This window comes from Emys orbicularis, chromosome 13 (genome assembly GCF_028017835.1).
Source record: "Emys orbicularis isolate rEmyOrb1 chromosome 13, rEmyOrb1.hap1, whole genome shotgun sequence".
Taxonomy (NCBI): domain Eukaryota; kingdom Metazoa; phylum Chordata; order Testudines; family Emydidae; genus Emys; species Emys orbicularis.
Window position 1 is genome coordinate 40,796,647 of NC_088695.1, and position 144,179 is coordinate 40,940,825.

General features: G+C 42.8%; 1 protein-coding gene across 1 annotated transcript; it reads left to right on the top strand.

Moving 5' to 3' along the window:
• Positions 1 to 27,186: 27,186 nt before the first annotated feature.
• ANKFN1 (ankyrin repeat and fibronectin type III domain containing 1) lies at positions 27,187 to 115,155 on the top strand. Its single transcript, XM_065416176.1, has 15 exons — positions 27,187 to 27,287; positions 36,286 to 36,487; positions 46,507 to 46,717; positions 55,460 to 55,654; positions 57,385 to 57,498; positions 81,970 to 82,067; positions 85,606 to 85,696; positions 90,868 to 90,975; positions 99,501 to 99,600; positions 101,072 to 101,204; positions 101,869 to 101,985; positions 107,248 to 107,463; positions 109,481 to 109,647; positions 111,767 to 111,917; positions 114,964 to 115,155. The coding sequence occupies exons 2-15, from the start codon at positions 36,302 to 36,304 to the stop codon at positions 115,153 to 115,155; spliced, it is 2,079 nt and encodes a 692-aa protein (XP_065272248.1). The 5' UTR covers positions 27,187 to 27,287; positions 36,286 to 36,301.
• The last annotated feature ends 29,024 nt before the right edge of the window (positions 115,156 to 144,179 follow it).

A 144,179-nucleotide genomic window follows, 5' to 3' on the forward strand; every position in this document is an offset into this window, starting at 1 on the left:
ATCCCTAAATGCATAACCTTACACTTCTCACTATTAAATCTCATCCTATTATTATTACTCCAATTTACAAGGTCATCCAAGTCTCCCTGCAAAATATCCCGATCCTTCTCCGAATTGGCAATACCTCCCAACTTTGTGTCATCCGCAAACTTTATCAGCCCACTCCTACATTCGGTTCCGAGGTCAGTAATAAATAGATTAAATAAAATCGGACCCAAAACCGAACCTTGAGGAACCCCACTGGTGACCTCTCTCCAACCTGACAGTTCACCTTTCAGTACGACCCGCTGCAGTCTCCCCTTTAACCAGTTCTTTATCCACCTCTGGATTTTCATATTGATCCCCATCTTTTCCAATTTAACCAATAATTCCTCATGCGGTACCGTATCAAACGCTTTACTAAAATCGAGGTATATTAGATCCACCGCATTTCCTTTATCTAGAAGGTCTGTTACTTTCTCAAAGAAGGAGATCAGGTTGGTTTGCACGATCTGCCTTTCGTAAACTCATGTTGTAATTTGTCCCAATTGCCATTCACCTCAAGGTCCTTAACTACTTTCTCCTTCAAAATTTTTTCCAAGACCTTGCATACTACAGAAGTTAAACTAACAGGCCTGTAGTTACCCGGGTCACTTTTTTCCCCCTTCTTGAAAATAGGAACCACATTAGCTATTTTCCAGTCCAACGGAAAATAACCTTTGAAGTAGTAGCACACCAAACAGTTAGACATTGAAGAGGCTTTCCAGCGGGTTACATTAGGATGCTATTAAATTGTACCTCTCCTTTCCACTGATTTTTACCTACTTCAATGTGCATGTGGATCTTACGTCTTTCTTTTATGTAAAGGATGGAGAACGGGTTTACTGTATGTGATGCCTTTCCCGTGCGGTGAGGGTTGGGGGGAAGGAATTGATCTAGCTTTGAATACTTTACACTTTGTTGTTGTGCAGATGTTTATAATAAAATAGAACTGTACAAGGGTTTGCTGGGGCTCGACCCTCTCCGGGGCGGTGGCGAGCCACACCGGCTCACTACACACTGGTGCTTGGGTACTTCGTCCGGCTGCAGGGTCTCCCTCGGCAGCCCTTGCGGTCCTGGAAGACACAGTAAGCCCGACCCTGGCTCAGGGCGGGGCATCAATGCTACGTCAGGGGCTCAGGCCCTCGGTCAGGGCTGAGCAACCAGCAGGAGTATTTAGCCCAGGCCCTAGGTCAGGGCGGGGCAACAAACGCTGAGTCAGAAGCTCAGACCCTCATTCAGGGCTGAGCAACAATAGTACAAAGTATTAAGTCCAGGCCCTAGGTCAGGGCGGGACAACAAACGCTGAGTCAGGAACTCAGGCCCTCAGTCAGGGCTGAGCAACAATAGTAGGCCCCAAGCCTCAAAAGGCCTGGGAGAGGGGGAGACTGCCACCCACGGGTTGGGTGGCAGGGGGAACGCAGGCCCTCCCACTCCACTGCATCCCAGCCCGGGGCCCAAGCAGCAGCAGAAGACTCGCTGCTGTCAGTGGGGATCCTGGCTGCAACACACTGACATAGGCTCTGGCAGTGCTGCAGCCAGACTGGGGTCGGCTGCCCCCGGGCTACTTCCACACTCCCCCTCGGGGCCTACCTGGGTCCTGGTGTCGGTCTCTGGGGGATCCAGGATCATGGGTTCGTCAGGGCAGGGATTGATCGGCAGGTCCAGCAGCTCCTCTGGATAGCGGGCGCAGGGCAGGCCCGGCGGCTCCTCTGGATAGCGGGCGCAGGGCAGGCCCAGCCAGTCCTGGCGGCTGCCTTGGGCCGCGGGGTCTTCCCAGCCACGAGCTAGGCTGGAGACGTCTGGTCTCTCCGGCGGCTGGGGCCTGACTGATCTGTGAGGGCGAGCTTTTATACTTCCGGGTCGCCGCCTGACCCTCTGAGGGGTGGGCTCAGAGCTCCCTAGCTCTGCCCACTCCGGCCTCCGGATGGACTCTTCTCCTTCTGGGGCGGCGGGGAGCCACACCGCCTCACTACAAGAACTAACCCGGCCAGTAAAAACTGATTTTATTTTTGCCTCAGAAATTGCCCAATAAGGGCCCAATCCTGTAGCTGTTAAATCCAATGGGGTATTCACCACTGATTTCTCAGTCTGAGCAAGATCTGGCTCCTAATTTAGATGAAAATCCATTTTTTGTTTGGTTATGTTTTTTTTTTTAATGTAGAAAGTGTTTTCATTGTTGCATAAGCTTTTACATATTTGTTTTTACCAATAAAATGCAAGTTAAATAACACTGGTCTACAATTTTTGAGAAGTCGTCTGCTTCAGAGATAAAATGTGCTATTTATTATGTATTTTGATGTGCTGAATTCAAATATGACAATTAAAACAACTGATTGGCTACTGTTTCTAAGATATTTACGTTTTTACATTTTATGTCTATGTATATTGTGTAGATAGTAGAGTTTTAATCATAAATTGTAAACTTAGGTCTTTTCAGGTGTTTATGGTTGCTTTACATGATACTATTTCACCTGTCCTGTTTATGTAACACTTTAAAAATCAGCAAAAGGGTTATATAAATAAAATTTATTATGAAACAAAAGGCAAAAAACTATTATGTACATAGTTTAGTCCTATTCAGTGTCTACTCGGCGCTTCTTGGCTTGTCTCTTGTATTCATTAAATGGAGCATCTCTTGTCACTGTCCAGCAATAGTCTGCAAGCATTGATGGACTCCATTTGCCATGATAGCGTTTCTCCATTGTTGCAATGTCCTGGTGAAATCGCTCGCCGTGCTCGTCGCTCACTGCTCCGCAGTTCGGTGGAAAAAAATCTAGATGAGAGTGCAAAAAATGTATCTTTAGTGACATGTTGCAACCAAGGCTTTTGTATGCCTTGAGGAGGTTTTCCACCAACAACCTGTAGTTGTCTGCCTTGTTGTTTCTGAGAAAATTTATTGCCACTAACTGGAAGGCTTTCCATGCCGTCTTTTCCTTGCCACGCAGTGCATGGTCAAATGCATCATCTCGAAGAAGTTCACGAATCTGAGGACCAACAAAGACACCTTCCTTTATCTTAGCTTCACTTAACCTTGGAAATTTTCCACGGAGGTACTTGAAAGCTGCTTGTGTTTTGTCAATGGCCTTGACAAAGTTCTTCATCAGACCCAGCTTGATGTGTAAGGGTGGTAACAAAATCTTCCTTGATTCAACAAGTGGTGGATGCTGAACACTTTTCCTCCCAGGCTCCAATGACTGTCGGAGTGGCCAATCTTTCTTGATGTAGTGGGAATCTCTTCCATGACTATCCCATTCGCAGAGAAAACAGCAGTACTTTGTGTATCCAGTCTGCAGACCAAGCAAGAGAGTAACAACCTTCAAATCGCCACAAAGCTGCCACTGATGTTGGTCAGAGTTTATGCACCTCAAAAGTTGTTTCATGTTGTCATAGGTTTCCTTCATATGGACTGCATGACCAACTGGAATTGATGGCAAAACATTGCCATTATGCAGTAAAACAGCTTTAAGACTCGTCTTCGATGAATCAATGAACAGTCTCCACTCATCTGGATCGTGAACGATGTTGAGGGCTGCCATCACACCATCGATGTTGTTGCAGGCTACAAGATCACCTTCCATGAAGAAGAATGGGACAAGATCCTTTTGACGGTCCCGGAACATGGAAACCCTAACATCACCTGCCAGGAGATTCCACTGCTGTAGTCTGGAGCCCAACAGCTCTGCCTTACTCTTGGGTAGTTCCAAATCCCTGACAAGGTCATTCAGTTCACCTTGTGTTATGAGGTGTGGTTCAGAGGAGGAGGATGGGAGAAAATGTGGGTCCTGTGACATTGATGGTTCAGGACCAGAAGTTTCATCCTCTTCCTCATCTGACTCCAGTGAGAATGATTCCGGTGCATCAGGAACCGGCAGTCCTTCTCCGTGGGGTACTGGGCGTATAGCTGATGGAATGTTTGGATAATGCACAGTCCACTTTTTCTTCTTTGACACACCTTTCCCAACTGGAGGCACCATGCAGAAGTAACAATTGCTGGTATGATCTGTTGGCTCTCTCCAAATCATTGGCACTGCAAAAGGCAAAGATTTCCTTTTCCTGTTCAACCACTGGCGAAGATTTGTTGCACAAGTGTTGCAGCATATGTGTGGGGCCCACCTCTTGTCCTGGTCTCCAATTTTGCAGCCAAAATAAAGGTGATAGGCTTTCTTAACCATAGTGGTTATACTGCGCTTTTGTGATGCAAAAGTCACTTCACCACAAACATAGCAGAAGTTATCTGCACTGTTCACACAAGTACGAGGCATCTCTGCTCACTTTGGCTAAACAGAGATGTGTCCCTTTGCAAAATCAAACACTGACAAATAAGAGAGCACGACACTGTATGATTTCTAGAGCTGATATAGGGCAATTTGTTCAGCAGAGTGATGTAAGCTTCGTTATGATTGCATCATCCATGACTTCTAGGAATAACATGATGCAATTCATATCATGTATGACGCAATACCAGCTTCAGATTGCATCATTCATTGTTTTGCCTAAAAAGCAAGTACTGTCCAAACCCAGTCATAGATTTATTCATAGATCCAGTCAAAGATGTATTTTAGTCATTTCTGGTTTAAATTGAGATCCCTTCCCTTTATAACTCACTTATCCTCCGCCATTCCCAAGTCAAGGGTCGTATATACTGACCCAATAGCATATCTTGAAAACTAGAGCCAATCAACAATTTTAAGCATCATTTTCATTCTCAGTGACCCAGAATTAGTAAAGTTTGACTACATTTATTTCAGAAGCATTTTGGCTGTAGAGCAGTGTAATAAGCTTTACAGCAAATGTTTTTTAACAAAGGAAGAATGAATGCATTTAAAATGTTATTGTCATCTGACTTCAGTTTGCTCTTGGGAATTAATATTTCAAAGGCACATTTGCAGATGCAAGTTACATGTTGTTACAGTGTTAACATTAGCAAACAATTTAGGGACACCAATAAGACAAAGTATTTTCGCCCTTATATTTTAAGAAATTCATAGTGTAAATGGATTTTACTGTGGAGATGTTATTGAGATCTGGGAATTATAGACAAAAATAATAGAAGGGGTGAAGGGTGGCCCAATGGCTAAGGCACCAACCTGCGAATTGGAAGACTCAGTTTCAGTTTCCTGCTCTGCAACAAATTTCTTATGTAACCTCGGGCAAGTCACTTAATGTACATCTTCATTTACAGTGCTGTGTAGAGTACAGACACGGCACACCTAGCTAGCATGAGTATAAATGGCAGTGTAGATGGTGAGGCATGACTTAGGGCTGGTCTACACTGGGGGGGATCGATCTAAGATACTCAACTTCAGCTACGCTATTTGCGTAGCTGAAGTCGAAGTATCTTAGTTCGACTTACCTGGCCATCCTCACAGTGGCAAGTTGACTGCCGCAGCTCCCCCGTCGACTCCGCTTACTCCTCCTGCTGAGGTGGAGTACGGGTGTCGATTTATCGCGTCTAGACGAGACGCGATAAATCGATTCCCGATAGATCGATTACTACCCACCGATCCGGCGGGTAGTGTAGACATGGCCTTAGGCAAGTAGAGTGGCTTACGTGCCTGAACCCTAGCATATATACCCTCGATGGCACTCCGGAGACCCAAGCAGTACCTACACTGCTATTTTTAGCAGTGTAGTGTCCCGCTGCCTCCCCTGTGCCAAAGCCTTTCCTCACCGCAGGGAAAGGCTGTGGCTGCAGTGAGGCAGCTGGGAAAGACTCTGGCAAGCCTTTCACTGCGGCAGGTAGCTATTTTTTTGCTGTGGCGTGTTGCTACACGCATGGGGCCTGTACTCTACATACCGAGGCTAAGCCTCCCCAAACAGGGCAAGAAATGCCAGATGCAGCGCACGTCCCTTTGGAGGCATGCCAGCCCACCGCCTTTGGAGTGCCACCGCCAGACGCTCCTGAGAAGTGGGGGGGAGGTCCACCAGTACCCGGACGATGGCCCCGCCCAGGCTGCGCCTCTTCCTGTCTCAACTCTGCCTCTTCCCCCGAACTCCGCCCCCCCCCCCCAGTCACTCGGAGAGGAGTGGGCGGAGGGGCCTTGGGGGAGCAGAGAGGAGTGAGCAGTGGGAGGGGCCTCGGGGAGGGGGCGGAGAGTTGTGGGCATGGGGGTCTGGTGGGAAGAGGCCAAGCGGGGGTAGGCCCTTGGGGCGGAGTAGGAGGCGGGACCACAGTCCAGGCACCGGTGGACCCCCCACTTCTAGGGAGCTTCCAGCGCTCACGCCCAGCCTCCCCAAATGCAAGAATCACGCCACACCTCTGGCCAAGGCCTTAGTTTTCTGTGCTTTTTTTCCCCACCTGTAAAATGGGGATAATAGATTTCCCTACTTCTCAGAGTTGTTGCGAGGATAAATAGGTTGCAGATTGAGGTGCTCAGGTATTGCGGTAACGTGGGCTGTATAAGTACCTAAGATAGATAGCTAGACAGAAAGATTTTGCACAGGACCAGTGTGCAGGGACAGTAGTACCTGGTAGGTGCGTACCTGGCTGTGCCTCCAAAATATTCCTTATTTTATACCACCATCTCGGCAGAGTGATCTCAAGGAGTGGACATAGTCAGAGAACCAATAAAATGATACCCTCTATGAACGGATAATATTACAGATGAGCGAGTGATGGAGGCAAATTCAGGGGTCGCGTGAATCAGTGTATTACATCTCAGAACGTGAATAGTAATTGGGGTAACTTATTTGCAGAAGGGATGGAAGGATGGGGCTCAAAATATGAAAAATATCCAAGGTGTAATGGAGGTGTCGGATAAAGCATGCCAGCCCTGACTTATTAGTAATCCTTAACTTACACCCACTTTTACATCACGTATGAATATAGCCCAAACCTTTCAATCATAAAATGTAGGAAAGAGGAGTGGATGGTTACTACTATGATAATTTGCTTGTTGTAAAGCTTAGAGCCGTTCAATCGAAAGTGTTAATAATGTGCCTTAAAATGATGTGAAGAAATAACATCATAATGGAACCAAAAAGACATATCTATATCCATGTGAAAAGTGACGGGAAAGTGTTATCTCTAGAAGTGTTTTGACATCATCACAACTATAAGGAAACAGTTTCTTTATTCAGAACTGCTTTCAGGGTGCAATGTGTTATCATTAAGTTGCTGGCTAGGTGAATGACAGAAGACTATTTTTCAGAGTGGTGTTTATCATTGGTTACGGTTTAGTGGGGCTAGTTTGCATGAGAAGATGGTGACAGTTTTCACTGAACACAGCATGTCCTAACCTAGTCTCACCTCCAGTGTAAAGCATAACTGAAAGCAAGAGGTGACAGAGATTTTTAACTCCAATCCCACTGTGAAAGTGTGATGATGATTCCATAAGGTGATCATCAACATAGTGAAGAACAGAGAGCCTGATTTTTTAGAGTCAGACAATCTAACAGTTACCCAAATGTTTGCTGTAGTCGCTCTCATGCTGCTTTTGAAAATGGGAGCCCCTGTTCCATTATCTTTCACCCTGACAACTGAGCTGCTGTAACTGGAGCATAGCTAGACTGTAATAAATGCCTGCTAAATGGCAGTGGAAAACTGCAGCTTGGACAATTGCATGTGCGTTATAATTTGTGCGTTATAATTTTTCTACCAAATGGCTATTCTGCCGTATATATCTCAGTGCTTACTGGTCCATCTTTTCAAGGAACTGGTATTTCTTTTGTCATCATCTTTTATCATTGTCAGAAGCTAAGACTGGGTGATGGGGTGGATCACTCAATAATTGCCCTGTTTTCTTCATTCCTTCTGAAGCATCTGCCCACTGTCGGAGGACAGGATACTGGGCTAGATGGACCATTGGTCTGACCCTGTATGTCCATGCTTATGTTCTTATCTTCCACAGACTAGCACTTCATCAGATTGGTAAATGACTCCAATTTTTTTATGGCCTTCCGACCGAGATGGAATGGCCAGACATATAAATTCTAGGGGAGCCTACAATTGTCAAATTACAATCTCAAATCACAGATTTAAAAATTAAAGTGGCTTTCATTATTCTTTCAAGTCCTTGTGACTGTGATTCACTTATTTTCAGGGAAGGACAAGGGATTACATGCCTGTTACACAGTGTACTTAGTGGCATAGGACAAGCTTTTTTTATCCTTTTTTTGTGTTTTCTGAACTGTTTTTATGCATGGAACAGGAGATGAAGAAGAATTAAAACATGAAAATAGAAGTCAGGATGTTTGGTTTCTATCCCAGGCACTGCTACAAATTCACTCTGTGACCGGGAGCATTTAAGTACTCTGAGCCAAAATTTCAAAGGTATTTAGGTACCTAAAAGTGTAGATAGACACCTAGTGGGATTTTCAAAAGAACCTAAGCAGGTTAGGCATCTAACTCCTATTGACTGAAATTAACCAGTTAATATCCATGGGAGTTAGGCACCTAACCTGGTTAGGAGCTTTGGAAATCCCACGAGGTGCCTAGCTGCACTTTTAGGTACCTAAATACCTTTGAAAATCTGGCCTTCCACCTCAGTCTCCCTGTCTTTAAAGAATGTTATTCTACTAGGTTTATGCTTGATGTCTGCAAATGCAATATAAAAATTACATTCGATTTCTGAGCCCACAAAATGTCAAGGCTAAGGTGACAAGGGCCATCCAGTTACCTAGTTAGATAAATAAACTCATTCTGTCTAGCATGCAAACCTGAAATTCAACAACACAACTTTGCTGAGGTGCCTTTCTTTATCCTCCTTCACCAGATTGTTCATCACTGGTTTCACCTGGGATTCCCCTCCAAAGATTCAAAGCACTTTACAGTGTTTTAGGTGGATTCAGTGCCTTCCCTCAAACCACTTGTGCTACTGATTTTTAGCCTCTGGCCTTGCAAAACAAACACTCCATAGCTCCTAATCAGTACAAATCTGTCATCTACCAACTGAGGTCACTCCTTGACCAGGCAACTCTTTTCTCTAGGTTTCTAATAGGATAAAGGACAATGGGCTTAAGCAGTTCTGGTGTGTAAGGTGAGGGAGTCTGTTGTGTTTTTGTTTTATTACCAATTATTGTCATTACAAATGACTCAGGCCCTAACCTGGGAATCAACTATCAGTTAACCAGTTCAGTTTAAATCAAAACCATCTAACCTCAAGGGAAATCCTCTTTGGATCCCTGAAGCATGCAATATGCTATGGTGTCATCAATAATGTCGCCAACAGTATTCAGCACTCAGAAAATGACTGTGAAGGGTGAGTATTGCAATGAACAGAGACCAGTTAATAAGAGCCCCTTGGCAAGTGGGATGCTGGGAGCTACTATCTCATTTTGGTGGATGATATCTGGCTCCCCATTCTGCCAATAGTGCAATACACTATTGTACTATCTTTTCCTCCTTTCCAGGCAATGAGAAGAGGGTCTGAGTAAGGAGTTTTCTTCTGGGACATGAATTATGCCACTTCATGGATCATCCAAAGGCTGTTATTTGAGGATGAGTGGTCTGACAATCCTGCCTCAGAGACATACTGCGTAATATTTATGCACTACTTGCCTGCATTATCCCAAGGGTCTGAGGTAATTTCTCTTCCAAAGCTATTTCTTGTATATAGCAGTGCAATACTATCGCACAGCATCACATGGAGAATAGATAAAACTAGAGATGAGTGGGATATGATTTTCCCATCCCACAAGAGTTTAAGATTTCAAGCATCTCTCTTCTCCTGAACCATGACAAAAAGCCAACATTTTGAACATTTTTATGAACCCATAATGCAAAAAAAAAAAAAAAAAAAAAATTAGATGGGGTCAATCGAAACATTTTGTTTCAATAATTTCAAAATGTTTCATTTTGATTTTGACTTTTTAACATGTTTTAACTATTTTTAGTATAAATTAACTAATTTTGACATGAAAAGTCATTTTGAATAAAAAAAAAGAAACTTTTCATTTTAACAAAAATGTGGAAATGGGGTATTTTGACAATATTGGAACTTTTTTTCAAATTTGGAAATTAATTGAAACCAACCCTTTCTCGCAGAGTTTCGGTTTCAACGAATCAACATTTTCCAATGAAAAAAAGTTTAGCTGGAAAATGCCTGGCCAGCTCTAGGGAAAACAACAGTCAGACTGTATGGTGCACATTGTGATTTTAAGCATTAACTGACACACTATAAGGAAAAATGTCTCTGTTCTTACGGCATGCATGTGCGCTAGATGTAAATTGACATACCAGCTGAGAATCTATCCCTTGTATGGATGGGACACATTTCAGTAATGGTCAATGAAGTCTTCCAATCACTTTTCTGTAAATACAATTGTTCTTGCTGTCATGGATAGTAGTGGGACGACTTCTCGTGTTGTTTAATCTTTGTCTCCAAACCATAATGGTATCCAAGATGGTAAGGTGAGGGGCACATTAACAGTTGAGATTCATGAGGCCTTTTTATTGACAGGCTTATTGAAGTCAGTGAGAGTTGGAGATGCTCAGCACCTTTTAGGATCTGGCATTCTAATAGAATGATAGATGCCACTATAAAAACTTGACAAATGAACTTTGTTTGATATGGACAAGTTGTAAAATGATCAGATATTCTAGAAATGGCTTTAACCTATGATGTGCCTGGTTTGGTGTAGGAATGACACAGGCAAAACATGTTTCTGGGTCAAAGAATGGTTTGCAAATGCGATTCTTAAAGAACCCATTGAAACCCACTGAAGTTAATGGAAAGATTCTCCTTTTTTAAGGTATCATTGACTCTTAACAGATCAAATATGTTGATATGTGATTCTGTCATTTATTAGTTTTGCTAACTGCACAGATAATATAAATGCCACTGATTATTTTCTTCATCACAATGTGACAGGGTTAGCTAAGGTTTTCTTTTTCTCTCTCTCTCTCTCATTTGCTCCTGGATTAATAACAGAGCAAAGCCCTTTGTTATCTGAAATTTGTGAAATTGTATTATGTCGGCATGTGCTGGAACCAGAGGTGAAAATAAGTTAACATCTTTTTATAAGGAACCAATAGGTGTAAAAATTCCATTGTAATTACTTTCATACATCAGTGATTTTAACATTTTTACTAGCAAGCTTAATTTTCACTTCATGCCCACCTATGCATCCTTTTCCGATTGTGTTAGTGGTACTTATGCTACACTGAAAAATACTAGATGGTAATTAAAGTTGGGCATGTGATTGGCAGCAAATGGCTTTTGCCTCTCTTTCTGTTCATTTGTCTGCAAGCGGAATACAGTTTTTTTTTCAAACTTTTTACTTATTCAAAATGATTCACCAGCTAGTTTTGGTGAAAAATTCTTTGTCTACGGATCATGCACCAGGATTGTCAGTCATCGTGATTGTTCGATAGTCTAAATTTTAACCGGGTACATTCATTTTGATTCAGTGGATAGGTCACATGGTATGATTCTGTTCCTTGGCAGATGAGCCAAAATATTAGTGTCAGGTTTCTGGTGTGGATCCTCTTGTTTTTAAACATAGCACTGTGCTTTCTTAGTGAAATTCACCTCTGGACTGAGGGCAAGCACAAGTCCTAAGCATTTTTGATGAATAATTGGGTTTTTAACTAAATGTAAATGTTCACAAAACATGTCCTCTTCCCTTGAAAATTTGTATTTATGTTCTCAAACATATTTTTGTTTGGGGTTAAATTTATGGTTTTAATTTGCTGTGTGAGCTGAACACTGGCTAGAAAGGGCTGTGGGGCAAAAAGTAAAACTCAAAGGTTAATGCTGCATCCAAGTTCTGAGAAATCACATGATTGGGGAAATGGAAAGTAAAATTCCACTGCAAGGAATGCCCTCTGCTTCCTGTGAGGAACAGGAGCAGTGGCCATCCCAACACCCGTCCAGGAAACTGCTGATGAGCTCCATCACCTTCTGGAGATGATGAACCCAAATTGGAAGGGGAGATATCATCGGGGGAAGGAACAAACATCCACACGCTCATGCTACCCTGACAGCCCTTTACATGGGTGACAACGCTCATGGCCCCGAGTTGGGATGGGAGAGTATAGCTCCCACCGTCCACCTTATCTACAGCTACCCCATGGTCTTGTGTACTGCCACCAGCTCCCTCTAGGCTTAGCACTACCCATTGAAACGTAGCCTAGAAACAATTCCAGAGCCCTGCTCCAGACAGTCACAGACACCGAGATGGGAAGGGCGGAAGAAACGTTTCAAACCAGTATCTAAGTAATGATTTAGTTGGGGATTGGTCCTGCTTTGAGCAGGGGGTTAGACTAGATGACCTCCTGAGGTCCCTTCCAACCCTGATATTCTATGATTCTAAATGTATTTGGACATTTTTTATTTGTATTATGGTAGCACTTAGGAGCCCCAATCAAAGACCAGGACCCCATTGTGCTAGGAGCTGTATGCCCTTATTTATCTATGTCATGTAGAGACTCATCTTGATGTCTGAGAGCCCTAAATATGGTTTGGGATCCATTAACATTCCTAGATGTAGCAATCAAATACATCCCAACCTTCCCACCCTGGGTAGGATAAAGAAATCCCATCCTATAGCTCACATAACACAGATAAGACATTGTGAGAATGCCGATTAAAAGCTCCTTTCTTTAGGAGTGTGTAATTGCCTGGGAGAAAAGGGAAAACCCTTTCAGATTAAAACTAATTACATTGAGTCACTGGCCAGAAGACAACTTTGTTTTCTACAAAAACAACAAGGAGTCCGGTGGCACCTTAAAGACTAACATTTATTTGGGCATAAGCTTTTGTGGGTAAAAACCCCACTTCTTCAGATGCATGGAGTGAAAGTTACAGATGCAGGCATTATATACTGACAGATGAAGAGAAGGGAGTTACCTCACAAGTGGAGAACCAGTGTTGACAGGGCCAGTTCGATCAGGGTGGATGTGGTCCACTCCCAATAATAGATGAGGAGGTGTCAATTCCAGGAGAGGCAAAGCTGCTTTTGTAGTGAGCCAACCACTCCCAGTCCCTATTCAAGCCCAAATTAGTGGTGTTAAATTTGCAAATGAATTTCTACGTTTGGTAGATACTCATGAACTATAATCATATTTTACATGGAAGCAACCCTTCCCCACCCCCACTTCCTTTTTTAATAGTGATTTATACTGTAGTCTTCTCTTACAAACCTTAAAACATTTCTGAGTTCCAAAATACAAAATGTACCAGACACACATCACAAGCACTTGAACTATATGAAATATAGGATACTCTTATTATTACTGGTTTACATTAGAAATGTTAAGCTTCTTATATAAACCCACAAGGACAATCTTTACTGTATATCCTCAACTAATCACACAACACAGCAAGGTACATTAAGAGCTATTAAGTTGGGGACCTCTTTGAGCTTAGGTATTGGAGAACATGCTATATTTCCTCTTTAACTGATCATTTCCTTGCTCCTGTCAACATGTGTCCCGAAATTCAACATTCTCCCCGTGTACTTTGTGTCTGATATGTAAGAACATTCTATTTTTAGACATCCTTGACATTGTCAATGTTCTCTTAGGTTGCTAGTCACATTCTTGTTTCCTTTCTGACTTTTTTTCCCCTGTCTTTCTCAGGAATCAAGTTTCAAGAGCTGAACTTTATTAATGACTAGTGGTTCTTTCAAGCTTCCCTGGGTATCTTTCAGGTGACAGGAAGATATAGTCAAACCGTGACATTTTGCTGTAATAATGTTTTCATCAATCTGCAGAATTACTTCTCCAGAAGGCTCTATCATGTCTTTAGCATGTGCATCTACACTGTATATTTTCAGTTAAGACATTCTTTATACACCTCATTTCAAAACCAGTGATGGCTTGGGGAAATGGTAACAAGATATATCACCAGTACTTTGGCCACTAAGCCTGTGTCTAGATTAATCTAATTTTACCTAATCTAATCTATGTTTTCATATTGCAATTATCACCTTAGTATGTGAGTGACTTGAAATTCAATTGCAAAAGGGGTAGCAGTTCTGTGATCGAATTTTAAAAGAGAAAACCAGAGGTTAGCTAACTTTGGGCAAGGTTCTGCTCTCAAGAAGGCAGTGTGGATACAGTTTGAGTAGGCATCACGGCCTAATGAATAGGGCATGCATAGACCTTGGTTCTATTCCTAGCTCTGCCACTGATCTACTGAATGACCTTGGGCGAGTCACTTTACCTCTCTGAATCTTTGTTTCCCTCTCACCTATACAGCACCTAGCACAGTGGAGCTGTGATCTCCACTGAGGCCTGTAGCTGCTACTTTATTGCTGCTAGTACTAATAGTAGCAACAGTGTAAATCCATTGATTCCATGGAGTGATTCTGGATTTACACCAGTCGGTGAGTCTGAGATCAGGAACTGTCCCTGTCTGTTTATTTATTTTTTAATATTTCATAAGAACATAAGAACATAAGAAAGGCCGTACTGGGTCAGACCAAAGGTCCATCTAGCCCAGTATCTGTCTACCGACAGTGGCCAATGCCAAGTGCCCCAGAGGGAGTGAACCTAATAGGCAATGATCAAGTGATCTCTCTCCTGCCATCCATCTCCATCCTCTAACGAACAGAGGCTAGGGACACCATTCTTACCCATCCTGGCTAATAGCCATTTATGGACTTAGCCACCATGAATTTATCCAGTCCCCTTTTAAACATTGTTATAGTCCTAGCCTTCACAACCTCCTCAGGTAAGGAGTTCCACAAGTTGACTGTGCGCTGCGTGAAGAAGAACTTCCTTTTATTTGTTTTAAACCTGCTGCCTATTAATTTCATTTGGTGACCCCTAGTTCTTGTATTATGGGAATAAGTAAATAACTTTTCCTTATCCACTTTCTCAACATCACTCATGATTTTATATACCTCTATCATGTCCCCCCTTAGTCTTCTCTTTTCCAAACTGAAGAGTCCTAGCCTCTTTAATCTTAACTCATATAGGACCCTCTCTAAACCCTTAATCATTTTAGTTGCTCTTTTCTGAACCTTTTCTAGTGCTAGAATATCTTTTTTGAGGTGAGGAGACCACATCTGTACACAGTATTCGAGATGTGGGCGTACCATGGATTTATATAAGGGCAATAATATATTCTCAGTCTTATTCTCTATCCCCTTTTTAATGATTCCTAACATCCTGTTTGCTTTTTTGACCGCCTCTGCACATTTCTTTATTGGAATGAGTAGGCAAGGAGTATCAGGCTTTCCTAACACAAAGCAGACAATTCCTGTCATTGTACTCCCTTGTTTTTAACTTAAAGTGGTCTATAACAATGTATGATTTTACTGGGTGAGTCTCCTCTGCTTTTACTTCAAGTGATTTCCCTATATTAAGTGATTGCTACTATGTCGACAATTGAAAAAAAGTGTTGATTTGTTTCAGTGGACAGCTTTAGCCTCAACAAATTACGAGCCCACATCCAAGGGAGCAGTGGTTCTTCTCAGCTTGATTCCCCATTCCCCCTTGTAGCTTAATGTTTGCCTCGAATGAAATGAATCTTATTCATAGTGGATGGTGAGCAATATAACCAGCTGCATGATTGATTCTGAGAAAATATCCTATATTGATAATACTTTCTAATATTGCTTTTCACTAAACACAGCTGGGACTATCCACTCATCCTTTTGTTGTGTAGTTAAGTTTGTTTATTTCAGAAGGAGGAGGCTGCTTCCTGGCTGAGTCCCTGCCAATTGGGACAGATAAGAAAGAAAGTTTGCAAGCTCTCAAGGATTTGGAAGATAAAAATTTAGTATTATCATCTTCGTTTGTTTAAGATGAAGATGAAGGCAAAATGCCTTGTTTATTGGCAGATGAAGGCAAAGTGCCTACTGAATAAAGTTCTGTTTGTTCAGGGAGAGTGGATAATCCTAAAACTCTCATTGGGGTCTTAATTAAAAATAATGCGGTGTTGTCAAATGCAAACCCTGGAAAACATCGCAAAGAAATGCACAGTTAGAGCGTTAGATTTTACGTTAGTGGACTCTATGTAATAAATCTGTCCTCCATCTGAGAATCTCTGGGCACTTTACAAGCATTAATGACTTAAGCTTCAGTACACCTCTGTCAGGTAGTTATTTTACAGTTCAGACACTGAGGCACAGCGAGCGAAAGGGCTAGATTTTTAAAGGTATTTAGGCATCTCATTCACATTGAAATCAATGGGAATTAGGCACCTAAATATCTTTTAAAATGTGGCCCAAAGTGACTTGCCCCAGGTTGCACATCAACTGGCATTGTAATCTAGGTCTCCTGAGTCCCAGGCCTGTTTGTTAGCCCTCAGACCATCCTTTTCCTCCCCTTAAAGGAACAGGTCATTCCCTCTGAAAAGCTGCTGCCCTCCCTAGCGATCGTTGATCTGAAAACGTGAACCTTCTTTGCAAGTAGCACTGTCTTCCCCAGTCCATTTTAAAATTCATAAGTACTCAGTCTGCTTCGGCAGCATCTGTGGTCAATATACCAGTAACTAGAATGGTTTTCTATTGGAAAATGCTAATTTGTCAGAATTGAAAGGTTCTGCTGGAACGTGTCAATTTTGATGAAATTCCAGCTGACCCAGTCAGGTGGGACTAGCCCTTTAAATCATCTAGAAAGAGAAACAGAAAAACAAGCTCCCCTAAAAATCCTACTGGTCCTCACCAGTGCTTTTGGGAAGGTGTGATTTTAACAGGCCCTGACCGGGCTGGTGATGATGGCAACACCCATGTGATTCCTGAAGGCAGGGGGAGTGTAACCATCATCTGAATTTTTGTATATAAGAATCATTACGTCTTCCATTTTATATGAAAAAAAATGTATTTGAGGGAAAACAAAAGTGGGGTGCACAGAAAGAGGAGTTTAGGGTTACAAAAGCTGGGGAAGGGAATACATAATAATACCTAGTTCTTGCATAGCACTTTTCAGCCATAGATTTCAAAGCACTTTACATAGGAGGTCAGTATCATTATCCCCATTTTATAGATGGGGAAACTGAGGCACGGAGATGTGACGGGACTGGCCCAAGGTCACCCAGCAGACCAGTGTCAGAGCCAGGAATAGAACGCTGGTCTCTTGAGTCCCAGTCCAGTGTTCTACCTGGTTTTACAAATCTCTATAGGTCACATGACCAATATAAGGACTCGTGTTTCATATATATCTTTTCATGCCAGAGAGGCTGCCTCCTTACATCTCAATTCAACTGATTTTAATTAAAAAGAGTAAGTGGGGACTCAAGATGGGAATCTGTCATCTCTCCTTTTGATAGTAAAAAGAGGCTGGTTCCCTGTATTGTTTTCTTGGTTTCAGTTGATGACAGCGGTACTGCCATCTCCAAGTCTTCAAAGGTCAGGAGTAAGGTCACCTCTATTGCACCTCATAATTTTTCTGAACAGGGACTATTAATCACTCCAAGTTGTGTAGAAGTTTGTTGGGTAGCTGTAAGATCACCAAACTCTGACCCGGGAGGAAATGAGTTCCTAAAGGCGAAAAGCAAGTGTTTGCTTAATTAAGCCACCTAAACCACCTGCTCTTGCAAACACTTTTAGTTCAAGTGAATATGTGCTTCATTGGACCACGTGGCCTAGTTTGCGAACTGATATTCAATCGCTTAACGTAACTGCAAATTATTCTGCCCATCTGTCTCCTGTGACACCTCAGTCTAAATTAATATTAGGGTGGTGAAGTGCAAACATTTTCTAAGTGTTTTCTTTTTTAAAGAATATATTTAGCAGATATTTGTAGCAGCTTGTTACATTTTTTACACCTTTTTGAAAAACTTATTTTTAATGATTTTTCTTTTTAAAAATTGCTAGATGGGGAAGTTGAGTTGGGACTGACTTAGTCTACATTCCTTCTAAAACTGGATTCCACTAACATACAAGAGGGTCATTTTGTAACCAGGCATGTCTGGCACCTTAAACACATGGATTAAGTGAGTTTGGTATAAGAAGGAATATTTCAAACAGTGATTCTCTAGCTGGGACCAAGAATTATCTTAGCAGCAATTTGAAAGATAAAGGACACTTTGTGACCTGGGGCCTGACTGGAGGCAGAGCTGACCCACAGTATAACTTAGAGCGGCCCAAGGGCTGTTCTAAATTACACTGACACCAGAGAACACCTGTCACCCAGGGATCACCCAAGCCTGCCCAGAATCACTCTCTACATTTTGGGAAAGAGTGAGAGGCATAAAGAAGGAGAGTCGCCTGCTGTCCTGTTAAGGCAATGAAAGAGCAAAGGGGGCCAAGGCAGCAGGTCAGGATTCGGCCCAATATTCCTGCCTTTCGGTATTAGCTGTAACAATCCTCCTCCCATCTCTTGGTTGCTGCCCTGTCTTCTCTCAAACTGAAGTGAATGGGACTATCTGTGTGCTGAACATATGGCATGTGCTTAAGTACCTTGCTGAATCAGGGCTTAAATGGGGAAACCATACTAGGAATCTTCTTATCTCTGCTTAGATTCTCCTTAACCAGGCGGGAAACAGAGGTAAATGAACTGCTGAAACCTGCTTTGAGAAGTTGAAAGGTGAAAAGTGGGAAATCAGTTCAGAATCCTTGTCCTCCCCCCACCCATGTGGTGTTAATTGATTCATCACTCAGGACACGTTGGGGGTGTCAGAATGACAAGAGAAGCTCTAAGCATAGTACAATTAAAGGTACATGATCAGGCTCATTAAAGAACAGGAAAAACAACGAGGAGTCCTTGTGGCACCTTAGAGACTAACAAATGTATTTGACCATAAGCTTTCGTGGGCTATAACCCACTTCATCAGATTCATGGAGTGAAAAAAAGTAGGCAGGTATAAATATACAGCACATGAAAAGATGGGAATTGCCTGACGTGCTTTTACATGTGCTTTCAGGACTCCTCGTTTTGCTGATACAGACTAGCATGGCTACCCCTCTGAAACCCGTCACCATCAAAGAACAGGGATTGCCTTCTATTACACTTTGGATTGCAGTAGAGAAGTTGTGTTACCAGCGGTGACTAAACAGGAAATTGTAAGGATGTTAATTACTACTGCGGGGCTAACTTAGCTACATTTGAAAACACAGATGCGTCATCTTTGCGGCTTGAGGGAGGAGATGAAAGAGGCTACCCTTTGAAATTATTGTTCTAGTTACTTAACCATATTAAAAAACTGTTCTCAAATGGGAAGTAATGTGTTTTGACAACATGCTGGGAGCTCCGGTATACATCTCTTATACTCTACATGGAAAAGTTAACCTCAAGTTTGGTTCAGTTCCCTGTGTGAATGAGTCAGGCCTTTTATCTTTCCATTTATAGAAAAAAATGGGCATTTTGTTTGTCTCAGATGAAGAAAGGAAGTTGTGCTTCAGGCACCGGAGTGGGATTCAGGAGATCACTTCAATTCCCAGCTCGGTCACTGACTTCCTGTGTGACCTTGGCCAAGTTACCTAGTCTCTCTGTGCCTCAGTTCCCCATCTGTACAATGTGGATAATGGCACTTTCTTTGTCTATTTAGAATGTAAGCAATGTGAGGCAGGGACTGTCTCTCGCTGTACAGTGCCTAGCACAATGAACCCCAGATCTCGGTTGGGTGCTTAATGGTGTGAAACTCACCTTAAGAGACGAGCAGTACTGGCTGTTTAGATGGGGTCTTCACTAAATGTAGAATAAAATTGCACTGGAAAGCGTGGAGTTGCTTCAAAGTGATCATTTCTCTTCTGTCTAGGTTTCTGTACTGCTCCTATGAGACTGGGGTTTCCAACTGAGGAATCCCTTACAGCAATTTTCACTCTAACTAATAAATAAATGAAGAGGCAGATCTGCCCAGCTGATTCAAGTATCTACCAGTTTTAGTCTGTGCAGAACTAGCAGGCCCCAAAAGGGTCATGTTCTTATGTTATTAAAATGACCCTATGTCACGGTTTTACTGGGATAGTCCTGATGTTCCATTTTAGTAATCACAATATTTGATTTTTATTTTTTTTATCCCTGCAGCATGTTTGTTCAAGACTTATCACTGCCCTTAGTAGACACTGCTGTGGTTACCAGGAACAGGCAGTCCTGTGAACAAATGTTTGGTGTAATGAACAATGTTTGAGGCGAAGGGGGAAGTTAAGCGATTGCAGACACTATCAACTCTGTTCCTTCACTCAGACTGAAAACTAATCACACTATTCAGCGTTTCATGATAGACTTGTTCAGATGCTAGGTTACAGGGGAGGGAAATGCTCCACTCCCAGAAACATCCCATATTGCTGCTGAATCAGAAGCTGGTAGTAGTGACACCTGCCTGCAGACATTTGTTCTTCAAGCACACTGTTAGCATTTGTGTGGCAAGGGTGTCACACCCGTACGTGGCTGAAATTGTCCCACTTTCCAATATTAAAGATGCTGTCACCTTATAGCTAACGAGTAAATGAATAACTTTCTTTATATATCTCTGGAATCTTTCTGCCTCAATTTGTGCTCTTTTCACACTAGTTTTGATCAATGGCAGCTTTTTTCCCTTCTTCCTAATCTAGAAATTGCCAGTTATGAAAAGCTTGTTAATTTCTCTTTGTAAAATGTGCTCCTATTACTTGGATGTAAACACTGTTGCATCGCTGCTGGGAATACTCCCAACCAATCAATATGTGACATAAATTATCTCCATGAGGAGCGGCTGAGTAGATGGCATAAACAACATGAGATTGACAAAATATCACAGCTGCACTTTGGCTGTTGACAGCTTCATTATTCCTATGGTGTTCAACTGGGTAATTCATTTCTGAGGAACTGCAATATCTCCTGATACGTCTAATGGCCTGAATGTAATTTTGCAAGCTTTTTGAAAGTGAATGTGCTCCCTCATGTTTAGCTTTGCCCTGGAATGGAAAACAATTATTGCAACCATTAGCTAACAACATTGGGACACACACTGTTTTACCATAGGGCAGCAGCTCCAGCAGGAAACATTAATGATAAGTTCTGATCTATGTATGGGTCATGGGTGGCCTTAGCAGCTGCTTTTTGATTCATAATGATTATAGTCTTCACAGGCCTGATTGTGTTCTCTCTTACACTAATGTTACAATGAAGTATCTTCATGGATCTCAGTGGAGTCATTCTTCATTTACACTCGTGTGAGAGAATTCAGACCCCAAGGGACCAGATAGTTTTCTAGCCACAGGAAATGCATAAGCCTGTCCCACTGAAGTCAAAGACAATTTTTCCATTGACTGAACTGGGAGCAAGATCAAGCCCCATGTGAAGTTTTTTATAAAATCCTGACATGATTAGTTAGGCTTCTTAACCCCAAACTTCACTTCCAGTTTCCAAACCCCACTGTTCTTTTGAGCATTTTGCATCCTCTCTATGTGCATAGAGCCGGATTCTTAGATGGTGAAAATCAGTTCAGCTCAGTGCTTAATTTGTGCCATTGCCTGCCAGAGGTGAGCCCTAGCCCCTCTGGGCGTGGCAGTTCATAGCCCTGGCACCTCTGCGCTTGCTATGTCAGTAATGAATGTAAAAAAAATTGCTTGAGCCTTGGCACCCAATTGCTTGAGTTCCAGCACCTTTTCCATTACAAATTAAGCACTGGTTTAGCTCCATTGACTACAGTAGAGCTAAAGTAGCTTACATATGTGGAGAATCTGGCCTATAATATACAAATGATTCCTACTGAAATATCTTGTGCAAATTTGCCTGGTAGTTAAGAGTTGGACATGGTGTGTTTGGGACAGCACAGTATATGTGCGTTCCTGCTGTTCCAGGGCCCATTATCTTGCCTGTGAAGAACTGGGTGAATACTGCCACCTATTGTTTGATTAAATAAAAATGTAGTGTTGCCCAGCTACCTTGAGATGGAACACACCATATGAACATTCCCGTTCAGGTAAGCAAAATGCTACATATGTTATCACTTTGCATAAGAAATAAGTACAAATCTGATCAATGGAATTGGAATCCAGCAAAACGTCCTGCAAAACTCACATCTACAGGAAAATAAATTAGCCACTGGAATGCAAAGTGGCTCAGTTAGTGATATGCTAGCTGCAGCTCGCCTTGTAAGGTGATTGAAAGAAGGATATGAAAATGTCCCCCTGCAATGTGTCACTTCACTAGTACAGTTTGTGGAAACAGAGTAGTTGAACTATTCAGCTCAACTAATTAAATATGAAATATGGGCAGCTGAAATATTAAATAGCTGACGCGTATATAGGTCAACCAATGGAATATAAGTCTTAATCGCCAAAGTCTAAGAACATGAGAGTTCCTGCACCAGATCGGACCAAGCTGTCGGACTGTTTGTTTTATCTTAATCCCAAATTCTTATTCTCTCTTTGCCTCTCAATCTTCTCTTCATCTTCAGAAATCAATGGAGGTATTTCTGGAACTCATTTATACTCTCTTATTCAGTCACCTTTCCTGATCATTTATTCCACGTTTCTTATCCTTTATGAGAAGTTCCCGCCTTAACATACTTATTCTGACTTTACTAAATGTTAAGTTCATTTCTGAACTTGTGATCAATGAACTTAAACCCACGTGGCAGGAAGGGTTTTCAATGCATTATTTTCAGTTAATGTTAGCAAAATAGCTATTTTTTTAAAGAAGTAGCCTGGACAAGAGAAAAGTCTTTGTTTCATGTTCTACCAACTAATGTTTGCACTGAAAAATATGGAGAAATACTAGACACCGTGAAAAGATAAGGCATGAGGTCAAATCCAATAGCCAACCTTCAAAATGATCAGTTCCCACCTAGTAAGATGAAAGCAGAAGGGTTAGGAAATATTGGCACCAGAGGAGGAACCCCCAGGAAATGGTCATGAACAGACCAGTTGTATTAAATTATCCTCACACTCTGTTTGCCCTAAAGCAGCCAGAGAGAGCTCTCATCCATAGGAGAGTTCCACAGGTAAAGAACCTAGATATAGGCAGACCTGTCCCTAGACTAGTGCTGATTGAAGCCAAATCAAATATTTACGTCTTTATTCCAATGGGGATACAAGAACCCCTTCAAGGTGGCTTTATTTGCTTCTGTCGATTTGGTGCTCACGCTGTGGGTAAGTTAAATAAATGGTCATCGCTCAGATTTTCATCTAAGCTATGCATCGGACTTCATCTGGTCCTTTTGATATATTCATCTGGCCCACAGGGCAGGATAATGCTCGGCAAAAGAGAAGAAAATCACTTTAAAAATATGTTTCTAATCCTCGTAGTTGCAAAGAAAAAGCTTGGAAACGTGACCCGAGTGTAACTGACACAGTGATGTCTGCTAACAGGATTCCACCAGTGGGGAGAGAGATGGAGGAAGAGTGGGTGGGGCCAAGGCAATGTATATCATCCCCCCACCACCACCACTGGCCCCACAGAGCTCTGGGAGCAAATACACACTGGGTTGTACTAAGGCCCCCTTTCAGAAAGGCACTTAAGCATGTACTTAACTTTAGGCATGTGCCTAAAACCCATTTGCCTTGAGTAGAATTAGGCAGATGCTTAAGTGCTTTGCTAAATAATAATGGTTCTTATTATTCCTCTCATCCGTAATCTTTATGGGAATGAGATTCTTGTCATCGTAATTTACAATGGGCAGCTGTAGAAACTATTGTGGTGTAACAAGAGGAGTATCAGGATCTTAGCTGAAAAATAGGCAGCAAGAGCAAATTAAAATCCCAGCAGAGACAAAGGCCAAGTCGCTGTGCTAATGTCTACAGCTGAACAAATAATTGGTACTGAATAATTTGCTGCATGAGTCTGGGCACTTTTTCTGCTTGTCAGAATAACTGAGCAGATCTCAACTTCCTCAGATGTGTGTGTTAGAATTTACTCATGAGCATTCTTGTGATGTTTCCCCTTCTCCCTCACTCTATGGACGGATCAGAAACAGTTTACTCTGAATGTTCAAAGTGCGGTATTTCAAATCTGAGTTGTGTTGACCATTGTATTTTCTCTGTTCCCTGAATCAGGAAGAGCGGGACTTGATCTGGGTCTTCCACTCCTCTCTCTCCCACCCATCCCTTCCCATCCCATCCCATCCCAGTCTTCTTAAATGGAAACATATTTTGAAAGCTCAAAATTGCTCATGAAGCAAAATAGTTGTTTACCAGTCAGCCCTACCATATATCCACATGGATAGGTTACTAGTCTGAATGAGACCAAACCCAGCTCGGCCACTAATTTTCTGTGTGACATTGGACAAGCCACTCTGAAATAATTGTAAGCAATTGAAAACTGGAACAAGAAATGATTGGGTCTTTATATTTGTCAGCATTTTTGAACTACTGGCTCCCAAAGTGCTTTCTGAAATTCTAAGCTAACTTCAGGAACTGATTCATTATCAGACCAAGTTATACTTCACAGAGCTCACCTCAAATGTCTGAAGCCGGCTGCGATTGGCTTTGATAAAGAGACCTGCAAGGTGCTGTTCAGCCTGCCAGCTGGAAAAGAACCCTGAGCTGAGCTGAAACTAAGGCTCTTGTTCTTGCTTTTTAACATCTACACTTCTGTTGCCTTGAAAGGACTTTGAGAAGCTTTCAAGCTCTCACAAACCACACTAAATGCCCCCAGCTGGTATAAATGAGTGTAGCTACATTTACTTTGATTTACACCAGCTGAGGATTTGGCTCTTAAGTTTTATATTTGAAACTTAAATTAAAAACTTGGGAGAAATAGGAAGCTCTCATAATTATTCAGCTGTCCTTTAATTACATAAACAACACATTTTTTTTCAATTTATCCCCGCCCCTCAAAAATGCCCCTAATATCTGATCCCCACAAACCACCCTTTTTCTCATGAGAATATGTGAGCAAGATTGGCACCTCCATCACACTGGGCCTTGTTTAGCCTTACGTCTCCCTGCTGATGTGCTTTTGAACAATACCCATTCTGACAGATCTCCTTTGCCAAACTAGTTCACCCTCCACCATTGACAGAATGGTGCTCAACTGGGCCCAAGCCGTGATGCAAAGATTTTCTGCAGTTGCAATTCACGTGTGATTTATTTGCATCCCAGGAGGTTTTCACTGAGTCTTGAGCTTGAATGAATCAGAAAACCTCAAAGCAAAACTACCACCAAGTTTCACCCAGTTCTGATTCAAAACCATTTCAATGTCAAATCTTAGGCACAGGCTGGCAAATCTTGTTACAAAACCTGGGCTGGGTTTCCAGCTTAGAACAAAATCCGAAACCAGGTGAGTTCTGTGGAGTGCCAAGGTTTTGCAAGGAACACTTTGCACTGCTCTGACCAGTTAAACATAAGCAGCTAACATGTCTAAGCAGCAAACCTGTAGGTGCCAAAAATAATTCCAGTGCTAGCCTTCATCAATCCAGACCTCTTCTCAGCTTCACTAGGTTTACTGAAGTCTGACACCAAGTTTCAAAAGACAGATTGGAGTTCTTACTCCATACTATGCAGCTTATGCCTAACAGATTGATGCCACTGTAGTTAGTTGAAGGCTATGATCACTATTAATTGGCCCCACACTAAGGATCATTGTTTTGACTAATAACCTGAGATGGGCTCACGCTGCAGAGTGCCTAGATCCACATTTCAAACTCCCCAAAGTTTAGGCCGTTTGGATGTGAGGGTTTGGTGCAGGCCCAGACTTAGTGACATAGAATTGATAAAGATGAAGAGAACATGATTTGACTTCAATGTAGTGTTTGCCACTACGAGGGCACTTCCCATTCACCACAGAAGTCAGAGTTATATTCAGCTGTCCATCCAGTTCTGCTGCAGGCTGTGTAAGAACAGACCCCATGTCATGTAGGGGCATAGGGACAGATTCTGCTGTCTGCTGCACTGCCATAAGCAGGACACCACCCTGCAAGAAGCTGAGCGCCCTCAACTCTCCTTTGAAGTGGGTGAGAATCAAGTATGGCCACCATCTCCCAGAGGATGCTCAGCATTTTCCAGAAGCATACCTGAGTAATTCCACTGAGTCAGAGAGGCTACCCCAGGCTCACTCTCAAACCCACGGTGCCTTTATGATGCCTACAAAAAACTGAACCGTGGGCAGGCTGCTAGTTTGCTGAGGTCCTGCCTATCACGCTGACCAGTACTGTTTTATTGTTCCCTTGTACCCCCTGGTTGGTCTGTTTGTATCCACCTGTTGTTTTATACTTAGATTGTAAGCTCCTTGGGGCAGGGGCTGTCTCGTTGATGTGTGTACAGGACCTAGCACAGTGGGATCCTTGCCCATGACTGGGGCTCCTGGGCGCTATGATAATACAAATAATAATAATAATAGTCAAATCGCTATTATAGACAACAGATGATCACACATCCCAAAATGAGCATCTAAAAGAGTCTTTTCGTTTTATTCTGTTGGTAGGTGCTTAACTTTTATGGTTGTTTGAATGTAACCAGGAAGGTGATCCAAAAACGTATAGTGCTTTACTTGATCATCTTTGTTTATCTTCAGTCCAACACATATCTGTATTTTGAGCATTCTGAGGTTTGGCGAACTTTTTGCATATTCTGACTTGATAACATATTGCTGGGTTCAATTGGATCTAGGTTTTACATTTTCTACTATACATTTTAAAAAAACACCTCTTTTTAAAAAATGTCACTGTTTTTGTACCAGGCTGTGTTGTCAAAAGCATTTAAAAATTAATTCCTGGGGACCTGTTGTAATTAAAATTTAAGCATCATTAAAGTTGTATGTGCTGGTGGTGGGGGTTAGCTGGTTTAATAACCTTTTAAAGATAACCTATTCATGCTGGGAGCTTTGAAATGATCTTGCAGATGTCCCAGAGCTATGGATATGGTTGCTGCTTTTGTTGCTATGATTGCAGACAGCTGTATTGGTAGCTTGGCGAAAGAAGGAACAGTACATCATATGCAATCATGAATTCCTGGACAAAGTGTAGAGCTAGGATTATTCTTCTCTTATTGATTTAACTTAGAACTAATTGTTTTAAGATGACAGCATTAACGTCTTTTTGTTCATACTGAGTGACAATTGACTACAATTCCCGTTTTGTTTACTCTGGGCAGTGATTACTTGTTCTACTTGCATGCTGTGCTGATCAATTCTTAGAGATACAACAGGCTAAAAGCATGCAGAAGTCATGGCATCTTTGACTACAGAAACAAGAGCCTTAGATACCAGTCATTACTATAGCTGCAGTACTAAGAGCACAAGTAGTGTTAAGGCATCATATATTTTACTTCAGATGTTTCATAATTTGCTTTTATCTTTGGTTTTTGCACTGAGATTTAATCAGTGATCTTGGACTTCAGTAATTGCTTGTAGTAAGCGCTTTCATTTTTGATCATTCATACAGTATAGGAAAGAGGCTGAACCAGAGGCTGGACCAGAAAAGAAAGCAAAGCCAATGTGAAATATTGAATGAAGATAGTGGACAATTACTACCAACTTGTTCCCAGTCTGAATTGTACAGCCTAAGCTGGTAAGTCAAATTTAATTCTCTAACTCATGTTCTCTAGCTATGTGTTGGTGAATGAAATCACTTAATAAATAAGTGTGTGGAGTTTTTTATTATTATCTATTGTGTGTGTATGTTTTTTTTATCAAATCTTCCAAAGTTAACACTTCTACATCTAGGCTGCATTTATACAGTGTGCCTATGTATACCGTATGCTCATATGTGTATAATCGACACACACCAATGTGTAATTCAGGGATATGTTTCCCTTTTACAATGTGATTTTAGAAACTGTGCATGAATATTTGATCAGTCCCCCAGGATGAAATAAGCTGCTTTCAAGGGTAGGTTATTTAAATGGATTTTATCTAAAATCTCCACTTTTAAAACACATGCCTGTTCAGAAAGGTTACTTTAGTAGTGCCTGGGATGTGTGATCAGAAACCTGATCACAAAGATTAGATTACATTGTGTACAGTATGAAACGTGTTGGGCGACTTCCCTCTCTTAGTTGGTACATGCTAAATGAGAGCGATAATGAGAATCAGAGTCTGCATGTGATGGCTAGTGTAAAATGTCTGCAGTAGACTGTTTGCCCAGTGATTCAGATATTCATTACTGGAACCATTTTTGTTGTGATTTTTAATTCTTAAAAAAGTGGGCTACTGACACTATTGGTTATGCCCAGTTACAATGTGAGCAGCTGCTCTGCATGCTACCCTGCAGAGCTCTACCTATGCCCCCCAAACCTGCAGCACATTTCTCGTCAATTTCTTGATTGACTGTGACAAGCGTTAGCCAGTGAGGTCAAATATTGTGATGGTTATTTTGATGTGCACAAAGATCTATTCAGAACAACACTGAAATCACCTAATGCGTTTAAATTTGTGACCTAAGCTAGATATGTGCTGAGGTTTCCAGAGGTGAAAGCCTTGAATATATCAACTCCAGTGCACCACCTAGCACCTACAGGGTTTGTTTTTTAGAATACACTGCTAACAGTTTAACTCCAGCAATCATCCGTCCTTCATCATAGCACATCTTGAGTTGTCCATATGTTAAAAACATGAAGACAGGTCTCATGTGTAACTTCAGTGAGAATGATGTATATGTTTTGCTGTGTCATCTGGCATGGCTATGAAAGCTAACCTGAATTTCTTATAAAAGAAGCCTAAAGATGTTCTTATAAAATTACTTAGATGTTATAAAACTGCTACCAGCCAATTTAAATATCCTTGCATTTGGAGCAGCTTTGAATCATGTGAGTTTGAGATGGAAAAGACCCCGTAGATTATCAGATCTATCGCCTTCCCAATGCAGGATTGTTCCGTGTTTTTATTGAGTCTAGTTTCCATTAATTCCCTTGGGAGACAGCTCTCCAGCTTAATAAGATCACAGTACTAGAAAGTTTTCTGTGATATGCTGCATACATTTTCCCTTTCCCTTTTTTTCATCTCATAACTGCTTATTACATACCCCATTGGGCTGTCCTAAATACAGTAATCCTTGGCAATATTTTGCATTTTACAAACATTGTATGAACATGCTGATCAGGACTTCAATGAATTTGCATTACATTATTTCCAACTATTACTTGGCTGTTGTGTGCTTAGTTCATGCAATGTTTTATTTACTTCTGTTAGTATATAAAAATAGTCCATTGAACATTTTTAAGGTCATTGATGACCTAATATGGGATCAGTGTGCATATGGTACTATTGCCACATAGAAAAATGGTGTCACTGAATCACTGCAAGTTTTACAGCTATGTTTACTCAACCTCCTCTTTGACCTATCTCTCCTTGGATAAAGAGAAACACCCATGGGGTTATATGGTCATAAAGATGTATATTTATCATATATGCAGAAATAAAATAATAATAGGTAGCTCTTGTATAGCACTTTTCATCAGCAGATCTCAACGTTCTTTACAAATGAACCATATATCGTTATCCCCATTGTACTGATGGGGAAACTGAGGCACAGAGCAGTTAAAGTAACTTGCCCAACGTCACCCCGCAGGACAGTGGCAGAGCAGGAAATAGAACCCAGGTCTCCTGACACCCCATCTAATGCTCTAGCCATTGGGAAATACTGCCTTTGTACCTGCATATTGATTTTAAAGATCAGCTATGGCTAACTCATAAAAAACCACCTATGGGTAATTAACGAGACAAGGTGGGCCAGATAATCTCTTTTACTGGACCAACTTCTGTTGATGACAGAGACAAGCTTTCGAACTACACAGAGCTCTTCTTCAGCTCTGGGAAAGATACTAAGAGTGTCACAGCTAAATGCAAGATCGAACAGATAGAATATGTACTAACTACTAATGCTAAACTAAGGGACCATTCAAGGTGAAGTGGCCAGTAACCCACCAACCTCTCCAAGCTCAGCAGCAGGAGCAAGCCCACATACCAGGCCACATCAACTGAAAGTGGCATCAGACCCTGCCAGTACAACAGATGCAAAACCTGCACACACATCTCCACCGTACAATGATCGACCTCCCCCACAACACACCTTTCAAGATCCAGGGGTCCTACACATGCCTATCACAACATGTGATGTACTTCATCCAGTGCACTAAATGTTCCAATAACAACTAGGTGGGTGGAAACCAGACAATTACTATACTCTCAAATGAGCAGACACAGGAAAATGATAAAAGACAAAAACATCACATCACCTGTGGGTGAACATTTTTTTCACAAAGCCATCACTCTATATGTGATCTATCAGTCCTCATCCTCAAAGGAAACCTGCACAACACTTTCAAAAGTCAGCCTGGGAGCTTAAATTCATAACTTTGCTCGACACTAAGAACCATGCCCTTAATAAAGACACTGAATTTATGCTTATTACAACAATCTGTAATGAACTAATCCCCACTTTTTGTCCTGTGACTGCAGGGGTGTTAATGGTCACCTTTTCCCTGGAATGTCTCCTTAGAATAAGTGCTAACTACTTATGCTAAACTATATGTTCGATCTTTTATTTAGCTGTGACACTCGGAGTACCTTTCCCAGCAGGGGCGGCTCCAGGCACCAGCGCACCAAGCGCATGCCTGGGGCAGCAAGCCGCGGGGGGCGGCCTGCCGGTTGCTGTGGGGGCGGCAGTCAGGGAGCCTTTGGCGGCATGCCTGCGGGAGGTCTGCCAGTCCCGCGGCTTCGGCAGCAATTCGGCGGCGGGTATGCCGAAGGCGCGGGACCGGCGGACCTCCTGCAGGCATGCCGCCGAATCCGCGTTACCAGTGGACCTCCCGCAGGCGCCCCCGAAAGCCGCCTGACTGTCGTGCTTGGGGCAGCAAAGTACATAGAGCCGCCTCTGTTGGCAACTGCTGTGAAGAAGAGACCTGAGTAAGTGGTGAGGGATCTGAATTAGCCAGAGCAGGTGGGAAGGTACCTAGCAAGCTGCCGTGGGTTTCTGCGAGAGGTTTCTGCTAGCTTCCAAAACCAGCTTGGCTTTCTTTGTTCTAGGGGAATAAGACAACTAAGTGGAGAGGTGGTTGGAGGAGGGAAGTGGGACAAACATTAATTTCCTTTTTAATCTGCAATATAAAGTTTTAAATACGCTCATTAAAATAATTGTTTTAAAAAAGAATACCCTTCTCCCGCCCCAGCATAAACCCACTTTGCTGGGAGCTGGCCAGCGCCAAGTCTTTCCCTTAGTCCCCGGAGACGTGTTGTGGGTGTGTAAGATCCTGAGAGGTGAATGATACAAGCAAGTCTACTAGATGATCATAATGGTCCCTTCTGACATTAAAGTCTAAGTCTTCCTGGCCAGCTGCTGCCCTCCGCCACTGCTGTCGAAGTCCTGCTGTGATGTCCCCGGCTCGCTGGCCGCTCAGCATTTATTCCAGCCCCAGGATGTAGTTGATACCTTGTACCAGTAGTTGATACCTTGGACTGGGCTCTCCTTTAACGGAGCATCACCCGGCAGTCAGAACTGATGGAAAATCAAGACTGCTGACATTTAGAGAAGATTTGTTCAGGCTCTGCCACCAGCAGAGGCTGAATTCCCCTTCTTATAAAAGAGGTGGGGGGAGTGGCAGGGTCCACCTGGGCCAGTTAGTGTACAACATGCTAGTGTGCACTAGCATTTACACCCCCTGGTGTGGACTAATGCACCATGTAGGTAAGCCCTTAGAATGGCATTGACGGGCCAGTACGGAGGTTGGTCTGGCTCTAGATAGGAAGGCAGCCTATTTAGTTACTCAGGCATAGATTCTCAAAGGTGTCCAGGTGCCTAACTCCAGTTTATATCAATGGGAATTAGGTCTGTAGTGTAGACATAGCCTTACAGCAGTACCGCTGTACCATGTAGCCACTCTCTGCCGATGGAAGAGAGCTCTCCCGCCGGCATAATTAAACCACCCCCAACAAGCAGCAGTAGCTATGGAGTGCATCTCCCGCCGGCATAGTGCTGTCCACACCGGCGCTTTTGTCAGTGAATCTTATGTCAGTCGGGGGAACAGGAGTTTTTTCAGTCCTGATATGGGTGTAGTTCACACTGTTGTTCTTAATTCTTTAATGATTTAATGGGATCAGCTGGAAGTAGCAAGCACCTAATGCCACCATTGCTTGTTCTTAATCGCAGCGTGATGGCATTTCTAGGCTTGAAGTCCCATTCAGCACCAAGTAGAGCTGCTTGACTTGTTCGTTATGAATGAACCTAGCCCTTTTCTCTTGTTGTTCTCAAGGCATTTGCAAACTATTCGTCATCTCTGCAAATGCAAGGGGAGATTTTCAGAGGCGCAGATGGGAGTTAGGTGCCCAAGTTCCTTCGACTTTTGGTGAAAGTTGGGTGCTTTCTGATCCCCTGGACCTCTGAACAACTCCCCTGTGTACACTATTCACAAATATCTGCTCAGCCACTTGGACAAACTATTTCCAGCCCCTGGATTATTCATGAAACTTCCCCTTTTACTATTTGCAGTACATGACTGCTCACTTTTCTCATGTGGGGTCGCATCTGCTCCATGACTGGATGCCTGGAACTTTTAAATAGGAGCAGAGTGAATTGAACTATTTTGTGAGTGTTTGCAAGACCCTTTGTGTTACTGATACATAGCGTTTGGGGCTGATTCTCCCCACACGTTGCTGTACAGGAGGAGCCATATATTGAAGTCAGTGCAGGGTAAAGTGGATGTGAGCGCAGATGCCCTTTCTAGTTCAATCTGATGCTCGGTGGAATATAGGGAAGCAGGTTATCATGGGAGCATTACGAGGGGATCTTTGCCATCACTCTGAGTGACTGAGAATAAAATGATCGTTGGTAAGGTGCTGAGTCACCTTTAAATATTAATAACATGAGACTGTGGGATCTGAAGATCTCTGGGGGCAACACACCAAATCCAACCACCTCTTTAAACATATCTTCAGACGTTCATTAGAAACTCATTGAACTAATGGCAAGATTCTAAATAGGGGTTTAATGCGAGCACACCCTTAACAGCCATTTTTTTAAATCGTTTTATTTCACTGACTGCACCTTTGCTCATGTTTTCAATTAAAACTCCTGATTGATCCACTCACTGCATCAGTAAAGCAGAATGCTTTTTGCACTTGTTGTGTGTTTGCCATTAAAATCAGCACTTACTGACAGTTTCCACATCTGGTTCATGGAGTATCGGGGGCAGATCCATGCATGCTGCTCCAGATGTAACCAATGTGATTCCACCATGCGGGTGAGGAAAAAAGGATTTGTGGCACCCATGCTGAGTGTTCACGTCCCCTGTGTGCCATAGAGACCAAATTTTGGGGGGCTCCCTTCATACCCCCATGTAGCAAGGTATGGGGAACTAGGACTAGGGGGAAATCTTCCAATATATGGATCCACTGGCTATTGCCCCAGTAGGGGATGACTGCAGCACCACACAGAGTGATTCCACTACTGCTCCACAGCTGGATGGGACGGAGGGGTCCTTCCAACCCAGCTTCCTGCTGCCCCTACAGAAACCCCCTTCCACTAGACCTGGCCACTCCTGTGTGTTACTTTGCAGGGAGGGAGGAGAAAAGAGGAGGATCATTTAGCTCTATTTCCCTCTACTGCAAATAGGAAAAATAATTTCAGGTAAATGTAGATTTTATTTTTATTGTAACCTCTGTATAATATTACAAGGTTCCTTAGTCCAGTGAATGGAACACTGGACTGTAATTCAAGAGACCTGGATTCTGTTCCTGCCTCTGCTATTGATCTGCTGTGTGACCTAGGCAAAGGCACTGACTGTGTCTCTGTTTCCTCTGCCACCCTTTGTCTGTCTCATCTATTTAGACTAGCTCTTCAGGACAGGGACTGTCTTACTCTGTGTTTTGTGCAAGTGCTTAGTGCACAGGGGCCATAATTTCAGTTCAGGCCACTGAGCTCTACTAAAATGCAAATGAATACACCTCTACCCCGATATAACGCCGTCCTCGGGAGCCAAAAAATCTTACCGTGTTATAGGTGAAACCGCGTTAATATCTAATTTGCTTTAATCCGCTGGAGCGCGCAGCCCCGCCCCCCGGAGCCGCTGCTTTACCGCATTATATCCGAATTCATGTTAGATTGGGTCGTGTTATATCGGGGTAGAGGTGTAATAATGAAAAAGCAAGATAACTTCTATTGTGTGCAATCTCACTGCACCTATACTCCCATGGCCATCATGCTCAATGAAAGACAATCCTGGAGATCTTAGAAGGCCTGCTTTGCTTTCATCCATTTTTTTGCTCATTAGTTGCAGGGATGCTACTCACACAGAGCTCTGTTCTTGTTTGTACACAGTGGTGTGCTGATTTAACAAGGAAGTCTCCTTGTCACTTGTCCCAATTATCTCGAGTCTCTGGGCATATTCATAGATTCATAGATTCATAGATTCTAGGACTGGAAGGGACCTCGAGAGGTCATCGAGTCCAGTCCCCTGCCCGCATGGCAGGACCAAATACTGTCTAGACCATCCCTGATAGACATTTATCTAACCTACTCTTAAATATCTCCAGAGATGGAGATTCCACAACCTCCCTAGGCAATTTATTCCAGTGTTTAACCACCCTGACAGTTAGGAACTTTTTCCTGATGTCCAACCTAGACCTCCCTTGCTGCAGTTTAAGCCCATTGCTTCGTGTTCTATCCTCAGAGGCTAAGGTGAACAAGTTTTCTCCCTCCTCCTTATGACACCCTTTTAGATACCTGAAAACTGCTATCATGTCCCCTCTCAGTCTTCTCTTTTCCAAACTAAACAAACCCAATTCTTTCAGCCTTCCTTCATAGGTCATGTTCTCAAGACCTTTAATCATTCTTGTTGCTCTTCTCTGGACCCTTTCCAATTTCTCCACATCTTTCTTGAAATGCGGTGCCCAGAACTGGACACAATACTCCAGCTGAGGCCTAACCAGAGCAGAGTAGAGCGGAAGAATGACTTCTCGTGTCTTGCTCACAACACACCTGTTAATACATCCCAGAATCATGTTTGCTTTTTTTGCAACAGCATCACACTGTTGACTCATATTTAGCTTGTGGTCCACTATAACCCCTAGATCCCTTTCTGCCATACTCCTTCCTAGACAGTCTCTTCCCATTCTGTATGTGTGAAACTGATTTTTTCTTCCTAAGTGGAGCACTTTGCATTTGTCTTTGTTAAACTTCATCCTGTTTAACTCAGACCATTTCTCCAATTTGTCCAGATCATTTTGAATTATGACCCTGTCCTCCAAAGCAGTTGCAATCCCTCCCAGTTTGGTATCATCCGCAAACTTAATAAGCGTACTTTCTATGCCAATATCTAAGTCGTTAATGAAGATATTGAACAGAGCCAGTCCCAAAACAGACCCCTGCGGAACCCCACTCGTTATGCCTTTCCAGCAGGATTGGGAACCATTAATAACAACTCTCTGAGTACGGTTATCCAGCCAGTTATGCACCCACCTTATAGTAGCCCCATCTAAATTGTATTTGCCTAGTTTGTCGATAAGAATATCATGCGAGACCGTATCAAATGCCTTACTAAAGTCTAGGTATACCACATCCACAGCTTCTTCCTTATCCACAAGACTCGTTATCCTATCAAAGAAAGCTATCAGATTGGTTTGACATGATTTGTTCTTTACAAATCCATGCTGGCTGTTCCCTATCACCTTACCACCTTCCAAGTGTTTGCAGATGATTTCCTTAATTACTTGCTCCATTATCTTCCCTGGCACAGAAGTTAAACTAACTGGTCTGTAGTTTCCTGGGTTGTTTTTATTTCCCTTTTTATAGATGGGCACTATATTTGCGTCATTATATATGTTCGTCATTCAGAGACCTTGTCTATTTGTAGTACCTCGTTAGCCTGGGAAATGTGTGAGGTTATTTGTAAATGGACACTTTTGTGTTCAGAATGTCTGCTTTGCCACCATTCACCAACGGGAATGGAAGACTCAGAGGACTTGTGAGCGTTGGCGTTGAGCTTTAAATCTTAGAGGCAAATTAAAGGCAAAGAGCAGCCGCAAGAAAGTGTTTAGCAGAAAAGCTTTTATGACAATAAATGGAAGGGCCAAATTGTTAGGTCCTGATTCTGCAATCCTGCTTGTTCTGGTTGAATTTAGGGAATATCATCATCACTTTACATACATAGAGTATAAGTCCCTCTTCCCAATTCTCATTTAACCCAAACTCTCCCCCCCCCCTTTAAATATTTTTTTACCAGAATTGTTTTTATTCCCACAATGTGACTCACTTAGTCAGTTCCCCAGGTATCGAACCCACATTTTGGAGCTCTTATTCCTCCCATTGGCTGGCACTCATAGGGCTGGTCCCATTGGTGTCCACATCATAGCCCCTTCCGCCCATTGATGTCAATGGGACTATCTCTGTGAGCAACAACTCACCAATGGAAAGGATCTAAAATATGGCCCTTCATGTTCTTGGTGTGGGGTTGGCCTACCTTAATGAAAGTCCGTTGCTGCACAAGTCTTGCTGTGTGTGTTTCAAGGATGAGTTTTGAACGGATGAAGTTAGTGTAGCAAACCCATATCCAACGGCTGCATTGCCTTCTCTCTAGGAACGGCCACGTGAAAATGACACAGCAAATGCAGAATTTGAACCTTTCGCAGACAAAAAAGAACAGTGGGCCGTCTTCTCCAAATGCTGCTAAACGACTGTATCGCAACCTCTCCGAGAAGCTGAAGGGGAGTCACGCATCTTTTGATGAGGCGTATTTCAGGGCCAGATCAGATCGACTCAGTCTCCGAAAGACTTCTGTGGTAATTACTTCATTTTTAATAAACTGTCATATTAGCTAATTTCACCTTGACCTTGCTTCTCTGTTGTACCCCTTTCTTCATCCTTCTTCATCTGCATTTTGTCTGTTCACGGACCTGCTCTACACACCTATTCCTGCGCTTATGTCAGAGGAATCCCACTGATGTGAAGCACGTGGTAATAAGCACTATGCTTGATAACGTTTGCTCTGCAGAGCAGATATTGATTTTTTTTCTTGTGGGCCAAATTCTGGGGCCCCCTTACAGTACCAGTTCTTTATTCCATGAGGAGTCCACTTTTAAGGAGTAAGGTTCTACACAGCATGAGTAAATGTTGCAGAATCTGGCCCTATAGATAAGGAAAATGTCTAGCCCACCTTGGACATATAAGAAACGATCATTTTCTCTAGAAGTTTGACGTATGCGCCAATGTCTCTCAACAGCAAAGGAAGTAACAGTCGAATAAGTAACAATTAAGTGCAAGGGTCACAGGCTAGGATGGTGAGCACCAGATCAGAACCTAGACAGAGAGCCAAGGACCCCCACACATCAAAGCTTTTGGCACTCTCCTATGGTCGCAAAGCCCATCTCTGGCCTTGATTGTACAAGATGCTGAGCACAGCACGTAGGCACTTGCTTAACCAAGCGCATGACTACTCCCATTGACTTCAATGGGGCTACTGTGACACAGCCTCGTGCGCTGCATTCTGGCAGGCTTGGACAAACAGGCAGAGACCCCCGTAAAACGACACAGGCACGGGCTCAGTAAGCAACACAACCTCATCTATTTATTACTGGAGGGAGGTGCCGAGGCAGCTGCCCTCCTGCTGCTGGTGTTGCTGAAACAAAACAGGTTTCCTCCCCTCTGGAGGCAGGAAGGACACGCCCTTGGATTTCTACTCTGAATTGCTTCCTGAGGGAGGGGAGGAGCAGCCACCTTGAGGGGCTGCCTGTGGATGTGCCAAGAAACACCCGCTCACCCAGCCGGCACGGTAACGACGCCTGGGCTTAAAGTTAAGTGCTGTGCTGGATCAGGGCTAGCGTGCTCAGCACCTTGCAGGACAGCTCTACCTAAGGCCCATATTGCTAATGGGAACCGTATGACAGGCCAGAAAAAGATGTATGGCTTAGATTTCCTTAACACGTGCAAATCTGCCTTATATGTAAGAAAAATTGCATGCAGCAGTACAAGTGCTGAAGCCCTAGGAGAGTTAATTCAAAACAATCGCAGCCCGTAGATCAGGCTAGATGTTTCTTTCAGGAAGTTATAGGGCTAGATTCAGCCTGGCCCTGTTAGAGGGGCATGGCAGGAGAGAGGGCATTAGCAGACTGCTGTTCTCGTACATGGCCCGCAGAAGAGCTAGGCAGAGCTGCAGACCCTGTGCGCTGGACATGACAGGACGGCTCTGTCCCTGTTCCTATGGTGGGCACAGGGCACTGGCTGTCTCCACGACCCCTCCTGTCTTCCATGCCCTGGCCAGGGGAGCTGCCTAGCTGTGGGAGAGGTAAGCAGCTGTGCATGGGCTTGGTAATGGGAACACAGCCTGTGTGCCTCAGGAATTTCTTCTTTGAGGCACAGCACCTCATTGGGTCAGAGCTGCCATTGGGTCAGAGCAGCTGCACCCTCCCCTTAACAGGAGCTGCACGTATATGGCACTATCTAGGCCATGGAGAGGGGTTTGTACAATGAAGTTTGGATTTGCATCTGGATCCACTTTGGGGAGCATTTGGATTTAGTAGGGTTTGCTACAGGCCTCGGTATAGGAGTTAGCTGTGGAAAAAGCCCACTGGGTCATGATTTCCACCCCATCCCCCGCCTTTTTTTTTTTTCTTACCAGGTTTTTTTTAATCATATCTTTTGTATGATTATTGTGCCGGCAAAGGCACTGCAATGCCAGGCTGATGCATGGAGTGGATGGAACAAGGTCCTAGCCCAGCTCCCTGTTCCAAAAATCCACTTATTATGCAGTCGCAGACAGGGAACACGTAGGATCACATGGGTAAATCTGTTCTTAGCCAAAAGGCTGAGGAGCAAATGACAGCTGTGGAGACTGAACTCCTCTGTCACATAGTGAACTGCTGGCTTGCTCTCTTACTGCCCATCATCCTTCTCAGATCTGACCTGTCAGGACCCCCTCTAGGCATGGGAGTGTTTGTTTCAGTCCTCGGCCTTACTGACAAAACTCGATTACCAGGTATGATGTGGACAGTTGTATAATGGGAAATAGATCGAGACTCACTACTTTTATGTCCTCCAATCCATTATGCAACCATGAAAGTGGAATGGCTTTTTGTCACGACTGACCTGCCGTAGGCCAAACGCTAGAGGTGAAAGTTTCTATAGCCCATCCGTAATTCAGAGCCTGATCCAACACCCATAAAAGTCAGTGACAAGATTCCCACTGACCTCTGTGGGCTTTGGATCAGGTCCCCACTGAGCAAGCCAATCAACCAACTATCTATTATTTTCAGTGTTCGCTGTGGAAAATAACCAGGAAACTACAAGTAAGGAGTAAAAATATAACGCATCAAGGTATTAGCTGATATGTTTTTTTAATCCTAAACCTCAATTTAAAGGACATCTGTGGTATAGGGTCGACACATTAATTAAAATCAAATTTCCAGATGAGAGAACAGGATTTTTAGACTCTTCATTCACCGTCCACTAGTGAACAGTTTTCTCTTCATTTTTTCTATGCAACACTTTCCATTCAAGACATTTATTGTCCTGCCAGAGACATAGCCACCTCCCAGCACTGCTTTATTCTCACACTCATGTTTGTCAAAGCACTTCCTTGCTGGAACTAGTTCAATATTTTGTTTCCAACTCCAGGACCAGACATGGACTTTTCTAGCTAACCCAAAGCAAATAGCTACATATGATTGCATTTTTAAACACTCAGCACTTAATCACTTCACTGGAACATAGCTACTGCTTACCGCAAAGCAGCACGGTGGTTCTTTTCAGTGTGTACATTTTTGCATCTGTGTAACACCCTCCACAAATTAATCTTGTCGTGCAACTGTTAAGGGAGGAAAAACTTGAGAATTGTCCCTAAACTGCACTTGATCGCTTGTAGCTGGGCCGTCAGATACTGTTTGCTCCCAGTGATGTTTTCACGGTAGAGAAATATCCTGTGCTCTAGTGGGTGCAGATGAAGTCAGAAGGCACTTTTGAATCATTTTGATGGTACCAGCTGGTCTGAAGCTGAACATGTCGGTCTGATGAGATCACAGTCCTCCTTTCCCCCATTTGAATTCTGTCCCCAGGAGCTGCAGGTGACTGAATAGTATAGCAAATACTAAGGGATGTTTTAAATAAGAGTTTGGTGCAGTATTTGCATTAACTGATATAGTAGGTAAAGACAGTTCTTGTTTGCAAATTGCAAACTGACAGGAAGAAGGATGGTCTAGTGGCTACAGCACTTGACTGGGGCTTGGGTTCGAGTCCAAGCACAGTTGCAGACATCAAGTGCAACCTGGGGCAAATTACTTAATCTACCCTTTCCACTCTCTAAAATAAGAGGCGATATTTTGCTCTCACACAAGCGTATTATGAGAATAAAACCCATTAATCATTGCAAGATGCTCAGATATGATGATGAGGGCCATATAAGTACCTAGGTAGACAGAATAGATCACAATTTCCATTATTTTTTTTCTCAGTGTTCAAAACTATTGGACAATTATTTCATGCAAATACTTTTCGGCCTATTGGTTGCTTCTGAATTGTTCATTGAGGATATTTGCAATTTGGCCTCTGCTGTTTTGATTGGATGCAGAGAGTAGGTTACAGTGCATGCTCTTTTCCTTGTCTAGATGAGAGCAACTCTGCATCAGATTTTCTGTGTGACTATGAACTTTCGTATTTGCATTTTGGGTTGAACTAATTGAGGCCCCAATTCAGCAAAGCACTTAAGCATGTGTTTAGGTGCATCCCTGTTCAGTAAAGCATTTAGGGCCACATTTGCAAAGGTATTTAGGCAACTAAAGCTATAGATAGGAGCCTAATATGATTTTTTGAGCAATGTCTATTTAAATCTCACTGGGCACTTATTGGCATCTTTAGGTACCTAAATATCTTTGAAAATCTGACCTGTTAAACAAATGCTTAAAGTTAAGCAAAGGCTAAGTCCCATGAAAGTCAACAGGACTTAGGCATGCACTTAAATTTAAGCATGTGCTTAAATGCATTGAGGAATAGGGATGGTTTGCTGAATTAAGGCTTTATTGAGGCTGAATTTAAAAAAAAAATCAAAGTTCCCCAATAATTTTTGCAGTATTCACCCAGAACTTGTTTTAGGTACAGAAGCTGTATAGCACCCAGCCTGCTGTCTGGTATTGTACATATAAAAATATTATATGTTTGAATAAGAAAGGGCCAAATTCTGCCTCTAGTTATAGGCTAGAAATCCAGAGTCACACCCCTGACTTCAGTTCAGCTTCACAACTCACACTGCACAATTTGGCACCAAATTATAAAGCCCAATTATTTTTTCTGCTTATTCCTAATGCAAGGATTGCCCCTATATGATGTAATGTCTGTAAGACTAATTTTGAGCTTTGACTGTAATATGAAGACAAAGTAAGTTGATGATAATATTTGGTCCTTAAATAGTGCTCCATAAACACTAGTCAGATAATCTTCATTGCACGGTATTGTTTCTGTTTTCAAATTGGATGAACACGCAGGTGCTTCTGATGTATATTCTGAAATTCATTTTGAATTTTTCTTTCTGTTAATGCATGTGACAGTAAAATAGAGAGCTCAGATATTCACAGGAAATTAACTGGAAAGGGGTACCAACTTGACTGAAATGAATTTATTACAAAGTCCAAACCAATATGCCTGGAGAAACAAAAAGTGGCATTATTTGCCAACTCTAATTTTTAATATAAAGGTGGTTTTGGTAGGTCATAGTTCATAGTTCACAATCCTTAGCCTTAAACCTGCAGGGAGCAAAGAAGCGTAACCCTTTTGCTCTTCTTATCTGGAATGTTAATGACCCAATTTAAAACATGTTAAATGTGCCTAGATAGCAGAGTGAAGGCCAGATATTAAATACACCTCTACCCCGATATAACGCAACCCGATATAACACAAATTCGGATATAACGCAGTAAAGCAGCGCTCTGGGGGGCCGGGACTGCACACTCCGGCGGATCAAAGCAAGTTCGATATAACGCGGTTTCACCTATAACGTGGTAAAAAAATTTTGGCTCCCAAGGACAGTGTTATATTGGGGTAGAGGTCTACATGTAATAATATCTAATTCCCATTGACTCCAATTGGAGTTGAAGCCGCTCAATATGTTTCAGGATCCGTGCCACTAACTAATAGGTTTTCTCTTGTCTGAGCAAAGAGTTTCATCATCTCAGATGGGAGGGGAACCCCACAAACACACGAAGAAAGTGCTGAGTTCTAATTTCAGAGTGATCCAAATCAAGCATTAGAAAAGCAGGGGAACAGATGTGTGGAGCTGCTGTGTAGTGCAAGGCAACTGCTGCATTGCAGTAAAAATTTCTCTCGTTTTAGGCTTTGCCTTAGAATTGAGAAATACGTGACAGGATCTTTTCTTACATTTATTTTAGACATGCCCTCACCAGTGACAGTTTGCCTTTAAAACCATTCTAATTATGATTTAGATAACTAGAGGATAATCTCTACCCATCTGCCATTTGTTCATCTATCATTTTAGGATTTTTCTCTTGCACCCCTCCCACTAGCATCAAAGCACTGGGTGGGTATATGAAATCTGGCTAATAGAATTCCTTATATTAAATACAAGGAGAATTAATTAGTTATCTTGAGTGTCTTTCCTGAGTAGTATTTATGAAATGGAGTTGCTTGGAAATTGTCAGAGAAAAATGTTTACCTCTCAGTTTTGTATCTTGGGCTCTCAAGATAAAACATACAAAAAGAACTATTTTGAAAGCGACAGGTGTGAGCTATTATACAACCTCCTTAGAAAGGATTGAAAAGCTTAAAGCAAATGTGTTTTATTTGTGGTAGCTGAGGTGAAATGAAACAGGTGAAAATTTTGAGTGCAGACAATTTTAAATACTGCTAAGCTCTATTCTGGTGGGCCACCATATCTACTGTATCACAGTAGCACCCAGGGCCGGTGCAACCATTTAGGCAAACTAGGCGGCCGCCTAGGGCGCCTAGTGATTGGGGGCGCCTAAAAGCCCGCTCAGGCGAGGAGGTGGAGTGGAGGTGAGCTGGGGCGGGGGAACGCTGGGAGGGCCACCCACAGTAACGGGGGGGGGCGCACAGGGGAACCGCTCCCCGCCCCAGATCACCTCCACTCTGCCTCCTCCGCTGAGCACACAGCCCCCGCTCTAAGTCTCCTCCAATCGGCGCCGCAAGCCTGGGAGGGGAGGAGAATTAGAGCGGCGCCAACGTGCTCAGCGGAGGAGGCGGAGCTGAGGTGAGCTGGGGCAGGCTCCCTGGGTGGGGTTAGCTGCCGCGGCGGGGGTGGCTCCCCGGGTGGGGTTAGCTGCCACGGCGGGGGTCTCCCCGGGCGGGGTTAGCTGCTGCAGGGGGGGGGCTCCCTGGGCGGGGTTAGCTGCTGCAGAGGGGGGGTAGCTGCTGCGGGGGGGGCTCCCCGGGAGGGGGGAGTGGCGGGCTCCCTGGGTGGGGGGCTGGGTTAGCTGCCGCGGGGGGGCTGGGTTAGCTGGGTGGGGGGCGGGGCGCAAGGTGGAAGCTTCGCCTAGGGCACGAAACTTCCTTGCACCGGCCCTGGTAGCACCACTTACAGTAGCTGCCCTTTTAAACTTTTAGATAACATCATCTCAGTAGTTGCAATATTTCTTGTATTTCCCATGTTGAGCAATGTTCATGTTTTCTCTAACCAGAAGGCGCGCTGTACTGTTACATTCTTTTTAATAAAGTTATTATATATGGATTAAGGTAGTGGTTTGCTTGTTTAGAACATTATAGCTAGAGCGGGTCAAAAAATTTCTAACAAAGTTCTTCCATCAGAAAATGCCATTTTGTTGAAAACTAAACTTTGTGCTGGAACGAGAAGGTTTCAACAAAGGTTTGTTTTTAAAAAAGACAAAACTTTGAAACAAAATGTTTCGATAAGGTCAAAACATTAGGAACATTTTGATTTTTCATTTCAAAATGTACATTATAAATTTTAATATTTTTTAAAAAGTTGAAATGGGAACGAAACATTTCAATTGACCCAAGACAAACAAATTTTTGAAAATGTTGTTGGTTTTCTTTTGTTTGTTTGATTGGTTGGGGTTTTTTTGGCCTTTGATCTGCTTCAGAGCTCATATCTATTGCACTGGAATTGGGGATCTCATCTTGGTACATAGCGTACATCACAGAGCCCACCACACAATGTGGAACAACTAGCAGAGTATTAATACAACAATTCCATTGACAGGTATTAAAGATATACTAGCAGAACTGTCTTGAAAAGCTAGTATAGGCCTATATCCACCAAAGTATCCATTAATTTTTGGGTGCCCAACTCGAGACATCTTGAGCCTGATTTTCAGAGGTGCAAATCACCCGCAGCTCCAGCTGAGTTCAATGTTATCAGAGCTTCCCTTTCACAGGCAATGGTTATTTTCTTCTAGAGGTCCACAGATGCCTCCTTGGAGTCTCCATAATCCCTTCATTTAGTACCTTTTTACTCTCCCACGCTCCGCCAGGCCTCTTCCTGCAGCAATGAGGGCCTGAACACAGAGTTCAGCAATGCTTCTCCTTCAATAGGCCAAACGGGAGTGCTAGTGAGTGTGCTGAGCAGGCTGCCTCTGTAACATTTCCGCTTCCAGCAATGAGGGAGAGCCAAGCTTCAGTCCTGAATCTCTCTCTCGCTCATATCCAAGTATTTCTTTAATGCTCCCCTCAGCACAGTACATCCACCCAAACTGTAGCTCCCTTGCATGGCATCATGCTGAGCTCTCTTTGCACAGCTGGGCCAGTTGCTTCTAATAATTCACTTTTAAAAGAAGAAAGCTGTTGGGTAATTATCACAAAGGGACATTGAAAGGGAGTTTAAAGTAACTTGGCAAATAACACGTCACCACTGTAGAGCACTGGAAGGATGTTTTCATAAACAAAAACCCTGCAGGCCGTGCTAGCTTCCTGCACCTGCTTCTTCTCAGCTCAATTAAGGAGTGATATGTTTCTTTGCATCCTACCACTCTTCCTTTATCACTTCCCTTAGTTCTTATATTATTGTTGGGGGGGGAAAGGGGCCTCACTGTTCTTTTCTTGCCTAGAATAGCAGAGAAGATGCTAATACATGGTACATCCTTGGGTCCTATTTTTCAGGTGCTCACCCACTCAATCTGCATTTTTCTGAGTACCACACAGATACACGTATTTGGTTACCTGCCGATATTTTGGAGGTACCCAGCCAGTTAATCTACTTCAGTCCCATCCCCTCTTCTTACCTAATGATGACAAGCTCCACTGAGTTTCAAGGCCTCTCCTAGTCAGCGTTTTTCTCTGGATGTGAAATTATTAGGGTATTTAAAAATGGCCTAGGGCTTGTCTTCAATGCAACAGTTAGCTTGAAGTGGTACACTCAAGTTATTGCAGTCGACCTGACCTACCCTAGCTCGAGTGAGACTAACTACACGGCACAGCAATAGTCAAGTTGCACAGAGTGACTGCATGAGCAGCTGCTGAGTAGTTGTGGGTATGTTTATACTGCAAAGTTATTCCAGGTGATCGGCATGTGGGTTAGCCTGGCCAGTATGTGAGCGTTTCCCCTGCAAAGCCTTACATGCGTTACTGTATCCTCCCTGTTTCTGCTGTCACTCGTGTGTCTCTGGGGGCATATCCCAGGGTTCTTTGTGCTGAGACAGACTAGGATTCTTTCCCAGTCAATTCTGTCAGTTGTGGGAGAACTTGTCTGTCCCTCGGGGGAATTGTGGGAAGGGTGTTGGAGGACCATCAGGACTTATGTGATCTTGCTAGAGTCCTCACTGCAAAGCGGGTGGATTCCAGCCTAAGCTTTCACCCATACCCCCAGCTGTTGAAGCAAGCACAGGGTCAAAGCACAAATAAGCACATGCTTGGGGGTTTTGTGTGTGGATGGTAGAGGGATGTGGGCAACAATGCATGCATGCGCTAGTATTACAGTGTAGACATACCATTTAACTTGAGCTAGAGGGTTTTTTGTGTGAATAGGAGTAAGGTTATGAGCAAAACTCGAGTTATCACTCCAAGCTCTTACAGCAGTGAAGAGAAGCCAGATATGCTGCTACCATGCAGAGACCACTGCCTATCATGCTGACAAATATTATTTCTTTTTTTTTTACTGGTACTCCCCTGTCGGCTATATCCATCTGTTGTTCTCTTGTCTTATAATTAGATTGGAAGCCCCTTAGGGCACGGACAATCTTTTTGTTCTGTTTTTGTACAGAACCTAGCACAGAGGTGTCCTGCTTCACGACTAGGGCTTCTTGGTGCTATGGAAAAACAAATAATAATAATAAGCCCTGAAGAGCTCAGAATTTATGAGCAATTTCAGAACCAGTGCCTGGTACCAGCTCATGATAAAGCTGCAAGACACTTTTTGAGTTTTGCTTTGTTTTAGTTGGATGTTGATTATCTTGGGTTACATCCCCCAGGTTTTTGCTTTGAGTTTTGGGGTTTGAACAACCTCAGAGTCAAACCCTCTGCCAAACCCACAAACGTTCACCCAGTTTCACATGTAAATCTTAAAAGATCACTTATGTGGCTTGGTTTCAGGACAAACCTGTAAATCGGCTCAGATTTGCTTTGTGAGGGTTGTGAACCTCATTGAACCTTCCAACGAACCTGAACTGAGTTCAAGGGTATAATGAAACCTGAAGCAAGGGGAGATGTGCAAATTGTTTTCAACAAAGCCCATCTCCAGGGGAAGCTAACCTACTGGTAGGGCCCTTCCTCTAGTCTTTACGCTTGGGCTATAGGATTGGGCCAGTGGTCTCTGGAACAGGATACAAAGTAAAACTTGTGGCTGCCATAGGAAGAATTGTAACTAATTTCTGCTGTTGCTGATGTACAGAATTTCCAGTGCAACGAAGCTATGTTTGAGGCGGTAGAACAGCAGGATTTGGACGCTGTTCAGATTCTCCTCTATCAATATACACCAGAGGAGCTGGATCTAAACACACCGAACAGTGAAGGATTAACTCCCTTGGATATTGCCATCCTGACAAACAACGTGCCTATCGCTAGGATCCTTCTGAGGATTGGCGCAAAGGAAAGCCCGCACTGTAAGTATAGCAGAACCCAAATTGTGTTGCTCCAAATAATCCATACTAAGGGCTTCCTCTTGCTCTGGGAGGCTCAATTAAATTACATAAAAGAGAAAAATCTGTCTGCTTTTGTTTGTAAGATGAATACAAGCAGCAATGGCACCACGACAACTGGAGACAGTTGCAGGAGTATTTGCTTCCTGAGCACAAGCTCAACAGGTCTTTCCTGTCTCGTGTCAGCAACTGGGGTGCAACCTACCAACCCAGCAAATCCCAACCTCGAGACTTGCTTTAAGTGGCTCTGGGGATAAAGTTAGCTGTTTGCCATGTCCTGTAAAGAGGGAACACACCAAAGTCACGTGGGAATGGCCTCAATAAAGTTCAGACATAGCTGCTCACTTTCGCTGGTTCAGTGTGTGACACTTGATTCTATATAGGTATTACTGTGTAGGCACATGAAGACATATGTTTTCCATGTAGGTTCAGGAGCCATATTTATCAAAGTTATTGTTATGATAGTAGTTAGTGTGAGACACCCTAGTGCGCACTAGAATTTACACCCCTCAAGTGCAGATAGCGTAGATGATGGTAGGTTATATGATGCTATAGGGTTAGGCATCATTAAATACTTGACAATTACCAATTATAGCAGCTGAAGTTACCATGGTATTTGCAGTAATCTCCATTCTCAGTATTAGTTTTATGTTTTGAGGCTTGTTTAACCCTTCATTTTAAAGCTCTTTGGGATGAAAGGCGTATAGCAGAAAGCAAAATCTATTAATTGACTGCATTCTCTCTCTGAATCAAACAGCTCTATGGACCTGTCTGCTGTAGGTACATTGTCTACAAAGGTCCCATTGCTGCTAAAAACTGGTTCACGTCCACTAGTGTTAGCAACATTGTGAGCCCTAGCGTAGATGTACCAAGACAAGTGGCAAATTAACCATTTACTGTCTTTCAGTAGTGACAAGATGTTTTTCTAAAGCATATGCTGTACTTCAACTATAGGTAGGGCTTCTGATTTTAGGTTTTAAGTAAAAAACACCTATAAAACACCCCAAATACAAAAAAAATTAGTGTTTATCCAATGAACAGCCAAAAAAGAAAACCTAGAAATGGTTACTCAATTCAGGTTGACTTCCCTGCCTTCCCTATAGTCGGTGTCCCTGCTCCCTGGCTTGCATCTAACATTAATTCATGCTAGGTACTTTAAACCTGCCTCAGCTACTGAGCACAGCCAATTCCTACATTCCAATGGACACTCCATAGCTAGGGAGGACTGTACACGCACACAGAATTTACAACACTTCTGTATTACAAATTGTGGATGCAATTTAAAAAATTATTAAAAATTTTAAAAATCCATTTTGCTTGAAGATGGAAATTACTATTCTTGATGTCATAAACATTGTACTTTTTGACTACATTGGGATATTAATATGATGGGAAAGGATACAATCTCTCTAGATAATGGTAAGCGTATTTGTATTTTATTTTTTATTAATTATCAGCTTCTATTTATGGTAAATATGCATTATAAAAAATGTCAGCGTAGTGCCAGGGAGAGGTATATGAAATGCACTAAATGCTAAACCAGGGATCCATAACAAATATACAAAGCTTAAACTAACATGTACGGAATTTTTATACACGTAATAAAAATTAAAGTTGATCCTATTTAAACAAGAATTTTTGGATGTACCCCCCAAAAATCTTCTCATTACATTATATAAAAAGTAACCCCCCCCTGATTTTTGCATATCATCACAGAAAGCAAATTGCTAAAAAATGAACTGCAAACAATGAAACTGAGAAACAGAAGCCGTAACTATAAATTACTGGACTCAATCATGCTCAGTTACCTGGTCTGGATTCTGCAGGAGGTCAGACCAGATCAGTGGGTCTGGCCTTAAAATCTATAGATTTAGGGCCAGATTTTTATAGCTATTTAGGAACCTATTGATGTAGATAGTTGCCAGTGGGATTTTCAAAAGTGCTTATTGCTTCCACTGGGTGCCTACCTGCATTTTAGGCAGCTAAATACCTTTAAAAATCTGGCTCCTAATTCCTATTTAGAGCATGGCCTATTTCTGCCATTCAGCCAGTATAAAAGGACCTCAGTGTAAACCCAGCCTTATGAATGTGTAAGATGGGCTACCAGCTGTTGGCAGGGTTACCAAAGCTGAATAACAATGTTAAAAATGATTGCCTCAGCCAGCACTCCCACCCAAGCTAGGGCTGTTTAACATTATTAACACCGGTGGAGCTGAACTGATGTTAGCAATAGAGGGAAATCTTTAGAAAATAAGTAGATAGGGACTGAGTCAGTAATACAGAGATCACAGGTCCCTAATGGCATTGAGTATATGAAACAGGATAATAGACTCATATGTCTATGGAGTAATGGGACGATTATTCTGGTCCATGCCATCGTGTCCCAACAAGGTAGCAAGGAGTGTGGAGGTATATCACTGAATATATAGTTGAGCCACTTCCAATACCTCAGACATTAATTCCCACTCTTCTGTTGAGCTAACAGTCCCATTAAAATCAGATTACCGCAATTTTAGGGCCTCATCTAAAGTGCAATGGAGTCAATGGGAGTCTTTCCATTCACTTTGATGGGCTTTGGCTCAATGAGAGAATGACAGTAGCAATGAACTGGCAGGATGGCATCGGTAAATATATAGTAACTGCACCAATGAAAACTCAGCTCAGATTATACCTCCTCACTGCACGGGAACACTAATAGCACTTATTGTGGTTATAAAACTATCCTTTGTCTTCCTTCATGGGACTTTTTCTGCATAATTTGGGGAGTGCGGGGGGGGGGGAATTTTACCAAGTCAATTAATCAACCTTAAACCATGACACAAACTCTGACGCCTTACTTTTGGCTAAAAATACACAAATATATACGAATTTGTTTTAAAGTGTCAATGCCTATATTTAGGACATTCCCAGCAAGGCTATAATGAGACTGTGTTTGAAGGGTTCAGTCACTGCAGACTGTGTCATTAATTTGAAGTTAGTTAAATTAACAACATTTAGGACTGGCATGTCAATCTCAGGGCTCCAGGAAATTGCACCTTGAGGCGACTCACATTGCCAATTTTTTTCACTGGAGAGTGTATGTGTGTGTGTGTGTGTGTGTATGGGTGTGTGTGTTGGGATTTTTTGCCAGACCCTCAGTGTTGGTACACCTTTATTGCTTTTCTATGTCCACAGCACTTATATTATCATTTATTCTGGCCTCCTTTAACCTTCCCATGAGATTTTTGCATAGTGTAGCTGCTCAGTGAAAAGAGGGTTGGTTTTTTTTTGCTTTATATTTATTTGTTTATTTTTCTGTCATGGTTCATGACTGAGGCTTTAAAAAAAAGTGTGACAGCATTTAGAGTGCATGATTGACTGCTGAAGCAACATTCATTAACCATGACAAATCTAGAGGAAAACACAGTCTTGAGTGTTCTAAACAGCAGTTAAAAAAAAGACTAAACTAATTTTTCATTGACCTCATCTGTAAATAAATGCAGTCTGATGGCAAGCAGGGGCAATCATAAATTAGTATTCATTTCCTGTAATTAATGCAAACATGCCTATGAACACAGAGAATATGAATATATAACCACCTCATTTCCATTTCAAAATATGCCCACCAAATTTCCACTTCACTTATCTTGATTTTCAGTTTTTCTGATTGAAATAATGGTGAAGGTTTTCTCAATAAAAACCACATCATTTGGGTTTTTGTCCTCGAGGATCTCAAGTCGCTGCTTGAAAGTGAAAAGCGAAGTGTCGCATTCAAGGCTCCATGGAAAGGCTTTCAGCGCCTCTGTGTTTGTCTCCATTGTTCGAAGCTGGCAGTAATCGCTGTTTTACCCTACTCTGCCCCCTTGCCACACTTCACAGCCCCTCCACATTCCTTCCTATATTTAGCCTTTCCTGTTAGAGTGAAATCCCCTCCACCTGCATGGCATTTGGGCTCTGAAGGCCTGACCCAACACCCAATAGAAAGACTCCCATTGACTTCAATGGGCAGAGGGATCTGGAGGTAGAACTCCCACCTGCCCCTTCCCTGTACCACCCAACCCAGTTGCAAAAGGTGTTGGGCAGCTAAACATGTATAAACTTCACCTCTCGCTGGCTGCCTCATTTCAGACCCTTTCTGTGGTTCAAGGTACCTGTGCCTGGCAACTCTGCCCAGTATCTCCACCCAGCACAGCCCCTGGCCGTCATGCCATCACCCTTTTCTGTCAAGTGACTGTTACATGTGAGGCTCAGAATTCTTTGTTTCCTCTCCAGGGTAATGTGGCCTTCCACTGGCTTTCGCAGTGGGCCACACCCTGAAACCCTCCCTCAGTTTCATCAATGGGAGCATTCCCCGAGTAAGGAACAAGGGCAATCTCTTTCTTCCTCGCCCACCCCAGCAAAACACACAGGAGTGGGCCCCGGTGCGGAAATCTCTCTGAGGTCCCTCTTGCAGAGCTTTCCTTGCACCACCCCTCTAGCGGAAGGAGTCCGGGAGCTCTGGATTGTGGAGGGCACGCCGCCTACCAACCCTCACAGACCTTGGTGATTCAGAGCGAAAGGAACCCCGACCCCCAATTCCAAGGGAAGACAGCAGCCCTGCTACAAGAATAGCTCTTGCTCCTCCTCTCCCCTTCCCCCACTCCACACTAGCAGCAGGAGTCCAGCAGGAATCACACTACCATTAGCTGGATCCCCTTGTAGCTACACTGCCCTAGCTTTAGAGAGGACACAGGTGACATACCTCCCAGCTGCGTTACTTGGATTTCTGTGTGGAAATCCAAAAGGAAAACAGAGAGCAACAACTCCCACTACCAGATCCAGGGCTGGCTCCAGGTCTTTTGCCGCCCCAAGTGGCCAAAAAAAAAAAAAAAAAAAAAAAAGCTGCGGCAGCGCGATCGCACCGCTCCACTCTTTGGCGGCAATTTGGCTGCAGATCCTTTGCTCCGAGAGGGGACTGAGGGACCCGCCGCCGAATTGCCGCCGAAGACTCGGACGTGCCGCCCCAATAGCAGCCGGAGTGCCGCCCCTTGGTATTGGCCGCCCCAAACACCTGCTTCTTTAGCTGGTGCCTGGAGCCGGCCCTGATCAGATCCACGTGAAGCCCAGTCCATGCAAGCCCCAGCACAAGCTCATTCTTCCCTTAAATACCAAATAGCAGAAGGATATAGTGCAGCCCCTAGAACATTTACATTAAAAATGTAAAGCAGGTTGATTTACTCTCCCTGCTCTCAGAGTCCACTTTGTACTATGTAACCATCTCTCTCTCCTCCACTGATTTTATTCATCATTTGTGCAAAACTAAGTACAAATAAAATTAAAATGCCCAGTGGTTGTTGCCTTCAAACACCTTGCCAAGGCCTGACAACTGTAGAGTTGAATTTTGATGAGGGAGATAAGATCAGATCATCCTCTGGACCTTGGAGCAATGCCAGTTTACACCAGCTGAGAACCTGACCCATAGAACCTTCCCTCTCAGTCCTGGTATGCTATCAGATATGCTCCACACTTACCATTTGCATGGATCCAGGAAGGTCTGTCACCCTTTGCTGGTCTCACAGAAGGTAGCGAATTCTGAAGATGTCAGCCGATTGTGGTAAGCATGGCTATGTGTCCCAAGATGTCCACATGAAGAATGATCATACTTGGAGGAGAGAGGCTGCAAGCCAGCTTCTGAAAGCAGAGCCCTAGAGATGACCCTTCTTCAAAAACCTTTAGGATGTCAGAGGTGTGGAGTAATTCTTTACTCTTCCCCTTGTGGTTGTTAAATACCCGATGGCACTTTTCACATTAGTAAGTGGGATTATCCTTGAACTCCTGCCTAAACTCCAGTCATGATACTCAAAAAGAACAGGAGTACTTGTGGCACCTTAGAGACTAACAAATTTATTTGAGCATAAGGTTTTGTGGGCTACAGCCAGGGCTGGCTCCAGGCACCAGCCGACCAAGCACGTGCTTGGGGCGGCATCTTAGAAGGGGCGGCCAATGTTGGAGTGGCGGGGGGCGCTCACCGTGTTTTTGTTTTTGTTTTTTTTTCGGCAGGGCGGCGCTTGAGGGGTTTTTGTTTGTTTGTTTGTTTCGGCCGGGCAGCGCGGGGGGTGTTTCGGCAGCACGGCACTGGGGGGGGGGGGTTCGGGGGCTTCGGCGGCCCGGCGCTCGCAGGGGGGCAAGGGTTTGGCCAGCCCGGCCCGGCGCTCGGGGGTGGGGGGTTTGCCCAGCCCGGCCCAGCGCTCCGGAGGTTTGGCCGGCCCGGCGAGGTGCTCCGGGAGGACGGGGGTTTGGGCGGCCTGGCGTGGCGCTCGGGGGGGCGGGGGTTTCGGCGGCGCGGCGCTGGGGGCGGGGGTTCGGCAGCGCGGCGCGGCGCTCAGGGGGGGCGGGGGTTTGGGCAGACCGGCGCGACGCTCGGGGTTTGGGTGGCCCGGCGCAGCGCTCGGGGGGAGGGTTCGGCGGCCCGGCGCGGCGCTGGGGGGGGGGGGTCGGCGGCACGGCGCTCGGGGGGGGTGTTACGGCGGGGCGCTCCGGAGGTTTGGCCGGCCCGGTGAGGCGCTCCGGGGGGGGGGCAGGGGTTTGGGCGGCCCGGCGCGGCGCTCGGGGGGGGGTTGGCGGCCCGGCACAGCACTGGGTCGGCGGCGCAGCGCTCGGGGGGGGGTGTTACGGCGGGGCGGCGCTCTTCTTTTTTGCCTGGGGCGGCAAAAAAGTTAGAGCTGGCCCTGGCTACAGCCCACTTCATTGGATGCATAGAATGGAACATATAATAAGGAGATGTATATAGAATTGGAAGGGACCTCAGGAGGTCATCTAGTCCAACCCCCTGCTCAAAGCAGGACCAATCCCCAGACAGATTTTTACCCCAGTTCCCTAAATGGCCTCCTCAAGAATTGAACTCACAACCCTGGGTTTAGCAGGCCAATGCTCAAACCACTGAGCTATCTCTGCCTTCACTCTCTACAGAGAACATGAAAAGGTGGGAGTTGCCCTACCAACTCTAAGAGGCTACTTAATTAAGATGAAGCTGTAGCCCACGAAAGCTTATGCTCAAATACATTTTTTAGTCTCTAAGGTGCCACAAGTACTCCTGTTCTTTTTGCGGATACAGACTAACACAGCTGCTCCTCTGAAACCAGTCATGATACTGAGGTTTGAAATGAAAACGTGTATGTATACACATCAGAGTATCACTCTGCTTTTTTCCTGATGCAAAACTTCTGCTGTATCCTGAGCTGTTGGACTGATCTTTTGATATAGTGGAGTAGCTATCGAAGGCATCACTTAACACCCAGATCTGGTCACTTTTGCTCTGATGTGGGGTGCTTTTTATGTCACAGCAGGTCAGAGTCCTGTCCCCATATCACATATGTTTGCATTCTCAGAGATGCCTTGGTCCCTTTTTAAATGGTCATTGCCACTTGCTCTTTGGCAAGGTTGGTTCATATCCCATAAAAGACATAGAGGAGCCAGTAGCCTGCCTGTGTCCCTAAGCCTCATCTTCCCCAGCCTTGCTAAGAGCTGTGGCTTGTCATGGTAAATTATTTCTGATGAATAGGGCCCCTTTTTTTGGTCCAAGGCAATTAAGGCTCTGATGTTAAAATCAGACAGCTCTTGTGGAAAGTTACTGCACACCACAGCAGGATTATTTTTGGTGATTTCAGGAGTCCTCCCCCTTTACGCTCTGTCCTGAATTTTGATCACCACCTGGATCTGCCACTTTTCCTCCCATGTTTAAATTAAACAGCTTTGCAAATAATATTTTCTACATTGCAAATAATTTGATCAAACTACCCTAAATATTTCAGAACAAGAGCAATTCTAAAACAGTTTGCTCCACCCAAATTCACTAGGCACTCGTGGCGGTGGTGGTAGTTTGCATTACAGTAGTGCCTCGACTGAAGTTGGGACCCATTTTAGATCTAACCTCTGTAGCTGTCATTTTCTGTATGTTTATACAGCACTTAATGCAATGCGGCCCAGACCTGGTTGGGCTGTCAGCACTACTGCTATATAAATGTTAAATAATAATAGTACTAGATACTGTACACACACACACACACACACACACACAAATGAATTATTATTACCCTTCTTTTACAAATGGGGAGTTCAGACATAGGGAGACTAAGTGAATTGCCAAAGGTGATTCTTGAAGGCTGTAGCAGAGCACAGAACTGAATACCGATCTCCTGAGTTTTACGCCAGTACCTTAACCACAAAGCCATCTTTCCTGGGCTTCCAACAGCTGTTTCTTTTGACCTGTAGATATTTGTGAATTTTATGTTTTGTCCATAGTCGACCACAGCTTTTTGTTCATTAGAAGCAAATGGGTTTTTATGACCAAGTAAAACTGAAAACAGGGTGAAAGCTGAAAAGCTTTAATTTTGGCTGTTACTCTTTTGTAATAATCTGTCAACGTGAAAGAAAAGGATGTAGGGTAATTTTGGTTTGCTTAAGACACTTACAAGCATATGATAAATACCGTGAGCTTAAACTTCCTCACCTTACTCATGTGGTTAGTCTCATTTAAACAGGACAGATCCTCAGCTGGTAGAAATTGACATAGATCCATTGACTTTATTGGAGCAATGCCAGTTTACACCAGATGAGCATCATTTCACTTCAATGGGGCTACTTGAAGGATGGAGAGGATTTGGCTTTAAATGGGTTGTGCTAGTGTAAGTGAGGGCAGAACTTTATCACTCCATCAAGCAGTCACTTGCATTCCCCTTTTCTTGGCAGTTGTTAATATGGAAAGCAGGTCAATGCATCTGAACACCTTGGTCCAGGAAGCCCAGCAGCGAGTGAGTGAGCTGTCTGCACAAGTGATGAGTGAAGGTCTTAGTATGGACAACACAGACAAAGAGAAGCAACTAAAAGCGTGGGAGTGGAGATACAGGCTATACAAGCGCATGAAAGCAGGCTATGAGCATGCCAGTAAGTAGAACCAAGGTGGTTATACACCTAAAAGGAATATGCTTTAAATAAGAATAATTTGCACTTGAGCAATTTTTTCTCTACAAAAATGCTCTTATCAGTCCTCCTGATGCCCCTGGGAAGCAGCTGAAGGTTATAGGTGGGGAAACTGGGGCACAGAAAGTAAGTGACCTTCCCAAAAGTGGAAAGGGAGTTGGTGCTAGAATTTGAGAGGCCCAATTATCAACACAATTGCATGTGTGCAGCTTCTACAGAATGGGAGTTGTGTGCTCAAAACTGTTCAGATAATCAGACCCAAAAGTTCCTGGTACAATGTCTATTTCTTGCATCATTAAGCCTTCCCTTTACATTTTCCTTCCTTCCAGGTTTCATTTAGTGTGATTAAAGATAGTTGTAAAATAGGGACATTTGAGGGAAAATGGGGCAAAAATTCAACCTTTCTATCATAATTTGAGAAAAAATGTGAACAATTCTGTGGGTGGTGAAACCCCAGAATGAAGTTTTCAGACAGAAAATTGTGAGAAGTTAATCCTATTTGTTGGCATCGACAAAGAAAATGAGCCAATTTCAAAAATGTGGAACTTTTTAAGCCACTCTAAATGTGGTTCTGTGCAGAAAGGCCTACTGTGGCCCTTGGAGAGGAGTAGACTAGAGATTGAAGCTTCCGTTTGTATAAGCATTTAGATCTTTTGGCTGTAATACATTCAGTGACAAACAATCATTGTTACCATTAACATTTTTAGAATCACCTTTCTAAAAATCTGTTTGCAAATAATTAACTTTATCTAAAGGGTATTGCACACCAAGAATACTCCTCTAAAGTATGTATGGTGTTCTCTGAGTTAGGATATGAGGAATACCACAAATGTAATGTTCATTACTTGCAATGAGAAAATTGTAAATATATTAGGCCACATCCATAAGTGGTGTCAGTCAGGGTATCTTCATTTAATTCAATGGTGCTACACTGCTATAACCAGTAACCAGCTGAGGATCTGGCCCATCAGCCAGCATGTTATGTTACATGACAAGAGTTCGCTTAATGCCCTTATCCTAAATCAGATGTAAAAAGTTAGATAACTATATCATCTTCATCCACACCCAGCATGACCTCAGAATCATTTGCATGTTCAAAGGGATTGCCAGTTTTTCCTACAAACAATAGGTAATTAATTTGATTTCTGGACTGAATTACTCTTTGAACTGACCTATATGCTTTAAAGAGACTTCATGCCACAACACATTTTAGAATGACTATAGTGAAACATATACAAAGTAGCTGTTACAACCTGGGTGATTTCTAAACCAGAATAATGTAAAAATGTTTTTCTGTCTTGTGATACATTTGAATCTGTTAGTGAAATCTTAATGATTTAATTAGCTCTTTATGGTAGTTTTTGTCCCCTTTCTTTCCTCCCACCCACCCCAAAAGATTTATAGGGGCTTTTCATTGACATAATTAACATTATCCTGTTTTATTGAGTTACATAGGTACAGGAAGATATTTTTAACCCAAAGGAGCTGAAAACCATGATAGAAACAAATGGTGTCTGCAGGATATTGTTAGTTGGGGTACTAATTAAAATGTTCAAAAGGCAGGGAACACAAACACTTACGAACCAAAGCTCACAATTGCCGGGTGGTTTTCAGTTGGTTCTTTGAAGACACACAAACGTTGTTTGAATAGGATTTGTTGTGCTATGGACCTGATGTTTTTTCTTCTCTCCCAGGAGCCCCTGAGGCGCCAACCAATGTCTGTTTCATGGTAACAAGCAGCACATCACTCACTGTCACCTTCCAAGAACCTCTTAGCATCAACTCGGCTGTAGTGACCAAATATAAAGGTACTGGATTTGGACATGTTTCATTTACCTTTCTTAAGAGTGCATAGAAACGTTAGGGCTCAATCATGAGCTGTTTACTTGCAGAAAATATTTTGCTCTAAAAGCCTAATTTGGATAGAAATATTTCATTGGTTATCTGTGTATACATGAGAATGTTTTGAATGGGATTCCCTAATGAGACAGTAAGACAAAAAGACAGTTCACCCAAACCATTATCCATGGTGCCTTGAAGTTTGCTTGACTCATTGTGGTTAGAACATGGGATGAGCCAGCTTGAAAACATCAGCTAGCCTATGGGGCCTGTGGGCTTCTTAACAACCCTGTGTATCTTTGCCCATGCCAAAGCCACACTGCCATCCCCTAAAGGAATGCCTCTGGAAGCTGAAGCTGCAGGCTGTGGCTTCCCACAGCCCAGCTAATTAGCTGTTCCAGTGCCGCCACATAATTCCTGGAAGAGTATCACATTAGGGGTGGCACCCGTTACAGTCTTTAAAGTGGAATGAACAGAGAGAATACCTTTCTCTGAACAGTCCTGCTAAACACTCCGAGCATATGCAGCTCATCTGCATTGTTGTAATGAATATTAAATACAGTTCATGAGGTTGCGCAGAGGGGCTTAAGTATTTAAGACTTCTTTTTTTAAGCAAAGCAAATCTATTTTTAAAGCCATCGGTGTGTTCAGGTGGACTGTATTAAGCTTCATCCTGAGGAATTTTAGAAAGGAAAAGCCTCATTTTTTCTTTGCTGGAATATTTCAAGTGAAGCCCATTCTAGTTCCTAACCAGATTAGTCCTGTGCACTTACACTAATCACCCTAGTAGCGGTAATACTCTACAATTCCATGGGACCTTTCAGCTGAGGATCTAAAAGCTATATGTAAACAATTAAGCCTCAGTTAATTAAGCCTGGCCCACACATTCAGCCTGTGTCTAATTCTTGCAGCTTCTTCCTTTACGACATCTCCAAAATCCAGCCTTTTGTCGCTGCCCACACTACCAAAACTCCTGTCCAAGTCCTTATCATATCATACATTGAACACAACAATCTTCACCTTTCTGACAGGTTTATAATGGTTTGCAAATTGGTTAAAATGAAGTGGAGAGAGGCTAAGACCAAAACTTTCAAACTTGAGTGCTTAAAGTTAGGTATCTACATTCATATTTAACACCGAAATAAGTAGCCTGGATTTCAAAGGCGCTAAGTAACCATGGCTCACATCAACTTCAAAATTCATTGTCAACGTTCTGTCCAGACACCCAAAGTGGCCTCATACCTGATGGTGTTAGAGGAGAGTTAAATCACCCATATTTCAGCTAGCTAGCTGTGCAAATGCGACGTATTGATTTACGAGCCTAGACCCCATTTTTCAAAAGTGACTTAGGAGCCTTCGAATGACTTTCACTGATAGTCTCCTAGGCACCTAGGTGCCTAATTCACTTTTGAAAATGAGACAGGAACCTAAATCACTTAGGTGCTTTTGAAAATTTAACTTGATAGGACAAAACTCAAATATATCTAACATGCAGGGGGGCAATGAATCTTGTACAAGTCATAACTTCACAATAACGTAAATTCCCAAGTACAATTGATTATTTTTTAAAAATATTTACTTTCCAAAGGTTGTGTGATATTTTCCCCACACATAGTTGTTTAGTTTGAATCTGTTTTATAGCCTCTGTCCTCTTTTCAGCAGGTATGAAGGCAAGAAAAATGTTACCCAACTTGACATAACTTTCCTAAATCTGACTAGTTCACACTCTAGTGCCTTCATGCTTTGAGTAATCCATACTGCTGCCTGTTTTATGCTTGGTCAGAATGGCCATGAATTCTACCAGGATGTTCATTTTAAACCCTTTATCCCAGGAAACTTGCATATTTAAGGTTAGATGAAAAGAAAGAGCATTAATGGGTCCTGTTGGTAACTTGTGGGGATTAATTAAGCACAATATATGGAATTGTTTATTACACCTCAGAGCAAAATTCTTTGTGTTAAAATGAACCTTTCAAAAGAGCACTCGTGATTAGAACCAGGTAAGAGTTACTGTTCCCATAAAGATAGTTTGATAATATTAATTGAGGATCTTTTAGCCAAAAGTATGAGCCCCAGTTCAGCAAACCACCTAAGCACATACTTAAGTGCTTTCCTGATTCGGGGCCATAAATAACACATAACTGTTTATTTTTAAGAAAGAAGGAATCAGGAGAGATAGTAGTCTTTCTCCTCCTCACTACCAAACTCTAATAATGATCTTTTCAATGGATCTATGGATTATTTTGGATAAGTATCAAGATTAAAGTTGCTTCAGGTACTTAGCATTTTGACAAGCTGCCAATGCCCTTTTCATGTCATCTCTTTTGAAATGTTTGATATGTGGCTTGAACCTGCATTGTGGAATAATTTTTTCCGATGTGCCTATTTGTTCAAAGTGATTCAGGAACATGTATCAGAACATTATCTGAATCCTGTGTGTAGGGGTTTTCCTTGTTAATTATATAACTTCTAAATAATAAAGGACAAGGACATTTTTCAGTCTCTTTAATCCATAAAACCAATTTACTTCCTTTAAGAGATTTAATTTAAGCACACAAGGTAGATGGGTGTTAACCTTGGGGTCCCAGCGAGGTTCCAGTTCTGTGACTGCATTCTGCCAAGCCATTTCTATAAGGAGCTGAGGTATTCTTTACTTCCTACCCTGGACTGCCGTTTCATGTTACTGCCACCATCCTAATGCTCCTTTAGATTCCCTCCAGAGAAGGCTGCCTTAGGTCAGTGTCTGAAGTGAAATGATTCCTATGTATATAGTAATTCAGTAAAGTGTTTTGAGGCTTGAGACAGGCATGACATAAATCAATAATAATAATAATAATAATCGTAATAATCATCTCCAAGCTACAGAGAAATATTCATATAGGTTCCAGAAAGACACTACCCCAGCAAAAGGATATTAAGGATTACATTAAGGATATTAAGGATTGGGGGGAGGGATAGCTCAGTGGTTTGAGCATTGGCCTGCTAAACCCAGGGTTGTGAGTTCAATCCTTGAGGGGGCCACTTAGGGATCTGGGGCAAAAATCTGTACTTGGTCCTGCTAGTGAAGGCAGGGGGCTGGACTCGATGATCTTTCAAGGTCCCTTCCAGTTCTAGGAGATGGGATATCTCCATTAATTTAAAAAAAAAAAAAACATTAACTCCTCAGGACAAAATCTCAGATTGACTAATCATGTCCTGAGGACAAGCTTTGCACCTGAACCTGAAAACATTTGGGCTTGCCTACACTGTATAAACCACTTTGCACCAGTAAAAGCCCCTAATGTAAATGTGCTGCGCTGGTGTTAAAAAGTGAATTGCACCAGCACAGCTTCCTCCAGCTTGAAACTGGGGTGACTCACGTTCGGGTCAGTTATTTTGACACTGAGGCAATGTGTCTACACTGAAGCTGGATGGGAAACAGTTTTCCCATGCCACGAAGATTTTCAAGATATAAAAATATTTTCCCATCCCGAATCAGGATGAAAACGTCGAAATCTTGCAAATTTTCACCAAAAATCTGAAAAAAAAAAAAAAAAAAAAATCTTGTTCCAGGTCAATTGAAATGTTTCATTTAGATTTCTCAGACATTTCATTTTTTTTTTATTCTAATTACCTTAAATTTGGAAACAAAAATGTTTTGAATCAGAAAACTGGAATTTTTCTTTTAGAAAATGTCAAAATATTTTTTTCAAAAATATACTTTGAGTAAAAAAATTCATCGAACCTGACCCTTTAAAAGTTTCCGCTTCAACAATTCAGCGTATTTCAATAAGTAAAAGGTTTGATTGAAAAATTCCTGACCAGCTCCAGCCTACACTACATGTTTGTAACAGCAGGGCTACATTGGCATAAGTATACTGTTGCAAAAAAAAACCCCACAAAACCATAACACCAACATAGACAAGACCTTATTCCTCACTGTTGTCCCATTGGAGCCTGGAAGTAGTTCATTCAAGAAGTAATCCTTTTAATGGGTGTCACCTCTCTCTCTTATACACACTCACACTCACATGCACACATCGATTTAGTTAAATGAAAATCACTTCTCAACATCATTAACCAAAGGTAATTGTAAAGATTAATGTGAAATTCAAAAACTGCACTGGAGGAAAAGTATTGCCAGTCTGGAAAAAATGCTACTTCTCCTCTTGTTTGTTTATTTTTGTTTTAGGCCTGTTTTGTTGTTGTTTGTTTTCCCCCTACATAGATGTAATTTCGGGCATATATAATCTCCTCTTATTGCACAATGTTACTTTATGCGTATCTCCTGTCAGAAGTACTTGAAAATCCCCAGGCATCAAACTAAACAAGAGCATGTGTAATATCAGAGGATAACCACTGAATGAACCACCAATGAAAAATTACCATGAAATATAGTCTCAATGCATACCTCTGAGTTTCGTATATCTTATTAATTTTTAAGCAAACATATGTTAGACAAATACATTTTCTTTTGGTAAAAAGTGTGAAGCAGCTTATGTTTTTGAGTTTAGTTATTTAGCTAACGGACCTGAAAAATTCAAGTCTGAAGCTGTAGTAGGAAACAGAGAGAGATTCTGAGTCACCCTTTAACTGAGCCATTTGAGCTGCTCCACCATCTGCGTGAACGTCGATCCCAAGCTTGACAAGCTTCACAAGCTGTTTTTCCAGTAGCAGTATTTGCCTTTAACAAGGTCTTACGAGGTTCTCTTGGTGGGTTTTGAAGTAGCTTCCAGCCTGACATCGAGTTGGGGAGATGCTGATTTGTTTAGCCCACCTGATCCCCTGTTACTATTTCCTTTTTAGTCATTTTTTGATTAATCATTTTACACATTTCTGTTTGTCAATATTCCCCCATTACCTCCTAGGATTTCTGCCTGGTTGGAAAGTATGTTTTTCTTTTATGTCAATTTTGTAGCCTTAAAGAAAAAGTCAAGCAGTCATGTTAGATCAAGATGAGGTAGAGGAGGAAGAAAGCATCTATTGCTTGCTCAATTTTTGACCAAAAAAATATTCCATACCTCCTTTCCTCCAGGGCAATTTGTGGTTCACCTCAAACATTTTTTGCATTAGTATAATTTTCTTTAATTACCTCTAAGTCACTGGTTCAGCCCAGGTCAGAAGTGAAGTGGCCAAAACTTGTTACCATCTAATGGCTGGCTTGGTGTCCTGTGTGAAGTCAGTTTACTGGGCTCAGCCCTGCTCCCAGAGAAACGGGTGTTGCTATTACCAGCACAATCGATGCAATTTGGCACCATTGTTGGAAGTCTCAGCAGAGGGAACTGAATGGATCTTGGAGACTAAAAAGCCATTTCATACTTAGAGGAGAAACCCTTTGAAAGTCAGAGTTTGGGACCCTTAGCGTGGCAGAATGGGGAAGCTTGCACAGATTGGCTTGCATTGTACTCGTATAGATAAATAGAGCTTCATTGACCCAGGCTCTCAATTAGTTACCCTTTACAAGCACTAAGGGGATGATCCAAAGCCCATTGAGGTCAGTTTGGGGTATGTCTACACTGCATTGTAAATCTGGGTCTGTGGGTCCCGGGCTTGTGGACTTGGTGTGTCCAAGCCCACACCTGTGCATTTTATACACTACACAGACATTCGAACTCGGCTCTGTGGCTTGAGCTCCATCCACACTGCAAAATGACCGGGCTTGACCTGTGTCACACTGGGACTTCGCTCTGACCTATCCCCCAAGCAGGGTCCTAGGACCTGGGTCCTGAGTGCTTGCTGACCCCATCAGACTGATTGTGTGTGGACAGAAGGGTGGTTTGGGCTCAAACCTGAGTCCGAGCTTGGGCTTAATGTGCAGTGTAGACACACCCTAGCCTAGGAGTCTTCCCTTGAAAATCTTTACTTGAAAAATCACAGTTTAAGATTGTAAAAAGAACTTAGGGAGTTTTCCTGATCCATCATATTTTATTCTTGTGAATAATCTATACTCTCATTGACTTCTCTGGGTCTACACACACACACAACCTCCCTCTTGTTCTTTCTCTTTTTATATATATATATAATATAAAGTATGTATGTCTGTGCAGGTAATCCAGCGCACATATGCAAAAGGTTTTTGTAAGGCTGTATTTAATTTGTCTATCAGTAGAATTTGCACGTGTGCTTTCTTTTCTTTTACATATGACACATACAGCTTTTTTCCCCATCTCTCTCTAACGACCGCCATTCCCATTAAACGTTGTCACTCAGGAGTCAATCAAACAAACACACATACCTCAGCTCCTTTTGACTTCAATAGATGGGAGCTAAGGGTGCTGACCTAAACTCCTAGGGTATGTTTACACTGCAGCTAGAAGCCAGCCTCCCAGCCCAGGACCAGACTCTCACTAGTAGGGTTCAAGCTACCATGCTAAAAATAGCAGTGTGGACATTACGCCTCTAGTGGAGACTCGGGCTAGACACCCGAGCTCAGGCCCGGGGGACTGGGAGGGCTTGAGAGACTGAGCTCACACATAAGCTGCGATGTCCACACTACTATTTTTAGCATGCTGGTCTGAGTCTCTGACTTCCCAGGTTGAGCGCTCGCTCCCAGCTGCAGTGTAGACATGCCCATAGGATTTAGCCCTTACCAAGAATTGTGATGCTGTAACATTACGTTCTAATGAATCTTCTATAAAGTGCTGCACCGAATGCTACATCCCAACTTGAGTCTACCCACAGCTTGATGGCACCATATATCCAAATTGGTCTGTATGCCATGTTTGCCAACCATTCGAAGTATTTCTGTATATTTTTAAACTTTCTTTTTCCTTCTATCCCCAAATCAGTTCTTTTCTGCATTAAAAATGAAAGAAAATACATTTCTTTGTAGCATATTCAAGTTCGTGCTGCAGAATAGGTGTGGTCTGGTATTTTATTTTTACAGTAGTTCATTTATGGCATTTTATTAGGTCTCATGGGCACTTTATTTGCACATTACATTTCGGCAGCTAACAAGACTGTGCAACTTGATTTCTATTTTTATGCCCAGCAAGTACAGAAATGCATACATGTTAAAACAAACCTTTCTATTTCCAAGTCCTCTCAGCTTTTGTAGTATGCTTTAGACTTAAAAAAAAAAAAGACTCTTAAACTTTGGGACTAGTTTAAAGATACCAGAGACAGATATGGCAATTTCCTGCAATATTCTGGACAGCCTTACTGAATTAAGTTTAAGTATGTTTTGAGTTCATTGTATTAAAAATGCAAAGGTTGATGTGTTATTGCCAAAATACCATAAATGAACTACTGTAAAAATAAAATGTGGTGTTGTGGGATTGTATATAACATATCTTGGGGGAGACAGGACTAATGTAAACCCTGAGAGTGTTATGAGCATCAAAGGACTATTTGAGACAATGGGCCAGACAAGAATGAAATTTTAATTAAGTGGGTTTTGCAGGAAATCAGGGGGCGGGGGATGCAAATGTACCACCTTCAGGTATGCCAAGATTCAGCCTTTTGGAGTTTCTCTGTGAGGAGGAGACTTTTGTCTGGTTGATTTACCTCTTCACGGTCTCTACAGATCAAAGACCCAGGCTGCATAAAGGAAAGGCTAATCTACACATAGGTCTGCTTGTTCTGAGGGAAAGGGTGTTATGAAATTGTGACCACAGAAAACCCCCTGGGTAGGGTTTGAAGGACAGACTCCTACCGAGCCCTGGTTGGAGTTGAGGGTCGCTGGAAAGCATATTAGCTTGGGGTTCTTTCATTGGTTTGTATATGTTTTCTCTGTAGTGCTTTCACCTTAAGAATTAATATGCTTGCTTATGAAAAGCTGTGTGGTACCTAAGAACTGTGGCAATTACACTATTCATAACCTCTGAGGAAAAGGTAACACAAGCCTGCTTAGGGAGTCGGACTCGCTGGTAAACTCACGGTGTAGGCAGAGAGCTGGGCAGTCTGGAACAACCCCAGTCAGGAGGGAGAAAGACGTGGGTCTCCAACCAAGAGAGGTGACATCTGAGGACTGGGTGCTCTTGTAGGACCAGGAGTATGGGGGCAGTTGCCCCGAACTAGGACAGTATCCACCAGCTAGGGTTAAATATTAAATGAAGGTACAATTAACTAATGTTATTGAGCAGCCAAAAACTACTCAAATCAATTATTCTGATCTCCTGCTTCGTGTTTTATGAGCATTTTGAGCAGCCAGTCAAAGTGAATGGCAATGAGAAACCCAGAGACTTTAGGGTCTGATCCTGTCCTTATTTTGGGTGAACAAGGAATACAGGATCATACCTTTAAATGGATGATTTTTAGGAGATGTTGGTTTACCTTTTACATTTGCTTTGACTTAATAATTAGGGCTGTCAAGCAATTAAAATAATTAATCGTGCAATTAAAAAATTAATCACAATTAATCGCGCTGTTGAACAATAATAGAATACCATTTATTTAAATATTTTTGATGTTTTCTACATTTTCAAATATATTGATTTCAATTACAACAGAATTAAAAGTGTACAGTGCTTAGTTTTTATTTATTTTTTATTACAAATATTTGCACTGTAAAAAACAAAAGAAATAGTATTTTTCAATTCCCCATTGCAAGTACTGTAGTGCAATCTCTTTATCATGAACGTTGAATTTACAAATGTAGAACTATGTACAAAAAAACTGCATTCAAAAATAAAACAATGTAAAACTTTAGAGCCTACAAGTCCACTCAGTCCTACTTCTTGTTCAGCCAATCGCTCAGACAAACTAGTTTGTTTACATTTGCAGGAGATAATGCTGCCGGCTTGTTTACAATGTCACCTGAAAGTGAGAACAGGCGTTCACATGGCACTGTTGTAGTCAGCATCACAAGATATTTACGTGCCAAATGCCCTAAAGATTCATAGGTCCCTTCGTGCTTCAACCACCATTCCAGAGGACATGCATCCATGCTGATGACAGGTTCTGCTTGGTAATGATCCAAAGCAGTACAGACAGGTGCATGTTCATTTTCATCATCTGAGTCAGATGCCACCAGCAGAAGGTTGATTTTCTTTTTTGGTGGTTCTAGTTCTGTAGTTTCCGCATCGGAGTGTTGCTCTTTTAAGACTTCTGTGATTAATCGTGATTAATTTTTTTAAATTGCAATTAATGTTTTTTAGTTAATCGCATGAGTTATGTGTGATTAATGGACATCCCTAATAATAATAATTAATAATAAGTATTTTGCTAGTACTTTGCATGTTGAAAGCACTGTTCAGACATTAGCTCAATAACCCTCACATCACCCCTTGGGCTTGGTGAATAAGTATTATCCCTACTTTGGAAATGGGAAACTGGGATGGAAAGGTAAAATGACATGCCCAAAGTTACACAATAAGTCAATGGCAGAGCCAGGATTAGAACTCAAGCCCTCCTTATGCATAGCCTCATTTTCATTCTGCCAGGGCACCCTGCCTTTCAGGTGGTGAAGGAATGTCCTAGTAGGACAGATCCTGCCTCTGCAGCTCTGGTGAGGGCTCCCAACCCCTTGGATGACCCACTGCAAATTTTACAGGAACTAGAACCCCTCCCACTGCTGGAAGATGTTTAGCAGGAAGCTCTGAAGGAGAATCTGATGGAGATTCCCTGCCTGTCTCTTGCAGGTCTCACTGTTCCAGAAGGTGATTTGACCCATGGCATACACAAGTGCATGGGGCCTGAAAAATAGTGTGAAATCCACTTCCCTAGCAAAGTTAGAAACATGTCACAGTCTGACAACATTTTAGTCACCTCATCTAAAGCCCACAATGGTCTATGGGAGTCTTTACATTGACTTCAACGTGTTTGAGATCAGGCCCCTAGATCTGGTACCAGCTCCTTGCCAGGCTGCAGTATCCAATTTTTTATAATGTACTGCGCAGTTTGGGATCCTGTCAAGCTCATCTCTGTGGATCTTGCAACATCCAAAAAAACTCAGTTAGCAGAATCCAAGACCTAACTGTACTAATATTGGGTCTCTCACATGGTCCCGCCAGCTGACAAATTACATTGAACTACCCCATTTGCAAGTCCTACTACACTTGTGTTCTTTCCTATCCCAGTGCCTGGATAATGTTTCCTGTATGAAGAAGAGTCCCATGCTCAAAGTAATGCAAGTACAGTAAGCAGCAAGGGACACATTGGGCGAGTAGACCCATGTTTGTGTTTGCTTTATCTTCACTGAGTGCTCTGCCTCTGTCTCTAATGCTCCTGATCCCCTTTTTTCACCTCAAAGCTGGTACTTTTGTTGGTGAAAGTAAAATTTCACAGCTTAGGCAGCCCCCATGCTGAGCAGAGAATTTCTTTGATCCCTAACCACTATCTAATGGCATTTTTAAAAGAATTTAGGGATTAACTTAGAAAAAATAAAACCTCTAAACATAAGTAATTAATGCTCTCGGCAAATAAGACTTTTTTTTTAATTTAATGTTTCTAACACTGCAGCACTAAAAGAACAATGCTGGCATCAAACAATTTCACTTGATAGGTGTTAGTGTATTTTCTTTTGTTCGGTTGCCATTAAATGTTCTGATACCTGGATGTTGGGCACATGTGAGCGAAGCGACCTTTTCTCTGTGTTTGCGTCTTGACGACTGTTCATTTTTTAATTGGATTTTTGAATGTAGGATGGTTCAGAAAGAGCCCGAGGCAGACACTGCATGCTTTAGTCATGTGCATACTCCTTACTGGTGTGCACCGTCCCCATGGCTTTGATGGCACTGCTTGCATGAGTCAAAACTATTCCCTGTGAACGGGGGGTTGTAAGATTGGGGCCTGAAGCAGTCATGCTTTTCTAAGGCCTGGTCTACACTAACCCCCAAATTCGAACTAAGGTACGCAACTTCAGCTACGTGAATAACGTAGCTGAAGTCGACATACCTTAGTTCGAACTTACCGCGGTTCAGACGCGGTCCACACGCGGCAGGCAGGCTCCCTGTCGACTCCGCGGTACTCCTCTCGCCGAGCTGGAGTACCGCAGTCGACGGCGAGCGCTTCCGGGATCGATTTATCGCGTCCAGACCAGACGCGATAAATCGAACCCGGAACTTCGATTGCCAGCTGTCGAACTACCGCAGTAGTGTAGACCTGGCCTAAGACATGTTGCCTTTGGGCTAGAATCACACTTACGGTATGGCCCCTAGTAAATTACATGTGAAAAGATGCCCCTATCTCTCCACCCCACGCTCTTTAGAGAATTTGGACGAAGATACCAAGTGTCTGTTGGGGAAAGTGAAAATTGTGTATAAATCTGGGGGGGGGGGGGAGATGCTCTGAATTAGAAATGATCTGAAGAAACTGAAGCAACAAAGATTGGCCGCAGCTGGAGAAAGGCCACCAGATGGAGTAGACTAGTGCTGTGAGGTGGTACAGAGAAACCTCTCTCTTAGATGCCTGGCTGATGAGTCTTATTCACATGCTCAAAGTTAATCTGATCATCAGATTTGGGGTCAGGAAGGAATTTCCTCCCAGGTCAGATTGGCTGGGACCTTGTGTATGTTGGGGGGTGGGGGCGCTCCTTTCTCTGCAGCATGGGGCATGGGTCACTTGCCTGGATCATCTGGGTATATCTCACTTAATCAACTCCATGCTGTTGCAAAGGCCTCTGGCATTGAAGCACATTGCTCCCTTCTATTCTCTGCCTGTGGCACACAATAGTTTAGTCCCCCAGGGTTGCAACACTTTGGTCTAACTTCCCAACATAAATCAAATCTTTGGATCTAATTAAACCACAGAGCAACTTGGTGAGTAATTTAAGTGTGAGTGAGGAAACAAATGCCAAGAGAAGTGACCAATTCTGCTGTGGCTTGTGCTTTCTGTTTATTCAGGAAAAGCTGCCCCTTTCCTGAATAAATCAATGATTGGGGTGGGCGAGATGTTTTATTACCTTCACTGTATCTCTTGTCTGTCCATCCCTCCGGTGAGCTGCCCTACACTCTGCACATCACCCCCAAAAAAGGGAGCGGTGGGAAAGAAACAGGTGACAAGAAGCCTATCCCTTGTTCTAAAATGTAAAGTGCATGAATTGGGTATTTTTAAGAAAAAGGAAAAAAATCTTGGCTAAAAGTAGGTTACATAACTTAAGCCAGTCTAAAATTATGTGCCAGCAATTTACATGAGTTTTATGTAACTGTTTATACTGCTGTTTATTTAAAAATTACTACTTATCTTGGCAACCGCAGCTACACACTGTGCATTTGCTAGCTCCGGAATACAGGGCACCTTCATTAAAAACACATAGTCACCAATATATTAGATACAAAAAAAAAACCCTGCTCTGACATAACATTAAGAGTCAGATAGAAACCCGCAACAGCAAGGACATTCAGTGTTCAAGACAAAGCAGGCCTTTCGGGTGTTGAGAACAGGGCTGGAGCATGCTCCATCCTTAATTCACCCAGCAGCACTAAGGTATCCTACAGCTCAGCTGCTACAGTCTATAAGACCTGCTCTTGTTCTTGAGCTCTTATAAAGGACCCTCTTCATCCGTAGATATTTATGCCTCTGCTTTTGTGGGTTCAAGTGAGACCCATCACACTTTTAAAATGCTGAGGGTAGGCGGTCTTTTGTTCTTTCTTAAAGTCCCATCATCATGTTCTTTAGAGCTTTAATTTTACCAACCTTTAAAATGTTGCCATCTTGTATTTTATTTTATGTTTTCAATCTACCCCTCCATAATCAACATTAAAAAAAAAAACTTGTCAATGGCCATTGTTTATGTAGGACCTACTCAAAAGCAGTATTTAGTGCCCTCTCACTGCTTCTGCGGGTCCATTTTTAAGCAACAAAATGCATACCCCAAATCTGTGCAGCCATCTTTGAAAATGGTAGTGCATTAACAATCTAAACCATGAAACAGAAGGGAAAGAAACTAATATTTGTGAAATGGTAAAAGAGACAAAATTGGTAGGAAAATAATTTTATTCTCAAGTTTGAAGAAGGGAACAAGAAACAGTGAAGAGTTAAAGGCTATTAGCCATGTAACGGTCAGCCTCACTTCAGCAAAACAACAGTATCACCTGCATGGGACACTTCCACCGACAGAGCCACTTCTTAGCTTGGCCTCATGAGGAACTGCAGGATTATTAACAGTATTGTTACTGCCCTGTATTGCAGCTCAGACTGGATGGTGACCTATAACACTGGCTTCTCTCTCTCATTGCCCCACGTGAGTTGCAATATCAGTTGCAAATTGAATCCAGGAAAGTGCATTAGCAGTAAAGCCATGTCAGACCTCCATAGTCCAGAGCCCTTGGTCTAAGCCTTACCAGTATAGGCCCCGCCTTTCACCAAGGTAGCACGTCAACATGAGGGGTTTGCAAGTTATGTCAGTGAAAGTTTCTCTAATACAGACAAGGCTGTCTGAAGCATTCCAGCTAACAGTCTCTTGATTTAATCAGGAGGGGCATTCTCGGTAGGTGGTCCTCGGCTCTGGAACTTGCTTTTTTGCCTTGGTTCACCATAGCCCGACCCCAATGTGCTCCATCATCCAAGTTGTCTCCAAGGATCTGATTCTGATTCTCCATTGCCCTGCATCCCAGTACAAAGTGAATGTAAAGTGCTGGTGGTGTTTTGCCCTCCCTTTGCACTGGTGTGAATAGCCACATCAAGTGCAGGGCAATCAGTGGTGAATTAAGGCCCTGTATGACTGTATGACTACACTGGGGGGGGGGGGGGGGAGTGGAAGAGTGGTCTTAACTTAGGTTAGCTAACTCGCATTAAGATAGCAGTGAAGACATGGCAACTTAACAGCCCAAGTTCTGCCTCGGAAACCCCTACAGAATTTCACCAGCGCTGCTAACCTGAATTAAAAGCCAAGCTGCCATGTCTTCACTGTGAATTGAACCTGAGTTATTAACCCAAGTTAAGAACATACCTTTTTTTTTTTGCATACAGTGTGAGTCAGGGGAACTGAACTGAACAGGAAGGGAGTAGAGTTTGGAGTACAATGGTGGGGAAGAGCCTGGGGAAACTATTTGGAATAGAAGTCTCAAATAAGACCCAGAAGTCTTAATTCCCGGTCTCTTTCTCTAACAAGTAAGGAACAGACCCTGCTTCCCTTTGAAGTCTATGGGAGTTTGGCCATTAACCTGAGCGGATGCAGGATCAAGCCCTAAATGATGCCCATGATTCTCTGGTCCTACCAAGCAGTGCTCAGTGCAGGAATGGGGCATGGCGGAAGGTGGTTTTGAGCAACTTTTGTGCTTCCCCTATTCTTAGGCTGAGCAGTCTGTGTCAAAATTCCAGCTACTTGGAAGCCAAAGCGAATAGACATTCTGGCTACATTCCAGCTATGCCCAGTACACTAGAGGAATTCTTTGACAAGCAGCTCCATCTGGCTTATCGCCTGTTTGCACCACTGAAATGCTATAAAGAGGCCGTAAAACAATGGAGCATTAGTCTCTTAATTTCCATGTATGTGTCAGATTGTGGATGACACTGTGATGCCTCATTAATATTCCATGTCCTTTTAAGCATCCTTCTGTACCATTGCTCAGAATATTACCATCCCAGCAACTAGTATTCTTACCAGGAAGTGCATTTCTGCAACATACCACTGCCTTTTATTCATACAACCCAAAAAAAAAAAATGCATTCAAATCAGTGGTGCCGGTAATTTATTCATTTCAACCAAGCTTTGCAAGGTAAGCTAACACATAGTAAAAAAAAAAAAAAAAAATTATATGCAATGAAACTTCTGCCAAAATTGCTCTCAGCGCGCTCTGAGAAGATGCACCAATAAGCACATTATCCTTACCCTGAAGTATTTTTCTGTATTGTGGGCCTCGTCAAATGTCAATTGAAGTCAATGGATGCAGTCCTGCAGTTATAAATTATTACAGTGACTGTGAAGACTGTGTCACTGACATGCTAGCTTCTTTTCACTGCGACTATTCTATGTAAAATTACTATTGTGTGAATAAATAAACCATAGAACAAGGTTTACTATGCAGTAATATGATTTTAACTTGCAGTTCACTGCAGTTTATTTAAATGAAATCTAAGCTTAAACTGGCTCTAAGTGTAGACATACTCCTAGTCACACCCCTAAAGTGGCAGCCACTCTCCCCTGGACACAATAGCTAGGCACCTGCCAATTGTTCAAGGGAGTACTAGATGAGAATGTTGGCCAGATGCCGAGTGAGCGTATTAGAAAGAATCACTTGCCCTTATCTCATGCCCCCAGCTAGCTGTGTGAGACAGGACATCAGTTTGCTCAGAGCTGTTAGAACTGCTTTCACCTGTTTACAATACACTTTTGTTTTATTATTTTGAAAACCTCCTCTTTTGTTTTGATGGGTACAATGATGGAGGGAGGGGAACTCAGCCTTCTCTTGCTGTTTGTAAAATGCACGCCCTTTTATTACCCAGTTTCTTTCTTTGAGTTCTGTGATCTCTGAATATTTGGGGAAATGAATTATTATTTTTATTATTTTATTTAATAAATTATTATCCTTCAGTACCACATCATGGGGATGTTTTGTTGGGGTTTTTTTAAACAAATAGCCTTCATAACATAGAAGATCTTTAAGCATAAAAGGAACAGTTACTGTCTAAAATTTATTCCATAAGTCACCAACAAATCCTGACCATGACTCTGTACTAGGGCTGTCAATTAATTGCAATTAACTCTTGGGATTAACTCAAAAAATTAATCGTGATTAATTACAGTTTAATCGCACTGTTAAACAATAGACTGCCAATTGAAATTTATTAAATATTTTAGATGTTTTTCTACATTTTCAAATATATTGATTTCAATTACAACACAGAATACAAAGTGTACAGTGCTCACTTTATATTATTTTTATTACAAATATTTGCACTGTACAAATGATAAACAAAAGAAATAAGATTTTTCAGTTCACCTCATACAAGTCCTGTAGTGCAATCTCTTTATCATGAAAGTGCAACTTACAAATGTTACTTAACTGCTCTCAAAAACAAAAAATGTAAAACTTGAGAGCCTACAAGTCCACTCAGTCCTACTTCTTGTTCAGCCAATCGCTAAGAGAAACAAGTTTGTTTACATTTACGGGAGATAAAGCTGCCCACTTCTTAATTACAATGTCACCTGAAAGTGAGAACAGGCATTCGCATGACACTGTTGTAGCCGGCGGCACAAGATATTTACGTGCCAGATGCGCTAAAGATTCATATGCCTTTTCATACTTCGGCTACCATTACCGAGGACATGCTTCCATGCTGATGACGTTTGATAAAAAAATAGTGTGTTAATTAAATTTATGACTAAACTCCTTGGGTAGAATTGTATATCTCCTGCTCTGTTTTACCCACATTCTGCCATGTATTTCATGTTATAGCAGTCTCAGATGATGACCCAGCACATGTTGGTTGTTTTAAGAACACTTTTACTGCAAATTTGACAAAATGCAAAGAAGGTACCAATGTGGAATTTCTAAAGATAGCTACAGCACTCAACCCAAGGTTTAAGAATCTGAAGTGCCTTCAAAAATTTGAGAGGGACAAGGTGTGGAGCATGCTTTCAGAAGGCTTAAAAGAGCAACACTCTGATGCAGAAACTACAGAACCTGAATCACCAAAAAAGAAAATCAACCTTCTGCTGGTGGCATCTGACTCATGATGAAAATGAACATGCATCAGTCCACACTGCTTTGGATCATTACCGAGCAGAACCTGTCATCAGCATGGACTTATGTCCCCTGGAATGGTGGTTGAAGCATGAAAGGACATATGAATCTTTAGCGCATCTGGCATGTAAATATCTTGCGACGCCGGCTACAACAGTGCCATGTGAACGCCTGTTCTCACTTTCAGGTGACACTGTAAACAAGAAGCGGGCAGCATTATCTTCTGCAAATGTAAACAAACTTGTTATCTGAGCGATTGGCCGAACAAAAAATAGGACTGATTGGACTTGTAGGCTCTAAAGTTTTCCATTGCTTTATTTTTGAATGCAGGGTTTTTTGTAGATAATTCTACATTTTTAAGTTCAACTTTCATGATAAAGAGATTGCACTACAGTACTTGTATTAGGTGAATTGAAACATACTATTTTTTTACAGTGCAAATATTTGTAATCGAAAATAAATATAAAGTGAGCACTGTACACTTTGTATGCTGTGTTGGAATTGAAATCAATATATTTGAAAATGTAGAAAACACCCACAAATATTTAAATAAATGGTGTTCTATTATTGTTTAACAGCGCGATTAATCACGATTAATTTTTTTAATCACTTGACAGCCCTACTCTGTATGATTGGGTAGTCGGGAGTTTTGTTCACTCCTCTGCAGAATTCCAGCATTTTGGGTGCTCAGATGCACTCATTCTCCTTTGACCCTTTAAGTTCTTCCAGTGCCTAAGAGCACTGTCTGCAGGAGGTCACTGATGGTGATGTCTTGCACTCCTAACATGTCTTTGAGCAGCTCATTCATACCCTTCCGGGTTGCTCCAAGTGCTCCAGTAATCACTGGATCATCTTTGTTCTTGTTGTCCATAACCATTCCACTACATAGCAGAGTTCTTCAGACTTCGCCATCTTCTCTTCTTGTTTCTTTTTTGTGTTTCTGCCTGCTGGTATGGCACTCTCAATTAACATGGTCTTATTTGTCATCTTTTCTGCAACAACTATATCCAGCCTGTTTGCATGCACTGTTGGGTCTGTGACAATTGCCAGATCCCATAAAATCTTTGCTTCTTCATTCTCTAGAGTGCTTTCAATTTGGTGGTCATAATACAGCAGGGTGCATTTAAATCCGTACTTGCCACAGAGGCTGCAGTACAGACTGGGCGACCTCATTGTGTCTGTTCACATATTGCCTCCTACCCAGGCTCTTCTGAAAAGGAAGAGACTGTGGAGCATGTATGGAGTACCTCCTCAGCAGATGCTCCACCGTCGCTTCCTTTTCAGAACACATTCCGCAGTTCGGGGAGCAGTTCTGTTTGGTCAATTTTGTTTTGAATGTAATTAGTCCTTAAGGGCTACTCTTGTGCACTCATAATGAGGCTCTCTGTCTCTTTTTTGAGGTATCCTTCTACAAGCCATTAGCCATTGTTATTATTATATAACTGTATTAGCATCCAGAGGTCTCAAGCAGAAATGGGGCCCCATTATGTTAGCTGCTGTCCGAATACATACAAAGACACAGGAGCTGATTCTCATTTGAACTAAGGCCTTTTTACACCTCCCTGGCAGTTTATAAGGGGCCTTAAAATGGGCATAAATTACAGATGGTGTCAAGGAGCCTTAGTGTCAATGAAAATCGGGGCCACACTCCTTACTTGGAGGGCTTTCATTGTATTAAGGACCAAGTTCTGAAGCTAGTTGAGATCTTCACCCCTGCTCCAAATCCTTCATGCTGGGTAAACCGGGCAGAGCAGTGTAAAGAGACCCGAAAAGCCCTGGTTCCCACTGAAGGAGGGTTTCTCCTGGCCCAAGCACTGGTGAAGATAGACGTAATGCTGCCTTCCAAGGACTCCCCTGTAAGCCCTGAAGCAGGGGATGTGCTGGGGTAGGAGGGGCGTGCTAGGACAGGGCTGCAGCATGCAGCGAGGCAGAGATTTCTGGTAGCGCTACAGCCCTTGGGGCTTCCTGCGGCAGCTGCCATAGTTTAGACGGTCCTCTGGGGCTGTGTAATTTATGCCCAGGGCCTCTCCAATCCCCAAAACAGCCTAGGATTGGGAAGGCCCAGAGGTGGCTTAAAGCCCCCATAGTCTCTGCTCTCTCAGAGCTTCGAGCATTGTCTTACAGACACAGGACACACACCGTTTCTCATGCTGAGAAGTACCTTACTCTGCCTCTAGTCCCATTGGTCTGAGTGCAGCAAAGTGCTGTTCCACAGAATCTGGCCCTAAATGACACCATCTTGTTTTACCTGGAGCCGGGAGAAGAAAAAAGGCATCTGAAATGACGGAAAGCCCGTTTGTTAGATGCTCAGCAGCTTAGGACTGGCTTCTCCGATGTACCCTACTGCAGTAAGGGAACATGTCCATGCTAGCAGCATGCATACCAGACTTCAGTTCCAAGTGATTTAATACAGCTGAGTTATAAAACCCTGAAAATCATGGTTTACAATGGAAACTCTGACAGGCCATCAAGTATAATGGCACTTACAGGCACTGCTATAATTAAACCCTCCACACACCAAAAACCCTACAATATCTTACAGTAACAATCTCTACATGTTCATAGAGGCGGATGGAGATAGCCCCGTGACTCCCATTAAAGCCGGCGGTAGATAGGTAGTTAAAACTCCATGGAACTCTAGGGAAATGTGTCCTGAAAAAAGCCAGAGGCAAATGGACAAAATCAAGAACAACAGTGTTTACTTAGCAGTGAATGTTAAAGTGTTTCAGAACATAGCATATAATGTCTAAGATCACACAGCACTGTCAGAGAGAGAGGGAGTGCTGAGCATGGGGGATGGAATGAGAAGAGAAGGGAAAGGTGGCATGAGCCTCTTGTTCTGGCAACCCTGCAGAAATATGGAAATTAATTGCTGAGCAGAAAATATTGTGAAATATTGTTTTCTTTTTTCCAAATAGGGCAGACTCAGCTTTACCAGTGATCTGTATGAGAATCGCATGCTCTAAATAGACTTTTATCTAGTGCTTGATCTTAAAAACTAAAGCTGATAACAATTAAACCTCTGAAAATAGTAACCGCTCTGGGGAATTTTGAGGGTCTAAAATGCAGAAGTCTTTGGAGCAACTTCTTTTCTCAGTTACATTGGTGTACATGCAGAAAACGAATGGAGTTTCTCCACACTTACATCAGCATAACTGAGAGAAGAAGCTGATCTCTAACCTTTAATGAGATCGTGAGGGTCTGTTGAAATAGATGTCCAGGATGACAGCTTGTCCACAAGTTTGAGTCTGATGCGTTTTTGAAGTGGACAACTATTAAATCCCAGATGTGTGAGTCTCCAACAGTAACTGGCCCTTAACTATACCCCTGGTACCTGCCATTGCTAGAGTATAATTTTTTTTAAAAATAGGCTATTTTCCTGTCAGCAGTCATACTTCCCCACTTGCTTGAGCTCATTTTAAAAATGATTTAACTTGTCTGCATCACTCTATTTTATCTTATTTTTATGTTCTCATTCATTTTTGCAAGGAATGGAGGGGGGAGATTGATGGCAGTGGGACTGATCCTGTAAATCTTTCACTCATGAGTACTTCTTATAAGTTAATGGGAACACTTACATGAGTAAAGATACCCCGGCATCTGCTTAAGCCTGCAGGATAAGCCCCTTCAATTGCAAAGTATATGTCAGTACAGCATCAGTTGATTCATTTTCATAGTGGGCTACTGCTTAGTAATTCCCCATGGCTCTGTGTGACTTCTGTGATTATGTAACACAATCTGATGTGGAGTAGAGATCTGGTCCTATGTCCTCTGAAGTTAATAGAAAGACTCCTATTGACCTCAGTGAGCTTTGGATCAGGCCCAGAGAGGATAATTCTGTTGTGGGTTGGGCAAAACATCATTGAAGCTGGTGGTTGCAACTCCAACCCATCCTTTAAGATAGCTGCTGCTCCTTTATAAAAGCCCACTCCTAAAACAAATATGTTTGCGAGTCGACCCAGGAATTAGTACTACATGTACAGAGGGTTTCACTGGATATTATTTTGGGTGGGCTGGTGGGAGGGAGAGAGAGAGAGAAGAAAGCTACACACACAGCATAAACAAGCACAGTGTGGTGCTGGCTAAAAGAGTTCTGGGGCTATAGGCCAAGAAATTATCTCCTCTTTGATTCCTCCTGTGTTCAGGGAAACAGGACTTTGTACATTCTTTGTAAATAAACAAGATTGCATCAGGGGTATCTGGCCCCATCCCATTTCTCCTCCTAACTGGAACAACCTGCAAGAACCCAAAGTTTTATTAGCCACTCAGGCCAACTTCTGGGCCAAAAAAGGGGTAACAATCCTCTGTGGGCTGGCTCCTGCAGTAAGAGCTACATGATATGTTATAATATGTAGGCCATATTTACTCTATCCTGGCATGCAATGACTGAACATGAGCTCCCGGTGGGACTCTATAGCCAAAAGGGATAATGTGATCCTTGTATGCATAAATAGGGGAGTAGAATATTTGGCACCAGTCTCACTGCTGCTGGAATGCGATCCAGTTCTGGGATTGGCAATTCAAGAAGGATGTTGATAAATTGGAGAGGATCCAGAGAAGAGCCACAAGAATGATTAAAGAGTTGGACAACGTGGCTTATTGTGATAGACCAGTGGTTCTCAACCTGTGGCGATCCGCTGACTCCTCGGGGTCTGTGGACTATGTGTAAGGGGTCCGCAAAAGATTTAGACTGAAAACTGACTGATCAGAATTCATATATATACAGACAATAGATTTCCAAAGGGGTCTGCGCCTCCATTCAACATTTCCAAAGGGGTCGGCACCTCCATTTGAAATTTTTAGGGGTCTGCAAATGAGAAAAGATGGAGAACCACTAAAGACTCAAGGAGCTCAACCTGTTTATCTTACCAAAGAGACTGTTAAGGGGTGACTTGATCACAGTTTATACATACCTATTTGGGAAACAAATATTTCGTAATGGGGTCTTCAATCCAGCTGGCAAAGGTATAACACAATCCGCTAGTCGGAAACTGAAGCTAGAAAAATTGAAACTGTAAATAACATGTACATTTTTAACAGTGAGGGAAATTAACCATTGGAACAATTTACCAAGGATCAGGGTGGATTCTCCATCACTGCCCATTTTTAAAATCAAGATTGGATGTTTTTTTCTAAAAGATCTACACTAGGAATTATTAGGGCATTATTTAGGAATTATTAGGGCATTAATTAGGAATTATTTGTAGCACTGTGGCCTGTGCTACAAAGGAGGTCAGACTAGATGATCACAATGATCCCTTCTGGATTCGGAATCTATGATCAGAGCTTGGCACTCGTGTGAAGCAGTGAGAGATAAAAAGACTTCCTTTAAAAAGTGGAAGTCAAATCCTAGTGAGGCAAATAGAAAGGAGCACAAACACTGCCAACTTAAGTGCAAGAGTGTAATAAGAAAAGCCAAAGAGGAGTTTGAAGAACGGCTAGCCAAAAACTCCAAAGGTAATAACAAAATGTTTTTTAAGTACATCAGAAGCAGGAAGCCTGCTAAACAACCAGTGGGGCCCCTTGACGATGAAAATACAAAAGGAGCGCTTAAAGATGATAAAGTCATTGCGGAGAAACTAAATGGATTCTTTGCTTCAGTCTTCACGGCTGAGGATGTTAGGGAGATTCCCAAACCTGAGCTGGCTTTTGTAGGTGACAAATCTGAGGAACTGTCACAGATTGAAGTATCACTAGAGGAGGTTTTGGAATTAATTGATAAACTCAACATTAACAAGTCACCGGGACCAGATGGCATTCACCCAAGAGTTCTGAAAGAACTCAAATGTGAAGTTGCGGAACTATTAACTAAGGTTTGTAACCTGTCCTTTAAATCGGCTTCGGTACCCAATGACTGGAAGTTAGCTAATGTAACGCCAATATTTAAAAAGGGCTCTAGGGGTGATCCCGTCAATTACAGACCGGTAAGTCTAACGTCGGTACCGGGCAAATTAGTTGAAACAATAGTAAAGAACAAAATTGTCAGACACATAGAAAAACATAAACTCTTGAGCAATAGTCAACATGGTTTCTGTAAAGGGAAATCGTGTCTTACTAATCTATTAGAGTTCTTTGAAGGGGTCAACAAACATGTGGACAAGGGGGATCCGGTGGACATAGTGTACTTAGATTTCCAGAAAGCCTTTGACAAGGTCCCTCACCAAAGGCTCTTACGTAAATTAAGCTGTCATGGGATAAAAGGGAAGGTCCTTTCATGGATTGAGAACTGGTTAAAGGACAGGGAACAAAGGGTAGGAATTAATGGTAAATTCTCAGAATGGAGAGGGGTAACTAGTGGTGTTCCCCAAGGGTCAGTCCTAGGACCTATCCTATTCAATTTATTCATAAATGATCTGGAGAAAGGGGTAAACAGTGAGGTGGCAAAGTTTGCAGATGATACTAAACTACTCAAGATAGTTAAGACCAAAGCAGATTGTGAAGAACTTCAAAAAGATCTCACAAAACTAAGTGATTGGGCAACAAAATGGCAAATGAAATTTAATGTGGATAAATGTAAAGTAATGCACATTGGAAAAAATAACCCCAACTATACATACAACATGATGGGGGCTAATTTAGCTACAACGAGTCAGGAAAAAGATCTTGGCGTCATCGTGGATAGTTCTCTAAAGATGTCCACGCAGTGTGCAGAGGCGGTCAAAAAAGCAAACAGGATGTTAGGAATCATTAAAAAGGGGATAGAGAATAAGACTGAGAATATATTATTGCCCTTATATAAATCCATGGTTCGCCCACATCTCGAATACTGTGTACAGATGTGGTCTCCTCACCTCAAAAAAGATATTCTAGCACTAGAAAAGGTTCAGAAAAGAGCAACTAAAATGATTAAGGGTTTAGAGAGGGTCCCATATGAGGAAAGATTAAAGAGGCTAGGACTCTTCAGTTTGGAAAAGAGAAGACTAAGGGGGGACATGATAGAGGTATATAAAATCATGAGTGATGTTGAGAAAGTGGATAAGGAAAAGTTATTTACTTATTCCCATAATACAAGAACTAGGGGTCACCAAAAGAAATTAATAGGCAGCAGGTTTAAAACAAATAAAAGGAAGTTCTTCTTCACGCAGCGCACAGTCAACTTGTGGAACTCCTTACCTGAGGAGGTTGTGAAGGCTAGGACTATAACAATGTTTAAAAGGGGACTGGATAAATTCATGGTGGCTAAGTCCATAAATGGCTATTAGCCAGGACGGGTAAGAATGGTGTCCCTAGCCTCTGTTCGTCAGAGGATGGAGATGGATGGCAGGAGAGAGATCACTTGATCATTGCCTGTTAGGTTCACTCCCTCTGGGGCACCTGGCATTGGCCACTGTCGGTAGACAGATACTGGGCTAGATGGACCTTTGGTCTGACCCAGTACGGCCTTTCTTATGTTCTTATGTGAAACTTCACTGATTCCCTGGGGCTCTGCATAGGCACAAGGGTCCACCCATGCAAATCCATCTGCAAGATCAGGGGCTTTATATTGATTTTGATTTATAGGCTTGCTTCATTGTGTTTGCAGACCAAAGTCCTCCACACAATATATTTTTCCTGCTGCTGCTTTTTCTTTAAAAGGAAGTTGCTTAAATGAGAGCAAATGCTAACTGAATATAACTTGCATGCCAAAACATTTTAAATGTACTTTTATGAAAAGCTTTTGAGCTATTTTTTGTTATTGAGAGACACACAAACCACAGCCAATTTCTGTTCACAGTGTTGTGAAACATCATTATTTTGTCTCGCTATAGTCTAATGGAAGAGCTAATAGGAAAATGGGAGGTGGCGGGGAGAAGAAAAAGAGGGCTAGTTAATTTCCAAGGTGCTAAACTGCCTCTATTTCTTTACCTGACACTGAAATCTGATTACATTTCCCCCTTGTTATTTATTTTCTAGTGGAATGGAGCTGTTCTGAAGACTTTTCTGTTTTGGCTGGGGAAATAATCATGGACAATCTTCAGTCTTTGAGATGCACCATCACAGGCCTCAGAATGGTAAATGCCAAATCGTTAATTTAGATCTTAAACTCCCCAAATGGTACACGGGCTGTGACATTTGCATCCGGGCCTCTTGGCAAGAAAAGCAGAGTGCCATTCCTCTGACAACAACTGCCAGTTATTAAGCATAATATGTCTGGTATCCATAATCTGAAAGTCACAAAGGAATAGACAGACAGCAGGAACTGTTTTGTAAATTGTCATGTTATGGGGAGATCAGAAAAGATTGGAATGAAAGCCGCTGCTCTCTGGATCACAGGATAATCTTAGTGCAGATCAAAGGCTCCTGAGAGATCCAATCCTGACTCCATGTCTGACGGATAAAATAACAATTCTATCTCCTCTCCCTCATTCAGGAACAAAGTCACTGCTTGCAGTCTTTTAAGAAGACGTGTATTTTCATACAGATAAGAACTGGGTCAATGACGGAGAAAATCTCTCATGAATATTCACTTGGATTTTTAAGCAAGCTAACTTGAACCATATGTTTGTAACCCTTCTCTGCAGGCTTTTTGTGAACATTTGTGCAAGCAAATTTTGTGTTTTGCAAATGCTTGCAGGGAACAAACCTTGTTCAAACTTCACACAAATATTTACGCTGGAACCATTCACTTGGGGCTTGATCCAGCACACACTGAAGTCAAAGAGACTTCACTAGGGATTGAATCAGGCCCTTAAGACAAAATAACAGCAGGGAGAAAAGCAAGTTTATTCCAAAACCCCCTGGCCAGTGCCCTGAAGCACAGGTGTTAGAGATCTGACTGTCCACTTGGGTTAAAATTCTCAAATGTGTATGTCTGGGGGTATGTCTACACTGCAGTTGGAGCTATGATTGCAGCCCATGTAGGCATACCCGAGCTAACTCTAAGCTAGCAGTGAGGCTGCAGCACCACAGGCTTCAACCTGGGCTGTACAAGCCCCCCCCCCCCCCTGCCCCGAGGGCACTTACTTAGGTAGCTAGCTGTTGTAGCTTCGCTGCTATTGCTACTCATGCTTAGGGTGACCAGACAGCAAGTGTGAAAAATCGGGACAGGAGGTTGGGGGTAATAGGATCCTATATAAGAAAAAGACCCAAAAATCAGCACTGTCCCTATAAAATCGGGACATCTGGTCACCCTACTCACTCTAGCTAGGTCAAAGTTAGCTCAGGTGTACCCACCCCTGCAGCAGTCACATGTCTGATTGTAGTGTAGACATGGCAAAGAGTAAAGTGATGGGCACAATATAAAAACCTCCCAGCCAGAATAGAACAGGCATTTTTTCAGTCTGAAGAGCTTTGATTTGAAACTTTTCCAGGCTGCCGGGCCATAGTATATATTTCCTGCATTTGGGCTATGTTATCAGCAATCCAAAGTACCTTTACTCAACATAAAATCTCCTCAGCTTGCATAGTCACTTTCAGGGGCATGTGTTAACAGCAGAGCCAATTGTACACTGTCTACACTCACACTCTCTGCCGAGGATGCCGTATCTTTAAGTGAAGGGCAGGATTTTCGAAAAGCACTCATCACTGGCCTATCTCTAGTCTCATTCAAATCAACAGTAAAGCTCCAACTGACTTCAATGGGAGCAGTGTTAGGTGTCCAGACGCTTCTGTCTGCATTGGCACGCAGGCTGTGATGCATGACTGGGGAGCTGTCCATTAATGTCAAGGGTCTCCCTATGCTATCATTGATAGATTGTAATGTCTCTTTTGGACCCATTGTGGTCCATTAACTCAGGGATTTGGGGGAGATCTTTGAACTATGTCTTCCAATCCCTCATGATATTCTGGTCAAAGCACCGTGGGTAGTAGGTTTGGAAGAAGGTGACTCTGGGTGTGGGAACATTGTCTAGTGATTAGAACACAGGAGTTACCGTCCTGGTCCTGCCAACACATAGTGCTAGAAGTAGCTCTTACCACTGTGGCTTTAGTGGGACTAAACACTATACGCAGGACTGGGTCCTAAGGACCGGAGTCTGCCACCCTTATGCACCCACTGAAGTCAGCGGGCCTGATTCTCATTTACACTGAGGCCTGTTACCATTGCCAGAGCGGCGTAAGGACAACTTCATGCAAATGAGAATCAGGCCCCGAGGGATTCCTTGTGAAATAAGGTACTCTTCAATGTGAGTAAGGGTATCAGAAGCTCAGCCTTAGTTATATTGCTAGGGCTTGTCTACACATCGCCAGAGTCTGGACTACAGAGGTATGAATTGTAGAGCGCTCTAACGTGTCATGGTCTAACTGTTTCAGGTTGACCCCGCCAGTGTGAACTAAAAGGTACCTTGTACACATTCATATAATCCTGTTTGAAACAGGACTACAGTAGAACCTCAAAGTTATGAACACCTCGGGAATGGAGGCTGTCCTTAACTCTGAAATGTTCATAACTTTGAACAAAACGTTCTGGTTGTTCTTTTAAAAGTTTACAACTGAACCTTGACTTAAAACAGCTTTCAAACTTTACTATGCAGAAGAAAAATGCTGCTTTCCCTTTATTTTATTTTTTAGTTGTTTACGTTTAACAAAATACTGTACTGTATTTGCTTGTTTGTCTCTACTGCTGCCTGGTTGCATACTTCTGGTTCCAAATAAGGTGTGTGGTTGACCAGTCAGTTCGTAACTCTGGTGTTCGTAACTCTGAGGTTCTACTGTACATCAGTGTGAGCTAGGTATCTTTTAGTTTTGTGCCAGCAAGGTCTACATGGAGCAGTTACAGCGCAACACGTTAGAGCACTGTACAGTTCACACCCCCATAGTCCAGATTGTGATGCCATGTAGACCAGCAATGGGCAAAATAGATTGGATTAGTAAGGAATCAATCATCTTTGAACTGAACCAGAACCTATTTTCAATTTCAGAAAAGTTTTTAACATTTAGTTTGTTTGTGTTTCACCTTTGCCAGCCTCAGTGCTTCCTGGGTTCCTTCAGGACCAGAGGAGAAGGACCAAAATACCACGAAGGGAGGCTATTTCTGCAGTTTTTCCAACCTAACTAGAATGGGAAGTGCTGTAATGCTAGCAAAAACACCTGTTCTCATGACAACTCCAGCCCAGTTTTTAGACCAAAGAGGATGGACAGTTAGATAAGCTTTGGGTAAACTTTTTAGTATTTAAACAAAGCAGATTTCTATTGACTCCAGTCATAGGGATTACTCTACTGCTAGGAGACAAACAAACAAACAAAAAACCCCTAAAACTGTAATCATTACTTCATTATATATTTTCACAGGCCCTGATTCTACAACCTTTGGAGTGAGCAGTATGTACATACTAATCTCGCTGATTTCACCATTTTGCCACTGACTCACTGTATAACCCTGGGCAAGTCATTTAACGTCTCTCCATCAATTATTGAGTTCAGTGGCCCTATTAGGTATGAGTTAGGGTATGAGTAGAACTGGCTATAAGTAATTTTAAAAGTCACTATGATAAGGGTTCATTAGTTGATGTTTGTATGAGGCATTGAAGAAGCAAAGTGCAGAGTATTACCGTTAATATTTATAAATGAAATGTTTAATACCCTTCTGTTTCCATTTCAATGCATTTTCAGGGCCAAAGTTATCACGCTCGTGTGTCAGCATACAACATGAAGGGATGGGGACCTTCACAGACTACCACTCCTGCCTGTGCTTCTCCTTCTAGTAGGTTAAGATCACCATGATTGATTTATTAAAGCTACTTTATCAAGGTCTTTTTGTTTTTAAAGTGAATTTGACCCATTGGGGTCAAATAATAAAATGGGCAAGTCACCCAGGAATGAAATAAATAAAATATAACTTCAAACAAAAAAAATCCTGGAAAGAATTTATATATATTTTAATTGTCCTGCACTGTTACCACTTCCACACTTTTTCCAGTTCTTTGTCAGCAGGTTGTCTATTTAGGACCTGATCCTGCACACATATATGCAAGAGGGGTAGGATTTTGATCCTTATGTCCATTAATAAGCTTCTGTCATATTGAACTTTCTATAATGTAAGGAATAGAGCAGATCATAGTCTGAATCTGAACTACCATCAGGAAAACATTGATGGCGCAAACAACTCTGCTCTGTGCACTACAAACATTGTGGGTCCAATCCTTTAAGATTCTGAGGGGTATTAATTCTCATTGAAGTCAATGGACTGCTCATATAAGTAGAGATACAGTAGTAGTTAAGTAGTAGTTAAAATGTTCCACATGACTGAAACCCTCCTTCCTTTTAAAAATCATGGTGGGTTTGTTGAAACTCCACTAGGACCATAATTTGACTTTTGCAATTTTTTAATTTATCCTAATGGCATCCTATTGTTAGTCACTTTTCCTGGATTAGTACTCGCTGCTGAATTGGCTAGGCACATTCCAGCTTCCCTTGTATTGATTAGTGTGGGGAAGGTTTTCATTTTATTGCATTCGCACTTTCTTTTATTAGGCTAATGTAACGAGTTAATAAGCTGGAATGGTAATGTGAGAACATAAAGGAAGCTGGACTGACACTACCTATCTGAGAGTTGTGGGAAGTGGAGTTTGGGTAATTGAGGCTGTTATAGTACTACTGTCTTATCCTGGACCAAATTCTGCTCTCACTTACACCAATATAAATCCAGAGTTACTCTAACAAAATCCTCTATGTTTGGAGTAGTACAGTTCTGGGACAAACTTCTGATCACTGTTACTTTGGAGTGATTCTGCTGACTTACTCTGAATTACACCAGTATAACAGAGCAGAATTTGGTTCCAGGAGCCTTAAAATTCCCTGCCCCCTAAAGAAGCCACTGTACATTCACATAGCTGGAGTTGCGTAACTTAGGTCAACCTAAACCCGTAGTGTAGACCTGCCCTAAGTTCCTGTAAAAGAGACAGTCCCCTACGTGAATAACGTAGCTGGAGTCGACGTACCTTAGGTCAACTTATAGCAGTGTCTACACTGTACTGGGTCGATGGGAGAAACTCTCCCGTCGACTTACCTTATGCTTCTCGTTCCGGTGGAGTACTGGAGTCGACGGGAGAGCGACTTCACTAGACCCGCTAAATCGACCCCCGGTGGATTGATCGCTGCAGCATGGATCCACTGGTAAGTGGAGACAAGCCTTCAGTGTCAGTCAACAGAATACGCCCCGCAGAGCAGGGGACCCCTGAAAAAACAAGTGGCATTTTACACTGCAGCCCTGTATTGGATTGAGGTATTATTCTGGGAATATTGTATTGTCCCACCCTTCTGACAGTGCCTCTTTCTTTGTATTCTTGTTCAACCTTTTAAAAATACTCTGCAAGAAGGGCCTGATCCAAAGCCAATGGAAGTTAAATGAAGTCTTGTCACAGACTTCAGTGGGCTTTCCATCAGGCGCTATTGAACCCAAACAAGGGCTGGTCAGAAAATGGGGTTTATTTTCCTGCAGAAAGTTAAGACTTTGCATCTAAAAGAACCTGAATTTATTTTTTTTACTGAAAACTTCCTCCTCCTCCCCCCCCCCCCCCAAATTGGTTTTCAAGTGAAAATTTTTGTGATTGGCTTTTTCAGTTTTCCGACAAACAAACATTTTCGAGGAGAGCAGGGACGTTCCACAAAACTTTTCCTTTTGTCAAAAACCCAATTTTCTGTCGAAAGACGTTTTGATGGACAATTTTTGACCAACCTTAACCAAAACCCTTAAAAGAGAACTGGATAAATTCATGGTGGTTAAGTCCATTAATGGCTATTAGCCAGGATGGGTAAGGAATGGTGTCCCTAGCCTCTGTTTGTCAGAGGATGGAGATGGATGGCAGGAGAGAGATCACTTGATCATTGCCTGTTAGGTCCACTCCCTCTGGGGCACCTGGCATTGGTCACTGTCGGTAGCAGGATACTGGGCTAGATGGACCTTTGGTCTGACCCGGTACGGCCGTTCTTACGTTCTTGTGACCCTATGGTGCACAAGTGGCTGCCTATGCCACTCTGGCAGCATTATGGTGCTACAGTGGCCTGGGAGCAAATGTCCCCAGTTTAGGAGCAGCCTAGGGTTGATATAAGCAAATGTACAGTGGCTTTCCTTGTGGACCGTGTTGCTCTGGAGGATCACGGGTGGGAAAGGAAGTGCTCATAATGCTTGGTGCTGCAGGGACACAAAGTTGCAGAGCAGCCATAGGCAGCCCCAGGTAAGTAAGAATTAAGGCCACTTGGTCCCCACAGCAGCTGAGAATCCAGGCCAAGTAAAGCCACCTTTCCTCTGCATCCTCCTAGGCTATGCCTTCTATAACAACGGTGCCAAGGCTGCACATGGGGCACTCATGGCAGCGTTATTTTTAGAAGAGGCAGGCATGGCAACAGTAGAAAGAGACCAGTCATCGCCCATGATACATATGGAAATTTACTCACGGTCCCTGTGTGTCAAAGAACAATGTTTCAACAAGACCATATGTGTATGTTTTCTTCATCAGTGAACACTGGAGTATTAAGCAGGCCCAGATCCCATTGTATAGCTGGCCACTATGCGGTATTTTCATTGTTAAGTATCCTCAATGACACACACTCAAGCTTGAGTGAGACTCTTATCGCCTAAGTTTAAACTCTTTTTATGAGGTAATGTTAACGTCAAAATTTCAGCTTGAAATGCAGCATGCTATTTATTCATTGGTCCAGTTACAGTCTGCAGAACTTATTCTAGTGAGAAGGTCTTTATCCAGGGGACTGCCTTTACCGTTGGGTTTGAAAACTAACGAAGCAAGTGCTCAGCAAGAGCAGTGTGCCCCTGGAATGATGCTGGTGTAACCGAGCAGAATTCGGCCCTAAGCTATAAACTAAAGTTAGACTCTTTAACACTCTATAAAACGGTCTATAAGGACCACCAGAAAAATATGCTAGTGCATTGTTTCTCAACCTTTTTGATCCCAGAGACCGGCTTGCTGCCTGTGCCAGGGAGATCTCAGGGACTGGCACCGGTCCATGGACCGGTCCCTAAGAATCACTGTGTTAGTGGAATTAAAGATCCAGGGTTCAAGCTTGAATCCCACTCCAGGCCCAAGGCACCAAGGGATTGAAAAGTCAATTAATCTTCCTGGCTGGAGATTCCCTTGGCCTGGGAGACTCATTGAGTGCTGGCTTCTAACCCCTTCCCCACCCCCAGGTCCACTGAATGTACCTGAGGCAAACTTGGGCAATAAAAGGGGTGTGGCCAGAATGCTGCTATGCTCTGGTGATCCCCAGCTGGCAGATGCCCCTCTGAGGGCCATACCAAGCTGATCTGGTCTAAATGACACCAGCCTGCAGAACCAGCCTCCAGCCAGCCCCTGGATCCGTGAGCGGCAAATGGTTCCTATGTGTTTCCCCACACACCTGCACCCAGTAGATATTGAATATAGCTGAGAATTGACCTCCCAGTGTTGACCTACAAAAGTTATCGCTTTTGGCGTCAAGTATCAGAGGGGTAGCTGGATCTGTAAAAAGCAACAAAGAGTCCTGTGGCACCTTAAAGACTAACAGATGCATTGGAGCATAAGCTTTCGTGGGTGAATGCCCACTTCGTCAGACGAAAGCTTATGCTCCAATACATCTGTTAGTCTTTAAGGTGCCACAGGACTCTTTATCGCTTTTGGCGTCCACCAGAATATCTAACATAAAGGATACTTCTCTACAGCTGTTGCAATAGCCCACAGACTATAGGAGTAGCCACTGTCCTCTACATCCACCCGTATGTGGGGCTTGTTATCCAAGTGTAGGTAGTCTCTTGGTCTATCCAAGGCCGTGATCAAGTGTCTTGATGTTTTGGTCTTTTGGCCTCGAGATGAAAACCTTGCCTTTGTTTCTGGGACCTTGAAGTGAAAAAATTCTTTAAGTCAAGGCCAAAGTACATTTAGGTCTCTAGCAGGTTGAGTCTCTGAACAGGAATAAGTCACTCTCAACTTAAATTAGTACTGTATGTTCAGCAAGTGAGCAGTTAGTTGGTGGCACATGTCTTGCGTGCCCGCTAAGAGAAGAAGGAATCTGTTGATGCACTGACATGCCAAGGACACGCTTTTATTTGTGAAACCGGGGTGAGTGGGTTTTTTATTTCATTTTATTTTTGTATATAAAAGAAGTATGACTATAAAATTTAAAATGATCTGACATCATGGCTCGCCTGGATTCCATGAACTTGGTTGATTTTCTCACGCCCATGACAAAGAATTCGGGAGCTTGTGATAGAAGGTTTTAGTAAGGCTGAGATTTTTAGCTAGCAAACCTTCTTTGCACTGAGGGCATTTGGAGCAGAAACCATGGCCTCTTGCTTTGTCAGTACCATGCCTGGCTGGAATGTTCAGGGCTCAGCAGCCACAACCAGGACCAGGTTTTCAAAAGTACTAAGCCCAGCTAGCAAGGATGTTCCAATGGTTTGGGTACCATCACCTGGGTTCAATTCTCTGCTCAACAGATTTCCCGTATGACCTTGGGCACGTCACTTAGTCTCTCTCTGTGGCTCAACACCCCATCTGTAAAATGGAATAAAGGGGTTGTTAGGATAAATATATTAACGATTGTGAGACATTCAGATGCTATGATAAACCCCATTTTCTGACCAGCTATGGCAGTGGGGCCATATAGCCACCTAAGCTAGATGTTTCTGGCAATAATTGTCACAACAGAAGCTGCTGGGAGCTGATTTCTTTTGAAACTTTAGCCCTATATTGTTGTTATTATATTATCTATTTTGCAGGGGTAGAGGAAGCTTATGGTGTAGGCAGTGCCATTCCATCCCATGTGCATATATGCAAATCTCCCTCCCCCCCAACAGCCAGGAAAAATGAGGAGCAAGAAAACATTTTTAAGCCCTCTTCTACTCCTTTACATTTCCATTTGTTTATTTCTTTTGTTCAACAGACTGGAAAGACTGCGATGGCAGAGAACCTAGACACTGGGGACATACTGAAGCCCTGGAACGTCTCCTTCAGCAGGTTCGAGCGGCTCATCAGCATTACAGTTGCCGAGGTAAGGATAAAAAAAATCTGTGGTAGGGCACCAGTCGAAGCCTCCGTGGCGCCTGTAATTTTAGCAGTTTCCTAACTGGGTCATACCTTCTCATTCATCAGGAAAAGAAAGATATTAATATTGGCCCATCTGGAATCACTTGAGCGTACTATCTTGCTCTTAACCCTTGCAATAAGTCATATGCAAACATGTGAAAGCAAGCATGCACCCCCCACTCTCATTTAATTGTTCTCCCTGCAAATCGTTTTCACACAGGAATCCATGAAAAAGCTTCAAGGATCTCTCTTTCTCCGCCCCCCCCCCAAATAATTTATTTTAAAAACTATTTTGGATCAACAGAGAGGACTTGGCCACCTCCAAATGAGAGACACTATGTATTCGAGCAGAGGTGGTGCCAATGGAATGAAAAATTGTTGTACTAACCAGTGCGAAGGCAAGACTGCTACATTTTTTTTAATGTAACAACCCAAAACGGTGAGAAGGTTCGAATCTCAGCCAGTTCTGCGCTCTTCATTCATGGGAAACAGACTGTGCCTTTGATAGCTCGAGAGTCAAAGCAGCAGGCTGGGATACTTTTTAAAGCTGTTTAAAAGTCTCTATTCTATATCGGCTGTTGAAATGTTACTATTTATTTTTTAAATCTGATTTCTAACTGGAATAATGCTTGGAATTTGGTTTCAACTGAAGAAATCAAACTGCCGCGAAGTTGTCATTTTCCCCTGCGGTTTTACTTATCATATTCCAAGCTGCCTCAAACGATTCACATTCACAGAAGTGCTTAAGACTGAAAATGAAAGATGCAGCCTTAGTTCTCTGAGTGCAAATATGCCATAATCATGATGATCAAGGGTCTGCCACAGTCCTATTGTAGCTATGGCAACTTAATTCAGCAATGTTGCTTGGAAATGGAAAAGAGATATTGCAAGAAAATAGAATGTTTCTCCAGTGAAGATTCACAAAACCACCATGATTTGTAGAGGATTTGGGAAGTGAAGCTGCAGACTGCATATTCTGACTCTTAAATAGCTGGCTTCATATCTGACTATGAGAGGAGCTGTTTTGCATGGGACTGTCTCCCCTCTCTGAACGGTAGCAGATGTCCAGGGTCTTTCAGGTCAACTTCTCAGTGGAGGAGAAATAAATGATACAGAGCCTGGGTATATTCTAAGTGTAACTTGTTTTATTTGCACACATACACCAGTCCTGGAGCAGAAGTGGTCACAAACTGCATGCAGGGCAAGCCATTCTTTCAGGAATCTCAGCCCTAAGCCAATGCCAAGTTCCTAGGGAACACCTCTGCCTCAAGAATTGACTCCAATTGGAGACCAAGGCAGGAAGCAAACTCGGCTGCTGCTTTCACAACTCCCATTTCTGTTCCTTGTCTAGCAAAACTAACAATAATACAGTGAGTTTTCCCAAGACTGAGCGTTTTCTTGCATGCTAAGAAAAAGAATTTGGAAGACTCTCTGGAACAGTACCATCTGGCAGCACCTGCCATGACAACATTCTTACTTTGGATCATATAAAAATTCTCAATCGCTTGTGTTGTAGCAAAGCATCACATATTGGATGAATGAGATTCGTAACATGATAAAAGGGCCTTTGGAGACTTGCCTAAGCTGTGTAACTGGTGTCAGCCCCTTCCATTTCAATATTTTTATGAAATTAGAGGCACCTGGAAACTGTTTGCATTGAAGTACGGTGCGGGGAGGGAACTGCAAGGTCACTTTTGCTCTGAAATTTGCAGCTGGGAGTTGTCAAGCTGAACAGAAAGCCAGGTCTGTGGCAGGAGAAGGATTGTCTAGTGGGTGGATCACGGGCTGGAAGGAAGGACCTCATGAGTCCTGTCCACTGAGAACTGGCTTTCAGAATAGCTTTCATCAATCTAACACTTTGCAAAGACTGAGCCAGCCCCTCAGCTGGAGTAAATCAGCACCACTCCACTGATCTCAATGGAGCCACACGAATTTACACCAACTGAGAAGCCGGCCCATTGTTGAGTTAAGCCTCACAACGCGTCCATCAGAGTGTCAGTAAATGTCATGACCCCATTATACAGAGGAAGAGACTGAGGCTCAGAGGTGAAGTGGCTATGAGTTAGTGTCACAAGCCTGGTCTCCTGACACTCGGTCCTACGTCAAATCCACTAGGTGACACCGCGCTCCTCAGGTCAAACGTTTAAATTTGAGGGTAAGCGTCTCAGCCAGTGTAAATCAGCATAGGTATATTGACCTCAATAGAGCTTTGCTGATTTACGTCAGCTGCCCTCTGAGTCTGTTTCTGCGGCACAGCTAAAGAATAGGACAGAATTTGCTCTCAGGCCATTTTTACCTGTGTAACTCCATTAGTTTAAGTGAGAGCAGAATCAGGCTCAGTGTTTAGTGGAAATTAAGACTAGACAGTAGTAGCGGTTGGATTAGAACACAGGCCTCCAGCCTTGTGCTCAATTCACTAGCCCATGCTGCCTTGGTGAGTGAGCATGAGCAATAGATCCATGACTGTGTAGATCCCTCTGACCAAAACCTCCCTATATAAGGGGAGCTCTAAGGACAGCAGCTGCGTAAGTGCTCCAGCATGATAAAGGAGGACTAAATTCCCCAGACTCCATAAAGAGCTCTGCACAAAGCCTGGTTGTCAGGCTTTGCACGGAAGTCTGGAATTTGGCCTGGTGTGTAGAAAAGCTCACAAAAGCACCAGGAAGAATACATTGGAATGTACAGTGAGTTTAAGAGCTTTTGGAATTAGATCAGCTGTTGCTTTTGAACCTGCTCTGTGATATGATGAAATCTCCTAGGGAATTGCTTAGGAAGCTTTGCTTTCATATGTTTAATCTTCTGGAAAATCCTGATGATTACAAACAACAAAGTCATCCATTTGTCTTCATAATACCATGCTACAGAATAGCGTAACCAAGTTACTACAATTACATATGTCCTGGCAACACTTCAGTTGTATTTTTAAGTGCTTTTTTTAATGTAGGATCATTGATTCCAAACAAATTCTGTGCAGGGAGAAGTAATTGTGTGGTGCTTTGTTACAAGAGAAACCCCTGTCTTCTCTGAAATGCTTTCCAAATATTTTCTTTCTGGGACCTAGTTGTAAATATATTTTATTGGACAAATCAGAGGTTAGTTTTTAAAAATATTTTAATAGTAATTTGTTTCATAAGCAGTAGGACCCATTTTTTTCACTTAGCAAAGGGGTGCGAGGGGGCTCTGATTTCATAGTGCATCATATTTTTAAAGTTTTTAGCTTGGACTAAATGCGTAGCGTGAATACGAAATAACAGGTCTGAGGGGGCTTTCACAATGCCATGGGTTGAGAACACCACACAAAACTATCCAGAGATTATACAGCCAGAAGAGACCATTATGACCATCCAGTCTGACTTCTGGTATAACTCAGGCCAGAGAAATACACTCAGTCATTTCTGCATCAAGCCCATAACTTCTCTTTGAGCTAGAGCATCTCTTTTAGAAAGACCTCCAGTCTTGATACAAAGACTTGAGGTGATGGAGAATCCACCACATTCGTAGGCAAGTTGTTCCAATGGTTAATTGCTCTCACTGTTAAAAATGTACACCTTTTTTTTCTAGTCTGAATTTGTCTAGCTTCAGCTTCCAACCACTGGATCTATTTTCACACGGTGAATTTCAGCCCCATGTGCCACGTCAGTACAAGGGCTAGGCACTGCTTATGCCCTCAAATAGGGATAAGTGGGAGCTGAGTACTGAATAGGACTTTTGCTGACCCTCTTCATGGTTGAATTTCACTCTAAATGAATATAACTTTTATGGAAACCCCTGGCCTCATTGGGTTGGAGGCTCCTCTGATAACAATCTGACACTGGTGTAATTCCATCAACATCAAAGGAGTTACTTCTCATTTATACCAGTTGGGAGAGAGGTACTTGCTTCTGCAGTGATGGGACAATAGACGAGCAGACCCTTTCCATCCAAATGTTCTTCCTTGTCAGGAAAACAGAACAGAGCGAGTAACAGAGATTCCTTTAGAGACTGGTGCCATTATCGTACACTGGAAGCCTGGGTGCAGTTTTGCTCTTATGCCTCCACAAATCTATGTATGTTGCTTTTTTAAATATCAGTTGCATTTTTCATTATTTGGTGGACAACAAAGAAACATTTCGACATCCTGCCTAAAGAAAGAAAAACTGCCCATGTTATCAATTTACGTTGGTAGTTAATTGCTTAGCACGATCCAAATTTAAATGTTTCTGATCTCAATCTAATAACTAGCAATTCCCTAATTTCTGCCAGTAAATGTTTGTGCTAAGGCTTTTGTTAAGAGAGCTCATAGCGTGGTTGTCTTATCATTTATTAATGTAGACTTGCTCTGCTGCTACTGATATTTTACTATTCGCGGCACTCCATGTTATTTATTAGTTAATTAAATAACAGACTATTAAAATTCCATTTCCTCTGAATTCAAATTATCCTCTAATCCCAGCTCCACATTGCTGGCTTCTACTTACAGAAGATTGTAAAACAAAAGCGAACAACAATGTGGGAAAGTTTACAGTCTTTTATATAGTTTTACATTATTTCTTTTGCTGTTGGCATCTAAGAAGCTGTGGACTGAATCCAAACCACTGAATAGCCCAATAGCATGTATGCTCACTTTAAATGTTCCCTATTATTTCAGTGCTATAATCTCTGGGCGTTTTATGTGGAGTTATGTTGCTTTGCCTGTAGCAACTTAGCTCCCCCATATACAGGAGAGAATCTAATTTACATAATTAGGATGGAAATGGTATTGCTAAACTGGTTTTACTCAGGGAGAAGAGGAAGCGTGATCCATGAGCTTTAACACAGTGTTTGGTTTACATTATGGAGATACACTGAAATACACTCACAGGGAAGTAATAATGATCCATGAGAATGTTTTCCAAGTATTGTCTTTCTCCGGGAGGGCAGGCAGAACCCGTATTGGAAGGATGTAAACACTGAAGAGGGCGTCAGGGGTGTTACTTGGAGTAATGGGGTAAAATTAAGGAAAAGTAAATTCACAGAATCATAGAATCATAGACTTTAAGGTCAGAAGGGACCATTATGATCATCTAGTCTGACCTCCTGCAAATACAGGCCACAGAATCTCACACACCCACTCCTGTATCAAACCTATGTCTGAGCCATTGAAGTCCACAAATCATAGTTTAAAGACTTCAAGGTGCAGAGAACCTTCCAGCATGTGACCCGTGCCCCACTCTGCAGAGGAAGGTGAAAAAACCCCAGGGCTTCAGCCAATCTGCCCTGGAGAAAGATTCCTTCCCGACCCCAAATATGGCGATCAGCTAAATCCTGAGCATGTGAGCAAGACTCACCAGCCAGACACCAGACACTAGCCACTAGCCAGGATCTAGAGAGGTCATGAGAGAAGGCATAACCCTAGTTAAGGCACTGGCGTGGGAGACAGGCTTCAATGCCTGGCTTTCCTTGAGCCACTCATTTAATCTGTCTCTGCCTCAGTTTCTCATTCTCGGTAAAACAGGGATAATAATCCTTCCTTTGTCTTGACTATTTAGATTGTAAACTCTCTGGGGCTAGAACCAACCCTTGTGTGCAGTGCCTAGCAAGTTAGGGCCTCTAGCTGCTACTGCAATACAAAGAATAAGAAAACATTACATAATGGGAGACCTAGCTGTGAAATGATTGCTTAGATTACTCTTCTCCTGGCTTCCCTCCACCTCCTGCATCTTGTCTCTGATTGTAGGCTGAGATGTTTAAAAGCACTTAATGTTGGCCTAACTGTGCTGTCACTGATTTCAATGGCAGCGGTGTTACACTAATGCTGAATAGAGCCGGTTGGGAATTTTTCAGGAATGCGTTTTTTTCTCATCAGAATATGCCAAATTTGTCAGAACTGAAACTTTTTGCAGAAACTTCTAGGTGTTGATGAAAAATTTGTCAGGACGTTTTCTCAGGCTCATGTTGGAATTTCTGGTCAAAATGGGAGAGTGAGAAGAAGGCGTTGGGGGAGGAAGGAGAGAGAGTGGGGGTTGAACAACCCCTACCCTTGAATAAGAATGGCGCCAGGGTTTTTGGCGCCCTAGGCGGGGGTCCTTCCGCGCTCCCGGTCGTCGTCGGCAATTCTGCGGCGGGGGTGTCCTTCCGCACTCCCGGTCTTCGGGGCACTTCAGCGGCAGGTCCCGGAGCGAGTGAAGGACCCGCCGCAGAATTGTCGCCAAAAACCCGGAGAGCGGAAGGACCCCCCGCCGCCAAATTGCCGCCAAGGGTGGCAAAATGCCGCCCCCCCCCCAAATCCTGGTGCCCTAGGCAACCGCCTAGGTTGCCTAAATGGAAGCGCCGGCCCTGCCCTTGAATAGCCATTAACTCAGTGGTTAGGGACTTAGCTGGGATGTGGGAGTCCCAGGTTCAAATTCCTGCTCAAAATCAGGCAGAAGAAAGGGCAACAACCTCAATTTTTTTCACAAAATGAAGTTCTTGTTTTCCAGCCAGCCCTGATACTGACTATTTTTGAAAATCCTATCCATAAATTCTTTGGAGATGAGATTGTTTTACAGTATGGGACAGATTTCACTACCTGTACTCATGGTGAGTAGCAGCTTACTACCCACGTAGTCCCATTCAAGTCAATGAGAATGCTTGTGTAGTAAGCAGCTACTCAGCATAAGTAATGGGGGCAGTATCTGGCCCTGTGTCTTTGTAGAGCCTGGCCCAGTGGAAGCATGATCTGGTTGGGGTCTTTATGCACTAATAAAATACAATTAGCAAAGAATAAATAATGATAAAAGGAATAATCTTCCAAGGGAAGAACTTAGCTTGAGACATCTAAAACTAGACCAGACAAAGCACTGGAGACAATACTATTGAGAAGAGTTTTGCACTGGAAAGAGTATGGATTTGATGACCTAATAAGTTTTTCCCATCTCTGAACAGTAGCATTGCATAATAAATTCACCTCACTTGTTCTCTTTGCGTTTGCTGTTTGGCAGAACAATAATTATGCTAACAATGTACCTTCTTTCTGTGGTCTTCAATGTGCTAATTATGGTGCAAATTTATTCGTCATTTTAAAATATGTTGAACACTTCCACAGATGGGGTTTTGACAAGAACAAATTTAAATGTTCAGACTTAGAACTTGTTAAGAAGACACAGTCAGACACCTCCTATTTAGCATTAGAGGCACGAGGAAAATGAGAATATCCAAGGAGACCGATTAGCTACATGCAACAAACAGTTTTCTGCAAAGAGTTGGCAGGATAATAGGCTTTTCCGACACAGAAAGGTTAACCTACAAATGTATTGGAGGTTCAGTCCAGATGCTTATCCAAACTTCATCTAATCAATCAGAACATCCTGATCCTTTAAAACTGAATTGTAATTTCACACAATTCCCATTTTCTGCCCTTCTTTCTTTCCAGATCAGCCAGAAATACCATGAGACTTGTCTCTCCGGGACCGATTCTCCTCTCTCTGACACCAGTGTTAAATAGAAGTGACTCCATTGAAGTAAATGGAGTTTCATCAGTGTAAAACCAGTTTTGAAAGCCTGCTCCTCTTGAGAGCTGCATGTAAAAAGCTATACACCAAAAGCAATATGCAAAGCACAACAGCAACTTTTACTGGTTGTACAAAACCTGTGCACAATGCTGCAAGTTCTTGAGTGCTATTTACTGGCATATCCTCTAAAACTATTTACATACATCTTTTGTAGAGCACTCTCATAACAGTTCCTCCCAACTCCCATTGGGAGTCTTTTTATTGGCTTCAAAGGAAATCAGACCACTATTTTAGCAAAGACTCAAGAAAACTAAAAGCGATTTAACCAATAAAACATTAACCAAATATTTTAGAACTGCTGAAAAGGGTGATTTCTTCTGTTATCAGACCTGGTCCACCCATTGCTCTTTTACAGTCAGACACACTGTAGGGTAGATTTACACCTCAGCTTGCCACGAACTAAGTATTCATGTAGACACTTACACTATCTTATTTAATCTTTTATTGATGTCACCAAATGGTTAATGTCTGGCGTTGCTTTTGTAAGTCTCATCCCTCCTTTCTAAGAGTTTAAAACCAAAACACGGAGGTCAATCGTTCTATTACTAGGCGCTTGAGAGTCTAGATGGGCTCAAGTCACAAAATTTGGAAGCATCATAAAATTCAAGGGCGTTCAGATGTGGGGCTGTTTCCACCCGTTATAGTTATAGGGACCATTTCCAAAATTCAGAACCAGATTTTGAATGGCCTAAAGCTCAAGATCCATGGCACTGGTTCAGGCCCGTCTGTGCTTGGGAGCAAACTAACAAGATATTTTTCCAGATTTTGTTGGCATTAGGAGGTCATTTTAATCTTCCTTATCACCGACAGCATGAACACATAAGGAACGGGGATGCATTTCTGAAATGCTTGTCGGTGGATAGGCATAAACATACTGAAAGTAATGAGATGGGATGAGACAAATGTTCTTTATATTTTACTGTATCCCTGAAGTTCGCACTCTGATTTTTTTTTTGTTGTTGGTTTTTATTTTCCGTTTTAGAAAGTTCTAAACTACAGAATGCTGGTCGCAAGCAATCAGTCTCCAGGAGCCTGAAGCATCTTTTCCATTCTTCAAACAAGTTTGTGAAGACTCTGAAACGGTTTGTCATATAGTTCATTTTCCCAAAATGCCAGTTTAGCTACAAATGAGAGCTTAGATACCAAAAAGACCGCAACTCAGACATAGCGATGGACATGTTCTCCTGTGGCTTAAATTGCAGTAAATCAGACATAACCGTGGTGAAGTCCATGAAGGTATAAAAAACTGGGGTGGCTGAGTGGAAAATGAGGCTCATTGAGCCTGAGCCAGCACCCACTGAAGTCAATGGCTGCGGACTTATAACATCATGGAACCTTGTACGCAAAACCACAATACTGTTATTTAAATGTTTTTGACATGCTGGTTCTGTTGCTGCTCAGTAATGGTATTTTATTTGTTTATGACATAAAATGTAGGGCGTAGACAGCACATTTATAATACCCCTTCACCAGCAAGCAACCCACCTGAGAGGTCCCTAATATTTTTAGCTAGTTCTGCGACCTTGGTGACCCAGGCAGCTCTGAGCCTTGATGGTTTGGTTTCAGTAAATGAAAGTTGCCCACACTGGATTACTTCTTCTTTCATCACCAAGAGCATTCTGTTTGCTTTTTTTTCTTTGTATTTTGATAAGAGTTTTGATTCTTCCAAAAGTGCTCTCTGGGGTCTTTAAATTCCCTAAAGCGACTGGTTAATGTATGTAACTAATTACAAGAGTAAATATTGAAAGGAATGATTTCTATGAACAGTTTTGCAGATATGCTGCCCAAATTATACCCTGGAACATTTATGTAAATCCATAATACCCCTGTTGATTTCAGTGGAGTTACTCCAGATTTACACTGGTGTAGATGAGAGCAGAACTTGGCCCATTATTGGTATAAAATGCTAACATGCACATTGATTTCAGAAAACATAATGACCCCAATCATGCACTATTTACTCAGGCAAAATTCCCGCTGAAATGGAAGTCAATGGGTTGTTTTACTTGAGCAAGCTGTGCAGATCAGCGTCATAGATAACTACATTGTGGTAGTTTCCTTTATTTGGAGCAATACATTTCCTATGCACATTTTGCAGGAATCACTGCGTGAAGTTCTATGGCCTGCGTTAGGCAAGAGGTCAGACTAGATTATCAAGAGTGACCCTTCTAACCTTAAAACCTGTGGATCTATGCGTCTTTGCCTATCCAGGACACTTGGTGCTGATTTTGATAGCTATTGAGACTCTGGCTACGTCCTCACTACGAGGGGGGGAGGGGGGTCGATTTAAGATACGCGAATTCGACGTATCGGAGCCGACTTACCCCGCTGTGAGGACGGCGGCAAATCGACCTCCGCGGCTCCCCCATCGATGGCGCTTACTCCTACCTCCGCTGGTGGAGTACAAGCGTCGATTCGGGGATCGATTGTCGCGTCCCGACGAGACACGATAATTCGATCCCCGAGAGATCGATTTCTACCCGCCGATTCAGGCGGGTAGTGTAGACCTGCCCTCTGATTGTTCACCTTCTTGTTTGTCTTTCTTCCTTTCAGTGGACTCTACATAGCTGTCATATTTTATTACAAAGACAACTTGTTAGTAACCAATGAAGATCAAATCCCAATTGTGGAAATTGATGACTCACACACCAGTTCCATTATGCAAGATTTTCTGTGGTTCACAAAGGTAACAGGCACCTAATTTCATATACTGTCTCTCAATGAATGGTCTATACCAGAAATTGCTCCAACCTTAGTATATTTCCAGAACAAAACATAACAGCAGTGAAGAAGCTAAGTACTTTTTGCTTGGGTTAATTATTTTTCCTTCTAGCATTTTTTAAGGGATAAATCCTGTCTAACCCATTGATGGGCATGGAAGGCACTGGCCAAAGCAGAATTCATTCACTGAGATGTCTAATCCCACATGACCCTATTTCCAGTTACTGTTATTTAAGGGCTTCTGGGGAAAGAAGGAAGGAGTTAAAGAACATTAACCACTGACCAGAAGTTTTAAGGACTGGTGTTTTGATTGTCCAGGATTAAAGACATCTTCACATTATTTTTGAACCCTAGTGGACACTGAATCAATCTTACATGAAAATTCACAGATGAACTGAGATAGGTGCATGCTGTTTATGAAATGCTCTCTCTTTCTGTAGCTAGATATGGTATCTTTCTCGCTCTCTCTTTCTCTCCAATCAATAACTATCCACTTTAGTACCACCCACAGAAACTCAAAATGAACAATAGCTACTGATTTTTCCAAAGCCAAATATGCTTTTATTTTTGCTGCCGGCTTTTCAAGCACTGAGAACAAAGGGGATTGAACTGTGACATATATTTTGCAGCTGTCTTGTATGTGGGATGATATCAGATGGCTGAGGCAGAATATGTCCATATCCATGTCCTCATCAACAGCACTTCAAGCCAGGCAAAAGATGGTTTCAGCAACTGCACAGTTACAGGTTAGTTGCATTGCATGTTTTCAGTCGTTAATTTAATTCATGGTCTCTGAGGGAAGGTGCTGCCAGCTGTTCTCTGCCTTAGCACTCCCCACTGGCTCGTCCTTGGGAGTAGTGTTAACATCTGCTGTGAAGTGAGCTGCTGCACCTATATCTCCTGCTGGAAAAGAGTGATCGTGTAAAAAGTAAACCCTAGGAAAAGAAGGGGGAGGAGAAAGAATGACAGAAGAAGAAACAAACATAATGCAGCAAATAAATATCCCAAGTAAGTCCAAGATTTTGCAGGTTGGGGACACACAGAAAGAGAGCGGCAATCATAACCCTGAGATACATTACTCAAAAGCCGAGATGCCTCATATGGAAAAGACCTTTTTTATTACTGTTATTTGTATTATTGTAGCACCTATAGGCCTCAAGCAAGATTAGAGCCCCTTCGTGGAAGGTGCTGGGCGCACACACAGGAAGAGACAGCCCCTGCCCCAAAGAACTTGTGGTCAAAAATGACATGGCAGACAAAAGTTTGGGAGCATTATTATACCCATTTTACAGAGACATTAAGGCTTGGATCTTCCAAGGAGCCCGAGGGAGTTAGATCACCAAATCCCATCACATGTCAATGGAAGTCCAAGGTTACATATGAAGTCTGTGGTCTGTGACGTTGCACTCTATATGATTTTATGAAAGTATGCTGATGAGTGTGAATATAACGTAACTAAAATATGCTTCATGCGAAAGGTCTCTTGTAAGGTATCATTACAAAGCTTATAATCTACTGAGTGTGGTCATCCTATTTGTATAAATGTATCACTCTTCCATCAGAAACTAGAAATATGAAATATAACTCTGAGGGCCTATTGTAATTATGCAAAGTGTGGGCCATTAATGGTGGTTTGGAATCTTGATGGCTCCCATTAACCAGGACAATTGACTGTAGATGGCTCTGTTTTACTTGTAAGTCTTCCTGTATACGTGTGTGCTGGCAAGTGGGTAATGAAGTCTTACAGTGACATGTGATCATGTCACCTGAACTGGAATCCATCTTTAACCTGGTGCTTTTCCATTGAGAAAGAGGGGGTGGGAACCCAGAGAGGGACAAAGGATTCCCACCTTATGCAAAAGATATATAAGTGGGTGGAACAGAACAAAAGAGGCAGCCATCATGAGAAATTCCCTAGCTACCACCTGAGCTGGAACGAGGGCTGTACCAGGGAAAAGGATTGTGCCCAGACTAGGAAGGCATCCAGTCTGTGAAAGAAACTTATTGAAACATCTCTGAGGGTGAGATTTTATCTGTATTCAGTTTTATTACTGTATTAGGCTTAGACTGGCGTGTTTTATTTTATTTTACTTGGTAATTCACTTTGTTCTGTCTGTTACTACTTGGAACCACTTAAATCCTACTTTCTGTATTTAATAAAATCACTTTTTACTTTTAATTAACCCAGAGTATGTATTAATACCTGGGGGGGTGGGGGAAGAGAAAGCCATGCATATCTCTCTATCAGTGTTATAGAGGGCAAACAATTTATGAGTTTACCCTGTATAAGCTTTATACAGGGTAAAATGGATTTATTTGGGGTTTGGACCCCATTGGGAGTTGGGCATCTCAGTGTTAAAGACAGGGGCACTTCTTAACCTGCTTTCAATTAAGCCTACAGCTGTTAGGGGATGTGGTTTAGACCTGGGTCTGGGTTTACAGCAGGCTAGCGGGTCTGGCTCAAACCAGGCAGGACATTGAAGTCCCAAGCTGGGAAGGCAGGGAAAGCAGGGGCAGAAGTAGTCTTGGCACATCAGTTGGCAGCCCCAAGGGGGTTTCTGTGATCCAACCCATCACACATCCTTCCTGGCCATAGGCTTAAAGAATTGAATAGAGATTGTCAACAAAAAATTGATCAGCCACATCAATAAAACTTTCTTTTTCTCACTTTTTGTGTGATTTGTGTATGTAGACTGTAAACTCTCCGGGGAGGGTGGAGTGTCATGTGTACGTAGGGTGCCTAACACAATGGGACCCCTTTCTCAGTTGGGGTCTTTAGATGCAAACAATTATTGATAATGATAATAATCCTAGATCTCAGGAAACTGCATGATGAAATAAATGACTTACCTGGGATATACCAGAGCTGTCAATCTATCTAAGTATTTTTATGCTCCTCCTCACCCTCTCCCCCCCCCCCCCCCGCATCCCAGTCACCAGGGCATCTGAGTATCTCACAAACTTTAATGTATTTAGTGTATTTTACAGATAGGGAAACTGAGGCACAGAGAGGTTTGTTTCGGTTTTTTAAATGACTTGCTCAAAGTTACACAGAAAATCTAGAGCAGAGTCATGGAGGGAACCCGACTCGCCTGAGTCCCAGCTGGTGTGTTACCACAAGACCATTCTTCTTCCTATTCTAGGTCACTGCAAGAACTGAGTTTTATGGCATTGGGGACATTCTGGCACCTGGTGACAAACTAGCCCTGTGTGGGCACGATTAAGAATATCTTTATATTCGTTTTATATTTATCTACATTGAAAGCTGTACAAGAGACCAGCCTTCCCAGGCAGCCACCTGTCTTGGAAGGTAGCCCCCAAAATATCTACAAATGTCTGGAGTACACGTCTGCTCCATCTTCGGGTGTGTCTGCACCAATCAAGGAGGGGATGCGAGTCCCAGCTCAAGTTGAAAATTTGCAGGAGCTCTCATCAAGCTACTGTGCTAAAAACTAGCCGTGGCAATGTGATTGGCGGGATGGGCTAGCCACGCCGGGTATGTACCTGTTCGTGACCCTAGGCGTGTACTCAGGACAGCCAGCCTGTTCTGCAGTTCATGCCCCCACAGCTGCCATGTTAGCTTGATGGGAGCTAGCATGAGTATGTCTCCACGATCTGGGACACACACACACACACCCCAGCTTGAAGTGTAGACATACCCCTTATTAGAGGACCACCTATTTTAAGCAATAGATGCTTGTCAGCGCTTTGAGTGGTCACTTGACAGATTTCACCATATTTGCTGAATGCCTCCATGTAGGTTGGCTAGCTTGGTTTCTGTGGCACGCATTCCTATGCTGAGCTAAGTTTCATTTTGCCTGCACGGATTGTCTTTAACAGACCATTGTTGTTAATACTTGCTGTAAATGTACAGAGACTGCACTTTGAGATACCCAAGATACTGTGCACATTGCATTTGATTTGCTAGCAGCAGTTATAAGAGATGAGCCGGAAGCATAGAAAGATAGTGTGTCTGTCCCTGTGGTATACTGCTCTGGTGGTTTTGTGGCAAATTTATCATCCTAAACATTTGTTCTGTCACTTTGGTCCGCTGATGAACATAGGACTATCACCAATCTGCCAACCTTTAGCAGTATGTGGTCTAATGGAATCCACCCATGAAGGGTCTCAATAAAGTTTATACAGTTGAATAAACTTTATTGAGGCTGTTTAACAGACTGACTCCATAGGAACTTAGGACACAGTGGGAGAGATCAGTAACAACACAGCTGGTACGGGACTGGATCAGTGGACTCAAAGAGACTGGGGATTGTAATTTTACCTGCTGCTACCATTAGACAACTAGAGCAAACAAAACATAAGTGATAGAATGCCATGCCAGGGGGTCTCAAAAATGTTTTTTGCCTGTGTACTAGCAATATGTTCTTGAGTCATCATACGCTCTTCCATTCTGTCTGCTGGGATTCAGTTCAGAATCTAGTGCTGTCAATAATCCCATTTCAACTGTTTTAATTAAAAATGGCAAATATATGACCAGCTTCTGGCTAGCGTACTGTCTCCCATCCCCTTACTGGACACATATGCCACTACGTACTGCAAAATCTACCCCGTGCCATGCTGCTTGGGTTAGGAGGCTAATCTTTACAGGCAGCAAAACAGAAGAGCATGTGGCAATATAGCCTTCTACAGTATGCCCTGGAGAGGGATACATAAAACTAAAATAGCTACTTAAAGCCACTTATAAATGACAGCCACTGTACGGACTACCTTGAGTGCTTAGTTTATAAACAATTTAATAATACAGATTATAAGTAAATAGTGCCTGCTAAGTGCAGATAAATCAACTCAGGATAATCTATCAGTACAGAATGTCATTAAATTAAAGTACAGCTACATACTTTCCTATACATACAATGTGCTACATTGTCAATTCAGTTTTTCCTTTTAAACAATCCCCACCCCTCACCAGCTTACTCTTGAAAACTCCAAAAGTAATGAGCATAGTTTAAATGTTAGGCATTTTTCTTTAAGACATCTGGGAATCTCTTCAGTGGCTGTCACTGAAGTCAGTGTGCTCACATCAACAAGCTGATGCTTCCTATGTGGGAAAAGGGATTTTGACAGAGGTTAGTTTTGTTCTTTTTAATAAATTTCTTTAATCTTCAGATATTTTGCCAGAAACTTTTTGGCCCTGGCAGATTGTTAGGGTCTCTGCTGTTTTTGTCTAGGGCATTTTTGGTATTCAAAATAAAAGGGGAGGATAAATACCTCTCAAAAGTCCCTTTTGTCAAGAGACATCACTCATTTTAGTCCCAGATTTACCTGACCTGCATTCCGCACATATTTGGTGTCCCCTCACTTTTACTGCTGGAAATAATTTACATCAGAAAAAATAATGAACCTGAATTTATAGAAAGTGACTGACCCTAAAGGAGGGAATTCAACAGCATTTTAAGTTTCCAGAATCAGTCATTTTTGGGTCCCTTATATGACATCTTTGACACCCATTGTATCCCACAATCCGACCTTGGTAGGGTGGAATGTGTATGCAGATCTTCAATCAGTATAACTCAGCTTGATTCCATTGAAGTCAATGGGAGCAGAGTTAGGCCCACACTGAGTGCTTTTGAAAATCCCACCCTGTAGTCACATAACTTGATGCAACTAGGACAAAAATTCTGCCCTGGGTTGTGTATGTGAATCACATTGCAATTTGGTCTTTTAAAAAGACCTTTTGTCATAATGATCAGATTGATATTTGCCAGTAACCTCTTTCTACACCAGCTGAGGAATTGCCCCCAAATTCCACAATGCAATTCTCACACATATAACCCAGGGCAGAATTTTTCTCTGATTGCACTGAGTGATGTTGGACATAGGGTTGAAATAGCAGAAGTGCTTTGCATTGGCCTAACCAGCTCCTGCTGAGGTCAGTGGCAAAACCCTCATTTGAGTTCAGTGGGAACAGAGCTAGGCCTATGCTGAAAATGCCACCCTCCTGATGTGTAATGGCTAATATTGTCCTTTGTAATCTGCTTACTTTCTAGAACTTGCTGGGAACTCACAACTTAGGCAGAGTTTATTACGAGCCGATCAAGGACAGACATGGCAATATCCTGATAGTTACGATAAGAGAAGTAGAGACTCTCTATTCATTTTTTAATGGCAAATGGATGCAAATATCCAAGCTACAAAGCCAGAGAAAATCCCTTTCAACTCCCGAGGAGCCAACGGCATTAGACATCTTGCTCATAACGATCCAGGTAGCACTTTGCTTCACTTAATTTATGTTATTAATTTTTAAAAGCCTGTGACTGTGAGCATTCTTTATGGAAAAGTCATATAGGTTTTAGGCCCTGATCCAATGCCCATTACAATTCATGGAAAGGCTCCCATTGAGAGTAAAGTCTTCCATTGCCTTCAATGGGCATTAGACTGAGCTCTTAATATGGATAAAACTAATAGGGTTCTATAGAAATGACTTTAAAGACCTGTAGTATATATAGGAGACTGATATATTTTCTGTAGGTTTTTGGACCCATGCTATAGAATTGTATAGCGAGAGATGTAATTCTCTCTTAAATTCTGTAGGATGACTCTGAACAGCTATAGAGAAGCTACCATTTTCTATTATAGTCTATATGATTTTTCCATCAGAGGTTGATCACTAAAACCAGGTTTTATTTTTGAAACCAGACAAACTCAAGATTCTGGGAGGTGCTGAGGGCCCTCAACTCCCAATGAAATCAGCTCCCATTGAATTATCTACAGACCGTATCCTCCCATCTGTTTTTATGTCAAATTCCCAGTGGACTTCAGTGGTGGAATGATGCCAAGATATTGGAGTGATCCTGCAAGGTGAAGAGCACCCCCAACTCCCATTTAACATCTGTGAGTTGTCTGTGCTCAGCACCTTGCAGAACTGTGTCTATTAAAGTCACATCCTTCTATTGTCTCATGCGCATAGCTCATATCAAAGTCAAGAGAAGTTGTGTGTAAGTGACAGCAGGATATATCCTACAGAATGATTTATCACTATCTCTTATCCCTAAACCTAAGGGATCACCTCCTCATTGGAAATACTGCCAGCCAAGTTATTGTCTTAGCTCTGTCTTGAGTCTCTTCGGCTAGATATTGACTACTGTGGCTAATTGTGATTTATGGTCATTTTCTTGGGTGGCGACTCTGTGCTTTTTTGCACCAGAAACTGACGGGTAATCATACATACACATTGCAAGGTTTGGGGTAAATTAAAAGATTTCCAAACGACAATAAAACATACTTGATCTGTGCTCGACGTACTGTATTAAATATGTCTTACAGGTGCAAAAAAATCCCAATCTGGGCAAAAGTTTTATATCCGGAAACGCAAAATACAGGTCTGATCAGGTTTCCACAGAGATCCTAGTGGAAAAATTTCCCCCTAATGGTTTGCACATTCCTGTGTAATGCCCTCCCTTTCTTGTATTACATGTTGAATCATCATGCGGGTATTTTGTTCATGAAGTGCTCATGAAAATGAAGATCTAATTGCACTAGTTAGAGCCAAGCATAGCACTGGCAGATAATGTGATGGTTCCAAGGGTGAAGGCAGAGGGCCAGGTGGCTTAATCCTTACTCATTGCAGAGGGACACATTACTCAGGATGGCAGTCAACTTCATTTATTAAGGTAGTCTTTGGGGAATGCTATACATAGCCCTGTTAATGTCTGCTAGCTACAGCAAATAGAACATCGGTGCCAGTCCTTTCCAAGCTCCTTTTGATGATAAAGTTCATTGTGTTGAAAATACAGTGATTCATTTGACAATAAATTTTACTTTGGTACTATACTTGACAACCTGGTGCACACCGAAAAGTCCCCATTGATGTTAGTAGCTGTAGAAGGAGTTCACTGGAGACTTACTCTGCGCATTAAAGAGCCCTGAGCACAGATCAGAGAGGAGAATTTTGCTTTAGGACTGCAACATGCTTCTTAGTTTTGGACAGTTAGGGTTTTACAGCTGACTCCTACAAGCGGCTGAGCACTCTGAGCACCTGATCCACCAAAACATTTAAGCACATGCTTAACTTTAAGCACGAGTAGCCTCAGTGCATCAAGCTGAACATTCCTAACTACAAGAGGATTGCTGATGCGCCTAGAGTTAAGCATATGCTTACGTGTTTTGCGGGGTTCAGGACACCCTTAAAGCAAAAGACCTGCTATAAAACCATTATCCGACCTCTCTTCTTATCTGTGGGAAAATAGGAATTTATATGTAGGAATGTTTCTGTTCGAACAGGACACACTTTCCTATCACAAAAGAAGCCAGCAGCGCCTCCCTCCTGGCTTGTATCTGGGTTACCTGAAACTCTGCAGCTCCGTAGATCAAATCAAAGTCCTTGTACTGCAAAAGCTGCCCAACATTCTGTGTCATGTTAAAATCCGAGACAACAGCAATGTTTCCAAGTAAGTGATTTTTTTTAAATACTCGTTAGTTTAAGACAGTTGATCAAACTTGAATAACTCAAGTGCCAAGTGTGTGAAAATATGCTCAGTTTATGTGGGCACCAAATATGAAATCTACTTTATAAACAGAAACAGAAGAGGCAGATAACTAATGATTAATGCTTATGGTCACAACAGTGCTGTCAGTAATTGCATAACATTGAATAAAGAGGAGTAAAGTGAACTCAGAGATTTGCAACCTACAAAGCATTGAGCACTCTGGGCCTAAGATAACAAAGAATTCAAGCACTGAGGCATTGAAGTCAGGGGACTGCACACCCGTGTAAAGTTAAGCCTGTGCTTAAGTGCTTTGCTGGTTCAGGACCAGAGGACTCACCACCTTGCAGAGCCCATGGAGTATAATATTTATTTAGTTTATGAATTCTACTGTATGCCCCTTATCGACCATCTATCACGTTACTTGTTAACATTTAGAGCTAAATTCTACTCTCAGTCATAACCCCATTAAATGTATTGTTGGTTGCGCAGGTATAATTGTCAACTAAGTTTGGCACAAGCTGTGTACCATAGAGCTCCATATTGACCTCAAATGTGCACATGCTTACGTCCATCTATCTGGTATACAGAGGGCCGATCCAAAGCCCATACTGGTTGAAAATCCCGTCAGTTTCACTGGGATATGGCTCAGGCCCAAAGACCCCAATCCTGGGGCTCTGCCTGGGTCCTCCAACATGACTCTGATGGTAGGAGCAGGACCTAAAGGCCTCATCCAATGGGAGTCTTCTCATTGACCTTCAGTGGGGGGATGGATCAGGGCCTAAGAGGGCGTTAAGTCACTTTAAAATATACTCTGATCTGTGATACCTTGTTTCTAACCCCCTCCTGACCCTAAACAATAAAATAGATGATGACTGAAAAAACACATTTATTCAAATGCTGTCAGCTCTGGGTGCTCTCTGTGTTGGGTCAGCACATTCTTCCTGGTTCTGCCTCCACAGTCCTCACCCCTGGGGCCGTGCATCAGTGCATTTTCTTTCTTCCTCTGTTTGTTTTGTTTGTTTGTTAGCCCACGTGGTTCCATCAACCAGCCAAGAACATGGCAAGATTCAAATATGGGCTGGACATTTATATGGATAATAAGACTATCCAGTGTTATAATAGTTAATACTAACAACAATTTTACATTACATTACATCCTTCCCCTGGTAAACAGGGCAGAAACTAGTCTCCTCTGTTCCCCTCTGTCATTTGCTGTTGCTTCCATCTGCTCTGCGGTGTGGAGCTTGACTCTTCTGCCCAATTCTAAGGATTCTTCTTAAAGTATCTCTTGGGCATCCTCGTTTCCTCACACCAGATGGTTTGCACTTGACAGCTTCATGTGGGAGACTGTGTTGGCATCCAGAGTACATGTACCAAATATATCCAGTGCTTCCTTCTGATTCTTATGGAGATGGGCTGCTGGTTGGTGTATTCTTGGATCTCTTAACACTAGTTTTGGAAGGGATGCAAAACCTCATGCCTCAGGGTTTAAAACAATCTCTACTATTAGGAATTAGGCTCAGACCTTCATATGGGGCCAGATTACCCCATGCCTGCCTATTGTGGGGTTTCTTGCACCTTCTCCTGAAGCATCCAATGTTGGACGCTATCAGAGATAGGATACTGGACTAGATGGACTATGGGTTTGATCCAGTAGTGCCATTCCTATGCTCATCTGCTCTAGACCTGAATCCAGTTCATTGGCTGCATTCAGTACCGGAGATGTCTGCAGCTGATCAGGCATTGAACTTGCCAGTAAAAGCAGCTGTAGACCAACGTATATTTTAAAAGACATGGAATGGAGTTCTTGTCAAAGAAAAAACCTTGCTGAAATATTTTGAAGGCAGTTGATTTTCAGGTGTTAGCAAGAAATGGTCAGCTTGATGTACACGTGCTAGAAAAATTAAACAGAAAACTTTTTTCGGTTGTTTTTTTAACCACAAACAAGCAGGACTGCATCATTTTAGAACATTTGACTATTTTAGGATTAAACCCTCAACAGATCCCAAATGCACATACTGTAAATTCTTCCTTGTGCACTGAACTTTTGTTATATTTCTAATTTTAACTCAACATACAGAGATGAGTGGGAATGGCTCCAAATGCTTTCTGGCTTGGAATCGGTGGAAAGTGTGGATCATGCTTCAGACTGCCCTACTCCGTTGTTCTTCTATGAGCTCCAGATGGCAGTGAAAACTCTCCTCAAACAGATCAATCTACCTCTGCGACAGGTATTATACTTTGTGGTATTTATCACCTTTATTTTTTTTTTCAACTGGTTCTTGGGAACATGAATGAAATCTAAAAACTGTATATATTTCTACTAGTGATTACATGTTCGAGTTGCAAAAGCAAAGCAATCAGAAAGAGTTTAACTAGGGTTATTTTAAGTGTGTTGGCAATATCAACTGGTAAAAATCACCTTTAGGATAGTGTGCTTTCCTGGAGTCTTTGAATATATGGGTCTAAAACACTCAATCAACAGGGCCAATTTTTCAGTAGTCTTCCTCATTTGCATTTGCAGGCACATGCCTTTGTATTTGTGCAACTGCATGCATTGTCCAAACAGGCACTTTTGTACACACATCAAGCAGTAAGGTGTGCCTTTATCCAACTTGCAAAGGCAAATAAATATGGCCATGGAGAATTTCCAAATTCCTGTGGCTGCATCTGCAGATATTGTAAGCACTCATAAGAAGATCAGTTGAAAGTTTGGCCCAAAGTATACTATTGAGTTTAAATTCTTTTACATCCAATGGAAATTTGGTGCTTCTGAAAATGTAGCTCCAGTCTTCCAGATTGACTGCTCTGGAGACTGAAATCCTCTACCCATTGAACAGGGATATCATAGGCAGGAGCAGTGCAAGCTTCCCTAAATATATGGAGATATACCTATCTGATAGAGCTGGAAGTGATCCTGAAAGGTCATTGAGTCCAGCCCCCTGCCTTCACTAGCAGGACCAAGTACTGACTTTTGCCCTAGATCCCTAAGTGGCCCCCTCAAGGATTGACCTCACAACCCTGAGTTTAGCAGGCCAATGCTCAAACCACTGAGCTATCCCTCCCCCCTTCTACACAGTGGATGAAATCCTGGCTCCACTGAAGTGAATGGCAAAACTCCCATTGACTTCACTGGGGCCAGGATTTCACACAGTGTCTCAACTGAGATATCGCCAGTTGAGGTGAGAGCATAGGTGAGCCTCCATAGCCCATTCAATCCTTGGCCTCTGCTGATGCTGCCATTAAAAATGTCCATTAGGGCCAGCGGCAGTCGTGGAGACCTGTCTAGCTGAAACTGGACTGAGTCCCAACACAAATGTATTTCACATAGGCCGTTAAGCAAGCCTATAGTGTGTTTATAATTTATGTGTCACTCACACAACGCTGCATGAAGTAGGAATTTACTGTGGTTATACAACAAAAGACACTTCTCCAATTGCGCCCAAGCCATAGGAGATATGTGTCCTGTACAGCCCCTGCGAGAGACTCTGGATCTTTAACTTAGGCTATAGCTGCTCATTCTTTTAGGTCTCCAATTCAGTCCCTGGTGAGTCGACCAAGATAGCAGCAGATGCACAGTTACTATGGCCCAGATTGCCTACCCTTTACTTACACTTGTGAGCAGTTGCTCACACAAGTATTCGCCCTCACTTTAGTGAGGCTGCTTGTCTAGCAATATACCACTCATGGTGAGTGAGGGTATCAGAATCTGGCTCTATGGCAAACTGCAGAATAAAGCAAATCTGGACAGGTAAAGAATTTGCTGGAGAAAGGGTAGAAAAGATTAAGAGAGAAGCCAAGCTGTGGCTGTGATGCAAGAAAAAAATTAAAAACCGTGAGACTAATTCTTATTCGCAGGAAGGTCACTTTACCTGCTCTGGCAATGTAAAAGAGGCCTTGCAGTGGAACTATATTATTGGTATACTCACTTTAAGGCTTCTTTACACTTCAGAGAGGTGTAAAGTGGCCTTAGTGTCAATGAATCTAGTCCAACTTTTCAATGAAACTTTTTCTTAATTCTGAAGGGCTGGGTTTAGGCCCTACTCAGACCCTGTGCCCATGCAAAATCCCAATAAGACCTACGTACATGCCAAATTAAGACTTTCTCATAGACTTTAAGGTCAGAAGGGACCATCATGATCCACTAGTCTCACCTCCTGCACATGGCAGGCCACAGAACCTCACCTACCCACTCCTGTAATAGACCCCTAACCTCTGGCTGAGTTACTGAAGTCCTCAAATCATGGTTTAAAGACTTCAAGTGACAGAGAATTCACCATTTACACTAGTTTAAACCTGCAAGTGACCCGTGCCTCGTGCTGCAGATTTGCGGACACTCCATCCAATTTCAGAATCCTGTGCAGGGCTCCATGCTAGTGGGTCCCCAGGCAGGACTGGAGTGCTCATGCCAAATTATTCACTTTTTAAAAAAACTAATGGAGTTCTGCTGAAGGCAGTGGGGACTGGGCAGAGTGTCAATCAGAATGCAATTTGTTCCTTAGGCCCCAATTCAACCACGCACTTCAGCACATGCTGAGCTCCATCGCCAATCAGTGAAGCACTTAAACACATCCTTAAAGCATGTGTTTAAATGCTTGGATGAATCAGGACCATAATTGTGGATTAAGGAATTTAATTTTGGATTCAACAAAGGTATATAAGTGTTGTTGTTATTTATTATTTGTATTGTGGTAGCACCTACGAGATCCAATCATGGCCCAGGACTCCCTTGTAGCAGGCACTGTACGAATATCGAACACAAAGACAGCGTTTTACATGGCAGCTACACAACAGCCTTCATCCAACTACTATTTGTGCCGATTTCCCTTCATGCAGCACTTGCTAAATCTTTTCAGTCCTGTGTCGGGTGGGGGTGGGAGGGTGGTCGCATATTTCTCTTAACCAGTCCTAAATTGAATCTTAAAGGCTTTTAATTGAATCCATTTTCATGTTTTCACATAATTATACAATCATAATCTTGAAAAGCATAGGGCATGTGATCATTTTCTGCCTAATAAGAAACATAAATGTTGTTTTCAGGGGGGTTGTTTGTGTGGGGAGGTTTTTTTAATGTGAAACATTACAGCTTTAAAGCCTGATTTTATGTAGCGACATTAACCCGAGTTTAAGTCCCCCTAATATTTATGTTTTATAAAAATTCCGAGCTTGATGTTGTGCACGTTTGCTTTAATGTTTTATATCATTTGGGGTGTTGTTTATATAAGTGCCATGTTGTAACTCTCTCCCACTTCTTTCCCCGCACGTGTCCCTCTGCAGGCTAAGCACTTCCGTCTGTATACACAGGAGGTGTTGGAACTGGGTCACAATGTCTCCTTTCTTCTCCTGCTCCCCGCCTCAGACGACGTCTGCACTGCCCCAGGACAGAATAATCCTTACACCCCACATTCAGGATTTCTTAACCTCCCTCTTCAGATGTTTGAACTCGGTATAGTAGCTTGCTTCACCTAGAAATATTAACCCAGACTCCTTATAATAAAATCACAAAGTTGTATCTGTTTTCCCTCTTGTCCCAGTGGAGAGTCAATAAATCACATGATGGCTTTGGCAACAACACTACCTATAACTGTGTACAAGTTATAGAAGGAGCATAGCGGCTGGAGTATATACTGTAGCCGTCATTATTGAAATGCAAAGCATAGAGCAAAAGCCCACAGTTATCAAGCATAAGCCCTAGTCTATTATGGAGGAGGAGGATGCGGGGTGGGGGGGTTATACTGCTCATAAGATGCCAAAGCTGATATTCTGAGGGCAGCCACAAAAATGTCTTTATTCTGAAGTGAGGTTGGCGTCATCGTGGAGAAGAACTAGGTCCATGGACAGATCGAGCAGTTTTCTAGTGCAGAATTATTGCTATAGATGATCCTACTCAGGGCCTGAGACCCCAGTGCCTTAAGGATGTTCAGAGCTAGATTTCACACATCAGGCCCATCTCTTTGCTTTTCATCCTGAAATACCAAAGGACCCAATGCTAGTGTAGGGATGCAGCAAAATCCCCATGGTGAGGTGAGGAAGAATCCTGCATCACAGCCAGTTCAACCTCCCTGTCCCACTGCAGTGCATGCTGGGGTGGCATTCCACAGAGCGGGGTCTCCTGGCTGACTGACGGTGAAGGAAAGGATGCTCCTGACACACCTTTCTCTCAGTTCCCTCCATGGAGCGGAGAGGGGCCGAGGAGGGGAGCAGCCCAGAGGATCTCACAGTAGATTTCAGAGAGGGGATAAGAGAGGCAGCTACTGACCCTGACACATTTGCTGGAGGAAAGACAGGGGGCAAAACCCAGCCCTGCACTCCTGGCCTCTTTCTGTTTCCTCCTTCCGCTCAGTCTCCCTGGAGGGGAAGGGGAGAGAGGAGCAGCAATGGGCAGTCCCTGAACCCCAGCAAAAGGGATAGGGAAGGGCAGGAAAGCGCATTGATGGTGGTGGGGGTAGAAGGGCTGCATAACTGTGTGTCGCTCAGGCTGCATTCACTGATCCAGGGGGGCTACATCAATTGTGTGTGCAGGGGGAGAGGGGAGCTGGTATTAATTGGGAAGGGGGCGGCATTAGGAATTGTGTATGGGGCAGGTGGGGAGGCAGCATGCACTGAGTGTGACAGGGAAGAACAGGGCCGGCTCCAGGCACCAGCTTGCCAAGCAGGTGCTTGGGGCGGCCACTGCGGAGAGGGGCGGCACGTCCAGCTGTTCGGCGGCAATTCGGCGGACGGGTCCCTCACTCCCGCTTGGAGCGAAGGACCTCCCACCGAATTGCCGCCGCAGATTGCAATTGCGATCGTGGCTTTTTTTTTTTTTTTTTTTGCCACTTGGGGCGGCAAAAATCCTGGAGCCGGCCCTGGGGAAGAAGGAACTGGATAGCAGGAGGCTATGGGAGGTTTGGAAAAGGGAACCCCTGCTTGGGCGTCTCCTGGGACACCAGATACAGGAAGAGCTATGCCTGAAGCATGGTCTGTTTGGGGGGTAATTGGACAGAGACCTCCCCTTCCTCCATTTTCCTTCCTGAACCTGGTATCCCATGAGAAACCCAGGCAGGGACTCTCTCTCCCAAAGCTCCCAGGAGCCGGGTAAGAACACTGGTTCCAAATGTTGGAACACCTGAACATTGTTGCATGTTTGGCCCAGAAACAGAGACCCATTTTTAAATATAAAATTGTTTGGAAGGACATTTTCTCCCTGAGCGAGTCAAGTAAACCAGACTTCACTCCGTAACAGGCCTCCTTCCCCTCACTGAATCTCTACCAGTCCACAAAACTGATTTAGTGGCAAAAATTTATACATCAAAAAACATGAATGTTGCTTAGGGTGCAACACACAACAAGTCACGCATGTTCCACAGTTTGGTCATTTGTCCCATGTCTCAGTGGTTCGGGCCACACATTGGCAAGCTTGAAGGTAGAGATTTATGAACACACTGTTAGCTGCAAGATAGAATATAGTCATGAAACAAATAGCCCAGGTTCAATTTCTCTGTTTTCATTTAAATATATAGTGGGTGTGAATAGGGTCGCGCTTTTGAGTCTAGTCCTGTACAGACAAGGGTCTTGTAACAAAGCAGCAGAAGGCAAGGAGTGTGAGAATGCAACTGATTGAACTATAAGGGGGCAGAATGTCCTGAGATTACACTTTATGCTATTTGTGATTCCGAAATAAAGAAATCAAGCATTCAAGTCACAGGTGTGTTATCCTCTGTAATTCAGTTGAATCCCCAATTAAACCTATTTTGGGTTCTTATCCCAGCACCTCACAATCTTTAATATATTAATCCTCACTAGACAAGAAATTTTATCCCCATTTTGCATATGGAAACTGAGGCCGAGGTAGGCTAATTAGCTTGCCCAGTTTCACATAGGAAGTCTCCCCAGTGCTAGGCTAGGGCTCTAACCACTGGACCATTCTTCCTCGTGGATTCAGTTCTGCCTTTGCTAAAGCTGAGTCAATTCAGATACAGAGCGGCCTGCTCACCGCTGTTTTGACTAGGGTGAAGCTGTGTTCTTTCCCAGGGGGACGTGTTATTTCCTAGGCAGTATTCTAAAATGCCATTGGAGTCAGTGTTGTGGTAAAATAACAGATCAGACAGGTAAGGAGAGGGTAACTCAGGATCTAGAGTCAGGCTCTGGGTACAGACCATGTTGCCCATATGAGAGGGGAGAAATGAACTCGATTTGCTTAAGTGCATTCACGTTGGCTGAAATTCCACCCTGGGCAGAGGGCCTGTGCACCACTTAAACCTCACTGTGTGGTACATAGGTCCTAGTCAGGAATGAATCTTGTGCACACCATAGATTAGTCATAGACCAGGGTGAGGCAGTGTAGCTGGGACCGCTTGCTGCATGAGGTAGGGAAATGGTGATCGCTCCTATGGTGTTCTGGGCCCACTCCTCACTGCCTAGCGAGGCTCCGGTGATGAGAATGTGTAATATAGTGGAGAGAATAACAATGAACGCTAAATTTTACTCTTTGAATCAAAAAGTAACCAATCCTATGGCCGAAAGCAGATGACACGTTCTCTCTGATTCATTACATACGTCTCCCCAACATTCTATAAAATGGCTGTGTTTCACATCGAAAATATTAGAAGCTTCCATTCCCCATTAGCTGGTGGCTACCAAATATATAATTGCAAAACCACAAAAGACTATGTTGAAGTAACATTTGTTAAAGTAACATTAAAGGCTCTGCCTTAAAACCACAAAGGCTAGAAACTTCAACACTGAAGCTGAAACCACGGCTGTAATTCACTCAAGAGTGCAGCACATATGGCATATATGCTGTAAGACCACACACTGTTCAGACTAGATCTTGGCAATATCTAGGCACAATGAGGGGAGAAAACAGAGCTTTCTCCATTTTCTGGGGTTCTTGGGTTCAGATTAGACCTCTATTGTTCGACGAACAAAGTTGTTGTAGTTTGATTTCCTATTTGTTCTGTCATATGGTGTGCAAAAGAGAGAAAGATATGGGGTGGGATTTTTTCATTTCTATTTTTATATTTTTGATTGGAATACAGGCACAACTACCCCTACCTCTAAGCCCCCTGCCAAATGATTAACAAACCATTCCATAACAAGACAAAAAGTACCTCACTGCCATACCAAGGTATGTGCTATATGACCGAGTTTAGTAAAGTACCAAGGAAACTTGAGGTCCTCCAACAAATTATAGGGGCAGTACCAGGTCCCCAGTAAGCAAGAGGTTATATTCTGGGTTCCTTTCTTTCTCCCTATGCCTGAGTTTTCAGGGGATGGATTGTGAGAAAGACCCCGAAAAAGCATAATTGTTCTGCCCAAATTGTGTTATTTTCTGAAATACAGGGTATGTAACTGCCGTGATCGACACTTTAATTATTGCCCTCAAGTTAGCCTTGCTCGAGGGAGAGCAGGCGTGCTCAAACTGCTTTGTCCACACTCACTCCTGTATGGCACTGGGACTTGTAGGGACATATCCCATGGTTCTTTGCACTGCAGTAAGCGCTCTGAATTCTCTCTCAGTAAATTGTGGGTGAATTTGTATGTCCTTTTTGGGCAGAAGAGGAGAGTTGTGGGAAGGCATTGGAGGACTAAAGTTAAAGTCATCAACATCATCAAGGCCATGTATAGAGACGTGAAGTTCTCTGCAAGGGTGAATAACTGTCAGTGATCGGGATGTGGGCGGTCATGCCCAGTGGTTAGAGCAGGAGTCAGGAGTCGTGGGCCAGGCGCCAGAACCAAGGATCAGAGCCAAAATCAGAAATCAGAGCCACGGAGTTCTCGGAGTGAGGCAAGGCAGGAGCAGGGCTGGGAACAAGTAGACACAGGAGCTATCGCAGCTGTGGGCAAATGCTTTGAGCAGCCGCCTAACTGTTGCTACTGCTAGGCCTAAGAGCAGGTTTGCCAACTCTTCCAACCAATCAGGTAGTGTCGCCAAATTCATTAGGTTGCCCAGAGTCTGGCTGTGCTGCAGGCCCTGATTTCTGACTGTTGAGCAGTTCTTTGTGGACACTGGTGTAAAACAGGGCTGCATTTTATCTCCATTGTTGTTTGGCATAGCCGTAGGCTGGATAGTGAAGCGTATTAGCCAAACGGACAATGGTATAGCATGGGTACATGGCAAATGCCTGAAAGACCTAGACTTTGCTGGTGATATTGCACTTTTAAGCGACACCTCTGGAAAGCTACAAGGATAGACAACCTGGCAAAAATAGCAGGCCAGGCAGGGCTCAAAATCAGTTACACCAGAACAAACATCCTTGAAACCCAGACATCAAGTGAGAGGAGAATCAGATCTTTATTATTTATTTCTGGTTCAACATGTTCCATCAAGAATTTTAATAATTGTCTAATTAAAATTTGTGTTCAAGAAGGTAAGGATTTCAGGAGCGGAATGTAATACTAATTATTTTTTCTCTGTCATTTTCACAGTTCATTTTTGCAGTTACAAGGAGAAATTTATTAGTCTGTATTGCCGCCTTTCTGCTGTCATAGAGCTGGACTCTCTGAAAACCCAGCAGTCCCTAAGGGAAGCAATTTCAGACTGGGAAGTTGCTGCTGCCAAACAAAGACACCAGCAAGTTTTAGACTATATACAGGTAACAGTCTGTTTCTGACTAGACCAAAGAGATGTTTAAGGTCTATAATTTGGAATCTAAAAGGAGAATTATTTGTAGACATCGTAAAACATTTTGTTTTTTATGGAATTCCAAACCCAGAGCACAATTTCTCAGATGGTTGCTTTTATAAAAGAGACTTTTTTTATGGATAAAATCAAATGACAGTTACACTAGAAGGTTATAAAGAAATGTCTCCATTTGGGTTATAGAACTGACTCCCCTCCGTGTGAGGGAAGCCAGTGACAAGCACAGGGCATTAGTCTGCCTCGAATCTTCTCTCTTATTCAGGGACATACATTAATTTCTCATTGGCAGGTTGCAAAGAAAAAAAATAAAAGTTATGTTGAGGGCACATGCTATAGGAATAGATCATTGCCAATAAAAATGATCTGAAGACAATGTGATCCAGTGACAACACAAAGAACCAGGCAGATGGGTTATCTGTGTGCTAGGGGTCCTTTACACCAGGGTGACTCTTGCAAACCATTTTGGTAACTAATACTCCCTGGTTGAAACTTATGACTCTTCCACAAAGCATTTATGGATGTGGTCCATCTTCAGAACAGGGCACAGATCAGCTGTACAGCCCTTACTCTCCTGCAACTCAAGCCTTCTCCAGTTGGAATATGGGCCAACACAAGTGTTCACCCCCTCTGAACAGATTTGTGGCCACTTACATCTACATAATTATGGATCAGCTGACCATGTCTCTGCTGAGCCTTGTCGTGCAGTCAAATCCACCTTTGCAGTAGCTTCTTTGGAGCTGCCTTGGAGCTTAGTGTTACTTCACACATGGTGGCATATCTCACTGTACTCCCACTTTAAAACTGCTTTCTCCCCAAGTCCCTCCACACTCTCACACTCAGAAGAGCCAAATTGGTCCTAGTGCATGAAACCTTCTGGGGCTGTTGGGGGAATGTATGTATTTTGCATGAAGGGTGAAATTCCCCCAGGAGCCCCAGCAGGTCTCAAGCATTAGGACCAATTTGCTCTTCTGAGGATGGGAGTGGGAAGGGATTTGGGTGTGGCGGGGGGAGAAGCAGTTGCCAAGTGGCAGCGAAGTGAGACATGCCACCCCATGTACAGTAAAACTAAGTTCCAAAGCATCTCCAAAGAGGCCACGGTGTATGTATAAAATTGCAGGGAGAGCTATAGATGCAGCAACTGTCCCTGGTCCTCTAGGGTGTCTCAGTTCACATATATATTCTGAAGAAAACTCTGGAGAGTACTTTAAACCCCTGTGTTTTGTACTGAATTATTGTGAAAACCTATTAGCCTTGTCAGTTTTCCTCTCAAATGAAAACCAGCTGTATTCCACCTATTGGCGAAAATATCTCAGCCCACCACATACTGCAATCTTCAGTGGTGACCACAAAACCGCAAGAGCATTTGTGTGATCCCAGATCTAAGACAGTGTTGAAGTTACTACACAAACCAAACATTGTAAAGAGCAAAGGAGTCTATATAAACGCAGCTCTGAAAAGGAGTCAGAGGGCAGCCAAAAAGAAAAAGAAAAAATAGCAGATAAGGTACTTGGAGTCTAAACCAGCATGTTAGTAAGAAAAGAAATGTGTAGGCATATTCTCCAGCAATGAAGCTGAAATTGCAATTAAGTTATAATTTATATACTGAAATGCTTCAAATACTCTTAAACTGTATAAGAAGCATAGCTCGTTAAATGTGACTGGCCAGGTATCACAGGAGACATCTTATAATGGTATTGGGGAGAAAACCGATTGGCTTTACGTTTTAGTGAAAATATTATCTCTCCTGCATGCAGCTAGGGGATGAGTTATGGAATGGAAATCTAGATTCCTCCAAGCCAAACGGGTGAGGAGCGTGCTAGCTGATCGGCCAATCACATCGACCTCTTGGAGTTACACTGAGACCTTGAAATGAGATGGGATTATCTTGTCAAGTCCCTTTATTTCTCTACAGTTTGAGGTAAAATAGGTGAAAAGCTCCACTTCTGAAGAAGCCTCTGAACCACCTCTCGTTACACTTGGGGTGACATCCCAGTCCCATTGAAGTCAGTGGCAAAACAATCATTGACTTCGGTGAAGCCAGAATATGCCCTTGATTCATATTGTATGTACTGCTTGCTGCTTCTCCGCAACTTGGGAAACAATCCTGATTTGGTGTAAGAGAATGGGCCTGGCACAAAGGGCTCAGGGTAGAATTCTGGGGTGCCATAAAGAGTGATGCAAGTAACATAATGGGCCTAATTCTCCATTGCCCGGCGCCTTGTGCAGCCACTTGCACCAATGCCAAGCATCGGCAAAATCCTAGGGTAGCGTTGTACGCTCTGTGCCCTCACTTTGTGTTGGTGGAGAGGATGGCACAAGGGGCAGGGCAACGGAGAATCAGGCCCGATGGGTGCAATTTGCACTGCTCTGGCACTGAGTGTGCCACTTACACAACAACGGGGCAGAATTGGAGGTTAAGCAAGAAGGGCAACCAAAAGAGAGGATGTGTTGAATTGCAAGCCCTATGCAATCTTCATTTGCAGCCTCCTATTAATTGATTTCCTCACTGAAGCCCCATTCCATACCCCCGGCGTGGAAGGTACCACTCTCTTATGCACACTCACCGACTCCCAATTCAGCACGAGTTACTTCATTTTATCACTCAGATCCTTTCACTGACCAGCTCCCCCATTGCTCTTGGCATCACTGCAGAAAGTTGGCTACTGTGGCTTCAAGGCATGTCCATTTAAGCAGCTTTAGTGCTATCCCTTAGGACTCAGTCCTGCTTTATGTGAAGCAGGCTGCCCTGGAAGAGATGTGGCAGCCCACGTGAAGCTCTGGAAAGGGACCTGCATCACAGGGATATTGCACCCACGGCTACATCCCTTCAAATGGCTGCAGCAGCATCTATTCAGTTGCCAAAGCACTTACATCAATTAAAAATAACCACTCCGTTCCACTATCAAAAGACATTCTTCACATTAAAAGGTGCCCATTTTCCTCTCTGCGTAGATGCTTAAAGTCACATTCTGCTATCGATTTATCCACACACCTCCCGTTGCCTCAAGAGGAGTTCAGTGCATGGAACCATGGCACAGCTCCCATTAGTATTAATGAAATGGGGGTGAACTAGAAAGGCTTACAGGGAGAAAGCGGGGGCTTTCGGGCTATTGATCCAGTGCAGATGCTTTCCCTCTGTGCGTAATGAACCAGTGTGCTAGAGGTTTTGAGATGGGCATTTTCTTTTATTGAAACCAAAATAAAATCTAACATCTGAACAGTGGCTATGATGAAATACGTTAGTGGATTCTGTCCAGTTCTCAGCCTACAGCTGCGGCCTTCATTAACATTGCCACAACAATAATTAGCCCCTTGTCAGCTCACTCAACTAATGGGTAAGGAAACTGAACTGCACCTCAACTAGCCCTGCAGGTGGTCCCGTCAGGCCAGTTTTGAGGCCCTTTGGCCCAGTAGATGGAGAAGGTCCAAGGGCTATTGTCCGTGTTGTGCCTGTTTGGTAAATAAATGGAGGGCTTCATTCTCCAGCCTGTCACTTTTCACGTGCACTAAATTCTCACCAAGAGTTTATGAAACAGCAGGCTTGATTTTAATTTTCACCAGCAGAACTCCCTTGATTTCTGTGGAGTTCTCCCCCATCCCCTGATATTACACTGGGGCAGCTTAGAGCTGAAGCAGATCCACTCTTGTTAAAAGAGGAATCTAACTTACAAACCTGTCGCTTCACTCGGTTTGCCAGCTCTGATGAGGAACACTACTGATCACAGACCTGAGCCAATGAGCTTTTTCCTTTGACTTCCGTGGGCTTTGGATTCCAACCTCTGTGCTTTAAAAGTTCGACAGGAAACAAAAAAAATTCCTATGTGAGCACAGGAGCTCCAGGGATTTTTGGTGAAACGTCACAACTTTTGGTAATCGTCATGTGAGTTAAAAGGACAAATTTAACCTTTGAAGGCACCCAGAGAGCTCCCATTGACTTGAGAAGGAGCTGAAAATCCAATATCCTGCCCTACGCTTCAGTTTTCTTCTAAACATCCACTGTGATTTCTACAGGTAGAGCCCTGCAAATCCACGGATATCCGCTTTATATCTGTGGAAATCCGCATCTGCGGATGAGGTTGCATTGTTTACCATCTTTGCGGATCGGGGATCAGATGCAGATCCAAATTTTTGTATCTGCGCAGGGCTCTAACAGTGAGATAGGGTGCTGGTACGGGTGTGGATGTGGATACATATAACAGGTGGAGTGCAGCTCGTGGGTCAGATACAAGTTAATTTTTGTGGATCAGAGGTGGATCCAAATTTTTGTATCTGTGCAGGGCTCTACCTATAGGAAACTGCCAGTTGCTAATGGCTAGGCAGACGGCCATCAGGCTTTACTGTTATTAATATTTATAATTCATTTATTTCTTTACAAAAAATCCCATCCAGTTAATCAGGTGGCTAGTCTACACACCATGTTGTACTTTAAAAATCTGTTCGCCTGGTTCCCATCCCCATAACCCTGCAGAGTATTTGTCACACCTGCTTGTTGATGTTCCTCAGGGAGCAATCATGTCTCCCTATATATATATATATATATATATATATATACACACACATTGTATATTATATATGTGTGTGTGTGTGTGTGTGTGTGTGTGTGTACAGCGCCTAGCACAATGGAGCCCTGGTCTGGATGGATTAGGGCCTCTGGGCATAAACGTAAAATCAATAAAGGTAACAGCATAGGTCAGATTCTGTGCTGGCTTGAATACTGTGTAGCCCCTTTGGAGTTCTTGAGAATGGGGAAAGTCAGTGGGAATTTGGCTTTCCATGTTATGGGCAAGCTTAGAGAGATAAGGTGGGTAAGGTAATACCTTTTACTGGGCATCGCCAAGACCTGAAGCAGAGCTCTGGGTAGCTTGAAAGCTTGTCTCTCTCCCCAACAGAAGTTGGTCCAATAAAAACTATTACCTCCCCCACCTTGTCTCTCTAATATCCTGGGACCGACACAGCTACAACACTGAGAAGAGGGCAAGATTGACACTTTGCCCAATGTGCCATCTTGTTCCCCTGCAAGGGCCACCCACATTGCAGTTCATAGTGGAGGTGGAGGTCCCCATGAGGCCACTACTCCCCTGCGATACAGATGGGTGGAGATTGTGCAGAGCCTTGACTCCGGCCTCCCGCAATATGTATTGATTTAGGGGAAGGGGTGAGAGAGAGAGAGTGACTGTCTGTAAATTGGTAGTTAGGCCACTGGCCTGGGATGTAGGAGACCCATGTTTAAGTCCCTGCTCTATCTGATTTCAGAATTATCTGGGATGAACAAGTCTGCTCTGAATCAGGCACAGCAGTTACGTTGGGTCTCTAACATCTCCGTCTGCTGTAACCACCAGGTCACGCTCATGCATACCTATGTCCCGAATCAAAAAGCTCAGGTTTTGAGCCAAAGATGGACATTTTGACATAATTCCGTTTTCCTGAAAATGTTCCCAAGTCTTGTTTTCATTCCAATGCGAAACCAAACCAAACTTTCAAAACCTTGAGAATTGCCATGAAACAGAATTGTCATCCTCGAGACAGCCCTAAGCATGGGCCTGGGCCTGAACATGGACCCAAATCCCTCGAAGCTGGTCTGGATTTGAACTCCCTTGCTTGGGCCCATCTCTCTATGCTCTGTTAATGGCGCTATGTAGATTTATACCCTGACTCTATACATCGTTTTGGTTAACATTAAATAAAAAAAAGTAAAAATATGTAAAAAGAACTGGCAATTTCTTTATATTTTTTAAAGAAAACCAAAATCAATACCTTCAGCATTGAGTGATTGCAAATTTCCACTGTTTTTGTTTGTCTTTTCTTTTTTCCTTTCTTCCAAAGCAAATTGACGAGATCTGGCGTGAAATGAGATGGATCACAGAGGCGCTGCAGTATGCCAGGTACAAACAGCCGGTGGCTGGCTTACTCATAACAAAGCTTGTGGACCTGTCGGAAGAGCAGAATCAGAAGAAAATAAATTCAACATCCTCCCATCTAGATTGTCTTCCATCACCACCACCCTCACCAGAGTCCAGGAGCCAGAGGAGAAAAGCCCTGAGTGGTAAGAGAAGGATTTTTTCCCCCCTGAGTAGAAAATCATCAAGACGGCCCCTCGATCTCCCATTTACATCGGGAGCTAGTCTGTGATATTTTTTCCATGCCTGTCTAGGTATTTTAACAATTATTCAATTTTTTTTTTTTTTTAGCTTTATTATTTAAGCTGACAGGCTGGGTAGGGTAATCATAGATGGGGGGGGGGGAAGAGGTATCAAATTACAGTGCCTTCCAATACCTACTTTCAGGGTTTTTTTTCTTGAACGTTCACTCTCAGTATAATCTCAGAATTATAGAAATTGCAGATGGAAAAACCATCTATTAGCTCAGTCTCCCCAGTCACCGCGGTATCATTCCCTCCAGTTCTCCTTTCCCCTCACCATCAATGGTACCCAGTCTTCTCCTTTTTCCTGCCCACCTCGGTCTCTTTTTTCACACCACCCCCCTTCTTTCCCCACACATGGAATGCCTTCCCCAGGCTGGCAGCCTAGACATCACCTTCTCTGCATTCAAGTCCCTGCCTTTGGACCTGACCCAATGCCCAGTGAAGTAAGCAGAAGGACTCCCTTTGGCCTCAGGGAGCAATGAATCACTATCGCTCCCATTTTCTGCAGTGCCCTCAAGAAGTGAACCAGACAGTACAAAACAATAAATACATGCGCAAATGCGCACACACACATACAATATTGAAGCAGGGATTTTCAAAGGGACCTAAGAAAGTTAATGGGACTTAGGCACCTCAGTCCCTTGGGCTTCTTTTGAAACCCCAGCTGGAGTACCTAATGGTTTGGTACAAAGGTTTTTATCTACATGCGTTTGGGGTGGCCGCTTTACTCACAACCTGTCCTCTCTTCAAATGCCTCACCCCTGAGAAGGAAACTTTGCAAGATGAGCCTGCGGACAGGTCTTCACTACGGGGGGGGGTCGATTTAAGATACGCAAATTCAGCTACGCGAATAGCGTAGCTGAATTCGACGTATTGGAGCCGACTTACCCCGCTGTGAGGACGGCGGCAAAATCGACCTCCGCGGCTCCCAGTCGACGGCGCTTACTCCCACCTCCGCTGGTGGAGTAAGAGCGTCGATTCGGGGATCGATTGTCGCGTCCCAACAAGACGCGATAATTCGATCCCCGAGAGATCGATTTCTACCCGCCGATTCAGGCGGGTAGTGTAGACCTAGCCTTAGTTTCCTGGCCCACTTAGGGGATTTTTCTATAACAGGGCAGGGTATGGCCTATAGCATGCCAATGTTCTGTTCCCTTCGTTCTGTTCTTGTAGCCAAATGATTTGGTGTCACAGTTATGGGCCTGCTTGCACCTCTGGCCCCTATCCGGGCTCCATCAGTGCTCCACCCCACCCCCATCCCCTTGGGTGTTAAGCCTCATGCCCTTACCTGTCTTGGGATGGAATTCACAATTCTCCCACTCTTTGACTGGGATCTGGGTACAACACCCTGTCTATGCCAACTGCTTATTATCATGCAAAACCCACTGGATACCTGTGTCTCTTCACTTCAGGAGCCTGTGACCAGTGAAATAGCAATCAACAGCCTTCTTAAAACAAGTTTGTTTATTAGTAAATGGAACAAAGCATTAGAGAAAATGGTTTCAAAACAACAAATAGAGAAAACACAAAATTAGTCTCATCTTACATTATACTTCATTACAAGATTAATTAAGCTAGCTTGCTTCTTGAGTTACAGGAGTAAAACAGACCCAAAACATAAGAACAGCCATACTGAGTCAGACCAATGGTCCATCTAGCCCAGTATCCTGTCTTCCAGCAGTGGCCAATGCCAGGTGCTTCAAAGGGTTCAGATCCATCCCCTGTTGCCCACTCCCAGTTTCTGGTGAACAGAGGCTAGGGACACTCAGAGCATGGTGTTACATCCCTGCTCATCCTGGCTAATAGCCACTGGTGGACCTATCCTCCATGAACTTATCTAGTTCTCATGCCCTGTTAACAACATGGGCCCTGGCAAAGAGTTCCACAGGTTGACTGTGTGTTGTGTGAAGAAGTACTTCCTTTATTTGTTTTAAACCTGCTGCCTATTAATTTCATTGGGTGACCCTAGTTCTTGTGTTATGTATAGGGTGACCAGACAGCAAATGTGAAAAATCGGGACGGGAGAGGGGGGTAATAGGAGCCTATATAAGTAAAAGACCCAAAAATCGGGACTGTCCCTATAAAATCGGGCCAGCTGGTCACCCTAGTTATGTGAAGGAGCAAATAACATTTCCTTATTCACTTTCTCCACACCAGTCAAGCTTTTATAGACCTCTTTCATATCCCCTCTTTATCATCTCTTTTCCAAGATGAAACGTCCCAGTCTTTTTAATCTCTCCACATATGGAAGCTGTTCCATACCCCTAATCATTTTAGTTGCACTTCTTTGTACCTCTTCCAGTTCCAATATAGCTTTTTTGAGATGGGTCGTCCAGATCTGCATACAGTATTCAAGATGTATGTGTACAATGGATTTATAGAACAGCATTATATTTTCTGTCTTGTTATCTATCCCTTTCCTTATGATTCCTAACATTCTGTTAGCCTTTTAGACTGCCGCTGCACATTGAGCAGATGTTTTCAGAGAACTATCCACAATGACCCCAAGCTCTCTCCCTTGAGTGTTAACAGCTAATTTAGACTCCATCATTTTGTATGTATAGCTGGGATTATGTTTTCCAGCGTGCATTACTTTGCATTTATCAACATTGAATTTAATCTGCCATTTTGTTGCCAAGTCACCCGGTTTTGTGAGATTCCTTTGTAACTCTTCACAGTCTGCTTCGGACTTAACTATCTTGAGTAATTTTGTATTGTCTTCAAATTTTGCCACCTCAGTTTACCCCTTTTTCCAGATCATTTATAAATATGTTGAACAGCACTGGTCCCAGTAGAGACCCCTGGAGGACACCACTATTTATCTCTCCATTTTGAAAACTGACCATTCCTACCCTTTGTTTCCTACTTTTTAACCAGTTACTTAACCATGAAAGGACCTTCCCTTTTATCCCATGACTGCTTTCTTTGCTTAAGAGCCTTTGGTGAGGAACCTTGTCAAAAGTCCAAGTACACTAACTCGCCTTCTTTTAGCAAGTCCCAGAGCTCTTGGGACCCAGCCTGGTCTTCCCTTGCCTTCCAGAGAGTGTATCTCCCTTAGAGCTGTGTGAAAAGCTGATGTTTTGTTTGGCTAGCAGTTCTGAAAAATGAAAATCAAACAATTGTTTCGGGTCAACCTGAAATAAAAACTTTTTAAAATTTTTGCCTAACCAAAAAGTTTGCTTAAAAAATTGTTTCAGGTCAAACAAAACATTTTATTTGACCCAAACTAAACCTTCTGTTTCAGTTTTGAGCATTTTTAAAAGGTAGCTGTGGTAAATAAAATTGAAGGAAATTTCAAAACAGAAAGTTGTTCTGACTGGAAAAATCATACAGAAAAATTTCACCCTGCATTAGTCTCCCAGAATCTTCCCCTTCTCGGGCAAATTCCCTTTTCTCAAAGCCCCATCTTCCCTGTGTGCACCTGAGCCCAGTTTCTATATTTTATTGCTCAATGTTTTTTGTTGCAGGGCCTAGCTGTGAAGACTTCCTTTGGCCTCAGACTGGTTTTGTCCAGTCAGTCAGCCAGACCATCTAGGAGAAAGCCCCTGCATGGGTTGCTCCATTGTTTGGCATTTAGACCCATTAATGGCTTGCAGTCACTGGTCCATGAGTGTGAGAGAGTGTGCTGAAAGTGTCTGCTCCTCTCCAACATACCAACCCTCCAGTTCAGGAGTCCCATACGCAAAACACATTTTGGCGTACAGGTCGATACTAATCACTGAGCTGCCCCACATTCATAGCCATCGAGTTTAAGGCCAGAAAGGCCCACTAGATCACCTAGTCTGACCTCCTGTATATACCAGGCCACCAACACCACTGCATGCTAAATCCAACATATGCATTATATTTGGACTTTACTGTATTTGATGCTGTACTTGGGAGGTAGTCTGGCCTGTGGGGATGGCAGCATTGGCAGTTCTGGTTTCTAATCTCTGTTCTGCCACTTGCTATGTGGTTGTGGGCAAATCACTTTGTCTCTCTGCCTCAGTTTCCGCATCTGTAAAGTGAAGATATTAACCTGCAGTAGCTATCCCACAGGGCTTTTGTGAAGAGTAATTAATGTTTGTACAACGTATGCAACATATATGCAACCATATCAATGCTAAGTATTCCGGAATTAAATTCATCCTTCTGCACATGGCCAACACAAGACCTATGCATCTCTGAGGCCCTGTTTTGAGGACATACGTGGTGCACTATCCCTGGGCTAGGCTGTACATGGGTGAATTTCATCCATGATGACTAAGTCCTGTGAACTGCAAAATATGAAATACAAGCGGCTATGGAATAGTGAGCCCAGGATGTATCTTATCATGTCTGAGGGTTTAGTGCTCCACAGAGGCAACAAAAAACACTTCAGAGGTCAATTGTTACATGTTCATCTCGGATCATATTTTCCACCCATCCTTTGACGACTCTCTTTTTGCACTATTTCTTTCCTATGCTCATCTGGTTTTGTATTGACGGAGCAGCTGACTTTTTGAGCCATTGGGTTTAATTGTTGTTTTCAGATGGCTCGGTGTCCCAAGTGATCTGAGATGGACCCTTTAAGAATATAAAATTAAGCAAATTAGTAAAATGTTATACCCACTTCATCGGCTGCTATCGCTGCTCTGAATAGCTGGGAAATTAAATCGATGAAATAAATGGATTGCAGCAAAGAAAAAAGGAAGCAAATTAAATGACAGTGCCTGTTTCATTAATAGAATAAGGACTTTGGGGAAAAAAATAAATCACTGTTCTGCTGAGCTGTCATTAAGCAATGAGTTAATGACATGGTAGAAACAAAAGCTGCAGATGCTGCATGGAACAACTGTCACGGCCTTTTTGGTCATAATAATTTATTTTTACTTCTAAATGGCAGTTTCCTACTGTCAAGAAAACCAAATAAATCTGCTCCTATTAGAGTAAAAGCAAAAAAAAAAGAAAAAGCCCAAAGAATTTGGGTGGAAACTGTGGCCTTTATAGAAGCATGTGTCTCTGACTTTGATTTAATCCATTCTATATTAATGTTCTCCTTTGATTTCATGGGCTCTCTCTAGGCCAATTTCTCCTTTGAATAAGATGGTGCACATGCAGAATAATCCTCTTGGATTAGGTGGAGATACTTAGCATTAGCACCATGTATCTAACAGCATAATGTGTCCCCTAGGTGGACCTGATTCATTATTGCCCTGCACCTTGTGTATGGTCATGTACACCAATGCAAGGTGAGTAGTGGGTACTATTTTATACCAACACTGTGCTTGCTTTGTTCTGGTGTAACGGACGACCCCGATAGAGGGCAGCAGAGACTCGGACCCATGATGTCACATCCACCGCTATTTACGTTACTACAGAACTTGGCCCTGATGCTCCCATGACAAAATGGCAATGACATCAGTGCAGGAGCCAGTCTGAACTTTGATTAATAAATTCACATGTGGATTAAATTTGTCAGTTTGGGACTTGGATAAACATTCCTTCAAAAGGGCAGCCTTTGCTCATGCAGCTGTATATCTTTTATCCATGCCTGTTAAAGACCTGTAAGGTCACATCCTGCTCTCGATTACACAGGTGTAAATCAATTAACTGCTTAACAGAGAACAGAATTTGGGTTCTAGTTTCTCAATATCCAAAATTTCAGTCTCCATGAAATTCAGTTGGAAACTCAGAAAACAAGATTACTTCAAAATTTCATCTCAACCCCAATTCTTCCCCTTTGCTCACCTCCCATCACTTCATTAGTCGTTTCTTCCCTTCCTGTTTCTTACCGTGACGTTATCTCCTCGCTAGCATGCCCATCAATCCACCACAACCGTCTCCTCTTTGCTACTGTCACCTGGCCCCATGGAAAATTCCACAACGGAAATACACAGAGGTTGCCAGAAGCATGTCTGATAATCATTTTGCTCCCAAGTTAAGAAAATATATTAAGTGTATTAAGCAGTTCTTTTAAGTGGGGCTGTGTGTCAAGTTAGTGGTTATTCGGTTTTAATGAGTCTTCTATTTTCAGATTCCCAGCCCTGCTCAGACGAAGAAGGCTGCTCTGAAGTATTTCTTCCAACCGACAGCGACTATGATTCCAGTGATGCATTGAGCCCCAGAGAACTGGATTTGGTTTATTCATCCTCACATGACATATCCCAACAGGCAGTGGGTGGCCTGGGCGGCAGTGCACCTGACGTCCTCCAGGTCCATGATATGAAGCCTCACCTGACTTTGAAAGAAGACCCGAAAGGGGGAAGTGACTTGGATGCCGATGCCGAATACTGCACGGAGTACATGAACAGTCTGACCATGGGAGGGTTCACGTCAAAAAGCCTGGACAAGACTTCCAACTCCAGGCAGCCTTTGAGTTTCTTGGGGAAAAAAAAAAAGCTAGGGAAACATCAGCACTATAACTACTTCAGCCGGCACCATCGCTGGCTGCGAGTGCACAGCGAGACGCAGCCCGCCTCTCTTTCCGAGGGCGTGTACACACAGCATCTCACAGGAGCCACGGAATTATCACAGGAGACTACCTCCAGCGAGCAAATAAGGATCCCCGTCGATGGTCCTCGGAGCACTTTCTTACCTCATGCTTCGAGCCTCCCAGAAGATGGGAAAGGCAAGTACCATGAATCGAGGCAGAATATCCGTAGGATATATGTGGAGCCCTACAAAACCACGTTATTAGGCGAAGAGGGCAAGCCTTGGGCGCTGAGCATGCAGTCCGTAGAACATGGAGATTTGCACGATACCACGGGACAAGAAATGGGTTTGGATGATCAATCAAATTCTCCCATCTCTGAAGTATTCAGTAGCACGCTTTAGGAGTTTGCACTAGGTCATTGCACTGCCTCGCACCGCCCCCAAAATGGCATTGTGAGCATTCTGAATTTAGGACCATATTTTCAAAACAACCTTTAAAATGCAGATCCTTAACTGGCATCTCGTTCCACTTACTTTACCAGCTGACGATCTGGCCTTAAATGGGAATTCCCAAAAGCGCATGCCAAATCACTTGCATCTGCAATTTTGCAGGTGTAAATAATAAACATTTACCATCTAACTTAATGCTGCATGGTGGCAAATCAGGTAGTTAGGCATTGAAATTTGCTTAATTACTCACACAAATGTCTGGGCATGCAGAATTTCAGGCACATATGATTTTGCCTGCAAAATTTGGGGAAGCTGGTTAAAGTCACTTTAGAAATGTGGTCCTAAGCTTTTATGAGGTTTTTTGTTTGTTTGTTTGTTTTTTGCTATAAATATTTCCACTTCCCAACATGCACTTTGTGTGGATTTGGTTGGTATACAAGTAAAGCACTGAGTGCTCTGGTGAATGAAAATGCCACAGGTACCACAGCTTCTGGCCATTTCAGTGTCTCTATCACAAAAAAATCAGGGCCCACTCTAAACACTGGCATAGCCCAGTACAATTGCTAGCACTGAATGCTTTGTTTCAAAGGCTTCAATTTAAAAGAGCATAAATACCAACTTATTCTGCATCCCTAGATGAGAGAGAATCCTTCTAGATGGAGAGCAGAGGGTATTGGCAGGGTTTGCTGTAGCTGGCCTGACTAGTGAATGAATAATGCGTAGGCACAGGACTTTCTCTAGCCCTTTGCATGGGGATGAATTTCACCTTGTTATAGGCAATCTCAGATTGCCATCGGAGGTGGATCTAAGCCATCAAATTCATACCCATACCCTTTTCTTTTTTTCCAAATACCCCCTCCAAACTTCAGGGTTGTTTGGATCAGTGGTTTTAGATTTAGACCATTATAGTAATTTTGAGTTTGATCTAGATTAGGGAAAAATTGAGGGGCAGTTTGCATCAAAGATTTTGGATCAGGCCCCATCTCTGATCACTATGTAAATATCAATATCATTAACAGGAGAAAAAAATATTGACTTGAAATGCCCCATTTTCTTAAGGACACATCAAAATCCGCCATTGATTTGTCACTTCTAGCTAATTAAGGCCCACAGTACTCTCACCCTCCAGAAGATGTCCTAGAAAACTAAATCCATATTAATCAGAGGTGTAACTCTTGAGTCATGTTACTACATACATCTTGAAGACTTGGAGAAATTAATTAAAGGGGAGGGACACCTCCACCCCAGCGGTTGCACAAGCATTTGACTTCTATTTTTTCTTACACAGCTCTTAAAGTTTAATTTTATAGGCCACCTTCCTGTGGGTTAAATGCCCTCATTCCATGTACGCCCAGCCTTCTCCTTTTCAGTGTTTTAAATTCCACATGGATAAGTTGTAAGGCCTCCAATAAAGAGACTTGAATTCAATATGAAGGTAAGGATTTGCCCCATGATCTGTGGGCCATATTAAAATACCACATTCCTAACCCCAGTGCTATTAAAATCCCCCTAATGCTTAGCACCCAATCCATAAATTCAAAAATGGAAGTTATTTGCCATTTTATACTCGGTTGGTGTGTGGAAGCCAAGAAAAGAGTCTTTGCTCTGATATAAGGAAGTACAGTTTCTTTGAGGGGTTTAAATATGTAATTCCTCTTATTATAAGTGGGAATTGTATATGTAACTCCTGATGCATCACACCAGGAACATATTCAATCAGGCTCAATGAGGGTGGGAAGACTCCCATTGAGTTCAGTGGCTTTAGATCAGACCCACATTGAAAATTCCAGTGGGGAGAAGGGGGAAAGGAATTCAGGTGCTAATTTGCAGTGGGAGTTGTATGAATTGTAGGTTTTATCTCACATTGGAGGGGAAATCCTGATGCAACTAGAAAGTGTACCATAGAACCAAAAATTGGTGATGTCTACTGGCAGCAAAGTCAGTACCAGCTTGTCACGTTGACTCACAGTCACTGGTATAATGCCCCTATCAACACGGACCAGGACAATCTGGTGCTTGTGCATTGCAGGCAAAACATGCAACTGTGCAAAATATAGTGCCTGGCCCAATGGGGCCCTGACCTGTTTGGCCTCTCGGTGCTATTGCCACATAAGGTGTTTCATAATAATAAAATACTAGGTCCAAAGCTTTTTGCAGACTGTGATGTGGTAAAAAGAGATGTTACATGGGCCTTTCTAGAGAACTGCTTTCCTAAATCGAAAACCACCTCACCTTGCTCTGGCTCTTCAAGGATATGGCAACCTTAGGACTGGAGGTACCAAGGTCCACATCAGAAAGAACTGGCCACGCCCTGCTAGTCAAACATAGATTGAAAACTGCCCACTCCCCCCCCCCCGCTGTTTGATTTTCCGGAAGCAGCCCTTCCTCTAATAAAATTCCCAGGGCCAACTTCTCTGCTGGTGTGAATGGGTTAACTTTAATGGAGTTTGGCCTATTTACACCAGCAAAGAATTCGGCCTGAAGATTGCAATCCAGCTCACGATTCAGCCCCCTATCTTCATTCCAATGTTGCTATAGGTAACACTGTTTAAATAACATTAATCAATGCACAGTTCCTTCATCCCATTACCTCCACGCTGAGGTTCTCACACATACTTTAACTTTCAGAAGCACAACCACATGTCATCACTTCATTTTGAAACAGACCAGCTGAACCGTCGAAGCAGTGAGTGATAGGTACTGGGTATAAGTATTTTTGATGGTAAAACTTTGGGGGGGGGTCATTTGGGTGGAGTACCTGTCCTACTAATCACCATCCCTGGCCATCAAGTGAGTCATTGAGACCCTTATAAGAATGCTAATGAGTGCCCAGTGCAATAAACAGTAGGGAAAATGTGCCTTTCCGTATTAGAGAACAAAATACAGTTATAATCAGAATACTTTGCACTTCTATAGCACCTTTCATGGCAGGATCTTCCAAATCCTTTCACAAGCAATTACGATTCAAAACAGACCCCTGTGAAGTAGGTAAATCTTAACCTCACTTTACAGTTAGGTAAACCAAGGCACAGGGAGGCTAAGTGACTTTTCCAAGGCCACAAAATGATAATAGAGCCCAGAATAAAGCCTTAAAATCAAGAATAAAACCTAATGATGAATCCCAGTCCCTTGTTCCAACCATTAGACAGCACACCCAATAGAACTCAGTTTCCCCTCTAAGAATCTTGCATAGATATATAAAAGGCCAAGGTTCAATGGCTATGATTCAGTTGAATTTCATTGGTCACATCCTCCTCTGGTGTAAATAAGCATAGCTCCATTAAAGTCACTAGGGCTGTGCCCACTTACACCAGCCTTAAATGGGCATTCAAGATTCACACACATCCAGATAGATATCTGGATTGTTGCCCTAAAATCAGGTACACAACATTCATTCTGATTTGCCCGCGAAGGAGTGTATTTTCACTTGGGCTGAGTGTACCCCTTCCTGTTTGCAAACTTAATGTGTGCCTGCACCTTGAGCTCCCACAAATGAATTGCAGGCCGAAGTCTGCCTGGATACGTGTCTCATTTCCTAACTTGTGCTGGCAATTAGGTAGCTAAGTGTATAACTAGGAAGATATTGCATCTGCAAGAAGGTGGCCTGCGCACTGACAAGTTGTCTCAAAGACCTATGGCTGAGTGTCTCCTCTCCTGTGCTTGCATGTTTGCTCTGTGAATTAGCCTCTACACACTAATTAACGACTGGATTTGCCATGCAGCAAGGGTGCACGCACAGAAAGCTATAAATTATTACTTCATTGCTGTAGTGTAAATATTTTAAAATGGAGCCAGTGAGGGGGGGAGGAGGGAATGGAATATTTTATCCTGAACGTTTATGTTTGGAGTATTTAAAGAGCAATGTTTTGGAAAGAGATGGTGCATCTTTACGTTCAGTGGGTTATAAAGAAATGCATTAAGTTGCTGGTCAACTCTTTTAAGATGTTTAAACACATGGCTCATGACTGTTATGTAAAATTTCAATGCAGCCTTACAAACAACAAGGGTGTAGTGTATTTGAAAATATGCTGTACAGTCTGGAAACTTATTCTAAGTTTTTGATTCAGAGTTTCTCTGAGGTGTTGAACTTTGCCATCAGCAAAAAGTATTTTTAGAAAAGGGCCTTGAATTTTCATACAACGCCGATTTCATCAAGTTTTGGTCTCTGTTTTTTCCACTACAGCAGCACATAAGTAGTAAGAATACTTCTGAATATACCTATATTTTTCTCTTCTGCTTCCACTGAGGAGGATTAACAAGGCTAAGTCCTGCCCTCATTGCCTCAGAGGGGGGCAGTAGGGGTGCAGGCCCGTGACATCCTCTGCAAAAAGTCAGAGCAAGTTTCCCTGAGGTGATCCAGGAAAGGTGCTCTAGTGCCACTCCTCCGTGCAGGAACAAAAGGCATCCATCCCTGCTGCCAGCTAGTGCTTGCAATGACCATGGTAGTCTTTCCACTGACATTAGTGGGCTTTGGATAAGGCCCTACATGTAGCCAGAAGCTAGTTCTGCCTCTTACTAACCCACAGATCATGACTCTCAAAACTGATGTACATGAGCCCTTATGTTAACTGGCTGTGTCTTCTAGCTGTGTCTTCTTGAGTGAAAGAAGAGCCCACCTATAACCTTTTATGCATCACTGCAGCTGGGGTAAGATTTAGCCTTCAAGTTGGTCATGTGATGACAGGACAGTGTAGGGTTATTTGTTTTTTCTTATCACTTGACTGCAGAAAATCTCCTATTTTGCTAGGAAGAAAAAGGGATATTGTTTTGTTTTCTTTTGTCATCGTTGCCTTATGTTTTTATTATTCATTAATTCTGGGGGACAAAAGTTACTATTTAATTTATCTAGAAATAAAAGAATGTGATTAATTTACTGCTATTCTTCCTTCAAACTGTGAACTACAGTCATTTAACCAGCAGCCCAGTGGCAAATTTTTTGCTAAAGGGCACAGATTTCTTGCATTGCATTTTGATTTATATCAAGGTCAGTTTGGGCCCACTCGTACGCTCCTTGGGCCTAATTCCCTCCTTTTTTGACACGAGGGTAAATCAAGAGTAGTCCCACTGAAGCTGGGCCAGGCCCTCAATGGTATAAATCAGCATAGCGCCATTGACTCCAAAGGTGCTACACTGATACACCAGCTGAGGATCTGGCACAGGGGATTCACCATGAAGCCAGTGGAGTTATACCTTTGTAAAGCTGGTACAAGTCAGAGGAGAACTAGGGCACTTATCTCAGGCAAAATCCTTCTTGAAGTCAATGGGAGTTTTGCCAGAGGAAAGGGCTGAAGGATGCAGCCTTCAGTGCTGCCGCGCTGTGTACTGTGACAGAGGCAACTATTTCATAATTAAACACTACATTAAAAAAGAGAAAGGAACCACTTTTATTCCCAAGATACACAAATGCATCCTCCGTTAAATGCAATGGGAGTCGCATGGGCTTGCCTCTGGGAAGAATTTGGTCCCAGCTTTTTTAATTGAAAAAGAATTAAAGGCTGCTTTTTTTTTCCCCCAGAGAAAAAGTAATTTAAGTGAAATGAGCAAGGCAGTGTTTAATTGCTTCCTGCCTTGTTTGTACATAGCAATTTGGCTGTTTATTGGTTGTCTTTGTTCAGATTTTTATTGTAACCCGTTGCTATATATGCAACTGAGTGTATGTTAAAGTTTAAACTTTGGTATAGTATAATGCACAATTTTGTGTGCTTTAAATCTTTGTAAATATCCAGATGCACAATATATGCTCTGTTAAGTGTGATCAAGGGACCTTACACTACACTATTTTCATGCATATGTATCTATAAACTGTTTGAAAATATCGAAATATATGTTGAGGATGGCCATGAGCCAAGAATAAATGAGTGTGATTTGACTCATGCTTCTTGAATAACTACTGGAAGAGGCATGTATATTAAGTAAAATAGAAAATGAAAATAATTTTCGAGACTACAGGTATTTTTGATAACTTCAAATGTGTTAAATACTATTTTAGAAAAATAATTGGTCAGATAAGAAATATTAGATCTATTCGAGTGAATCATAGTCCTCAAAATGTTCTTTACATGGAATATTATTTTTGTCTGATCAGACATCATGGAAACCTAGTTCTTTTTGAATTTTAGAAGGCAAGTGCTGTTGCATTCTTGCAACTCACATAGGCTGTTTTAAATCACATTTCCGGAGCCTTTACTCTTCCCTAATTTAAAAAAAAGGTGTTACCATACATACATACTACCATAACTACCATATATACTTGTGTATAATCTTCAAATATCATCCCACAGATCTGCTGAGTGCCCACTATTAGGTCAGCATATATGTGGGTCAGACACGCAGTGGACAGTGGTCATCGGGCATATAAGGAAAGCAATTTCTTCTTAGGCCAAAACTTTCAAACCTGGGTAGCCACAATTTGGCTCATATCCCTATAGTCAGGCATCTAAACAGAAGTGGTCTGATTTTCAGAGTGCTGGGGGGGAAAACAGCTCCCACTGAAGTCAAGGGAAACTGCAAATGCGGTATAACTTTGAAAATCAGATCACTTAAATTTAGGTGCCCAATATGAGTGTAGGAGCCACGCTTTGAAAACCCAGGTTTGAAAATTGTGGTTTTAGTCTATACGTTCTGTTTATAGGACAGGGATGCACTAGCGGCTGCTGAAATCCAGGCACCAGGACTACCAGACAATTGACAATATAAGAACCTGGCTGGAGGGCCGACAGATAGTCTGGCTGCTGTACAGGCCTTATTGTTTTACAGGTGTTCACATGCAATGACATGGCAGACAGAATCTGCACCTGGGTGTGTTTCTGGTGTGAATCTGGGCTTTTAAAGCATGTTGTGAAAATATAGTAGAACCAGCACAGTGGGTGTATCATATCATCCAATTGTAGTCAAGAGCGATGGCAGACATTGCCTACCTAGGGAATTGCTCTGTCAAAGAGAAGCACACTCTTCTGTTGTAACTCCACTTCTCCTCCTCTTCACATGTCCCCTCCGAAGACACAGGAAAGCACTGTAACAGCAATATGATAGTACTTAAGGGGATAAAGATTGAACGTGCAGCATTTAAGCAAGAAAAGGAGAACACTGTCATTTTTAGAAATGAAATACAATGGGATTGATGTCTACATAGGACACTGGTGCTTGTTTATGTCATCATTGCTTCTGCAATGGAGGGGTCAGCATATTTATTTTAGGTATTCGGATGGCCCCATATCTGCCATAATATCTGAGCACACCTTCCATGTACTATTATCCCCATTGTATAGAAGGAATAAGTGAATTGTCCAGGATCACATAGGAAGTCTGTGGTAGAGCAGTGAATTGAACCCAGCTCTCTGGCAAGCACCCTAACTACTGGGCCATCTGTCATCTCTGTATAGCTCCTGCACAAGTATATATGGTAATGTAAACGTTAGCATGTGCCCGCAGCTCGGCCAAGACAGGTGAACTCATTGTAAGCTTCAGAATATTCACATCCCATTGAAAACCCTAGGGCACCTTCATGCATTAGAAAATATTTCAACAAAATCTAGCCAAAGTGGTGTTAGACAACAGGCCAAAAACCTTCTTAACGTGAAGTAAAACATGATCCTCAATCATATCTCCTTCCTTAAATTTTAATTTCTGAGGATTAACAATTTCATCACACGTACTAAGCTACACCAAAATGTGTAATTAAACCACGGACAATAATACAAAGGAGATTTACTAGAAAAACACCACCACTAGCAAGAAGGAATATTTTGTCTGCTTGTGTTTAAATGACTTTGGTGCATTTTTGCATGTACCATGCATTTTTAGAGTATGGTTGTTTGTACATTTTTGCTAACCAGGATTTTAAATTTCTTCTTTGTATAAGAAGATATCCAGGTGAGCATTACAATTCTTATAAGACTTTACAGCAAGTTTGTCATGTTTATTGAAGAGGAAGGACAGTGCTGTTTTATAATTGCCTCTGTGTCGTACATTGTTTTACGGAAATGCTTTTGAACCAACTGGAAAAAAAATAACAAACTGTTATTGGCATGTTTGTGACTTGCTCTTCTGACAGCAACAGATAACCATTTTGTTGTCTTATCCAATTGTATTGTCTTTTCTTATGTAAACTATCATCTTTCCAAGCAAATTATTACCTTATTTTTTAATTCTATCTTCAAATAAAAGGTTATTTTTTTCAAACACAAACAAACGTCTCTCTTTATTAATAAACCACCCACTTCCTGGAATGCTGTGTGGAATTCTCTTTTTAAATGATGGTACATTCAGTTAGATTAGAAACACTTTATTAATTATGCTTGTGGTTTCTTATAGCTTTACAACCAATGGTCAATAAATATTTGATTGTCTTCGGAATAACCCTTCGCATAGAACTTTAGCCTGGAAGTCCGTGGGACTTGTGCTCCTAAGTGACTTAGGCACTTCTGAAAATCTCACTCTGAGGCAAAAATTTTCAAATGTGGGTGCCTAAAATTAGGTGCCTAAATCCCTGTATGGGTGACTAGATAGAAGTGGCCTGATTTCCAGACCTGCTGAGCCTCTACAGCTCCCCGTGAAGTCAAAGTTATTTCAGGGCATTCCTCATTTTTGTAAATCAGGTCATTTTATTTAGGTGACTACATATGCACTTGGGTGCCTAATTTTCAACACACATTTTTAAAATTGTGGCTCTACAGCACACACTCCCCCCATCTTGCTTCCCCGTATTGGATCATGAATAACAAAACCGAAGTCCTGCAGGGGGATGTCCTCTGCACCCTGGGAGGAGCAAGCCCAGCTTGAGCAGGACAGAGAGGAACATTTCATTGTTCCTTTTATATTGGTCTGAGTGGGAAGAATGTTGCCTTTTTATTTGCGTCCCTTGCTCTTCTCTCCCCAAATGGTCACAAACAAAGGGCCAAATGGCGACCTGGACTACGTGGTGTAACTACATTGACGCTGATGGTTACACCCATGTATGTCAGCTCTAAATCGGGCCCCAAACAAGGGTTTAAAAAAAAAAAAAAAAGCTCTTCTGGGTCACACTTTCTCCAGCCCCCTTCACACTCTTGTGGTTTAGTTTTGAGCCCCTTCTCTCTCTCCTGCCTCCATCCTGAGCCTGCTCTTCCTTGAGTCTGAGTCACGCGAGCAATAACCCTGACTGTTTAGCCCTACTCTGTGCCTCAGCTGTTCGGGCAAAGCCTCCCGAGGGACTCGTGTTGGAGTACAACCCCAGGATTGTCAGGCCTCTGGCTGGCAGTGCTGCAGAGGTGACATTCTAAGGACGCTATTTTAATCTTCTGGAGTTCAGCCAAACACTGGAATTCAGCTGCCGGCGCAAGGGGGAGGGGGGGCGTTCATTGAGTCTGACCTCCCATCAGGAGAGGTGCTGGTGTTCCTTCTGAAACTACTGGGGGCTCTTTCATTGAGCCTGACCTCCCATCATGAGTTTTACCAGGGATCCTTCTTCAACGGCTGGGGACTCAGCCCTGGCACCGTTCCAGCATGCAGAGAGTTCTGTGCTACTTGTCTCCAGATGTGTGTCAGATGCACCAACTGTAAATTCATGTGCCACAGGCTGAGCTGGAGAGTGCAGTTTCGGGTACCTTTTAAAAACAGCCCTGGGCGGCGGGGTGGGGTGGGGTACCACTGACTTCCCTCTGCCTTGTAGAGGTGCATAGATTCCTGTGCCATTTTAAGCTATCCCTCCTCTCCTTGGACAGGTGTATATACGTGCAACCAACACTTCAGCGTGTGTCCTGTGTCCACTCTGTGCTTGACTCACAGAGCCTGGCTCTTCTAGTTCAGATATAGACACTGTCTTAGGTCGAAAGATCTCTGGTTTAAACCTGTGCCTCATTCAAAATGGTGATGGTCACATAACTGGGGTGTTATCCTGCATTCTGTGGGCCTCAGGGTACTTCTACGCTGCAATAAAAGACCCGCGGCTGGCCCAGGTCAGCTGGCTCAGGTTCACGGAGTTTGGGCTGAGGGGCTAAAAAGTAGCTGTTCAGACTTGGGCTGGAACCCAGGCTCTGGGAGGGTCTCAGAGCCCAGGCTCCAGTCTGAGCCCAAATGTCTACCCTGCTACTTTCAGCCCCTCAGCCTGAGCTCTGAGTCCAAGTCAATTGACCCAGGCTCTAAGACTTGGTGCTAAGGGTTGTTGTTGTTTTTTATTGCAGTGTAGACATATCCTCAGATGCTTGGGATGAGCTTGCTGCATGCCGAGGAAGTACATAACCCACTGTTCAACAAGTATTATGTGATGAAAGTCTGTTATGGACCCCAGTCACAGAGGCTAGCAATTTAGCTACAACTGTCTACACAGACCACAGCAGCAAGCCTCCCACTGTGGGCCAACAAACTTGGGCCAGTGCTACCACACTGAAAATAGCTGGGGAGAGGTTGTGGCTCAGGCTCTGGGTGGTTGACCCAGGCTGGGAGGCTCACTGCCATGGGCTGTGTAGATATACCCATAGAAGTCTCTGGTTCAACCCTTTGGGTAAGCCAAAATGGTGGATGTCACAGATGTGCTTATTATATCCTTGCACGATACTGTCCTTTATGAGAACATTTAATGCATCAGAAGCACAATCTAAAGCCTATTTAAGTCAATGAATTTCAGCAGGCTTTAGCTCAGGCACCAATTCCACAGTCGCATCCCACGTTGGTATATACTGCCAAGCGTTCTATATTAATTGCAAGCACAGATAGTCATGCCGGCACATACTTACCTGATATTAAAGGGACACTGCTGAGGTTGATGGGTTAAATTTTTACCTCCTTTAAATAATAAAATCACCTGTTTTATTTATATAATTCTTTCTCACAAAACAGTGTATTTCTCCTATCATGATAGTCTAATATACTTTGAAATAATAATACCTTTCCAAAATAAAGCTTGTC

Coding starts and splice junctions, on each gene's coding strand:
- ANKFN1 (XM_065416176.1), top strand. CDS start 36,302: ATGACACAGCAAATGCAGAATTTGAACCTTTCGCAGACAAAAAAGAAC. Junction 101,986..107,247: donor CAGCAACTGCACAGTTACAG/GTTAGTTGCATT, acceptor CTTACTTTCTAG/AACTTGCTGGGAACTCACAA. Junction 107,464..109,480: donor TCTTGCTCATAACGATCCAG/GTAGCACTTTGC, acceptor CTGTTCGAACAG/GACACACTTTCCTATCACAA.